This window comes from Corvus moneduloides, chromosome 15 (assembly GCF_009650955.1).
Source record: "Corvus moneduloides isolate bCorMon1 chromosome 15, bCorMon1.pri, whole genome shotgun sequence".
Taxonomy (NCBI): domain Eukaryota; kingdom Metazoa; phylum Chordata; class Aves; order Passeriformes; family Corvidae; genus Corvus; species Corvus moneduloides.
In genome coordinates this window covers 18,630,843-18,752,738 of record NC_045490.1, presented here as the reverse complement: position 1 = coordinate 18,752,738, position 121,896 = coordinate 18,630,843, and the positions used below count along the sequence as shown (strand labels likewise).

The 121,896-nt window shown below is 50.2% G+C and overlaps 2 protein-coding genes across 2 annotated transcripts; both read left to right on the top strand.

Annotated features, from left to right (window-relative positions):
• Positions 1 to 607: 607 nt before the first annotated feature.
• NPM1 (nucleophosmin 1) lies at positions 608 to 13,333 on the top strand. Its single transcript, XM_032125076.1, has 11 exons — positions 608 to 771; positions 1,482 to 1,561; positions 4,439 to 4,558; positions 5,330 to 5,423; positions 6,157 to 6,260; positions 6,722 to 6,783; positions 7,232 to 7,286; positions 8,406 to 8,495; positions 9,421 to 9,522; positions 11,924 to 11,998; positions 12,985 to 13,333. The coding sequence occupies exons 1-11, from the start codon at positions 708 to 710 to the stop codon at positions 13,021 to 13,023; spliced, it is 885 nt and encodes a 294-aa protein (XP_031980967.1). The 5' UTR covers positions 608 to 707; the 3' UTR covers positions 13,024 to 13,333.
• An 11,146-nt stretch (positions 13,334 to 24,479) lies between these two features.
• FGF18 (fibroblast growth factor 18) lies at positions 24,480 to 92,926 on the top strand. Its single transcript, XM_032125307.1, has 5 exons — positions 24,480 to 24,831; positions 25,105 to 25,141; positions 50,995 to 51,175; positions 76,052 to 76,158; positions 92,033 to 92,926. The coding sequence occupies exons 1-5, from the start codon at positions 24,800 to 24,802 to the stop codon at positions 92,297 to 92,299; spliced, it is 624 nt and encodes a 207-aa protein (XP_031981198.1). The 5' UTR covers positions 24,480 to 24,799; the 3' UTR covers positions 92,300 to 92,926.
• Positions 92,927 to 121,896: the final 28,970 nt, after the last annotated feature.

Genomic DNA, 121,896 nt, shown 5'->3' with positions numbered 1-121,896 from the left:
AGAGCCAGTGGCACAGGGAGCAGTAGCTCGGGATGGGAGCTCATCCTAACAGGTAACGCACAGGAAAGGGGCTGCTTTCGTTCCTTTATTATTTTAGTCAAAGATGACAGAGTGAGGAGAGCACGTTCCACTGCAGCAGAGCTCTCCGGCCAGCGGAGCAGCTCGGGCCGCTGCGGCCGCAAGCCCCGTGCCAGGACCGGGGCTGTGGCCGCGCCCCCATCGCTGCGCCCCACGTGCTGCGCGGCCGTGCAGCGGAATGGCTGCGATCCCCCCATCGCTGCGCCCCACGTGTTGCGCGGCCGTGCAGCGGAGAACTGCGGTTCCCCGCGGCTCCGGCTCCGGCTCCGGCTGCGGCTGCGGGGCGGCTCCGGCTGCGGCTGCGGCTCCGGCTCCGGCTGCGGCTCCGGGGCGGCTCCGGCGCGGCGGGACCGGCCCGGGAGGGTCCGGGGGGCGGCCCGGGACCCCTCACACGGACCCGGCCCCGCGGCGCCCCCTGGCGGCCCGCCCGACCCCGCGCGCGACCACCCTCCGCACGCGAGAGTGCGCGCGTGCGCAGGAGCGGAACGGGGGGCCGAGGGGGCGTGTCCCGCGCGCGGCTCTCGCGAGAGCGCGAGGCTATATCAGCGAGTGGGCGGGCACGGGGCTTCCTTTAGTGCGTGTCCGCCCGCAGCGCAGCATCCGCCGGCCAGTTGCGCCCCAGCCCCGCGATGGAGGACAGCGCCATGGACATGGAGAGCATGGGCCCCCTGCGCCCGCAGACTTTCCTCTTCGGTAACGCTCGCCGCTCCCGCGGCAACGCTCTCCCGGGGCCCGCTGGCTCCGTCGCCCCCGCAGGCCCCGGGGCCGGGCGCCGCGCGGGCGCCTTGCGGGGCCGCGGCCTGTGCCGGCCGAGCGCCGCGCCTCCGCGAAGGGGAAGGGGAAGGGGGGGCTGTGTCGGGGCCGTTCCCGCGCCGCGGCCGTTCCCGCGCGCGCGCTCCCCACGTGGCGCGCGGCCCGCACGTGGCGGGGCCCGTCCCGCTTTGTCCCGCGCTTTGTTCCCGGTGTCTCCCGGCCGTTCCTAAGGACGCGGCGCGCTGGGAGCGCCCGCGGAGCACATGGCAGCGCCACCGGAGGCGGAGCACGTGGAGCGCCTCGCGGCCGCGCGCGCCTTTCCGCCCATGGCTCCGGGACAGGCCGGGCCGCCCGCCGCGGGCGTTGCAGAGCTGGCATCGCCCCGGGCACCGCGAGGGACGCTGGGCGGGGGTGGTCTTGAAGCTGCTGGGCTTGAACAGGCCGCGCGGGGAGCTGCGTGGTCGGCAGCAGGCCGCGCACTCGCCTGGGGTTTTCTTCACCCCACGTGTTCACTGCGTGCGTGCCCAGAGTGCCGCTAGTTCTCTGTGCAGGTACAAGGCCTGGGAGCACTAAGTTGCAAAATAAGTGGTTAGCAAATACCTGCGTCTTTAATAAAACAGCAGATATATAATTGAATTGTCTTCTTACAGGCTGCGAGCTTAAAGCGGATAAGGAGTATCAGTTTAAAGTAGATGATGAAGAAAATGAACATCAGTTGTCTCTGAGAACGGCAAGTACTGTTTGGTTTTTAACTTTACATTTTTAATGTAGTGGTGTGCTATGATGCAAGAAGTGAGTTTTTTAACGCGTCGTTTATTTCTCCAGTCTTAATTCTTCTAGAGATAAATGTTTTGTGAATCTGTTCATAAGCATCTCTTATTGGCAGTGGAGTGTATACTGTAATTTCAAATCTTTTGTGTATTGAAGACGTTTCTCCATGGATTTTTCATTGTTGACAGCAAGCAGTGCAAGGCTGGAAAAGGTTAAGAATCAACTCACAGTAGGTTAATCAATACGTACTAAATAGAATTAAATGCCAAACCGTACATTCAGGCATCCCTAATGCAAATAGTGCAGATGCTACAGGAGCACAGGGGAAGGATGGACTTACAAGACTCATACATAGGCACACTTCTGTAGACTACTAGAAACTTTATTTTGAAAACCATTTCAGTGTGTTCCCAAACATAATTCCAGTTCTTGGTCTCCCCCAGAAGTGGATAATAAGTAAATCCAAATAAGAGGGCAAAAGGTGTATGTTTTGATTTTTGTCCTTGGTTTGCCCTCTCCAAGGATGTAACTGGCAAACCCCATCTTTCAGTCAGATAATTCATCTGACAGACTCCTGGAGAGTTCTTGTGTGTCCTTGGAGCTTTCTGGTGCCACACAAGTCAGACACACTATTTCAAGGCTTTTGTTCTGGGTAGCAGAACAATATGCCCCAGCTTCAAAGACAAGATATTAAAGAGTTACAGCATCTCTGCTGCTTATTGCTGTGTTTGTTTAGATACAAAGAGACACTTTGATACCTGGGAGCAAGAGAGTCTTTTAATTGGGGGTTAATTCCTACAGCAGAATTGCTTCCTGGAGGTCACTTGCATAATAATGATCCCTAAACACTTCATAGCGTTACTGAAAACACTTCTGTGTTAGTTACGTGACTCATGTGTTTTCCATCCTTGTGTATTATGAAAAGTGCAGCCTGGACCTGACAATGAGTAATTTGTTCTTGATTACAATTTCTTTTGATGGAAGACTATAAGAATAAAGTATGTATGGGGAAGTCCATATACCAAGTTCTTGTATCTGAATGCTTGTTATGCAGATAAAATTAGTGATACTTCGATTGTATGATTTTACCCAACATGCCTTTTCTATTTTTTTTATTTTTTTCAAAATTTCTTGTAGCATCTCTTCTGATGTTGTACACTGTGTGAAGGATGAAGCAGATCGATCCACAGTGCTACTTTGTTGTTAGGCTTTTGGGGGGGATAAAGTCTTTAATTAATAACCTCTTTTCATAGAACAAAAAGGGGTGATACACAGGAGAAATGGGGTTAAGATAACAAAGGACAAACTAGGAAATGTTTAAGAGACTAAAGAGTTAAAAGGTCTGGGATGTGGTTGCAAGCAGAAAATGCCTTGTTGAGCATAGGAAGAACTTACAGAAAGATAAGGTGTGAAGGTAGCAAATACCTGAGGACTGATCTGTGCTCTTGATAAAAGCCCAGATGAGTAGAAGTGCCTGTTAACATACAAGTGTGGTGATGGACTTGGGCATGAGGTACAGCAAGATGGGGAGAAAAGGGGGTAAAAGTGAAAAGGGATGGGTGGATGAAGGAGGTAAAAGTGGTGTGAGTTTCTGAAAATGTCCTAGTAATAGCTAAGAACAGGAGTGGTCACTGCCTCATTACCTATTTATTCAGTGTGCATTCCTTCAGTGTAGAAATTTAAGCACATACATGGATGCTTGCCAAACACAGGAAATAAATGAAGAGTAAGTGCTGTAGTATTACTTGAACTGGAGCAAATGACAGGAGTAGTAGAGGGTGGAGGGCATGCTCTAAAATTTTTGTCCCACTAGCTGAACAAGTCAGTGTTGTTAACAACACATTTAAAAGGCGAGATCAGAGCTGCAATTTCACCTCTTTAAATTGCTAATAAAAATCTGCCAGAAGTAGTGAATCCAATATTCTGTTTCCCAGCCTTCAGTCTGATACATCTAAGTCTGAACCATTATAGCCTCCTTAAAGCTCAGCTCTTGGAGAATGGAAACTTGAGTTGTATGCATCTGCCTGAAGTATTAACACCCATGTCTCCTGTGGGGGTTGGGAGGCTTTTGTTGCACGGGCTTTAGGAAAGGGAACACAGAGCCTTGTGCACTGCTGTTGGGAATAGCTGTAGTACAAGGGATTCTTGATTTTCACATCTTCTGCATGTAGTCCTGTCTGAGAGGCCAGAGGTTCAGTGAACTGGAATTTCAGGCCTGACCAATGTCTTTCACTCACTTGTCTCCTTGCAGCTATGAGTTTTGACTCTTCAGAAAGTGCCAGACTCTTACTCAGAGTAAGGAATCCAGGCAGTTGAGTTTAGAAATGCCTTGGGACAGCAGTTCTCAGTCCATGGTGAATTAAAGCAAAAGACATGGGCATAAATCACAGTGTTCAACTGAGCTGGTGTTAGACTTGACTCCTCAGTGAATGTCAAGTAAGCAGAAGGTGCACAGTGTGATACAGGGAAGCAATTGGCTGATGGCAGGAAGGGGAAGGCTGTAGGCTGAGGTTCTGTGGAAGAGATGATGTGTATGTGCTTCTTGGACTAGCTGTAGGGCTGACTGAACTTGCCACTGCCTTGTTTCAGTGCAGTGATCCACCAGCAAATGACCTGATTTCACTGTCATCAAAACGTGCCTGGAGGTGTGCCTTGGAAGTTCAAGTTCCAGTGTTGCTGAGAAAGAGTACTGGCTTGGGCTAGAGTGTGGTTGAATCATTAGTAGTTAGAAATGCACATTTCAGCATTCATTGATGCAGAACAGTGAATTGGGGTTTAGAAGACTTTAAAATACTGGGGAAGATGCTCAGACTGTGCCTTGTTCTTGACTTCACAGGTTACTTTAGGAGCTGGAGCCAAAGACGAATTACACGTTGTAGAAGCAGAAGCACTGGACTATGAAGGCAACCCTACTAAAGTAGTACTGGCATCTCTGAAAATGTCAGTGCAGCCTACAGTAAGTGCAGAAACTTGGGAAAATCGACTGTAATATTGGTGTCTAGTGAGAAAAAAGTTAAAAATGGCTTGGGTCAACTGAATTTTAGTGAGACTGAGCAGTGTGTTCAGACAAGTGTCTGTTTTGGTGGTAGTAAATACAAACATCTCTTGTGCCTGGTAGAGTTACTTTAGTCATCTGGAGATAATTGGCTTGTTCAAATTACACATTCTTTTAAAGTGATAGTAATTACACATTTCATCTGTATGTATCTACAAGTATATCCAAGCAGATTCATCTTAAAGCTGTGTTGCTTTCTTTAAACCCGGGATGAGAGCAATTTGTTTTTTCTGAAGGTCCCAAGCTCTTCAGGTGATTGCTCTTCTTTGTCACTCCAAGGGCACCCTGTTGTCATTTCTGCTATCTGGAATGTAGTTTGACTCAGTTGCTGATGATGTACAAATAGAACTACACAACTCCAGGGGCAGGTGGGACAGATAATGTTCAAATTGACAGTGCTGCCAAGTGGAGTAGAAGCAAGTGTGTATTGGTATGGCCTTGGAGTGCTTTAACGAGGATGAGCCATGAATGTAGTAAACCCCTGTTGGTGGCTTATTGACCCTGAGTTGACTCTGTAACACTCACAGAGTATTCTGTCAGTGGGAACGTGGAGTAACTGTGTTAGCCATGGAGTCTCCAGCTGTTGGTGTTACTGTTTCCGCTTGGATGGAGTGTCTGTTGAGTACACTTCTCTTGGAATATTCGACTGAATAACGATGCTTTGTCCCACAGGTCTCATTAGGCGGCTTTGAGATCACACCGCCAGTGGTGTTGAGATTGAAATGTGGTTCAGGGCCTGTTTACGTCAGCGGTCAGCACCTCGTAGGTACGTATGGCTGCTCACTGCTCTGTCCGGGCACCTGGCAGCACCAGCAGGACTCCAGGGGATGCGGAGCTGGTGCCTCCAGAAGTGCTTTTGCTGATACTGACCCTCTGAATCATAAAGTCACGTCACTGGTGGCATGGAGTGACTGTAGGGCAGAAGTTCAGAGGAGTGCTTGCATGCCTTTGCTTGCCACTTGTTTTGTATGGATAAAGGGGCATTTATCAACCTTGCAATTTGAGTTGTAATTCCTCCCCTTGAAAGTGGGTGTTGGTGTCCCACTGTTGGCTTTCTGCTTATTAGCTGAGTGTGAGGACACTACCCATGAAATAGTTTTGATTTTTAGCTAAACTAACCTAGGACTAGCCTTCTGCTTTGGAGAATCATCTTTGATCTTTCTCTCTACTAGTTTTTAAATGTGTCTCCTTAGGAATGGAGAAAATGTTATTTTTAACTTTCTGTGGTCTGTTGTGTGTGAGGAGTGTTCCAACCAGTTGTGTGTGGTGGTTGTTCACCCGTTTTGGGTTTCCCTGTGGTAGTACCTGCATGCAGTCAGCTGGAAAACTTCTTTTCAGTGGTTAGGTCGCTAGTGGGAAGCTTCCCACTATCAGTTCAGCACTTCAGCAAGATCAAAGCTACTCAGTTGTGGGTGATGCTCTTTGTTTCCTACTAGCAGTCTTGCTTTACCTATTGTTTAATAAGGTGAGGTTTTTACACGTTGCCTTTGTTTTATCAGCATTAGAAGAAGAACCAGAATCAGATGAGGAGGAAGATGATACAAAAATTGTTAATGCTTCAACAAAGAGACCAGCAAGTGGAGGAGGAGCTAAAACACCACAGGTATATGGACTTGCAGTCACATTTTTCACAGCATTTTCTTCTAGTTTAGTATTAGTGCTGCCTCTAGGAGTAAGTTAGGTGGCTTGCTATAATAAGTAGAAGGGGATTATTCTGTACTAAATTACGGAAGTGTAACTAAGTACAGAAAGCTCTCAAAGTTTTGCTGGAGGATGAATATAATGGCTACTTCTGTGGAAATTCTGTCCCCTGCAGTAACTGCAGGTTCTGGTATAAACATCAGTGTGTACTGCAAGAGTTTAGATGCTGAAGGAAAGGTTTGTATGCTCAGAGCACATGCAGTAAACTTGTCAGTAGCTTTGGACTTGGCAGCTGTGACTTCCTGGGTTTAGCTAAATTGATGGAAGATAGTCTTGTAGTTACACCACAAATATTTTAGATGACAGTTGCTCTTTATTACCACAAAATGGTATCAACACTTAACAGACTTTTCTTTTTAAAAGAAAAAACCAAAACTAGCAGAGGATGATGAGGATGATGATGAAGATGAGGATGACGACGATGAGTATGTATTCTTGTTTTGATAATGTATTTTGAAATTTCAGAATATGAATTGTGTGACATAACTGGATCCTAAGTGAAAAAGCTGCTGTATCTTGGCTAGGGAAAAAGCATACTTGCCTTATTTATCTCTGCAGTGCTATCTAAATTAATGTTATTCAGATATGTCATACTGGGTTATAATGCTTGGCTTCCTGTTACTCATTAACTCCTAACAATAGTAGTGGAAGTCCCTAGGATACATCCCTTCAGTATTGAAGAGGAGGGAATGCATGTAACTGCTTTAAAAGTAGTGCTTGCCCTAGCACTTAGCTGTGTGTTAAGGTATAAGGTAAACTTGGAAAGATTGCTTGCTTCCTTCATGAATAAAACATGTTACTGGGAGGGAGGGGGAAGATCAATTCCTAATGTGAATCTTGAGTTATGGTGAGTGACTTCCTTTCTAATTGTAGTGATGAGGATGACTTAGAGGATGATGAGGAAGAAATCAAAGCACCAATAAAGAAAGTAAGTGGCTAATACTGTGATACAACAGTAATCTGGCAGGTAGTCCCTTAAATCCATGAGTTTTAGTACAGCTGTCTGGAATGTGTGAATGGGGGATGGATTGGTTTTTGAACTTAGCTCAGCCTGTGTAAAGAAATTGTAATAGGACATGAGAACACTTCAATGTGGGTGTGTGTCCATCCAGTCTATGTTTTATTTCCTTGGCTGCAGAGGGGCGATGGGGTTTCTATCAGCACAGGCATGCAGCTCTCAGACTCGTGTGGGCCTGGATGGCTGTTGGGCAGCAAGCAAAATCCTGCTCCAAGCGCGCTGTGCTTTGCAGTTTCAGTCCTGCATGCTGTGGAAAGGGTTTTTTTAGCGACCTTAAATACAAAATGCTGTAAGTGGGTGAGCCTCTGGAGAGGGTTCACTGCAGGCGGGCAAGTGCTTGGATGTGCCATTCTGCCAGGCCTCGAGTGCCATCTGGTGGTGCAGTCAACGCACAGCAGGGCAGGGAGAAGGGAGGCATTTTCTTGTGTACCTTGGCTTGGGTTTTTGTGCTCATATCTACTGTTTGAAAACAAGTATTTAATGTTTTACTTCACCATGTGCTGCTCTGTCCCTACTGAATTTCCATAGGTGATAGTGCACAATGGCCTGGTAAAGAAAGACAGTCTGAACTGCAGATTCTTGCTGTCTGATATAATCCAGGGTGACTGAACAAAATGGTCCCTTGATTTATATAGGAGTGTTAAGACTCCATATCTTAAATGTTTGTGTGGTGTCACGTCCCATGTGCATCCCAGACAATATTTCTGGATAAAATGGCAAATGAGGTAAGGGTTGTGTTACAGAAGAAAAGTAGCACTGAATGAGGTCATGGAACTGCAGTGCCACCAGGAATTCATCTTAAAGCAATATCTGCCCCCCAAGGACTGCATGTTAATATATAAGGAAAGGTGATCTATTTAAGGAAAATACAATGGGAGTCCCACACAGTTGTACGGTGTCATAACAGAACTTGTTCTTGGGTATGTTACTGCGCTGCACTGCCAGGTTTTCCTTTGGGTTCCTGTAATGTGCTATCTTGAGTTTACTTGCAGCTCATTTGACAGATTACCTTGTGTGCTTTCTTTTCAGCCTGTTCGTGAGGTTGCAGGAAAAAATATGCAGAAAGCAAAGCAAAATGGAAAAGACTCTAAGCCATCTACACCAGCATCTAAATCAAAAGTGAGTGAAAACAACTGAGAAAAACAAAGGTTTATTTTAGTGTGGAATTTTAGTGTTTCTTGCCTAATGGTAGCTTCAAACAGCATACTAACATTTAAGTGAAGTTTTTTAATCTTAATATAAAGCATGTTGAGGATACTGTTCACTGCTTCATGTTCTCTGTGAAACTCTTCAGTGATCAGTATATACCTATGACAGCCAAGATTTGAAATCAGATATACTGCCCTTTGGGAATATTGGTAAGTCTTTGGTTTGAAACACTAAATCTATTGTTTTTGTGCAGCACCTTGTACAAGAGGGTGACTGCCAAGTGTGTTTCCACCGGGGAACAGTTGGAGGCTGCTGCTGCTAAGGGGCTCTCATGGCACTGACCCACTTCAGGACTGACAGTTTTCTTGTTCAGTGCTGTGTAACAGTGTCCTGCTTCCTTGTGCAGCTTTTCCTTGCTGCACGTACTCAGACATGATGCCAGGAAGGTTCATTCAGAAATGAGCATGGGGTACATGGCAGGATAGCATCCAAAAAGCAGTGCAGGTGTGCCTTTTAAAGCATGACCTAATCTGGCTGCAGATGTGGAGTAAACTCTGAATCACTAAATATTCTGGCTATTTTTGGTTCATTTCTGTTGAGAGAAAGGGCTGTGGAAGCACCTGCCCAGAAGCATAAGATACCAGCTATGCTAACCATAATAACTCCAGACTTAAAATTGTTCTTTTTCATGCTTCTGAGGAATGTGTGGGAAGCACAAATTTAGGTTTTGTGACTTTTTGAAAACTATATGGACTGTCAATGTGATAACTTGTTCTTCTGTTCCATATAAAATCTACAGTAGGTTCTAGTCTACTGTAACCTTGTTTTTACAAAATTTATCTTATATTCTGAGTAGCTTCATGTGCAAGTTACTAATGAAATGAATAATTTTCAGACTCCAGATTCCAAGAAGGATAAAACTCTAACTCCAAAAACACCAAAAGTCCCTCTGTCGTTAGAGGAGATAAAAGCAAAAATGCAAGCATCTGTAGATAAGGTGAGTTTTTGGAATTGGGGTTTCTCAGCCTTGTTTTTACAGTTCTGCAGATGAGAAGAATGATGTTTTAAGAAATTGTTACGATGTCGCTGATTGCTGTGCTGTTATCATCAGCATGTGTTGATGTTGAAACTTAGAGAAATGAAAACACATTTGGGGAAAAAAATGCCTCTGTACTCATGAGAAACAAACCCACTTTGTTTCCATATTCCTCCAGTAGTGCTGATTGGCAATTTGGTATTTCTTAAGTGAAGTGTCACCATAAAAAAAAAAAAAAAACCACACCAAAACAAAACCAACAAAAAACAAACACAAAAAACATTAGGTGATGTTTGTTCTAAAGATGACTTAACTAGTATTAGATATACATTTTAGGTTACTAAAGTCAAGTGCAGTGAGTTCCTCACATGCTTGGAATGCCTTGCTCTTGAAACAGTATCCTGGTGCTTGTAAGGCTCGGTAACTTCCAGAAGAGGGAGATAGGTGCTTGTGATAGGAGCTGATACTTTGCTAAGGACCTGAAAGCATTTGCTTTCTGGAGGGATGTGGGGTTGAGTCTCCCTTCAGTGGATGCTTCACCCTTCAAAGGTATGAGGGCAGCCACTTGTTCTGGTTGTTACCAGCTATGACTAGCACTTGGTGGTCACACTTGTGAGTAGTATTCTTAGCTGCTATTAAAGTTTAAAATAGAAAACTCAGTTCTGGGTTGGTTGGGTGTAGCAGGTGATTGTTTTCCTCCTTAGCCTGGGGTGGTAGTGCATGTGCAAGCAAGGGGTGCCTTCTGAGTACCCCTGTGCTCGTAGCAGGTGGGAGCGAGGACCTGACTGCTTGTACTCGGCTGGCTCAGAAGTGCTGATAAGGGTGCTAGGAAAAATGGTTGGTTTGCTGATGGGTTTTTTTGGTTCAAAGTACCCTTTTTAACCCCATACAAGGTCAAACAAAGGTTGCCTAAAGAATTAGGATCATCTTCTGCTTAGATCATTAGTGTTTTGAGGCTACTTTGTTCCAGGAATGCAGAACAGGATGGGAAGTGTTTAAATACGGGGTGGATGCAGAGTGAGCAATGACAGGCTGTGATGAGGATGGAAATGCACAGCCCTGGACTATGAGCCTGACATGATGGATTGAACCATTCTAGTGGGTCACAATAACCCCTGGATGCTGCTGTGGTGTTATAAAATGACTCAGAGGAGCCATGATTAGTGATGTTTCTGCAGTGCAAGCACAAGTGGCTGAGCTGCTCACAGTAGACATGTCCCTGCAGAGGGAAGCATGCAGAGCAGATAACTGGTAAAAAGAGCTTTAAAATACATTATCTGGTGCTGAAGAGTTTTTGCTGGGAAATGCTGTCTAAGCACTGTAGCAGGGAGCTTAATTGAATGTTTTTTCAAGATGGCGCTGGAGCATCCCTTAGTAAGGGAAGGGGTGTTTGCATCCTGTATACACAGGACTCCAGCTGGCAGCCAGCAAGTTAACAGATTTTTAAAAATTACTGGATTTAGAGCAGAACTCTTGTATTCAGTAGGTGTCAGGAAGCTAATAGAAAAGTATGAGGTGAGACAGTGGCCAAATCCAAGCTTTCTGGTTGCAGTATTGCAGTTTGAAATATTCCTCATGTTGCTGTTTCCTTTGAACAGAAATTGCTGCCTTGTGCAATGTGTTGAGTAGCAGCTCATTGTGCTGGCCTCGTTGGCATGGGATATTTTAACTGATACACCTGAAAATTTGGAAAGTATTTCTCTTGGGACATGTGGAAGGAAATCTGTCTCCTAAAATAGCATGCTGTAGTATCTTCCCTGGAGATACTGGGAGCCATGATGGTAAACCTGTATCTATGAACTGTTACCTGAATCTGCCTTGCACACTGAGCATGTGCAAAGACAATTCCAGGCATTACAAGGAAATGTTTCTAGAACAGTTCTTTAAATAAATAGAAGTGGTGTACTAATGAGTAGTGTGTTAGTGAGTTTTAAAGGATAGGTGGGAGGTCAGTTCTTGTTTTGCTTTAGAGAGCTGAAGTTGAAAACCTACCTTTGAAGGGTAATCTCAGGTTGCATGCTGTAGTAAGAGTCCATTAATACAGAATTAGTTCTAGTTTATCTGTATAGCATGGGCTATTGGCTACAGACAAAGTTATTTAAGTGGTGAATGTTTGCTGTTGTGCTCTTCAACATCAGCAAAGAGTCTTGGACAGCAATTCAGTGTGTAGCCACTCCTGTGAGAAATATCTGGGTATAGTAGAGAAGCAAACTTTCTAAAATGGTTTAAAGCAGATTAGTGTGGGAAGTTGCAAAGTGAGTTCAAATTCCACATGTGTTGCAAAGGGGTTCAGCATCATAGGTTATTTATTGGAAATGTTAAATGATCTGCAGGCCCTAAAGCTTGCTTTTTTTCCATATAGGGTACTACCCTTCCAAAGCTGGAGCCCAAATTTGCCAACTACGTTAAGAATTGCTTCAGGACGGAGGACCAGAAGGTAACAGAATTCATCAGAGCTTGATAAAGTCCAAAAGCTTTTATAACCTGACTTAGGGATTCTTTTCTACTTAGTCTTTATAAGCTTTGGACCCTTTCAAAGGGTTGCAAACCACAAACAATACTTCAGATTAAATAAATGGGAATGGTTTTAAGGGTTTAGTTGGCTAAGATGGGAAAGCTAATATTTTATTACATTTTTCCAGCTTTTATATGGTTGGTAAATCATCTCTTGCTTACTAAACCCACAGAATTTTCCTTTTGGCACCGTATTGGCTAAGGAAATGAGCTGTGGTTTTCCTTGCTGCTGAATTTGGCCACCTAGGCCAGTCTGCTGTTCAGCCCTTTGTTGGGGAGGGTGTCTGGGAGGGGGAGCTGTTTTGTGATGGAGATTATGGCATTCTTGCTACATTCTCTCCCAAAATCAACTGAGCTCTTGAAAGAGCGCAAGCCAAAAGGTGGTATCAGGAAGCAAGTTTCTGAACTAGTTATTGCTTAACACAGACTAGGCTGAAAATGTGTCTTAGATTTCCCTATCAAAATTCCTTTAAGTTAATTTTTTTCCAGTGACAGAATTCCTTGTGCTTTCCTGCTTCCCTCAGTGGTTCAGAGTAGACTTGTCTGATGGACAAATTGATACGTTCTTAAAGGAATGTTGAAAAGCAGTCAGCCTCAGCCACTGGAGCTGCTGTGACATTAGCCAGGGTAGGCAGAGTTCAGCCAATATTTGCCTAGCTGGTCCACACCCATCCTCTCGCTCACCTTCACTGAGTTCTTACTGTTGTGACCTGCTGTGAGTAACAGTCTTCTAGCAGAAGGACCCAATGTCATGCTTTCAACTTGATTTTCTCTGAAAGGAATGCATTTTTTGTTATAATTTAATGTCAATTTTTATGGAGAAAGTGGAGATAGTAAACTCTATAAAATAATTTCAAAAATCATTTGAAAAATTGATTTCAATATCTAACTTTTTGTGTACACTTCCAGGTCATTCAAGCTCTCTGGCAGTGGAGACAGACTCTGTAAGAAAAGAAAACAATTTTAACAGTTCATTAAAATCTGCAGTCTTATTTCTGTAACCATTATTTGGCTGTTCTTTTTACAAATGCTGAAAGAGCTTTCCCTCCTGTGTCTGATAAATGTCATCCAGATTACCTTGCCAAGAATGTGTTGTCCAAAATGCCTGTTTAGTTTTTAAAGACAGGACTCCACCCTCAGCTTCATTTTAAGTATGTATGGAATGTTTTGATAAGGCATGGTGGTGGTCAGACAAATGGAAATGGTGGGGAGACTAAATGTATGTGGAAAAAATAAAATTTAGTATTTTAATAAAGTACTCTTGTTTCTTTTTTTATGGATCGGGGGAGTCTGCATACTGAACCCAGAGATAATGGGGCTTTAAAGTTCTCTGAGGAGCTGCCTCTGAGTATTGTAGCTGCTTTACCAAGTACACATAAGCTATCCTCGTGCGTTGTCAACTTTAAAAACAACTCAGTTCCATGAGCTTTGGAGCCACTGAGCAGATGATTGGTGAGAAGACTTAAGTGGCAAGCGGGGCTTTATTCTTGTCTGAAAGTGACCACTAATTATAAAATTGCCTAAAACAGCCCTTCCTGCATCTCAGTTTCTGACCTGCTTCATTGTGCTTTGGTTTATGGTTTCTCTTTAACCTGAGTTTATAGGGCCTGGGACTCCGCTTGTAAAATGCAGTACTTTTGATTTGGGGTTGGCTGGCTGTGCTGTTCCTCTGAGGAGCTGCAGAGTCTGAGGTTGCCTCACATAATGACTCCTGTGAGGGTTTTGTGGAGAAAAGAATTAGCTTGAATGCGGTAGGGTGTGCCTAGAGAGCTCTCTGAGCAACATCAGAGCCTGTGGATAAGTTCCTGGGAATGCCGAGACTAATCTCCAGCAAATCCAAGATCTTAGGTGGGCAGGTGGTCCTCTCGGGTCCTCTGCTCTTGGTTATGGCCTACGTGTGATGCTAAGAGGCAGAGGTAAAATTCTGGGCCATTGTCACTTGAAGTAAAAACCTCAAAAGGGTGTAGGGGCTTTCACATGAAGGAAAGCAGGGGCGCTGGGCCTTGAGGATGAGACTCCTCAAGGCTCCTGTTTAAATGTGTCACTTCCAGTGCTTGACTGTTCCATCTTGTGTACATTAACTGCAGTGAAGGGATGGAGACTGGAGGAGTACTAAGAAAACACTTAAACAGTTGTGTGGTAACTATTAAACTTGGCTTTAATCCTCACTGTGCTTGAGAATTAACACAACTGACCTGTGCTCCTCACAGCAGCACACCTCTGAGTGAGAGTAAAGCAGGCCTTAGCAGGTTGAGGTTTTCCCCACTTGAAGGACTTGCACACTTGGGTCCTGCAGTGGTTGGCTTTGCAGGATGTGTAAGCACATACTGGGTTGTGCTGTTTGAGCATGGGGTCTCTTTTCCTGGGTGTTCTTTACAAGTTATGTAGGTAAGATGTACAATTTGGTTTGTAAAATTGCCACTGGAAATACTTTTTTACAGTGCTGCTCTAAAACCCTTAGGTCCTATAGTTGAGATGCTGGGTGCAGTGAAAAGCAATGCAAGTCTCCAGAGGCAAATAGTTCTTTCTGGGAAGACAAAGCCAAGTGAAGTGCATGATAGAGAAGCAAAAACGGTGCAAGTCTTGTGTCAAAGATTCGTTTAAGCTTGAGTATAATTGCAGCATGTGAAATGGCAGAGTATAAGGGTTTGAAATGCCTGTTTTGGTGGGGTTATGTCAATAGATGTCGTCATATGCACAAGTGAGAGCAGATTTCCCTGGTGAAATAGAGTTAATGGCACAGACAGGCTTATTTAAGCAAAATTGCCCTCAATTTTGGCTGAAAGAAGTGAAAATTGTACAGTAATTTCAGCAAGAGACTTTCTAGCCAATAAAATATTCTGATTATTAAAGTTTTAAGAAAAGCCAGCGTGTTGTCTGTCTGTAGGTGACTGAGCAAAGCAAGTCTGGGGTGCAGCCCCACTGCACAAGCATTGCAGGGGGGCATGGAGCCTGCACGGGCAGCTCTAAAGGAAATCATTGCTGCGCTGGTGCTCAGTGTAATGTAGGTCAAGTTCAGGCTGCTGTTGAACATCATGAGGCATCTTTGAGGCACCCTCATGCCATAAAAATAGCTTCACTTGGCCCTAGTTAGCTCACCCACTGTTTCCTGCCGGTTTTTGGAGTCATGAGGGGTGGTCAGTGGCTGCCCACTGCCCCACTCCGGGCGGCGGGGCCATGTGCCTTCCTCTGCTGTTGTGCTGGTCACGTCTCCAAACCCTGGCTCCTTTTGGGACTGGCCATCTGATGACTCTGGATGCAGCTGTATCCTCTTGGATATTCACATGCAGCTGCCAGTTCTTTTCCTTTGAACAGAGCCTCAAAGGTTGATGTAAAAAAAAGCTCAGATGTGAAAATACCTGTTGAAGAGACAAATACCAGATGTGGGCTGTTGAAGTACTGCTCTTGACTTTCTGCAGAGTTGAAACATGTTCTTGCCACGGTAATGATGGCAACAAAGCTGTAGTGTTTTGATAGCTGCGTCCAGGGTTCTAAGCCTCTGTGAGATCCTGGTCCTCGAGGAGGGCTGATTTGGGAGCATGGAGCTCCACAGCCAAATGCATTGGTGTTTTCTCATGCCACGATGGGAAAACAACTTCCCTTTAGAGGATGGTGAAACGCCTCTCCAGGTAGCGGTGCCTTCACCTCTCCTTTGTACGTGAATTTCCCCTGCTGCTGCTGCCTTTCCTGTTGCAGAACCTGTCTGTTCCTGGCTTTTTTCATGTTTCATTTCCTTCTGCAAGTGTTTCATTCCGTACAGTGAACAGGTAGTTGGTGTCCCCCTGCATGGGACAAAGGGAAGGCCACCCAGCTGAGTGGGTGTGTGCGACCATGCAGGGTTGGCTGCAGATAGAGCTGCTTCATATGGATCTACTTTGTCTCAAAGTCTCTGGTGTCTCTTGGCATCTCATTGCAGAAGAAGTGATAACAGAAGGACCCCATCCTGTCAGGAGCTCACAGTCTGTGCCTTATTCCTGGGGCTGTTCGGAAGTGCTTGTGGCCACCTTAGGTCTGTCCTGGGGTTCTGTTTGCCCCTGTGATCCAGCAAACCTGCCAAAGTGGCATTTCAGAGTCCAGGGGCTGTGATGAGTGCGAGGCTCTGATTTTGTCTGTGCTCAGCAATTGTTGCAGCCTTTGGAGAGAAGCAACTCGAGCATGGCTGGCAGGAGGGTGGGAGTGTGTGTGGGCTGAGGTAATGGAAAACAGGGCCAGGATGGGTGGCGGTTCTGGGCTTCTTGCCACCCAGACGGTCCCTCAGGGGCTAAGTTCATGCTCCTACCCAGATACCCCAAGCTATGTCCTGTCTCTTTTGCGTATGTCATTACTGACTAGCAGCCAAACTCCCTCAGCTTTTCCTTCCCTCTCTGTGGAACCAGCACCTAGATCCTTACTGCCCTCGTTGTTTTCTCAAAAGGGCATTTAAGACTGGATCCTACTTAGAAATGTCATAGAAAAAGCTGCAAAAGAATGGGGTGGTTTGGAGCTCAGCGTTGGATGAAGCGCAGGGCCTTTATTCCCTGCCCTTGGCTAGTGGGCAGTAGGTTCTGGCAAGCAGCAGCAAGTGCAATCGGTTGTGTTGAGTGAGGTTTGGAGGTTTTGTGATCTGGTATTTATTAAGGGTTGCTTTGTCTGAGCCTGGTTCTCGATCTGAACAAGGAGAGCTGAGTGCGCATGATGGGATGCAGGAGAAGCGATACTGGAGTTGCAGGTGTGCCTGAAGGGGCCTGACCTGTCCTCCCGTTTGCAGGTAGCCCTGGGAACACCCTGCTGGCTACTCGCTGGTTTGCCTACATAGACACTTCTGGGAACAGTTCTGTGTTGTGTTGGGTCAGCTCTTCAGTGGCTGGCCTTTGGGCTGTCTTGCGTAAATGGGTTTTAAGCAGTGCCTAATTAGGCACCAAGTAAATCAATCAAATATATCAAATGTTAATTGTGTGCCCTGGGGGCCACATGTATGGCCTGTGCCCAGTTGTATGAAGATGACTTTTGCTCTTCTTGTTACTTTCTTCAAAAACTTTCTTCTCTCCTTCCATCACTTCTGTCACCTCTCCCTGACCAAGCCATAAGAGCCTTTATGGGAAAAGGATGCTGGGAGAAAACAAGCAAGAAAAGGCAACGAATAAAAGAAGGGGGAGAAAGGTGGCCGAGGGTCAAAAATGAGAATGGGAAAAGTTATGACCCTGGGAGGGAATGGTCAGCAGGGCACCTCTGACAGTGCCCACCCACACTGGGCTGGCTGTGCCAGAGCCGTGTGCTGCTGCCCAGAGGCTTGTCCAGCACAAGGGCATGGCCATCACCTCACTTGGACTGCAAATGGCAAAAGGAGGGAACAGAACTAGGCCACCCAGAGTGGATGCACCTGATTCACCTCAAGTGATTCGTTTATGCTGGTACTAGGAACAGTCTTTGTTTCAATTGAAGGCCAATTTGTTTGAAGGGTCCTGCAGTCTTACTCAATTAGTTGCTGGGGCCTGAAGCCTGCTGAGCCCCATCCAGTTCTGTTGACTTACTGTATTTAAGAGAAAACAGTTTCTCTTGCCTGTTTTCAAATTAAGGCTTAGGTTTTCCATTGGTTTTGGGTTTTTTTAATGAGTAATAATTGCAGGGAGAGTTGAAGGTGTATTGTAGCTGTTGAGGTACTTGGCATTTCACCGCTGCAGCCACCTTTATCTGTGCCTGTCCATGAAACTTTTCCCACTGCTCCTTACATTTGTCCCAAAGCTTGTAATTGTGCTGCTTTCCCAAGAATGTCCTTGATGAAAGGCTTCTAGCAGCCCTTACTGTGCTGTTGTGAGGCAGTGAGTGTTATCTCGGCACTTCTGCGAGTGGTGCTCTTCCCTGTGTGTAAATGTGTGTGAGGACACCAACAACAGTGCACAACCACAGCTAATGAGTCAAGCTTTCAATTTAATAATAAGGCTGCCTTTGGTGTTCAGGACATTCTTCCCTGTTCCTTAAATCTTTTCCCCATACTTTCAAGCCTTTCCTTCCAATTTTCTACGTGGAAAAGAGATTTTAACTAAACAACTATAGCTAAGGGCAATAACATGTCATGGGACCACTATAGTGCAGGGCACCCAGCCAGTCCTTGTGATCTCCAGAGAGCACAGAAGGACAGGGAGACTGGGGGATCCTGGCTTCATTTTTAGGGTCTCGAATTAGGAGAGATGCTTCTACTTGTTCCCTCCAGCTTCATGGTTCTAAATAGTCCTTTCCAACTTATTCTCAGTTCTACATCTTGCCACAACCTTCTCCTTGTTTAGTCCTTCACTGCTCTTCAGACTTCTCAGTTTTCTGATCCTTATCAGTTCCTCCTTCAGTCTTCCCCACCCACTGCCATTGGAGCAGCATGGCCTTTCCCTGGTCTCTAGGAAAAGCTTGGACACCATTGCAAACCTGGTGCTTCATGAATCTGTCCCCTTTCTGGGTTGCTTGGCAAAGTGTCCCTGAGAGCCCAGCTGTGGCTGGTGCCCTCAGTTTGGTGGTGCTGGAGAATGCTGATAAAAGCCCTGCTGCTGTACCCCTGAGTGGATGGAGCTCTGCTTGTAGGAGATGCTTGTGCATGCCCCAGGAGAATGGGACTTCCAGAGATGTCTCTTTACTGATCTGCGTCATTGATATTCCAGAAAAATTCCATGTTCCAATGTATTTTTGTGTAAATCCATCCATATTATATTTTTTGTATACTTGCTCTGATGCAAAGTGTGGCTACAGTTCCTCTTCAGAAGGATTAGTAGCAACATGGGTTTTCCAGAATTGTTTTCAGAAACTGTCCTATCTCAGAGCCCATCCCGAGTTCCTCCAAGGTCACTCATTCACTTGTGCCATCACTGAAGACGGTGACAAAGGGCATTGAGAGATCTTTGATGTCACCGGTCAGTGCCTGCATCAACCCTGAACTGCCCCTGCAGTGGCATGTGCCAGCTGTGGGGACAGGGGTGGTCGTGCACCTTGTGTGAGGTCCTGCCCTGAGACAGCAGCTGGGGCAGAGGGCAAGAGCCCAGTGTGGTGGTGTGGGAAGGGATTGGTCATCCCACAGACAGGGCTTGAGATGGTGACTTGCTGGAGACAGCTTAATTCAGGAGACTTCAGTCAAAGAGGTTTATGTTTAAGAGCTGTTGAGCTGAAAAGCTCCAAGTTAAGGAAATATTAAGTTTTGAAGCTTAACAGCTTGTGATTTTTTTAATTTTTTTTTTTTTTTTAGGGAAAAATGAAACCATAGAGGAATATAAATCCAAGGAGCCAAGCCCTAGGATTTAATGCAGTGCAAAGGCTGAAAAGTGGAATTTCCCACTGGTTTGTGTAGGGTTGTCTGCAGAGGTTGGCTTGTTCTTGCCTCCCTTCAGAAGCATTCTAGCAGCTGCCACATGCTGTCAGAGGGGAGCTGCTCCTCTGCTCCTGGGCACTGGCATCAAGGAAAGACCATGTGTGTCCACTCTGTGCCAGACACTGGAGCAGGGGCAGCCGGGCTGGGGGACACAGGGTGGGGACAGGCTCTGGCTGAGGGGCCCTGGGCACTGAGGGGGGCTGGATACCCAGGAGAACAGGGTGTTGAACTAACCCATGGTCTGTCCTTTAGCTTGAGATGTCCGTCATTGTCAGTGATTTCATTTGCCTCATTGCTTTGCTGATAATGCACTGGGATTTGTTTATGAGTATGCTGGAGCTTTCAGAGGAATCTGAGATTTCCGTCCCCAAATCTCTTTGAAATCCAAGGGGTGTTCCAATGGAGAAAAACCTTTGTAAACTCTGAAACCTTGCCTGCTGAATAATGCCTGCCTCTCTTGGGTTTCTTTTCTCTTACAAAGCAATGCTTCACATCAGAGTAAGGGCTGTAGCATGCTGGGTTCTCCCTTTGCAGGGGCCCACGAGACATCCCTGGGGCCAAGAGCTGGAAGGGATGCTGCAGTTGCCTCTGTTCCCAAGAAGTCCAGGGAAGGCTGTTGGCTGCAGAAGCTCCTGGGAGCATCCCTGCTCTCTCTGGAGTTGGGATGGCCTGTCTGCAGCACTAGGCTGGTTGCTGGTGGCTTTTAGGATTTCCTGGCCACTTCTCTCAGGACTCAGTTCTCTGGCCTTCCCCGGCTCCCTCCCTTTCAGTCCACAGAAGGCTGTCCTGGTTTGTTGTTGCTCCTGTTAATGCTACAGAACAAAAGCTGCCATGCTCAATATCCTATTCTTTGTATTTCTTTTATTATTCCATTTTCTGTTATTTTATGTTGTTTTTTATTTGGCATGCATTAAGTGCCCTTCCAGCCTGTGTTCTTCAAGGCAGGAGCTCCCGCTGGCCAAAGGAAGCCTGCATTGGTCACAGCAGGGAAAACTCTGGCTGAGCTGGGCTGATACATCTGTGTGAGCTCTCTCTCTCACCACGGAGGTGCTCCAGATCATTCCTTAGCAATATTCTCTGCTTAACTCTGAATGGTGGCTGTGTTGCCTTTATCCAACCTCCAGACGGGATAAACTTCGCCTCTTTCCAGCAGGGCTTCCCAGCACCTGTGAAATAGCAAACGTGTCTCGCTGAACCGATGGGGTCATGACACACCTGCCCCTCTGCAGTGCCAGTCTTCAGGCCTCTGGACTGTGGCCCCAGCCCAGCCAGGTGCTGGGTCACCTCAGGGGATTGGTGCCTGTATTTATTTGCAGGATCAGTGCTGCTGATCCCTGGTGCCATTCCCACTGGCTGGCATGACATGGTGCAGTTTGTGTTTCAGCGTGGATTTGTGGGACTTACAAAGCACAGCTCAGTGGTCACAAGCTCAAAACTCTGAGCAAAGGGCATCCAGCAGCAAAAGCACTGGTTTGGGTTCTTTTTTTTTAGCATAATGAATGCTCTGTGCTTTGTGCTTCCAGTGCTTTGTGATGGCTGAATCCAAGTCCTGACTCTTCTTCACCAAGTTCCTTCTGCAAGACTGTGCCTGAATGTGGTGGAGCTGAGGCTGAAGTCCTGTGCTCCTGGACAGTTCAGGGTTATTTTGAGGTGGCTCTTTTGTCAAATGGCAGTAACTGCAAAGCATCCCCTCCGTCCCTGTCTGTCCAGACTATGTGGCAGAAGCCTTTCTTACCTTGGGATGAAGTTGTCTTTTTGTGTGTAGACTGGATAAAGACAGAATGGGCACCCCAGGCAGTCTAAAAGTTGTCTTTCCTTTTACCAAGGCTTTCAAATTCAGAAATCCTCTTAAATCTGATTTTCTGTAAACAAAAATTTGCTTATTGGAACAACCCAAGGCTGGAGATGCAGATGACAGGAGCAAACAGCACACGGATTTTCTCACTGGCAGCCGGGCTGGGATGCAGAGCTGAACTTGGTCTTTGTAAAACATCAGCCCAGGTTTTTTCATTTTAATTTAAATCTTGGTGTGCCAGATGCAGCGGGGCCAGATCCTGGCCGTTCCTGCTGGCTTCTCTTTCACATTCCAAAGGGGTGTCCGGGGTGGGAAGGCTTCCCACTCAAGCATGCTCTTCAGTCCTCGGCCCCATTGAATGGGCTCTATGCTCTGTGAAATGCCCGCTCCTCCTGGGATATGGACCAGTGGAGCAGGGCGAGGGAAGCTCATTTCACTGGGGGCACCTCCACTGCCCTGCAAGTGAAAGGTCAGGCTGCTCAGACTTTGATTTGAGCTGCTGAAGGCCGGTCACTAATCCAATAAGCCACCTTATAATAAGACTCAGCCTTAATTCAGGCACTTGCAAGGGTGAGTGGAAGGCAGTAACCCCAGGAGCTCCCAGGGCGTCCTGCAGTGCACAGTCCTACCTGGCCTGTGTCTTGCTTAATAAAGTGTTGAGAACATGGAGCTCTCAGGAGCGTGCTGTGCCAGCCTTCACACCCTGAGTGTGCTGTAAGAAAAATAAACTGCTTTAAAGGTTTTACAGTGGGCATCGGCTGCTCTGGCTGGACTTGTGCTGGGAATCTGATCACACAGGAGCCTTCAGCAGTGGAGCAACAGGTCTGGGTGTAGAGCTTTTAGCATTAGATATATATATACACACACTCATATTCATAACAGCATACAGCCAAACGATATTTCTATTTTTTCAGAGATGCATATGAGCTGCCTCATCTCTGTTCTGTGCCCCATCAGTGTTGTTCAAGGCTGGTAGTCTGAGATTCACCCAATATTGGTATATTAAAGATTAAGGGGTTTTGCCAGACTACTGAGGCACAAAAGGTGGATCTAGTTTAAATAAGGAACTCATGTGTGGTTGCAAACGAAATAATTGAAAAAAGAAACTCCCCATGTGCCCTCTTTAAAGCAACCCCTGGTGTTGCCCTGGTAGTTTGTGCTGTTTGAGGTGTCCAGGTCCTTGAGCCCTGTGTGGATCCAAGTCCTCTGGCTGCAGTTGGGTCATGGCTGTGGGAGGCAGCTGCGCTGCCAGTACCTGGCTCCTCAGCACGGTCTGGGCCAGCGTCACCTGTGATGAGTTTTTCCATGCATAGCTCACAGCTCTGTTGTAGCTGCTGTAATTTTACCTGCTGTTGGGGCAACTAAATTGATAAATGTTAGCAGCAGCTTCACAAATTCCTTTTCTAGCTGTTCTGCTTTCACCCAGGTGCAGCAGCCCTGGGCCAGCTTGGGTGTTGGGCAGAGCCATCAGTCGCGTCTAAGGAGCCTTTCTTGGAGGCAGGTGATGGGGCTGCCACGATGAAAAGCCTGAGGAGCAATCAAAGCTCACACCCACAGGTGACTGTGAGGGTTTTGAAGGAGTTACTGCCCCTGGCTTTGCAGAACTCCTGTGTGCACTGGGCAGCAGGTACTGGACTTAGCGAGGTGAGCGGCTGGTGCATGTGGAAACGGTGGGTGTGACCCTCTGCTGTGGGTGCCTTTCCTGTGGGACTGAGCAGCACCTACTAGCATATGATGGCACAGGCTGGGCTTCTCCCACACAAATTGCTTCCAAAAAATGAGGTATTGGTGATGATTCCCTAATCATCATGGAATCATATATGGAATATTTTCACATCTAAGCTAAATACTGTCATCTTGTGAGTCCCCAAATTCTGTACCGTTCCAGTGTAGGCATCTCGGTGAGCTCAACTTGTAGGGCTCAGGCTGGTGGCTCTGATGTTCTTGGCCTTGTGTGAAAACAGCTTTCAGCTGTGGCAAGGTGCTCTGGGACTTCTGGGACGGGGATGCATGGGGCCTCTGATGTTGGTGACATCAGCAACTGACGGCAGTTTGGGTTGTTTTTATTTTTTTTTACTTGCACATCCATAAGACCAGAAGTGTGAAGTCTGTTAGATACATCACAGGCATGTGTTAGTGCTGGAGGTTTTATAAGGACTTGCTTTGATCACTGTTTTAAAACTTAATGTCTTCTGTGCCTCTTGGGCCTGAAACTGTGGGCTGAAAAACCCTGTGACTTGATGCCTGAAGGGTCCCCAGTGATGAGCTCCAGGGACTAAAGATGCTGCTTGATTTGTGGCCGAGAGTGCTGGGGGAGCAAGCACCTGGGTCCCTGCAGAAGTGGGAGCAGCTGGGCCCGACACGCTGCACTGATGCACGCTGTTATTCGAGTGGAGAATTCGGAAAGCTCAGAGTTCTGAGCCATGGTTATGTTCTCACTTAATAAGGTGTTAACTGACGTTGGGTGCTCTTTGGAGAGTTTGGCTATGCGTGGAGGTTAACGGTTCCTGGCATCTTGTCTGCTACAAACGAGCTTTCAGACAAGAGGAAAGAGTTACCACACGCTATCAGCGTGTGAAATTTTTTTCTTAACCTAAAACAAACCCCAAAAGAAACCAAAAAACTCCCCAGACCTGAGGCGGAGGAAGCCCCTGGGCTCTCCCCGGGCTGCGGGGCGGCGGAGCGGCCGCTGGAGGGCAGGCGAGCCGTGCGGAGCGGCGAAGGCAGCGCGGCGGCCCGGCGCTCTGACCCCGCGCTCCGCGTCCCGCCGCGGCGGCGGTGCCGGGCCCATGGACCGGGCGGCCGCGGCTGTCCCGGCCCGCGAGGGGCCGCGCCGGGGCTGCCGGGCCCCGCTGCCGCCCGCCCGGGGCTCGGCGGGCACGGGACGCGCTCCTGCCCTGGCGGAGGTAAGGGCGCGCCGGCCCCGCGGCCACGCGTGTCGGCGGAACGGCGCGGGGCCCCGCGGGCAGCGGCCGCCGTGCCGGGGCTTCCGAGCGGCGCCGCCCGCTCTGTCGGCCCGGGAGGGCCCGGGGGAGCCCGACCCCCTCCCTCACTTATTTTGTTAAAAACGCTTCCCCGGCCGGCGCTGCCCGCGGCCGGGCGGTGCCCCCTCCGCGCAGGCGGTGCCAGCCCCGGGGCCGCCCGGGCGGGTCCCGCCCCCGCTCCGCGCCCCGCGCATCGCTATGCCGCCCGCCCGGAGCGCGCAGCGCGGCGCGGGGCGCGGAGCGGAGCCCGGCGCGGGGCGCGGCGGCGGCCGAGAGGCTCCATCCGCCCGGCGGGGCTGGCCCGGCCCGGGGGGACGCGGGGGGGCACTTGCTGATGATCGGAAGTTACTGACAATAAGCACCTTCATCCCCCCAAAGGCGGAGAGAGGGAGAGGAGGAGGAGGAGGAGAGACAGGGGGAGAGGAGAGCTGATGCCTGACGAGTCACTCGGCGGAGGCAGAGCGGGCGGTACCACAACTTCCCAGCGGCGCGGAGCGGCGCGGAGCAGCGCGGCGCGGATCGGAGCTCGCCGGCCGGATCGCTCCCATGTCAGCGCGGCGGCGGGGGACTGCGCTCCGCTAGCGACCAGCCGCCGGCCAACCCCCTCCTCGCCCAGCGATGTATTCACTGCTCTCAGCCTGCACTTGCCTGTAAGGATTATGGCATATTTCTAAATTTTTTTTTTTTTCATTTTTAAAAAATATTTTTAATTTTTTTTTAAAACTTTCATTCTGGAGGCTCGGTTGCATTTTCCTTGCAGCCAGGTGGTAATGGGGACCTGAGCCTTTCTATAAGCAGAGCATCGCTCTGCACCCTTTAAAAAATTGCAAACAAAAACAAAGCAAAAAAAAAAAAAAAAATCAACTTCAACCATTTTACCGCATCATTTGATCTTTTGTTGCTTTTTTTTTTCTCCTCTCCAGATGTTTACATTTCCTGCTGCTGTGCTTTCAGGTACAGGTACGTGTCCTTTCTGTCCTCTCTCGCTTTTGGTTGTAAAATAGAAACAAAGGCGGCGTGCTGACCTCGAGTGCCAGGCAGGTTTGGCTGGGGCTTTCACTTGTTTCCCTCTAGTTTTTATGGCTGTATTAAACCGAGCCCCGCACCAGATGCTGGAGTGTCACTTGCCCCGGACCGGGGCTTCCCCTTGTGTTCAGCTCCCGTTCCGTGCCCCGTTGTGCTTGACCGCCGGTGCGGGCTGGGGTGCAGCCGGTGCGCCGGTAGCCTGCCGTAGCGGGATCCTCTGGAGTGCATTAGCCTGGCTAATGATGTGAGAGGGAGTGCTGGACTCTCCTTGCACAATGTTGATTGATGCACTTGCCTTGGAAGAGCCGGCGCTCTCCTGCTCGCCCTTTTTCCCGTTCTTTTTTTTCCCCCTTTTTTTTTTTTTTTTTTTTTGTGGTTGGTTGGGTTTTTTTGGATTTTTTTTTTCTCTTCCCCTCTTCGAGAACTCACTCCCAAAAACTGATGCTTTGAAAAACACAAGTTTCCCTAGCCAGGAGAAGGAGGCTGCGTGTTCCCTCCCCATTATTCAGTAGAACGCCGTCCAAGTCAGCTCCAGCCTTTGATCCTGCCTCGGCAGGAATGAAGCCGTTGGAGGAACACCGTGAGCGAGGCTCTGCAGCCCAGGTGCCCGGGGATGGGGAAGGCAGCTGCCCCCGTGGCCACGCACCCCACTGCCAGAGGGATTTTAGCTGGGCATCCCGGAGCAGACCCACCTGCGGGGCCGGGCACAGCAGGTGCCACTTCTCCGGTGGCTCCAGCCACCCTCCCGCCAGGGCTGGGGGACACTTGTGCCACCCCCTGGCGCCAAGCTGTGCTTTGGCCGGGATTGCACCTGCTCACCCTCTCCGGATCCCCAAGGGCAGCAAGAGATAGTCCTGGATGAGCACGGCCTTGGAGGGGGCTCCATCCCTCTGGCCAAGCTAAAACCCAAACCAGCCCTATCCCCTGCTCTCCCACCCATCCAAAAAATCCCCGATCACTGTTTTGCCTCATCCCCTCCAAAAACTGCAGCTCGAACCCAGCACCAGTAGAGCCTCCCCTGGTGGAGCAGCCTCCCCAGCAGGAGAGGATCCACAGCTGTAAAATACCCTGCGGTTGGAAGGTGTTTGCTCTGTTTCTCTGGTGCGTGTTTTTTTTCAGCCCGAGGAATACCAGGCTGCGCGGGGCTCGCAGCGCCGGCACCCTTTGCAGCGGGGAGACTTTTTTTGCGCTTGTGCGGTAACTGAAGTTAATCAGCCCTCCAGCCCCCTTCCTCTCCCCCTCCCTTCGGTGCTTTTAGTGAATCAGAAAAAGTTTGGCTGGCTGCCTGGAAAGCACTTGCTAAAATCTGATCTCTTACTTCAGCAGCCTTAAAACAAAGTTATTGGCATTTATACAGTTGGAGCTCGCAGGCTTCCAAAGCAATAAAATAATAAAAAAAAAAAAAGGAAAAAAAGAAGAAAGCTCAGTGCTCTGGTGCTATTAGAACCATACTTGCTCCCTTTCGTGCTGATTTTGCAGCATTCTGGGGGACGTGAGGTGGGATGGCTGCGCTGGGCTCTGCGGAGGTGTCCTGGCTGCGGCTGGAGGGGCGGCGGAGCTCGCTGGGTGTCACACGGAGAGCGGAGCTGCGCCGGCGATTAGCGTTGGGAGCCAAAACATTAGATTAGTCATACTCGAGGGCCTTCGAGTGAGTGTTTACAGTATTAATGGTAGATGAAAAGATGTGAATGCTGTAAGTTTTTATTGCCCATTTTGTTACACTTTCTTTCTGGATTTATTCATGGGATTACATGTTTTGAGCCTGAATGGGAGTGAGGGATTATAGGATTTCTTTTATAATGATCAGTTTGGGTAGGAGTTAGCCTTTGGTGAACTGAAGTAAATTAATGCATCACTTAGGTTTAATATTTATTTAGTCTAAAGGAAGTTGTCTAGTTTTGCTTAAAGGGCTCTGTGTTGTATTGGGGAGATTTAAGAGCTCCTGAAGTGGATTATATTCTAAGGCTGCCTTTTGCCCTGCGTTCAAGCCGTGATCTGTGGCCTGTCCCATGTGCTGGTCTTAGAATTACTCTCCTCTGCTGCTGCCTGGTACCCTGTGGCTCTGTGTGCAGAGGTGGAAATCCCTCCAGCATGTGTGGGGCTGGAGAGATTCTGGGACAAAACACAGTGGTTTGGGTATGTTCTGAGTGTTTTGGTAGCTCCCCATGTACGAGGGCTGTGGTGAGTTGATGTGTGAGCTGCTGCAGTTCCGTGGTCGGGGGCTCAGCTCTGGCTAAAAGCTTTCTCACAGACCCCAAGGCACCCCGCAGCCGCTGGTGGGTGACCTGGCAGCTGTAGCATCTCCTGTGGGCAGGTTGTGGCAGCACTGGGGTGGTGTTCCCCAGCCCTGGCCACAGGGAGGTTGGAGGGTCGGGAGTTGCCAGGAGCAGGATTTGGACCCCTGGATGAGTCAGACTCCCCCAGGGCTTGGCCATCGTGTGACATTTCCACCAAGGAGCACAGGGACCAGCACGTGGCGGGGCAGAGGGGAGCACTGCTGGGGCGTGGGTGCAGCACAGCCCTGGGAGCAGCCCTGGACCTCACAGGGCTGCCTGGAGGACAGGTAATCCACCAGTCCCTTCCCCTGCAACAGCAATGGCCCTGCCTTGTTTTCTTCTCTTGCATCTTAGAAGTCCTTCTGATGCTTGGGGTTGCTGCAGTTCCAGAGCAGGGACACTGGATACCCTCGTGGACCCTGGAGACATTAATTTATTTATGCAGGTTGTTCTTAGGGATGCCCTTTCGCTGGTGGTTACTGAACTCTCCCGCTATCATGTGTCTTTGGCATCCTTCAGTTTATTCTCCTACCTTTTCACACTTCCAGGAGCAATTTCTCTTCTATGTGCTTTTTTGTTCTGTATATCCCAGAGTGGTTTTGGGGTTGGCTTTGGAGTCAATCTCTTCTCTTCAAGCAGGTGAGAAACCCCAGAAGCACCTTGCACAGTTGGAGGGGATTGCCCCATGGTGTGCTGGCTCTGGCAGCACCAGTGACTCTGAGGATAACAGGTTCAGGGACATGGGATCTCAGAGGGCCCCCTTTGCCAGGGCAGATGGGGGCTGGAGGCAGCTTCAGTGTAGGTTGAGCAGTAGGATGTGAGGTTTTGAGTGCTATCCTGGTTTGCAAGAGCTTCCAGCCCTTCTGTCCCTGAGCCACCTCGAGTGATGGCCAGGCAGAGCATGGGGCGATGCCGGCGTGGGCTGCCCTGGCTGTGCTGTGGAGCAGAGGGTGGTCCTGCCTCAGCCTCTCCCCTGCCCTGATAAACCTCGCCGTGATCTCCTACATGGAGTGCATCTGTCTTAGATTATGAAGAGGTCCCTGATAGGGCCAAATCCTTTGCTTTTATGGCTCTTGTAGGTTAAGATCCAGCTTTGGAATCTGATCCAGAAGCAAACAGGAGGTCAGAGGAACGCACAAGGCAGCACTGGGCTATTTTCACATCTGCTGGTGTTGTGTAAGAGGAAGGCTGCTGTGCACCATGCCAATAGCAACTTATGTTTCTCCTAAGCTCCTGTGCAGCGACAGACAGTTATTGTTTGGGGCTTTGTAAAGTGAGACACGGAGAAGTGTTGCTTCCACACGTTCAGTGAGCCAGATCCTGCGGTCTGGCGAAGCCACACGCAGCACATGTCGGAGGCGTGAGCCTGCTGAGCAGCTTCCTCCCCTCTCCCTGTCTGCTGCTCCACAGCTGTCCTCCCTGGGACAAGCAGGACGAGTGCTGGGTGCCACCGAGTGGCTCTGGGGATACCACTGTGGAGAAGCCAAAGGTGGTCCTGGTCACAGCCTGCCCAGCTCGCCTGGCCACACTTTCTGTGGGTGTGCAGCAGTTGTAGAGCCACAGGTCCCTGCCTGCCCAGCCTTTGCCCTCCTGGTGACAGCACCGAAGGCAGGGTGCCGGACTGCACGTCACCAGCAAGGTTATTCTCATGTCTACCCTCCCCGCAGAAGGGCACCCACCTGCCTTTGTCCTCCTTGGGTGGCACAATGTCTGCCTGGAGGTGACGGCCAAGGCTGCGTGTGCTGCCAGGGACAGAGCTCTGGCCATCCCTACATTGCTGTGGGATGGGGCAGGTAGTACCTCCATGGGCTGTGCTGCTCCCTCCTCGTGGTCAAGCCCTGCATGCCAAGACTCGATGGGGCCCAGAGCCCCCCAGGCTGGGTGATCCCCTGCCTGCCCTCTCTGCTCAGCCTGGACTGGGAACACTGCGTCCTTGGCACAGCATCCCTGTGCCAGCCCCTGCCTCCTGCTCCACGAGGGTGGAGAAGTCATGCTGAGAAGGACGGAATATCGCAGATGTGGTCTGTGAAAGGCTGGGCAGCTCTCTGTTGGTTTTTCAGAATGGACCTGAGTGATTATTAGGCAGTGAGAAGACCAGAGGACCGGCGTGAGCAAAGCCTGATTTAATGAGCAGAGGAGCTCAGCGATGCTGAAGTGCATGGCCCCATCATGGGCTGGAGCTGATGGCATGGTCCCTGGCTCTGGCTCCGCGCTGCTGCTGGACTCCTGGTGGTGGATGCAGCTCCTGATGGTGTGGCTCTGCTGGCCTGCAACCTGCGGGGGCAGGGTCCTGTTGCATATGAAATCGTTTGTTCCAGTTTCAAATGCCCTTGCTCTCCAGGAAACAACCATGTGGCTTGCCACAAGGGATTTTTATTCCCTGCTGCTGACTCATTTCACCAGACTATGAAGTGGTGTGTGCTGAAGCTGCCCTATATATCCTGCTTCTGCCTCCTGAACTTTGGAGATCTTGGGCTTGTGGAGGAAGAGGAGACGTTGGAGCAGGGACGCTGAGAGCTGAGCGGCAGTGGGCTGGTGCTTGGGCTGATGCGTGCTGGGGCTCTCCTGTGGGAGAAGCGAGACTCAGCTTAGCTTGGGGTGAGAGCAGGTGTGGGTCTTGCTCCTGCACAGATGGGAACGTGCAGCCTGTGCCCCACCAGCCGCTGTCGGCTGCCTGCCCTGGGCACACCCTGCCTTTGCTTCTCGCTGAAGGTCCCCAGCCCTTCAGAGTGCTGGGACAGGTTCTCTGCTACAAAGTCCCCCCAAAGATGTTCAGCAGGAAGATTTGCAAAGCTGTTTCCAGATTCTCACCCCAGTGGGGCTGGCACAAACGTGAGCTGCTTCAGCGTTTGGGGGCTTGGCTTTCTGGGTGTGCCGTGGCAAGCAGCAGAGCAGAGCTGCTTGGAGGCTTTGCCCTGCACCCCTGCATGAGTGCAGTTTGCTTTTCCAAAGCTCCAGACATGTGCCAGGTGCTTCAGAGGAACAGAGATGGACGTGGGCATTGTTGAGGAATTGTTGTTCCTTAGAAAAGGAGCCATGAGATTCAGATTTTAACTGGATGCAGCGTGGTGGGGTTGTAATTGTATTTCTGCTTTGCTTTCCATTTTGCACCTGACATGTACAAGGCTGGATGGAGGCGAGTGGTGCACGGTTCAGAGCAGTGTGGGGTTTGAAGTGGTGCGAGGTTCAGCAGGGTTCGGAGCAGTGTGGGATTCTGAGTGGTGCGGGGTTTGGAGCAGTGTGGGATTCACAGGAGGAATTCCTGCTCAAGCTCGAAACTGGTTTCTGCTTGTAGAGCAGCTTGGCCGTAGCGTACCAAGGTGGGAGAGAAAAGAGCAGAATGGGCGAAGGGTGGCACTGCCCGAGCTCTGTGGGGGTGTTTGGGATGTGCTGATGCAGCTGGTGGTGGGAGTGATGCTGAGGGCTGCAGGAGACTCAGGGAGGATGAGCAGCACTGGAGGCTCGGGCAGCCACACCAAGTATTTGCTTTTGCTGTAAGCTGATAGCGCCGAGCTGCTCGGCCGGGCCGGTGGGTATCTCCTTCTGCTGTGGGAGGCTGAGCTCAAGAGAGACTTCCCTGGGACCGAAAATCATTATTTTGGATCTATAAAGCTACTTCACAGATCCTTGGGAGTATTTTTATGTATCTCTTCCTTTCCTTAGGACTTTTGTTGTACTCGCTCCTCCCTTGCAGAGCTGCTTTTGCTTTGTTTTCCCACAGATAGGGATACTTTAGATATCAGTTGTGATAACTGCAGGTGAAAAATGTGTTCATGGAACATGATTTAAAAAGGGAAAAGAGGAATGGCTGCTGTTGGTGCCTGGGCAGGGATGGGGATACCTGCTGCCAGGGTCTCTGCCTGGGGTCTGTGAGCTGCTCTGGCCCTGGGAAGCCTGGGGTAGGTCATGCTGGGGGAGTTGGAAGCCCTGGGCCCAGGGAGGCCCCTAAATGCCCTCCTGTCTGTGAGATGCTCTGCTGCTGAGACCAGCAGGCTTCCACCTGAATATCTGTTGCCCAGACAGGTCCAGACATGATTTCTTTTCTTTCCTTCCCTGGGTTTTTGTGTTTTGATCACCTCCTGTGCCATAACAGCAGGTACAAGCAGAAATTATGCAGAGCTGTGCAATGTGCTGCCTACCTGGTATGTCGCCTCTGTGTCCTGGTACCTCTCCAGATGTCCATGGAGGATTAGGCATCCGGCAAAGCAGCTGGAGGGAAAGCTAGAAAAAAAAACCCCCAAAATATAAAAGACTGTCTGGCTCTGCCAAAGTATATTCCTATTGCCATTCAGCAGCCTCGCCATAGCATGAAGAGAAAGAAAGGGGAACAGAGAGGAAGGAGGAGGCTTAGCCTGTCATGGTCTGTGTGTTTCCCTTTGTGCAACCTCCTCACAGCCCCAGGGGCTGCAGTGGGTGGGAGCCGACGTGCCAATCTTCCCCCTCCAGGGGCTGGGCTGTGGGTCTGTGCCCTGGTGCTTCCCTGTGGGGCTGCCTTCCCTGGGCACTGCTTCCTCAGCTCCCTGCCTGCTCTGCCCACACAAACAGCTGCATTCCAGGCTGAGCCACATGGCAGTGTCGTCCACGTAGTGACAGCGCATCCTCCGCCCTTGCCAGGCTCTGCTCACCCCCTGCTCACTGTCTGTCTTTGCCTTTGCGTGGAGTTATTGGTTCTGCTGCAGCCGGGAGAGCCGGAATGCCTTCACCCTCCGGAGCTCAGAGTGCAAGGACAGTGCCTGATGTTCCCCCTGCACATGGGCTGGTGCTGCTCTGGCTGAGGGCTGGAGCTGGGCTGGTGCTGATGTTTGAGTTTGCTGCTGATGCTGGCTGAGGTCAACGTTGCTTTGGAGGCTGTGGGAGGAGAGGGGAAGATCTGAGGCTGTGGCATTGGGGTAAAAGGCCTCAAGTTGCATCAGGGAAGGTTTAGATGGGATATTAGGAAAAATTTCTTCAACAAAAGCGTTGTCAAGCACTGAAAGTGTGGAGTCGCTGTCCCTGGAAGTGTGGATGTGGCACCTGGGCACACGGTTTAGCCATGGGCCTGGCAGTGCTGGGTGAACAGGTGGATTGGTGGTCTTAGAGGATTTTTCCAACCTAAATGGTTCTGTGATAAGAGGTGGGCAGTGGGGAATGGTCCATCCTGCTCACTGCTGTGTGATGGTGGGAGATGAGGCAGAGTCCAGCCCGTGGGCTCACCCACGTGGAGCTGGAAGAGGGGCAGGCTGGGGGTGCTGGGATGTGCCCGAGGCAGAGCCCCAGTGGTGGCCAGACTGAGGGGCTGGATCTGGAAACAACCATGGGATGGCACTGAGGGGAAGCAGGGTGGCGAGGGGCCCAGTGTGCCCTGTGGTGCCTCTGTTCATCTTCTAAAATCCAAATGGATGGATGCTAAACCTTGGTGAAGGTCCCAGAGAAGTGCATATTGTGTGGATAGAAATACCAGGATGCAGCAATTAATAACAGATTGCTCTTACTACAAGGTATTCCCAGCACTCCTTAGTCCTCCCAGTTCCTTTTTCTCCTGCTATGTATTTCAAATCCCTTTTTTTCCTGCTAGAATACTATCTTTGGCACCATTTTGAAGGACAGCTTGTTTTGTATCTTTTGGAATACCCTGAGCTACTCTTGCACAGAAATCCAGAATTAACAGAAGAATGCAGGGAGCAGTGGTGAGCCTGGTGAATGACTGTGCAGTGTGTGCTGGGTGTCTGTGGCCATGGCTGCTGGGATGGGAAGCCCTGGGAATACAAATTAGAAAGTGGCCTGAAGGACATTTTTGATAGAAGGGCATTTTGCTGCTGCTCTGATGCTTTTTATCATTGAAGAGAGGGATGGTCTGGGAAGCTGGCAGTGCTGTGGCCACAGGGACTGGGGTCACTTCCTTCCTGTCAGACCCTGGGTGATTCCTCACAGTGCGGCTGCATTGCTGCTCCCCTTGGAGTGTCGGGTACAGTCCTGACCAGATGATCCTATTTCCTTTCCCAGGGTGAATTCAAGTCAGAGGTGGAATTGGACTGGGTTGTGGGAATGTAGGAATGAGCAGCTAGTGGAGTGTGTACTCCATTTCCAGTCGTGTTCCCCAGCTCTAACGTGGAAGCTGCTTTTGACCCCCTTCCTCTCCCAGGCCAGAGGGTTACGATCCCATATGAGCAGCCCCAGCCCCTGGGTGTGAGGCTGCACTGCAGGACTGCACGGTGTGGTGCAGTATTGATTAGCTGTACAATAAATTATGATCTATGTAGTGCAGGTTTCTGACCCCGTGGTCGCGACCTTGCTGTGATTGGGGAGAGTCCCGGCCAGCTGAGATCAGGACAGCAAACAGCCCCCCAGCAATCGATGGGAAACCAGCAGCTCTGCTGCAGGAGCAGCGCTGGGGGCTGCCTGCACAGGGCACCTTTGTCCCGGGGAGCAGGTGGTGCTACAAACTTCCCCTGGAATTAAATGTGAAATTCCATGTTGGGAGTTGGGCCGTGCCAGCCTGACCACGGGCTGTGGGGATGGGAGGGACTCTGTGTTTGCCATCGGGGTTCTCAAAGCTGGAACATCTCAGGCTGGAAGGGAGGAGTGAGGGCAGCTCTGGCCAGCACAGAGGGTCTGCCCTGCTCATCACGGAACCAGAATGGTTTGGGTTGGGAAGGACCTTAAAGCCCATCTTGTTTCACCCCCTGCCATGGGCAGGGACACCTTCCACTGTCCAACCTGGCCTTGGACACTTCCAGGGATGAAGGATCCACAAATTCTTTGGACCAGTGCTCCTCAGCATCTTTATTTGCAAATTGGATTCAGGGATACTGAGTTTGAAGAGATACTTAAGTAAATTTGCAGATGATACAAAATTTGGAGTAGCTGTTGACTCCCTTGAAGGCAGAAGGGGGCCTTGCAGAGGGACCTGGACTAATGAGAAGGCTGGGAAATCACCAACAATATGAGGTTTTAAGAAGGGCAGGTGCTGGATTCTGCAAGTGGGATGGGGCAGCCCTGGATATACAGATGGGAATGAGATGCTGGAGAGCAGCCCCTGGAAAGGGACTTGGGGGTGCTGGTCCATGGCCAGTTGGATGTGAGTCAGCAGTGCCCTGGAGCCAGGAGGGACATCCCTGTCCTGGGGACATCAGGCTGGGCCAGGGAGGGATTGTCCCGCTCTGCTCTGGGCTGGGGCAGCCTCACCTCCAGTGCTGGGGCACTTTGGGTGCCACAACATCAGAGAGATCCAAAGCTGCTCCAGAGCGTCCAAAGGAGGGAGCCGGGGCTGGGGAAGGGTCTGGAGGGGCCGCCCGAGGAGCGGCTGAGGGCACTGGGCTGGTCCAGCTGCAGCAGAGGAGCTGAGGGCAGAGCTCCCCGGGGCTGCAGCTCCTGCCCAGGGCAGCGCAGGGACAGCTCCGAGCTCTGCTCCTGGGCCAGGGACAGCACCCAGGGAGCGGCTGCAGCTGGGCCAGGGCAGGCTCAGGCTGGAGAGCAGGGAAAGGTTCTTCCCCAGAGGGTGCCGGGCACTGCCCAGGCTCCCCAGGGAATGGGCACAGCCCCGAGGCTGCCAGAGCTGCCAGGGGTGCACAGGGTGGGGTTGCTGGGGTGTCTGTGCAGGCCCAGGAGCTGGATTGATGATCCTGATGAGTACCTTCCAATTCAGAATATTCAGTGATTCTCTGGCAATCTGTGCCAGTACCTGACCACCTCTGAGGAAAGAATTTCTTCCTAACATCTAATCTAAATCTCTCTTCTTTTACTTTAAACTCATTCCCCCTTGCCCTATAATAAATGGGAGCAGTCTGCTAGCGAGGCAGAGGGCTTGCTTTGTGCTGTTTATGTTGAAAGAGTAGGTAATAGGAATTTAATTGCTGTTTAAATGTAGCAAACAAGAAAATGGAGTTTATTTGCTCAGCTTTCATTTCTGGGAGCCTGATTTCCCCAGTGTGCACCATCACCGTGTGTGTCAAGAAGCTGAGCACCACCAGGTTCAGTTGTGGGGTTTCACTTCCAAGGGAAATTTGTGCAAAGTCTGACCTGAGGTCAGCAAGGCTGAGCGGGCAGAGCTGCTCTGTGCTGGGTGGTGGCCCGGGTGGGTGGCACCTGTGGGTGTCCCCAGACCAGGCAGGGACCTGGGGGTGTCCTGACCAGGCACGGGGCTTTGCAGCATCCCCGTGCTGTGGGTGTGGATGCTGGTGGCTCAAAGAAAGGGCTCTTGGGGAATCCCCAGCTTCATGACACAAGGTCTCACGTCGTGTCTGCCCATGTCTGGCCTGAATTACCCCCCAGCAGCTTTTTTCCCACTGCTGCTGACTGGTGAGGGATGCAGCAAAATGTGTGGGGTTCTCCCTGGTGCCCCTGAGCTGTGCTGGGATGCAGTGATTTTAACACCATTTTCTTTTTTCCCCTATTTCAAACATTTCAAAAACAGATTTATTTTCCAAAACTGTTGAGAATTGCTCCCTGAAAATGGGAAACCTGCAGTCTAAATTAATTAATGCCAAACAAGACTTTTCCCTCGCTCAACAAAGCAGAAAGATAAGAAATCCTATTTGCCTGGCATTTGCAGTGTAAATATTTCCAGGCAGAAGTGTGGCTAATAGAGATCAGAACAAATCTTCTATTAGGAAACAAACTCGGCTTTCCTTTTCTGGCCCTGGGCTTGCGTGTTTGTTATATCGGATCCTGAAGGCAGATTGACAGTTTGGTTTGGATTGAAGTCAACACATGGTTTATGCCATATTTTTGATAAGGCTCAGTAGTAATCCGATTTTTTTTTTTCCAGGCTGTCTTTAGTACACAAGCAGCAGAATTGTCCATTCCTGGGAATATTTTTTCAGTGAAGCCATTGAGAAATTTTTTTCTGGAGGGAAGTTGAAATTACTTGTTTTAAAAACTCTTAAAATCCCAAGTAAAATTGAAATCCATTAACTGCAAGCTGTAAGCTTGATATGAGCTGGGCAAACTTCAAGCTATTTTATTAACTGATCTAGAGAGTGTTTCCTTTAAATACCTTTGGAAAGGCAGAGAGGAGGAGAGTGGCTCATGCAGGGGGAGCAGAGCAGGTCTCTGTGCTTTGCCAGAGCAGCCAGTTCTGACCAGCAGGAGTAAAAACTGCCACCAATTGCACCTGTACGTGCTTGTGAGCTCAGGTTTCTTCATGGGAATAACAGGCACTGCCACTGGCTGCTGCTTCCCTCCTCAGTGTGTCCCAAAATGGGCTTTGGGGTGCCCTCGGCCCCTTGGGTACAAATAGCTGTGTATTTGTATGGTATCGATTTATTCTGATTATAAATAGGCTTCACTCTCCAAAGCGAGTGTCTTTTTGTCATTACTGTGTTCCCTAGAAAGAAAGTGGGGGAAAAAAGTAGAAAAATTGGGAACAGGAAGGACCAAAGGAGGAATTGCTTGCTGCCTTTGAACTCTGTGCCTCAGCAGCTCTGTGCCTGCACACCCGTCTGCAAAGCTGTGGCTCTGCCCTCGCTGGAGGATCCAGAGAGCTGTTGTGGCTCATTTTGTGGCCACCTCCATCTCTGATGCCGGTGTGGAAGCTTCCGGATGGTGTTGTTTAATCAGGATGAAATGGATGCCAGAGTTGTCTTTGGTGCTTGAAGGTAACTGGTGCTGGCAGGACCTGCTGGGTGATTGTTCAGTGCCAGAAGTGGGCACTGGAAAAGCTCTGACTTGATGGTGATGCTGAAAGCAACTGAGATACCTGTGCCAGCTGTATATTAACTGCCTAGAAAATGGAGTTAATGGAGCTGAACATTGCCTGCATCTGCATCATTTGAAGCTGCCTCCAGCAGCAGGTTGTGCTCAGCAAGGGGCTTAGGTGAGCTCTGCCCTGAGTGACAGCTCCTGGGACGTGTCATGGAGTGAGGTCCCTGTCCCTCAGCAACTGGAGTGGGTTCCCTGCATCCCTCTGTGCCGGGTGAGTGGGAGAGCTCCAGCCTCAAACAGGAAATGTCTGTTTGCACAATTAGCGTGGCCCCTTCCTTCCCTGGGAGCAGAATGGTTTATTGATTTCTGTGGCCCACTCACCCCCACCTATTCAGCAATAATGACCCTTCCACACCAACTCTAAATCATCCCAGCCTGCCTCGCCCCTAAGCCCTCTAATCTTTTTGGGTTGTTGTTGGTATTTATGCTCGTGGAGGTTTATGATCTGTCGGCGCTGGCTGCTGAAATGCTTTATTTATCCATAGGCTGGGCCACACAGGGAGCGTCCTTATTCTGGTATCATGTTCAGGATGCTGTAGTTAAGGGTTGTGTCAGCACTTCCATGCACAAACCTTGTTATTCAGGGGTTTTGCAGTTCTGTGGAAAAGAAAACCAGTGACCTGGCACGGCGAGGGGAGGCTCAGAGGCACACATGAAAGCCGAACAACCCACTGCCCATTTAGGGATTATTAGATGGGCAACCCCTCTCCTTGAGGAAAACAGCCAAAAACATCCTCCTCCCTTGGTTTGATTTTGTGCAAAGACAACCCTCTTTTGTGTGCTTGTATTGGGGTCGGATGGGGAGAACACAGTGAGGCAGGACGCTGGCTGGGATCCTCTCTGGATACTTAAACAAACCTCGGGCTGGTGCGGAGCAGAGCTGCCTTCTCCTCGGAACATGCCGGCTCTGGAGGGCTCGGGAGCTGCTCCCGGGGCCTCCTGGTCCAGCCCCGGCAGCCCTGGGAACAGCAGGTGATGTGGTTTGTAAATGTGATTTATGGCCCTGCTAGTGCAGGAGCTTGCGGGCTTATAAATTATTTGGAGATTTCTCAATAATAGAGGGAGCGTGGTATGAACAGGAGAGATAATAGGGCTTGAGAACGTATTTCAAAGTGCTTTTGGGGAAGGAGAAGTTCCGTGACTGCTGGCAGGTGTGGGGTGGTCCCGGCTGTGCTGGAGGAAGAGCCTTTACAGACCAACCCAGCCAGCATATTTTCTATCTCTCCCTCTCAGTGCTGATGGGTTTTGTGGGCGCTCCACGAGTCAGCCTGGAGCAGAGTTGATGACTTGGAGCAAAGACGCTCATGGAGCCCTTCAGCCCAGAACAACGGGTTGGGGCTGGCATCGAGGGTGACTTGTGTCGACAGAACTGATCAGTCCTCAGGCAGGAGCAGGCAGTGGTGAAGCACTGAGGGAGCTGACAAAAAAGGTGGAGAGACAATGTACAAGGTCGTGTAGTGCCAGGACAACAGGGAACGGCTTCCCACTGCCAGAGAGTAGCTTTAGATGGGATATTAGGAAAAAGTGCTTCCCTGTGAGGGTGGGCTGGCCCTGGCACAGGGTGCCCAGAGCAGCTGCGGTTGCCCCTGGATCCCTGGCAGTGTCCAAGGCCAGGCTGGACATTGGGGCTGGGAGCAGCCTGGGACAGTGGAAGTGTCCCTGCCCATGGCAGAGTGTTGGAATGAGGTGATCTTTGAGGTCCCTTCCAACCCAGGCCAATCTGTGATTCATTCTGTGGTTCCTTGGGAAGGGGACTCCGTGGCAGGGCGTTTCCACAGAGGGAAATCAGGATGCCAAACCTCTGCTCGATCCTTTTGTTAGCAGGTACCGGGTTGGTGTGACTGGCAGCCCTCAGCTCCTGCTCCAAAGCCTTTTTCTCCTCTCTGGGATGGTGCCAGCAGGTCTAGCAGGACTCTGCCACCGTGCTGGGCAGGCTGGAAGCAGCAGTGATGGCCCAGCTGTGCTGTTGTCCGCATTCCCTTCCCTCTCTTTGCTTAGGAGCCTCCAGCGTCGTTTCCACACCTTCGCCTGCCTTGGGCACAGCAGTGCTGGGCACCCCTCGGCCCCTGCAGGAACAGGGCAGATGAATTTTATGTCACCTCTGTCTCCTTTCTGGGAATTTTGGGGTTTGGCACAGCTGTGTACTTTGCTCTTTAAAGAGGGTTGTGTGCCTGACTCTTCCAACAGTTTCTGAAGCCAGGGCTCCTCTGATATTCCCAGCATCCCTGGTACGTGGGAACTGGAGGGAGAAACAGGAATGCCAGTGATAGTATTTTATTGGGTTTTTAGACCCAAGGAGAAGTCACTGTCTCTCTGAATCATAGCTTGAAGTTTGCAGAGATCTTCACATACAACTTCTTTTCCTGCTTTGACTCTTGGGATCAGCCTGGCAGCTGGGGAGGGGCAGGTCCACAGTGACCCTTGCCCTGTCCAGCCACGCCGGGCAGCATCAGCCCGGCTGTCACAGGCTTTGTGTCACTGGGGCATGGAGGGAGCAGAGAGCCTGTCCCTGAGCTGGGCATCCCTGTGGGGTGTTGGAATGGAGCTCTGAAAGTGAGATCAGAGATACAAGACTTTTTTTCCCTGCTGATATTAGGGGTCCTGTAACCCTGGAGGCTGCTGTGAATTTCCCGGTTTCCAGGGGCGGTTTCCATACCATGGATTTGGTACTTGCCCTGAACCTCCAAATGTCTCTCTTCAGAGCAGTAAGCTGGAGATGGTGGGAGTGAAGAAGCAGCTTGGCTGAATGATGGAGGAGGCAAACTAAAAGTGTAGGAGGGGAGGGTTCCAGCTGTGGAAGGGATTTTGGGTCTCAGACAGGAAATGTCAGCCAGTCCAGAAAGCAGGCGTGAAAGAAACGGAGACAGGCTAGCGCAGATGAACCCAGGCAGAAGTGAGGTACCAGCAGCACAAATGTTCCCAGTGGAATGACTCCTGGAAGTTCAGTAAATCCCCCGACTGGCCTCCAGTCATTGTTAGGTGGATTAACCTCCCTGTCCTTGGACACAACCATTATTCCATATTCCAGCACTGCACAGAGGCTGCCGAATCATGGGATGATGAGTGAGCAGGGGCTCCTGAGGAGGTCCCTTCCCCGTGGTACCATTCCCACAGAGGGTCACTGGGTGTTAACTTGTCAGAATGAGCAGGAATGGAACCGATTGGAGCTCAGTAAAAGATTTCCAGAGAGGACACTTGATAGAGGAAGGTGACATGGGATAATTCAGCCGGGTCCCCAGGCATCTCTGCTGAATAGAGCTCTTAGAGGTCAGTGCTTGGGAGCTGCTGTGGGCACAGTTGTTGGCCACATCTCTGATTTCTTTGCAAATGCAGTGCCAAAAGGTACTTTGTGAATCCTGCCCTGAGCTGGTGTGCACTGCTCGGCAGTTGCCGTGTTTTACCCTAGAGGGAGTTGCTTTTCTGCAGTGGGAGCAGGGATCTGTGCTCCTTGGAGGATGTCAGGGGACCAGGATGAAAGGAGCTCCCAGGATAAGCACTGCATCACAGCTGAGGTGCTGCCCCTGCAAATGATTGTTCTCTTATGGGGAGGTTGGTCTTTGATGATCTTCCATCTCCCTCTGATGGCAGGGTTTTCCTGAGCATCCCTTGGGTTTTCCATGTCTTGTGCCTTTGCTCCTGTTTTCATGGAGGTCTCGGCTGGGCTGGTATCAAGCAGAAGAGCAGAGATGTCACCTAGAACCTGGAAGGCTCATGCTTTAAACTGGCATTTTAAGTCCTTGTGGTGAATAACTCTGCCTTTTTCCAGGGTTTAGGAAATGCCTGACCAGTTTCAGGGGAGTGGGCTCGGGGTTTCCACTCTGCCCTGCTGCTGTGGCCAAACGGGTTTGAAGCAGGAGCATCTGCCCTGAGGAGGGGCTGCTGCTGGTGGAGGGGAGGGGAGAAAAGGTCAGGAGTGCTTTGAACCTGACAAGTTTCTCAGTATTTGGGCTCAGGTCTCACTTGAAGAGGTGAACAAATTGCTGGTAAGGATTTTTAGTGAGATGCTGCAGCTTTTGTCCCAGAACGCCCCTCTGGGAGATCTGCCCTGGTCCCCAGTGCAGCCTCGCTGGTGTGGCCAGCCCAGGCTCCTCCAGCCCTGGGTGAGACAGGTGAGCAGCAGAGGGTCATGGGGACAGATGGGATGAGCAGCAGAGGGTCATGGGGACAGCCCATGTGCTTGGCCAGCAGCGCCTGGGGTGGGGTGGGGTGGGGTGGGCAGCCCCTCAGCCCTGTGCCCACCTGTGCAGAGCCACCTGCGCTGGGAAAAGGCTTTTAAATTGTTTAGGGGCAAGGTGGCTGCTGGACCTGCTGCAAAAAGAACCTCCTCCTCCACGGCTCGGGTGGGCGATGTGCCCCACACAGGTGCTGTGCCGGGCCGTGCTGGGGACCCTGTGTGCTCTGTATGTGTTTTGGGCTGATGAGCCTTGATGGTTTCCTCTCAGGGTTTTGTTTCTTGAATCCCTGTTTCAACTGCTCAAAACCAGTAACAGAGAACTACTTGCAACAGACTGAATTGCAGAATGGGTTTAATTCCTGCATAGCACGGCAGTTTATTTCAGCAGGAGTGTTTTCTCCATCAAGGAAAGAAAATGGTTTTCTGTTAAGGTAGTGGAGGCAGTGGTAGCACGCCAAGCTCCCCGATCCATGGTTTCACAGGGGTTGGTTGGGGCTGTTCTGCAAAGTCTGGTGCAGATTTGTTTGCAGCAATACCGATGCTGTGAGGAGGGACAGGGGCATGAAATGACTTCTGAGAAACGTGTGTCGTGGTGTGAGTGGGGAGGAGTGGTGGCAGCAGCACAGAGCCTCTCAGGGATGCAGGGTCAGTTGTGGCCCATGGGAACTGTGAAGGACATTGCCACTGGTCAGCAGAGTGTGGGGGACATGGATGAATACGGAAACTTCCTCTGGAGCAGAGAGTGCGCCCTGTGGGAGGCACAGTGGGAAGGGGGGAAATGTTTGGGGTTTTGTTTTGTCCTCAGTGAAATTGATGGTGTTGGAAATAACTGTGGTGAAGTGGCGGCAGTGGGAGCTCAGCTCTCCCCCAGCAACACCAGCTGGGAGAAACCACGGCGCTCTGCAAGCATAGAGGGGAATATTTTGGAAAGCTTAGGCTTGAGGAAGAAGTGATTTTTGTAGATCAGGACTGTGAAAGCTCTTGGAGGGTAACACATCATCCTCAGCCACTCCTGTCTTGTCTCCATGGGCTGTGTGTGTCAGGGAGGGTTTGATTTGCAAGGTAGGTTATGTCAGGGCAGGCTCAGGCTGGAGAGCAGGGAAAGGTTCTTCCCCAGAGGGTGCCGGGCACTGCCCAGGCTCCCCAGGGAATGGGCACAGCCCCGAGGCTGCCAGAGCTGCCAGGGGTGCACAGGGTGGGGTTGCTGGGGTGTCTGTGCAGGGCCAGGGGTTGGATTGATGAACCTGTGGGTCCCTCCCAGCTCAGGACATTCAGTGATCCCGTGTCCAGAGCAGAGCCCGCTCTGGGAGGTCTCAGTGCTCTGGAGTGTGAGGGTTTCTGCTGGCACCAAGGCTTGGGCTGCCATGGTCAGACACTGTTCAGGGCCACGCTGGGCAGGTCCAAGGCAATGCTGTTCAGGGAACACTTGGCACCAAAGGAGTGAGACCTGAGTGGGAGATGGAAGGGGGAGATTTCACCCTGTCCCTGGATGGCTCTGCCAAGGTCTGAGGTGAATGGCACAGCTAAATATACTGTGGGTGATGCTAGTCCAGCTTATTCCTGTGAACACGGGAAAAAATTTGGAGCCCTGGAACACAGCCTGTCCAGCTTCTGTCTGTCTGGTGAGTTTGACAGCTCCAGCATTCACCTGTGCAAGCTTCTGCAGCCCAGGCTGCACAGAGCTGCCCCATGGAAGCCTGGGGTGTCCTCGTGAAATCACCATGGAAATGTAATGAATTTCAGTAAGCAAGGGAGAAATCTGTTTGATGAGTTGTTTGATTTTCATATCCTCTCTTTTTCCTCCTACTTATCTTTTGAAACTCTTGTTCTTATTATTCTGGAATCATCACTGTTTCCTAAAAAGACAGTCTGCTAAGATATGGCTGGATTTTTTTAAAATGAAAAGCAGTGGATTTTGTAGGAGTTGTAGCACTCAAGCAAAGCTGAACTGCTTTGGACCCACGTGGGCCCTGAGCCTCCCGGCACCAGTGTCTCTTCCTGAGACAAAATCCCCTGAATAAGCACAAGTTTGAGCCAGGCTTGCTGAGGTTGCTGATATCACAGGTGTCCTGTGAGACCACAGGGCAGCATTTCAAAGCTATGTTGTGGTGTTGTGTCCCAGTTTGGGAAGCCTGGACAGGACAACCAGAGCCCCTCGATAAATGTGCATTTCAGTGTGTCCATTTTCATCCATGTTCCAGCATCTCCATTTCCCCCTCAAGACCTTGGCCAGAGCTGCAGAACTGAGCACCTGCAGATCCCTTTGAGAACATGGGGGCCTGCAGTGACCCTCCAAAATGGTCCCGGGGGAGATGAGGTGCCAGAGCTGGAGTGGTCACGTCTGTGTGGTTCAGGTCAGACCTTCCAGCACCGACCTCCCTCGCAAGCCTCGAGCGGCAGCTCCGGGAGGCAACCCTTGGCCAGGCGCAGTGCAAGTCAGGACCACCCAGTTCTGATAAGGGCAATTTAGAAAGGAAGGGGAAGATTGTGAAAAGAGGGGCAAAGGGGCACAAAGGGAAGAAAAAACCCACCCCACCGCTGAACAAAACTGAAGATCAAGACTGCTGTTAAACACACTGCCTGCGAGGGAGGTCCCACCGTGCCTTTTCTAATCTAGAGCCAGCCAGGATTGTATTAACAGCTTCAACGCAATGGAACAAATTAATCCCTGATGTAATTGAAATCGGTGAGGTCTCACAATAGGTGAGTTTGACCCAGTGGGATAGAAATAGAACAAGTATTGGAATGAAGGAGTGAAACGAAGTCACACTGTTCAGCCATTGGTATTTCATTCCTAGAAACAAAGGCCAGACAAATGCAGAGAATACATGGCTCTGCTGGGCATGGTTGAAAGCTGCTCAATACTATCAAGCTTTGAAGGGATATTTCTGTGTGGAGAGGAAGTATGTGGCAGAGGTATAACAAGCATTAAAAAAGAGAAAAAAGACAAGGAAAGAAAGGAAGAAAGAAAAAACCCTGCTTGCTCCTTGCCTGATGATTAGCTGTGGTAAAATAATACCAGCCCTTAACTAATAATAATAATAATAATAATAATAATAATAATAAAGATGTGTCACAACTGCAGAAAAATAAGAAAAAGAGTTAATGTCTGAATTGTATTTCTGGAAGACTCAAACTGTCAAGAGCCCGTGGCAAGCTGTGGCATCCTGCAGATCTCCCTCAGCCAAGATGCATGGGGTTGGTTTGCTGCGGTCGACACAGGTAGCAGGAACGGGTCCCACTGGGAAAGAGCTGCCTTTGGGTGCTGGGAGGGAGCTCAGTCTTGGCCCCTTTGGTGCTGCAGCACCAGGGCACAGCTCAGGGGCACAGGGGTACCAGGGCTGCCTCGTGCAGGCGGCTGAGCTGCTGCTGCTCAGGGTGACATCGTTAATAATGTGTGTGACCTGGGGGCTGCTGGCAGTGGCCTGTTCTGAGTGGGTGAGAACAGGCAGGTGCAGGTGGAGATGAGAGGCTGGGGGTGTTTGAGCCCCTCTGGGAGCTGCAGCGCAGCACCTCAGCAGCACTCTGGTGCTGGGCTGTGCTGGCTGCAGGCACCGTCCTGCCTCCAGCTGGGCTTCTAAAAGTCATTCATCAAGGCTGAAACCCTGCTCTTCCCCAGGATTAGCCATTTCCCAGGGTGCAACAAGTTTAGAATGTCACCATATCACAAATGGTGCATTTTCACAGTTCTGGCTATGGCTCATTCCATCATCAAAAGGAGAAACATGGTTTTCTTGAAGGTGGCGTCATCTTTCTCTAGAAAATGGTCAAATACTGACTGATGGGCCATAAAACATTCATTTCCTCAAGCTCTCAGGTTCCAGTTTTTTGGCACTCCCTCCTGCCTCCCTCCTGGTTTCATACCAGGCTCACTAACGCTTTGTCTGCCATCCCAAGGCCGACAGACGCGTTGCTTTTGCAGTGGTGCATGGCTTGGACAGCTGGGGGGTCCCGGGAGCTGCTGGGGAGTGTGGCTGAATGATGGCTGCATTTCTCAGAGGTTGTGTGTTTCAGAGGGAGCAGAGGTCTGACACTGCCCGAGGAGATGCAATCTGCCTCTCTGAATGCACAAGGCAGCTCTCTGGAGGAAAGGAGGCTTCGCTTGCAGAGCGGCTTTTGGATCCAAGTTTGTGTCACCTCACGGAGCTGTATGTCCGCTTTTCCAAGCCCTGGAAATGTGTTCTCTTTGGGTCTTGTTTAACGTTTCTGAAGTCCAAAGGGATGGGCAAGCTTGACCTGCTCATCACCGCATTTCCTTCTCCTTTCCAGCTCCATCCCTACATGCACTTCAGAGCGCATTAAACAAAGAGCAAAATTCCATGAATTTCACCTACTGCAGTAACTTGAAAATGCTCAAGTCAAAGAAATGAGGGGCTCAGTTCCAGAGTGTATCTGTGCAGGAACAGGGAGAGCTCTGGGGTTTTCTCCATGATGGGCTGACATCTCCTGCTTGGGCCATGCCAAGGGAGAGCTTGGCGCGCTGTGGCGCAGGGAGGTGGAGGTGGTCTGCCCTTGGCTTTCTGCCTGCCCCTGCATGGCGGAGTGGAGGTTGGGAAGAGAGCAGAGGGAAAGGGAACAGCCCGAATGCATTGCAAGGAGAAGCACAAACGTGCTCCTAAACCCAAAGAAGGGACTACACCCAGGCAGTGCTCATCCACTCCTGGCTGGCTCCAGACTGGGCTCCGTAACACGAAGGTAACAATATCCTGGTGATGGATTGACTTTGCAGTTAAACGGAGGGAAAAGGAGTGCATTGTGTTTCACTCTGTGCTGAGGGTGGCTGTCATGGGGAGCTAGCAAATCCTGCTGTAATTTGCATACAGGAATTTTGCCAAAGTCATGGAAGCGAAGTGGTTTGTTACTTGCCTTTGAGGGCTTGAGAGAGATCTGTCTTGGATATCCTCTTGCTGACCTGATTGAGTTAACTTTCATGTGTTTAGACGGTCATGGAGAAAATCATTAATATTAGGTTGATTTGATGGCTGAAAGGTAATAAGTATTTCCTGCTTATCAGATGGGGTTTGAGAGGACTTTGAATAGCCTGATTTGTTTATCTTTTGCAATCGGTACGGCCCTTAGCGAGAGGGATTTTTTATTCCTGGTTCAGCTGGGGGAATGACATATGGTTTGCTCTCTGTTGAGTGCTCCGTAGCATAAACAGCAAAACACCAGGAAATTCTGAAGTCCAGCTCCCAGCGAACTTGGCCATGCTGTGGGCCTTGGACATCTCATGCTGTAACGCTTTATGACATGAACAATAACAGATTAACATCCCCTGTTACTGGAAAGCTCAAAATAGAAAATCCGAAGTGCGTGGAGGTTGGTCGGGTGGAAAGCCAAATCCTGTAAACGTGGCTTGGCACGGCCAGGGTTTCATTGACCTTGGCGGGGCTGGGACTGCTCCATTCACAGGAGGCATCTGTGAGTGCAGAGATGGGGCACGAGCCTGTGCAGGGCTGACATCACAGTGCTGCTGTTGGAGGCTTTTGCCGTTCTTGAGCTTTTCTTGGATTAATGCACAGTGAAACCTAAGGCTGCATCAGCAAAATGGTCGTTCCCTCACCCTCCGCCTGGGATTTAACAAAGAGGGGAGTCATTCTTTAAGATGAAGGATCCTTGTAAAGCCATTTAAAATGAAATCCACTCTTATTTGAGAATCATTTGGCAAAAAAGCACATGAAAATCTCCCGTTGTGGGCTCACTAGAAGACAGACATCATTTCTGGTTCCTTTGGCTGTTGGGAAAGGAGGGAGCACTGAATGCTCCACCTTGTATGATTGGGCAGGTACGGCAGACAAGGGAGAGCAGCTTATTTTCAGGAGTGAGGCATTTCTGTTGCTTCTGTGGCTTGAGGTGATGCTTATTTTTAAAAGGAATGCTGTTTTTTCCCTTGCATAAACTCTGTATTTCCAACTCTATATGTAGCTGTATATTATAACTGAAAGGTGTAGTGACAAATAAATAATAAATGGATAAGGAATTTAAGGAACTGATGGAAAAGAAAAAGGGAGGAAGAGTGAAAATGAAACCAAACTCAATGCTCTGATTTAACAACTGGGATTTTGCAGCTTATAAATTGTTGCCAAAGAATGAGATGGAGTTATATGAAACCACCATCCTGAGATGCTGAAGTTGGCATGCACAGACAGCGGCCCACACCAGCTGGATAGATGCCAGACAGACCATAATACAACCCCAAATCCCTGGAGGAGTCCAGTCTCCTGTCCCCAGAGGGTGTCCCACAGTGCTGCTCAGGAGCCAGAAGGTGCCAGCAGCCCTTCCCTTGAGGGACCTGCTGTGTGGAGTCTGTTTGGCTGCCTACAGCATGGAGGTGTGGATGGTCAGCCTGAAAGGCAAAACAAGGCTCTCATTTTGTGTATGATATGTTTTTGTGCAGTAATAGCATTTCTATAGTGAGAATAAAAAAGGAAAACTTGCTTTGGTGAACAGGAGTGAAAGCCCTTTAGTTCAAGGGACTTAAAGACATTTCTGCATTCAAGTGTGTTTGGGGGTGGATGTACTTGGTTTCAGGTGACCTCCTTGACTGAGTGTTGGTGATCAGTTGCCGAAGGAGACATATGTTACCAATTTTTTTGAGATTTATGGAAGAGTCTCTCTTATGGTGTATATATACATGGACCTTCTTATCTCAGAGAGGTTTGCTGCTTGAGGGAGTGCACCCTGTAGGGAAGGGGTCCTGTGAGAGTGGATTTTAGCAATGATCAAACAGGTTTTATCTCATGAAATCAACACCACATGAATTTTTATTTTTGGGTATCGATACTCTCTGCTGCAGGCCAGATGCAGCCCACGCTGGCATGGTTAATTCCCCTTGGCCACACTCCAGCAGAGCATCCTGTTTCCACAGAGTGGTTAAGTGTGAGCTTATCTTTAAGCAGGAGGCTAAATCCGGGTGGTTTCACTGCTGCTCTGGACCATGGCTTCTGGCCAGGGGAGAGGTCAGCTGCAAGGGGAACCTGCAGCATGTTCCTCCTCCAGGATTTTTGCCCTGGGTCAGAGCTGGGCCTCTTCCTAGGGAAGTGATGGAGTGATACACACTGGGCTGACTGTATTTCAGAGTCAGCATCACCTGCTGATCCCTGCATCAACTACTTCAGGGCTTGGCTGAAGGTGATGCCAGCCAGCTCCTTGGACGGGGGAGGAGGAGATGTCACCCCCCTGTGCTGCTGGTGCCCCTCTTGCAAAGGGAAGGAGCACTCAATTAGCTGTTCTTAGGCAGGACAATGGTGACAAAGGTGCCCAGGTGTGTTGGTGACATGTTGGAGCAGAGCACAGTGCAGGATGCTCCGTGGGTGCTCCCGAGCCCACCGAGGCACTGCAGCTACGGGCTGGGGCCTCTGCAGTGTGAGTGCTCCAGAGACAATTAGAAGAGAATTAAAACATGTTTTGGAAAACAGATTGCCTCTTCTGTTGGGAGTTTCCAAATAAGAAAGCAACCTGCCCTTCCCCCCACTTCAAATCCCACCTGTTTTGTTTTTTTCCTAGAAAAATGTGAAATTCATTAACATGTGGTGAAAGCAATGTAACGACGTCATCTTGATTTAAAATCTGTTTTAAATCTTAAAATGATGGAGCCAGAATTTTAACTGCAAATAGCCTTGCTTTGTGGGCATGAGGCAGACTGTCAGCATGACTGCAACATCTCTGGGTTTGGTAGTTTAGCATCCTTTGCAACAATGGCATTTGAAAAGAAAGCAAGAAAAGACGTAGCAAGGAAAAAAAGAAATTATTATTATTGCTGTCAAAAGCCAAGTCCTGCGCTCAGGTGTAGCTGTGGTACCTGGGGAGTGCGGGGCGAGCAGAGCCCAGCTCTGTGCTGACCAGAGCTCTGTCAGCATCCCGCTGTGGCATCCTGCCCTGCCCTCTGGCCCGGGGCCACGGCTGCTCCTCCTCTGGCATCCTCAGCACTGGGTCACAGCTCCTGGCTGCGCTGTTTGCTGAGAGTGGGAAATATTGTGACCCCTGTGTGTCACCTCTGACATCGCTGTGAATGTCCCAGCATTGCCCTAAGCCCCCCTTTGCCCAGCCTGTGCCTTCAGCTTCCTATGGGCTTCTGACAGCCAAATCAGACCTAAATCATTTTCTCTCCAAAAAGTCAAAGAGCAAAATCCCAGCTTTTAGTAACAGCAGCACCAAAGGCGATCCCGCAGCATCGCTGTGAACTCACTGCTGTTGCCACTGTGCTGAACTTGGGCTTTGGCTCAGAGTGCTTTCTGGAGGTCTGGTGCTAGGCAGCACTGCTTGCCTGCAGTTCTCCTCCTGCTGCAGGCCTGGGTGTCCCCTAGAGAACTGGAAATGCTACAAAGTTCTGCTGAGGTTTTGACCTTCAGGCTTCACAGTACTTGCTGGTGTGAGATGATGTGCAGGAGGCTGGAGTGGGGCTATTTGGTGTGTTGTGGCCACTTTCTTTATGTGTTTTAGTCTGGAATGGATCTGAACAAGGATTTATTAACCTCTTTCATTTTCATTGCCAGTTGCCTCCCCACACTGATACATCAGATCACTTTTGCTTGCAGGCCATGTTTCTAAGTGATTTGTTGTCCTGTAAAGGGAGTCTGCCACCAAAATTTTGCTCATCTGTGAGTTTGGAGTGGACAGTGTGGACGTTGTGGTGCAAATGGTCCACAGACCACAGATGGACAGATCACAGAGCAATTTTTGGGCTTTCATAGTGTTTGGGTGTGAAGTGCTTTGCCCAGTCTCCCCCTTGGGAGGGCATCTTGAGAACATTGGTGTTGTGGGGTCCTCTGACCTTGGGCAAGTCAGGATGACTCTTTGGAAGGAAATGTGGGACTCCTGTTTTGGTATTTCTTGGGAATACTTAAGATAGGAAACTAAACAAAAAGTTTATGGTGCTATTTTAAGGCTGTAGTGAACTAAGGTTAATTTACTGCCTTGGCCAGAGCAAACAGATGAGGTGGCTGAGGCTGTCAGACCCTGGCTGATCACTGGTGGAAAAGCTGGTTTGACTCTCACCACTCCTCATGATCTCTCCCCAAGAGAGATCTCCCGTGGCCCTGTTGAGGTAGACAGAAACACGTCCATGGATGGTGACCATGAGATGGCTTCACCGAAGGGCAGAGCTGGCCAAAGAGTCAAGCTGCAGAGTGTACAAGTGACACTCATAGTGGATTTTGTGCCAGTGTGAAGCTCAAGTCCAGTTGGCTAAGGGCAGCACAAACAGTTTTTCCCCTTGACTTCTCCCTGCAGTTGATCCAGGGAATCAGTGCAGCTGCTGAGGGTGACGCACCAAATCTCTGAGAAGGGGTTGTCTGTCCCCACTCTCCAATTTGTGCCCATGTAACCTGGCAGAGGCTGTGCACATGCAGTGGAGAGCCTGATTTATGGTCAGCGTGGCTGACCAGGATTAAATCAAAGCAGGGCCAAGCAGAAGTTTTTATTCAAAAGACCCGGTTTGACAGTAACCCCCCAGGTTTGGTTCACTGGTTCACAGAGCCAGCTCTGAGTGGAATTACACACTGAGTGCCTGGCACCACTGCCAAGTGGAGGGCAGCCAAATCCGAGTCCTCCAGTGCCACGTGCCCTTGGCAGGCTGGTGTGCAGTCCCTCTGCCCAAGAGCCTTGTTGTGTTCATGGTCTGTCCTGTTCTCTGTCCCCACTCCCACCCCTCTCAGATGTTTGCTGCTGAGGAGAACGTGGATTTTCGGATACACGTGGAGAACCAGACGCGAGCGAGGGACGATGTGAGCAGGAAGCAGCTTCGGCTCTATCAGCTCTACAGCAGGACAAGCGGGAAGCACATCCAAGTGCTCGGCAGGAGGATCAGTGCCAAAGGAGAAGATGGAGATAAATATGGTAAGAATATTTACTGGGATCCCCCAGACATCAGGTCAAAGGCTTTAATCCAGGTTGTTGTGCTAAGAACCTCTTGGGAGAAAAATAGTAAGAGCAATAAAAAAGAAGATAAAAGGAAAAAACCCTTTCCAGGTCAAGAACATGTGATTTGTTTTGCTGGAGCTGCCTCCCAGCTGCAGGCAGGTCCCACAGTACTGCCATGCCCCAATTTATCAGAATATGGTTGAAGAGAAGAATGTCTTTCTGCCCAAGCCATGAGCTCCCTGTGTGTTTACTGCAATTCTTAAATGATACCTAAATTGGTGGTTGGGGAAGTCCTTTCCCCATGATCCCTTGGGCTTGTGTTGGGTGAATCCAGTGTTTGAATTAAGCACTCTCATCTTTCAGGTGGTGGGATACTGGGTTTGAACTGAAATTAGACTTTGAGAGCTCTGAGAGTACCCCAGAGCTCAAGCTGAATCTCTGAGTGTGTGGATCTTGCAGGAAAAGCAATACTTGCCCTGTGCTAGCAGCGCGTTCAACTATTCTCATTGTGATTTGCACACAAGCAACATGCTGGAAATGCTGCTAGAGGCTGGGCTGCGAAAAATGCTGTAATTCTGGTTCGTTTTGAGATGGTTGTGGCTGCGAAGCTTTTGCTCAGTTTGGCTGTTGGGAGGCTTTTAGGGCTATTCAGAACACTGGTCCTGTTTGTGTTTGGGATGTGCAGCCCCGCGCGTTCCCGTGCTGCTGCAAAGGGGTGTGTGTGTGTGAGTTTGCTGGCACCACCATTCGTGTGGGATTGTCTGCTGCAGCACTGGTGAGGTGGAGGTGAGCTACGAGGAGGACAGGTCGAAATCTGGGAGCGGCTGTTCCCTCAGGAAGCTTCAGGACGGGTGAGGCACACGCTGAGCACCGAGGGCAGCTGCCGCCGCTGCCGGCGCGGTGCAGGAGCAGCGTGAGCGACAGCCAGAGAGCACCTGGCAGGTAGGAAGTGACCCCCAAGGCGCTTGTGTGCAGTCAGCCCCTGTCTCGGAGAAAGCCCTGCCCTGAGGTCTCATCAACCTTGTCCTTTGTCATTCCCAAATTTCCTGATATTACAGGAGTGAAAAGTGCCACTTGGCTGCTAATTATTGTGTCATTTATTGCATTCATGCTCCCGAGGTTTGATGTGTAAACGAGTCGCGGGGCGCTGCCGCCGCCGCCCGGGGACGGCTCCTGCCCGCGGTGGCTGTCAGGTGCCGTGATGGAGTTTTCCTCTCCGTGAAAGAAGGCGGCATTTACAGTGGGTGCAGCAGGGAAGTGTTCCCGGGAGCAGCTGACAAGTGCTAATTTATGTGTCAAAGCCCATCTTGTCCCCTTCATACATATGCAATCGTGTCTGAACAACAAATCCGCGCGTGCGGAGCGTGCTCGTGGCCGAGGGCGGTGCTGCCGCGGCGGAGCCCGAGATTCCCGGCTGGGAGCTCCGGCACCCGTCCCTGCCTGCCTCCAGAGCCCCGCTCCCGGCTGCCGGAGGGCTCCGGCCAGCACCCCGCACACCCCGCCCGGCTCCCTCCCCGCAGCCTCCCCATCCCACCCGCCGCGGCTGCGGAGCCTTCTCGCCCCAGCCCTGTGAAAGGTTATGGAAATCTGCTCACGGTCCTGCCTGGCACGGAGCGCTCGGAGCATGGCAGTCGGGGAGACAGTGAGGTGGGACACGGCGGGCCGGGATGTGAGCACGCCGAGCTCCTGTCTGGAATAATGGAGGGGGGAGAGATGTCGGAGTTACTGGAGTGAGAACCATCTGTGTTACAACCAAACCTGGACACAAAGGCAATGACACAGGGTTCATTATGTGCCAGGAATCCCTCCCCCTGAGGCATTATTATGGAGTAACCTTTGATCAAGACCAGAGAGAGGCTTAAACCGGGTCTGGGGATCTCAACAGTTGCAAACTTTTGATCCACATCTCCGCCTTGCTGGTCAGGTCTGCATCTGGAGGAGGACACCTCTCCTCCCACGCAGCAGATGGCTGCGTGTCCTCCTGCCCTTTCCCTCTCCTTCCCTCTCCGCCTGCCTCCGTGCTGGCACGCTGTGACAGAGCCGGGCTGCGCTCGGGGGTGCCCGCTGGCTTCTGGGCTGTGCCACCCTCGCAGATGGCACCGGCTGCCCGGCTCCTGCCGTCCCTGCTGGGGGAGGGCACGGCGAGGGGATGGGGGCTGGGGGCGGAAGGATTGCGCCTTGGGGAAGGCTTTGGGAGGACAAGCAAGTCTGAGAAATGTCTGAGAAAAGGCAAGAGACGTGGGAAAAGGTGCCCGGGAGCTGGCTCCAGCCGTGAATTCTCTCAGCAGCTCGGCCCGTTAGGAGAAGGTGACATCAGGCGAGGGCCCCGCAGGCTCAGCGTTCACGTGGGAAGCTCTGTCGCGGCGAAGGTCCATGGTGCTCATCACCAGCCCATTAGCACCAGCCCGTTTCAAGGATAGGGGAACAAATAATGTTTTAGCACCTCTTTCCCCTCTTCCCTTACATTCACAACAGTGTCCAGATGCCTTTTTTTTTTTTTTTTTTTTTTGCACATATCCTGCTTCCAAATGGGAGGCTTGTCCTGCCTTTGAAGGGAGGTTACTTTTATTGCAAGGTTTTATTGACTTCTGTAAAACTTCTCACCTCTTGGTTGCAGAGAATGCCCAGAACAGAGGGGAAGTGGCAGATCTCAGGCAGGGAATTGCTCCTTTCCAAGCCCCCACCCCAAGTACAGCAGAAGGAGCAGCCAGCCCTAGCTCAGGGAGCAGTGATGCTGCAGGGCTGGTGGGATCCGGCCAGAGGAATCCCCCTCGACTGTTCTATCCAGGTGTGCAAATGCCGTGTGCATGGCAAAATGCATGAATGCATGCTCTGCAATGCATAATTCTGCTGTCATAATAATTCCGGTGTGTAATTTTTGGTTTATGCATTCTTTGGGGCCAAGATCTGGCCCCGTGTGTCAGATTATTAAATGGCAAATTAAGTCAGTTAATAGAATTAATTGAGTCGATGTAATCCTTTTAATCAGATGGATTTGATCCCTTCTCAGATGAATTAGAATCCATTAACGGATAAGTCAATTATTGGACTAAATTAAATCTAATAATAATGCCTGCTGCTCACAGCAACACTAATTAATCTAAATACACTTACCTATCTCCCAAGGTTGTTTTTTTTTTAAGGCTTAATTGATGTTCCTAAAGTGCTCTGAGATCTTTAGATAACAGATGATCTATGTGAGCAAAATATTATCTCTTAACAGACTATAAACTAATTAAAGGATTGATCTATTTACAAATTGCATTTTTACTTTAATCTCTTCAACCTATTCAGAAGGAGTTTGCACTGGCCCAGAAAAACAATATTCCTGTTATAAGCTTATTATTACTTTACAGGTTCCTAAGTGGTCCTTTCATTCAGAAAATGAAAGGGTGAAGGAGGAAAAACAACCATTAAAATGCTGACAAAAAAAAGAGAAAAGGACCTGGAACCTTTATATTCTACCTCCGATAAATGGTACAGATAGGGAAGAGAGGGATCAGTGACCTGAAACCTTAGATCCTTTCATTTATTTTCATTTCACAAAAGGCAGAAGACATTCTATCCTGTTTGTTCACGATCTGTGTATCCGGCGCAGTTGGGGAGACAGAGCTCTCTTGGTTGGGTGAAGGCATTTTTTGCCTCATTTGTATTTCACAGCCACGGCATTTTCGGTTTAATTTGTCCCCAGCTACCGCTGTCCTGCGGGGCGGTGAGCAGTGATAGCCATCAGTGGAGAGGTGTGAGGGCCCTTTGCTCCTCTCGGTGGAGGGAACTTTAATTTGCGGGAGTGTTTGGGTGTCCCGCAGGCTGGGCTGTGGGGTGTGTGGGTACATCACTAATCAGCACGTTCCAGGTGGTGTTTTGTCCAGGCATCCATTCCATCACAGCTTAAAAAACACTCCCGGGTCCCCCAGGAGGTTACAAACGCCCTGCTTTATAAACCTTCCCGCTGATAAGCTCTGCAGTGTGCAGCGTGGAGGCTCTGTGTGAGGACACCCTGCGCAAGGGGCAGGGCACGGGTGGGACATCGGCATCCCAGCCCTGGGCACTGAGGCAGTGACGGCCTCCTGAGGGCTCCCCCGGGCTTCACCGGGGTTTAGCTCGGAACTCCCGTGAGACAGGGGGTTTCGGGGCTTAACAGAGCTTGGGTTTGCTGGCGGGCTCAGGAGGAGCAGGGAGGGAAGGGAACGGAAGAGGGGGTGTGACACGGTGCCGGGTGTGACCTCCACATGCCGTGGGCGCTCTGGGGACACACGTCACGCCCCACACAGATGTGATTTTTGGGTGGTACAGAGAAAGCGAGGAGCTGAGGCAAGTGGGTGTCTGCTTCCTGGGGCCCCTCCAGCCGGGGTGATGTGCCCTGCAGCCCCCAGCTTCTGCTCGAGCTGGAGCTTCCCCGGGATGCCAGTGGACCTGCCCACGGAGAGCACATTACAGCTGTCTAGACATCAGCCACACTCCATCCTGCCAGAGATTTCATTTGTGGTAGAAGCGGGCTCTGTTCCATGAGGAGGTGTAATATGTGTGGAAAATATTATTATAGCAAAATAGCCTCCTTTAATTGACTCTAAATTTTGCAGGATTCCTTCCTAGGTTTGGGTAATCCAGTGCTCTCCAGAATTAATGGCTGACATAGCACTTCTCCGGGTTTGGCAGCCTGACAGCTAATTTAGAACTCCCTAAACTCATTTCACTAATGACTCCCATTTGTTCTATCTGAAAGCCTGGAAACAAATGCAAAATACCAGTGCCATTGTCCCATCTTTAGCAAGTCATTCTTTCCCCTCAGTATTTCTGGCACCTTAACAGCAAGCTGCCTTGGGAAATCTGATTAACCCTTTCCCTTCCTGGAATAGTTTAAATCAATTTTGATGCCTCTCCTGGGAAGAGCAGGAATAAAAACTAAACTCATTGTGGCTGGAAGGCTCAGAATTTATCTACAAGAAAGATAAGAGATGTAGTCCAAACAGCAATTTGGATTTGTGAAATATCGCTGTATTTCCGCAATTTTTCCACGTGTATTTCCAGGCTGCTTTTCTTCCCAGGAACAGGTGCGTGCAAGGGTTTGTCTGTCGGTGCAGCTCAGCCCCAAATCCCGCATGAGCTGGGATCTGCTTTGTAATTTATTGTGCTGAACCATCAGGATGGCTGTTTCCCATTTAACCGACGTATCGCTGCCTCCAGTCTCTTCCCATTACAGTTTTGACATCACGACAAGACAAATAAATTTTTTAAAAGACCTTTTATCTTCTAAACCATTTATTTTCACTTACTTAGCCCGGGGGCAGAGCTGACCTCAGCGTAGGGGATCATTCACCATGGCAGCTGTACAGTCATATGGGTCCTGGGGACTGGCCTGAGCCGTCCAGCTGCTGTGTTGTGGCTCTGGGCTTTTCCCTTCTTGCCCAACAATCCCTGAGAGCTGTACTATTTTTGTGTTCCCCTTTTCATCTGCAGTGAGGCAGTGGTGAAGCTGTCCCTTGAAACCAGATGAGGGGATGAGCTGAAGCTCCGGGTGGCTCAGGGCTTTGCTGACCCATGCGTGGGGCAGGAGCTGTGGCCAGGGCAGGAGCTGGGGTTGGGGATCCCAGCTTGCTCCGGGCAGCGAGGGGTCTTGGCTGCCCTCACCTTCCTGGTGGCCCTGAAAAGTTCCATGTGAAACACAAGGTCAGCATCTTGTACACTGAAGACATTTTTAGTTTTTATTCTGCCATAGTCTGTGCCTGTGCCAGGGTGGGGAAAAGCCTTGCTTAGGCGGGATGAGAAGTTTAAGAAAAATCCAAGCCTTTTGCTTTTTGATTCATGACAAACATATTTTGAACAATGAATCTGTTGCCAATTTCCTTTACTTTTGATTTTGGTAGCTGCTGTCCTGAGCTCCTGCTGCAACCAGCGTCACACCTGAAGTCCAGTCTCTCCAGCCCTTGTTTTGTACCTGCAGTAACAGCAAAACCTGTTGTTTATTTTACCTCTGACACTACAATGATTTTGGATTTCCCTACTTCTGGATCTTGAGATAGCTTAAAGAGCCTTGGGAAAAAAAGAATCTCCTTTTAACTCCGTGTCCAAACTTCAGGTCTCCATAAGCGCTGATCAGGGTTTGGAAAGTATAGGCCTGTCTGTCAGCAAATATTAGGGACCCAGAAATAACGAGCAGAGGTAATTTAGAGATCTGCTGATAATTTGTCATTTTTAATTTCTGTGTGGAGTGGAAAGTGAGCTACAAAGTGAAAAATCTTTATTTTCATGCAAGTCATAAAAGGGTTTTTGTTAACAGTTTGTGTGTGTATATAATTCTGCACTGTGATTTAAGTGTTCCCATTAGAAATGCAGAATAGGAAATAGGATCCCATCTGTGAGCAATTTAAGAGGAAGTGAGACAATGGAGTCGATTGCTGCTTCAGTTTAGATAATCAATACAAATATTATTAGTATAGTGATTTATCTTCTTAGACACTTTATGAAAATGTGAATGCCAGACCCTGAAGACAGGTCAATATGATGGTATCTGTTCCTGCCTTGCTGTGTTTATGGTGCTTTCCCGTGAAGGTCAAGCAGCTGCTTTGTTAAATGTTCTTCCCTGGCTCTGATGAAATAACACAGAAACAAACTTAGGGCTTTCCTTTCTCCTCCATGGCTCTGGACACGCACTGTGCATGTCAGTATGGTGAATACGGCTACCTGAAATCTGTCCTGGGGACTGCTGAGGGGACACTGGGAGGTGATTTTTAGGGTCCCTTCCAACCCAAACCATTCTGTGATTCTGTGGTGAAGTTCTGGCATGATTTTAAATATATTTCTAGGCCAGGAGTGTTTCTATGCTCAAATGCCGAGAGCTTCTCAACTCCTTTGGGTTCTCAACTGCAGTTTTGCTGTGTTGGTGTCAGTTATCAAACCTTGTTTTGTGCTCTCTGAGGTTTTCCCATGTCTAAGCATTTAGCCAGTCATTCATTAATTCAAGTCGTTCTTGGGGTGCAATTAAAAGTATCCTGCAAACAGGCTAGTCTACATTTCCAAAAGGGTTTTAAATTGCTTTTACTTCGGAGAGGAAGGGAGGAAAACATTGTCAACAAATGGTCTTGTACATATTGCTTTGGGTGAACATCCCTGTGCATGATGTCAAGTGGCCAAAGAGAATTTTTCTTTCATAAGAAACATTTGGAAGAAATGAGAAATGTCTATAACCCTGTTAAGAACTACCTAATTAAAGACAGGATGGGAAATGCAAAACTTGGTGTGAAGATTACTTCTGCTTGAAGGTATTGTGGAACCTCACTCAGCTGTTGTTTGAGATTCCTGAAGTCAGCTGCCTGGAGACTTCATGGTGGTGTTGGCATTGGCCACATCACTCACCTGGAGCATCTCCTGCTCCACTTTGCTGGTTGGGGTGGTGGGACACTGGGGCTGGACCCTCCAGACACCGGAGACAGAAGGAACTTTGTTCCTCACGTATAACGAAGTGGCGTGAATTTCATCATCTCAGTGTCCTTGTGTGTCCCCCCCTCAGCCCAGAACCCGGTTAGCCCGTTCCCTCACCTCGTGGTGTGCCAGCAGGATAAAAGCTTCGCAGATGGGGACATGCTAAGGAGACAGTGGTAATGGAGACCACACTGGTAGCCTGGTTAGAAGTAATTATTTGGTGCTTTTAGATGCTGTGAGACCATTCCTGTTTTCAGGTTGGGGTTTCCTCAAGAAAGGTGTTAAATTTATAAAAAAATAAGGCACTTCAGTCGCTCGGATTTCACCTCAGCCCTTTGAAAAACCAGATAGTCAGGAATTTCCGCAGCTGCAAGGTGGAGCACAGCAAACATTAACAACGCCAGTAGCACTGCGTGGCCGTCTGCAAGAACAGGGAAGTGCCCAGGCCCTACAGAACTGCGCCGAGCCCCAGGCTCGGCAGAAAGGTGAAAAATAATGAAGCTGTGAAGAGGAGAAACTGCTGATGCCTGACGCTTGGAAATCTGGAAGAGTCCAAAAAGGGAGCTGAAAATACCCCCCAAAAATGACTATCTGTGGCTTGAACGAAATAGTGTCCGATCAGCATTCAGAAACCGCTGAATCCAGGCCGTTCCAATACTGGCATTTTCCAGACTGCTTGCCAGTCGGATGCAGAGGAGAACACGTGTAGAGCGTCTGCGGTCTCAGTGCTCACAAGAAGTGGAAGGCGAGCTGGAAGTAAAGGCAGTGAGAAGTCCCACTAAAAAAGAAAAAACACCTACTTTTGTGCCAGTGAGGAAGAGCGGGGCTATTGGGGCTCAAGGGAGACGGTCACGTGGCTGCACTCTGCGAGCATCCCTCTTAATGAGCTGTGCCAGCAATAAATAGTGCCCACTTTGGCCCCTGAAGAACTTTCAGTATTTTCTGGCTGCCCATAACAGACAATTCATGCTTTTATGGTGACCTAGGAGGTGAGACCTTCTCAATGTATCCTGAGCTGTGTGTCCCTGAGCTGTGCTGCAGCTGCCTTGGGGATGTGTCTGTTCTTTGCTGATGCTACCTGGAGTGGTTGAACTTGGAGCATGACTGGGTAGTGCTCACATTTTTATTGCCATTGTCTCTGCGAGCTGAAACGTGTGCTCAGAGGCCTTCTCCTCTTCTGCATTTGCAGCTGCCAAAAAAGGTGCCTTTCTTCCCAAAGCAATATGAACAAACCCCTGCCATCTGCTGTGACCCTGCCGCCTTCCAGCTGTGACGAGTTTGGGTCTTCTCCAGCAGCGATGGCAGCTGTGCTAGCTGGAAGGGTCTAGGCCCGGGAAGCAGAGGAGTGGAGAGGAGTCCATGTCCTCAGCTGCTCTGGCTTCATCCCAAAGCTGGGCTGGTGGGGCAGAGAAGGAGTGGCTGTTGCTCCTGAGCAGCCCAATGGTGATGGGAGCCTTTGGCGCTTGGCCGTATGGTGGGTACCATGCTTGGGATCCTGGCTTCCAGCTGGTGTGCTTTGGTTTATACCTGATGTTCTCAAGTGCTTTTGGAAGGATGAGGAGCAGAGGAAATGGCTGTTGGAATGTGAGAGGAGCTGTAGCATCAGGGGATGCCGCTCACAGCCTCTGGAGGCAGAGAAGACCTCAGCGTAGAGAAGCAGCAGGGAAGGGCTAGGAACAGGATGGCATGTAAGCGCCAGATACATCTAAAAAATAATGTCCCGGTGTCCCCAGCACTTGGCCAGGGACAGCTGCAAGGCTCACAGTTTGCAGGGGTGAGTGCTGAAGCAGACTGAGGGGTGCTTTGGGCTCCTGGTTTCAAATCACATGTTGGGTTGAGTTAGAGGCGAACACCGCAGCTCCCGAAAGCTGGCCTTGTCCCATTAGGATGAGTGATGCAGTCCCAGGTTCCAGGGCCGAAGGAACTTGCCTAAAGGTAACTGCAGGATAAACCCCAAGTAAGGTTTCTGCTGGTTACATGGGGGGATCACAGGACTGGATCTCTGTTACAGCCAGGGCTTGATTATCCTTTTTCCTACACTCCTGAAACTCCACCGACTTCATCAGAGCCATTCCTGGAGCTCCTGTGTGAGACTGAAAGGAGATTAAGTGCCCAGCAGTGCCTCCCATTCCTCCTGTGTCTTGCACCTTTGTTCAGACCTTGCATTTCAAACCATTTTAGCCGGTGGGAGGCAAATCAAAGCTGTTAGGTTTGAGGCGATGACAATGGCCTGGTGCTGTGTGGTGTACCCAGCCCCTTGCCTTTGTGTAAGGTTTGTGATTCTTGCCTTTATTTCATTTGCTTCGGCATCTGCATTTGTAACCGTTTTTTTCAAGTGAAGTTTCTGACTGGTGACTCATTAGGAGTAAATAGGCAAAAGGATATTGACTTTGCACCTACTAATTTGGGGGTGCTAACAAGCACATGTAAGAGCTTTATAGTCACCGGGTAAATTGTCCCACCTGGGGGGGCTGGAGGAGGGGAGATAAAAAGCATTACAAAGAACCAGCACTTTTGTTTCTCGCTCTAGCCTTGGCTTTTCCTGCTGCTACTGGGGCTGGGGTTTGATGGTCACCACTGCTGGAGCCCGTTCCGAGCTTCCCCAGCATTTTCAGCACCGTCAGACCCGTGTGGGCACGGGACTGGGATGCTAACGATGGGCTGCCGAATGTGCTCGCTCAGAAATGAGGTGCCCTTACACGGGCTGGGGGAGCAGCCCCTGTTCCTGTGGTGTGAGTCGGGGTGCGCGGTGCTGCACGCGTGCTGTGCTCGGAAGGGGAGCTGGAGACACCCTGGAGGTTCTGACAGCAGCAGCCCAGCAGCGTGGGATGGGTGCCTGCTGGCAAACAGGACTCACTGTGGCTGCGAGGGCACCAGAGGCTCACGGCCATGGCCCGGGGCAGCTCGCTCTGCCGAGGTCAGTGCTCAGTCCTGCTGGGGCCCGAGTCAGCTGCAGATGTGTCGGTCCCTTTCCAGGCACGCCTGTGGCACAGTAGCTACCACCCTTAGGTGTTCCTGGATCAGGGTGTCACCGGCCCAGAGAGTGACCTGTTGCAGGGGAGCTGGAGCACAGCTAAGGAGTGATGGTCCCTGTTCGAAGCAGAGGGTTGAGCTGGGTGACCTCTCAAGAGCATTCTCAGCCTGAATTATTGCTTTGGTGGGTGTCTTTCAACACTGATTGTCAGAACAGAGCTGTCACGTAAAGTTGTCGGTGATCCCTTGCTCTGAAGGCAGTGATTTTCCTTTGGATGCGTTCAGTGGGACCCTTAGGAAGTGACTTTTGTGGTTTGTCCCCATTTGAGATTTTTGTATTGAGATTTTTAAGAATTTGTATTACTTTAAAAATTGGAGATAGGCAAAGTTTTTCATTCTCCCCCTTTGGTCCTTCTGCCCTTTCCCTCAGCTTGGGGTGACCCACTTATGTGGGAAGGATGATACCATTTGCACAAGGGTGTACAAGCTGTAGTTGATCTTAGAAGGTGTGTGCTGGGGAGTGGAGAGGCATGCTGTGTACCAGTGTGAGGACTAGCTGTCACCTCTGCTCCTCTCTGGACACGAGGCTGGTTTGCTCCGTGCTCAGAACAGAAGAAAGCGGTCACCACTGGCTGTATCCCATGTCAGGCTCTCGCTCTGTGGCTGTGACTTCAGCCTCACCCCTTCTCCTCCTCTACGCCTGACCTGGCTGCAGCCAATATCTGTCTCTCAGCAGGAGGAATCTGAGGAAATGCAGCAAACTTCAGCTCCTGGGGCTAAATTGTTGTGCTCTCTAATAGCAAACTGTGTTGAACTAATTGACAACCAGCTTTAAATGTACCCCAATCAAGCAAATGCATTGATTTATTTTTCCCTCTCTTGCCGAGCACTAAGCAGCTTCCAGCTTGGTTTCCTCCCCAAGAAGTGGATAACTCATCTATTGTGTAGTAAAACTGATGGGCAGTGTTGACTTCTATACAATCCTTTCAGTATGCTTAGGGAGGAAGGAGTTCTTATGCTTCTATGAATGTTTGACCACTTAAAAAAAAGCAAAACTAAAAAAAGCCCAACCCAAAACCACACACAACAACAAAAGATGATCCATTTTCTCTGGATGTCTTTGAAAGAAGCTTAGTTTAGAGACAGACTGGAGAGAAAGGCTATTGATTTTGTTTGACCTCCAAAGAGACTGCGGTCAGTATATTTTCTCTGCTGGAAGTGGTTCAGGGCTCTGAATTTCCGTGTCAGCGTTTGTATTCTGAAGCGCACTGGAGCTTTTGCTGCTTCTTCAATAAATAGCAAGCTGTAGGGAAAGGTAATGCTGGTGTAAATATATTTCCCTCTGGATCTGCCCTTCTTTTCTTTTTCTTTCCTATGTAGCTTGGTCGTCTTGCTGATGAAGCATTTACAATCTTTTTCATTGAATGCTTTGCAGGTTCGTGGGTTAAGCTGAGACTACAAGCATAGTTTTGTAATCCCTCTCTTGCTTTTTCCAGGGCTGAGCCATGTCCTTTCTCAACCTCTTGCCTGCACCAGCAAGGAGTATGATGCCTTCCTGCATAGAGTAATAAATGCTCTAAAAACTGCCGTCCTCTCTTCTACCCTGATTATTCTCAACTTTTGCAGAGGAAAACTTTCCTGATTTTTTCTTAGTCTCCTGAAGTGAAACCGATTATTCTGTTTGGGGACTCGGTTGTACTGGAAATGCTCTGCTTAGTACAGGTCTGTGTAGTTTTGTAGATGTTCTTGTAAAATGGCTCATGACAACAGATGTGCCCTTCCTCTGGCAGCCACCTATCAAAGGATGGCTTCCAGGGGTGGCAATAGCTGTGGGATAAGTTGATTGTCAGGTCTAAAGGAGCTTCTTGGAGCTCCCTTTAAGATGAGCAGTGCCAGTAGGAATTTCTCCATGCCGAGGTGTCAGCTGTGTTATCTCCTCCTCATTTAACAAAACGCTTCACGTGGTGTGGTTTTTGGGTTGTGTGCTTCCACCTGCTTGGCCACAAGTTCAACACAGGCAGTTTGCTGCTGTCAGCACATCAAAGGGCAGCCTGATAAAGCTGCCACTGCATAATCAAGTCTTGTAGAGAGTTGCTGATGGTGGGTACCAGCTGCTGAGCTCCCCTGTTGGCTTTGCCAGCATGAGCTTCATTTCTAACCCACATGGACAGAGGCTCCTCTTGGAATCCCCCTTTAGAGGAAAGGTTGGTCTTCCTCCCACTGCCAGCCTCTCCTCGCTTCTGGCTGTGTTGGGTCAGGGTGGAGGCAGCTGCTGCCGGGTGTGTGAGCCCTGCAGCATGTGTGGGCTGCTGACAACTGCATGGCATCAGTTTCTAAGTTAAGCACTCGATTTCCCAGAGAGCGATAGCCCAATGCACCCCCAAAAATCAATGAATGGCAGAGGATCTCTTTGTGCAGTCTGTGCCAAGCTGAGACTGCAGCCCGTGTTGCATGTGTGACTCTACTGAGTCCCCAGAGCAGGACTTTGAGGGTTCCCCAGCGCCTTTCATTGCTGCCTTTAGCCCAGACCTCTCTCTCCCCACATCCGAATATTCGATTACGTTAACCCTTTGCAAATGGCTCAGCAATCACCTCCGGGAGTGGTGAGAAGAGAGCTGGAACTGTTAAGCCTCTGCACAAACACGAAGGTGAGGAGCTGATGGGCAGAGCCCATGGGAGGGGATGGATTTGCTCTCAGGATGCCCTGGCCCCAGGCAGGGTGTGAGGCTGCCCACAGCTGGAGCTGCTGGAGGGGTTCCACGGGTGCTGCCGCGGGCCTGTCCAGCCACGCTGGGTGCTCGTTGTCTCTCCTGGGTACTGCTGCTGCTAATTGTCCCTCAGCCACAGTCCCCAAGGCTTGTGTGGCAAGTGGTGTCCTCCTGCTTGCACTGGACCACTGGGTAGGACAGGGCAATGCAGAATGGCTGCCGTGGGAAAATTTAGTAATATTTATTACTAAATTAATACAATACTTATTATAATTATTGTATCAATTTATAATTTTTACTTATAATAATATTTCCAAATCAATACAATCATTAGTATTAAATTAATACAACATTCATCAATGCACTGCTTGCTTTGGGAGTAAGTAGTCCCGAGTTTGTGGTCTGAGTGCAAACTGGGCTGTTTAGGTATTGCCCACCTCAAGGTCGTCATGAAGCTTTGTTAATTAATAAGCAGAAAATTTTGCCCTAAGCAGCAGGTGATGGGTCAGCTGAGCATGTTGCTGGAAGGACAGGTAATTGTGGGGAAAGCAGCAGTGCTCTGTGTTACCCTGTTGCAGTGGCTTCCATAGGGTGGTCAGCAGGACACTGTGATGATGGATCAGAAATACGACAATTTCTTGTTAATGATCAATATCAGAAACTAAGAACATGTGGAAAAGCAAAGATGTCCTTGTGTTTCAAGTGCCTGTAATCTGCTTCTCAGAGCTGGGTACCAGAATATCCCTTTGATTCTCAAAGGTAATTGCACCTCTTAATTAGCTGGAGAAAAAATTCCCGCAGCCTGAGATCTTGCTATATAAATTATAATTAACCCCTTGGCACTGGAAGTTGAGATTTCCTGCCCCCGAGCACAAATGCAAAACGCATTAGCAGCACTTGACGTCAGGCACTCTGCCCAGGGGTCAGGCTGCTTCCCTGAAATGCGGCTGCGCTTCCCAGGGCAGCAGGGAAATGGCAAGGAAGCCATGGGAACCCAAGGGGAAGCACTAAACACACCATCTGAGGGTGTTTGACCTGCTTTCTTTGCAGAGCTGCAAGCGTCTCAACAGGAAGGGCAACACAGAAAAAAACAGACGCAGCCCCCGGGAAGAGCTGGGAGCGAGGAGAGGGAGCGGGTTTGTGAGGCGACATGGCCGGGTGCCCCGCCGTGAGAACGGCGCTGGCGCTGCCGCCCCACACACCTCCAGCCCCACCATTGTCTGGTGCCAGACACACTCGGCTGTGCCTGTTGTGTGCAGGGCTGGGCCACCCACTGCTGTCATTCACCAGCATCCTGCTTTTGTGTCTCCTTTTCGTGGCGCCTCTTGGGGGATGAGCGCTAACTCCTCACACCGGAGGTGACCTGTGGTGAAGTGCCAGGTTGGGCAGCTGGCGGCAGGGAGGTGACAGCACGGCTGGGGCTGGGGGGTGGGGGCTGCCCCGAGCCTGTCTGCACCTGTGATGCTTCCCTGCCCGCTCTCCTCATCCACACCGTGCCCTCGGAGGAGGGCCAGGCCTGCTGGCACCTGGAAAGCCACTTCACGGATCACAGAACGGTTGGGTTTGGAAAGGGCTGTAAAGGTCAGGTAGTTCCCCACCAGGAGCTTGCACTGGATCTCCTCAGTCCACGTGACCTGGTTCCTTTGCTCCTTTGGGGTCCTGGATGGAGAAGTGGCTCCCTTTTGGCGTAGGTCAGGCTGCAGCCTTGTGCCAGGCTATAAAGCCCTTGGAGAAGGTGCTGTTGGCCAAGGGCTGTCTCTTGTCCCACGGCTGTGGTGTGTCCTTGGGTCCCTCTGTGTCGGTGGCACTGGCCGTGAGGGTCCCAGCAGGGGTTGCTGAGCTCAGATGGGGGCAGCAAACATGGGGTGGCTTGGCCATCTCGGCTGGGTTCAAAGGTGGCTTCGTCCTCCTGTGCCAAGGTGGGGCCAGCCCAGTCCTCGGGCTTGGCACACAGATGTGGCCAGCAGGGCTGCCTGCAAATACTTCAGGTCTGTGTAGGAGCAGGGGTGGTGAATTCCCTGTGCACTCCAAAGGTTGTGGAGGGAGATAAAAGGAGGAGAGTGAGGAGGTGTCCTGGCGTGGGGTAGCGAGTGTCGGAGGGAGGGTTTGCGCTTTGGGTTTGTCCTCTGTCCGTGTGTCTGCAGATTCTCAGAGCGAGTGATGTGCTGACAGCAGAGATGGCCCTGCCCGGGTGGCACCCGCCACCTCAAGGGATCTTTTGCCATGCAGGTCCTCGGGGCCACTCCCGCAGGGTGGGGAGAGGAGGGCAAGGATGCTCCAGCACAGCGAGGACAGAAAGAGTGGAGAGAATTTTGGATGGAAACTTGGGGCTGGGTCTGAGCTTTAAAGGTGGCCTGGGTCTCTAGATAAATTGAGATAAATAGCAAATAATATAATAAAATACAGATTTTATACTGTCAGTGCTGCTTCTTTAAACTCAGAATGCTCCCTCAAAAAAGCTGTTGGAGATATTACCTCTTTTCTTTGCTGCTCTTGTTTATAATGGTACAGATGAAGACTGGCTTAGTTCTGTACTTGATTTACTTTTTATATTAAGATTTAACATGGGATCTGCTTTTCTTAATCCAAACACTTATGGTTTGAATGCAGAATTATATTTGAGATTTTTAAAGTACCTTTATTAAAACATAAAACTAATTTTACAGTTCTGACAGGTCTTTTTTAAATACCCAGTGCCAGATGCCTTTTGTCCCAAATGACTCCAGGAAAGAAAAAAAAACACTTTTAAAACTTCTCATGCAATTAAAATGCAGTAAAAGGGAAGTATATAGTCTTACATATGCTGAGGACTAGGGGTAACAGTTTAAGAGAAGTCCCGTGATAAATGTTTCCAAAAATAAATATGTGAAACCAAAGGTGCTAAAGGGAGGGTTAATGTGATACCTGATTTCTGGTGGTTGTTGCGTTATTTCTGTTGCTCCTGCCCTGAGAATAGCTGCAAGAACTGTGCTACGTCTGTAGGGAGAACCCTCTCCAAAGGGGCTGGTGCAGAGGACTTTCCTCCAAGGTCCTTCCCCTGAGGCACTCTCCAGGGTACAGCTGGTTCCAGGTGTGTCCCCAGGTGCTGTAGAAGATCAGTCCTTGCCCACCTCTTTTAACCCTTACCCCAAAATAGTCACACTCTCTCATACCCTCTCACCCAAGAGTGACAATTTTCTGTACTTCATTTAATAATAAGTTATCTTTTTTTTGGCAAAGGGAGCTTCAGCAGCACAAGCATTAAGAAGTCAGGTATCTTTGAAACAGTGTTTGTGACCATTTCTAAGAGCAAACCCTGCTTAAAATCTTAAAACAGAGAAGAATTTTCCCCATGTGCCAGAATATTTTATTCTGGTAGGTTGTGCTGCTGCCTCTGCTCCTCCAGGTTCCAGAGCCACAAGAATCCCACTGAGAACACCAGAGCATCTTGCAACTTTATTTTCAGCATATTTTTCACTTGCTGGAAGAAGGGAAGGTTACAATGAGTCCCTTTGAGAAAATGCACAAACACATCTATATTCTGATCCATAAAATGAATTATCCTAATTTCAGCTTTTACTGGTGCAGAATAAGAAGCCTGCTTGGTAGAATTTAACATCTTTGTGTATCAGGCCCATCTGATAATCTTAATTCAACCAATCCTGCAGATGCCTGGCACATTTCTCCCGACTAGCCCTGCTCTGGAGCACTCACAAACACAACAGTGCAGCCTGGATGGGCTGATTCTGGAGTGCGTGGAACCATCTGGGGGGTGGTATGTGGAGAGATTTATGTGTTTGGGACTCCTTGGTAAGAGGAGATGCTGCTGCTGACATCACACCCACTTCATGCCTAGGGATGAGCAGCCAGCCAGCAGCTGGCCCGAGGGAGGTGGGCAGTCCTGCAGGGTCCCCGAGCTCTGTCCTGTGCTCCCGGGCACACACACAGCAGCTCCGCAGGGACAAGAGAGCACACGGGCTTCCCGGGCTTGTCATCTTCTCCTTAATGTTATTTTTGTGTACATCAGTGTTTTTATTGGGTCCAGCTGAGACTGGGAACAAGAGAGTCAAAATAACTTCATCAGGGTTTGCTCTTGCAGTAATTCTAACCCTCTGCGGGGATGGGAAGGGCTCACACTCTCTCCAGACCCGAGAGACTCCGGCGCTCTGGATGTGTCTCAGCGAGGAGCTCAGGGCCAGGTTCTGAGGTTGTTGTCTGTTGGGCTTGACTATGTCAGTAGGAGTTTATTCAAATGAGAGTGATCAAAGACATCAGCGTTTGGCCCTTTATTTTTCATTTTAGGTGCTTTTTCGAGCATAACAGATCTTCTGAACTTTTTTGAGGCTCATCCTTCAGTAATTCCAGACTCAGAGCCTGGCAGCTTGTCAAGCAGTTCTCCTGCCTCTGTAGAAATACTGTCCACTTGAGCTGTGTTTGGAGGCAGCAAGACACCCTGATGAAATAGAGGAATTTCTGTGCTAACACTCTGAACGTTTCTCTTTCCAGGCTTATTTCTGAGTCATGGCAAGCTTGCAGGTGGCAAAGTTCAGGGCAGAATTTGTTCACAGCTGTCCCCGCCCAGGCGTTTTTACAGCACACAACCTACCCGCCTCCCCTTTTACTGAATCTTGTCTAGATAAGCTTATTCACCATCATCGAAGCAACTGCCAAAATGTTTTTAGTGTCTCTCATGGTGAATTATGTATAAAAGATCTGCAAGAGGTCAAGTCTGATTTCCCACTGCTTAATCCTGTTTTCCTAGATGTACACAAGAGTGCAAATAGCCTCATGTTAGAATGACAGTATTTTACATTCGTTTTTCACATGGCTAAGGGATGACCAACCTCTGGGTAGTGCAGGCTTGGGCCGGTAATATGGTGCTTATAGCTCAGATGGGGGCTTTTATGTGTGTGTGTGTGTGTGTGTGTGTGTTTGTCTTGTTTTTCACAGAATTACAGATTCAGGGATTTACTAAAGTTTTATTTAAGTTGGACAAAAATATCTTAGACCTACCTTGGTATTTATTCTGATCTGATTCTGGTCTTACATCTGCTCAACTGTCAAACAATTTTCATATGCGTGGGCTAATAAAAGACCTCAAATTAGCACATTTTCATTTAAGCTTCTCCCAAGATGTGGTGAATAGAGTGAGGTTGTAGGGACTATGTTTGGAAGCTTTGTCATCCTATAGGAGCCTGGGCTCCTATAGGGAGTTTGGGGAAGAGGACTTGTGTGTTTTAGAGCCTCCCTTTTACCTTGATAGTGCCATTCTGGCATAAACAGCACATCTCTACAGGGTGGGGAGGAAGAATCTGCCCGAGATGGTCCCTGAGGTGCCTGGGGAACACCAGCAGCTCAGCGTCATCCCCTGGGCGGGTTTTGTTACCACTGCTGAACTGGTAGGGAAACTTTTTGGGTGGGCATTCCTACAGAGGTCTGTGATGGTCCAGGCCAGGTGGGACAGGGCTTAGAGCAACCTGGTCTAGTGGAAGGTGTCCCTGCCCGGGGGGTTGAGACTGACTGAGCTTGAAAATCCCTTCCAACCCAACCATTCTGTGATTGCATGTTTCTATGAATGGGGTCAAGCTTAAATAGTGGAGAGCGAATTTAAATAGTGGAGACTGATATTAAATAATCTGAGAGTGATACTTAATGACCTGACCATGCCGGGCTGTGCACCCTGTGGGGTTAACTGCAGCACAGCGTGTCCTGCCTGCACAGCTGGCCTGGGCTGGGCACTCAGGCTGGTGTGCTTGGCACCAACACGGAGATTTCTGCATGTCTTGGCCCTGTGTGCTGTAGACAAGCCCAGGGAGTGCCAAGGGACAGCTCAGTGCGCTGGCAGTGGGACAGGAGCCTCCCTGGTGTGAGGCGCTGGTTTGTGAGTGGGAGCGCCCGAAAGCATCGCCCGGAGCCTGAAGCTGCTATCGGCTACTGCAGAGGTGGAACCCCGAGGGAGGGCTGCCAGAAGGGGAACGTGGGCTCTGTGCTGGGATCCTCTCCTTTGCCCATCGCACGGACCCTCGTGGGGCAGCTGTCCCGCCACAGCCGTGTCCGAGGCTGTGCTCCCACCCTGCCGGCGGAGGCGGGACCCTGGAGCCGTGCAGGGGTCTTTATCAGCACTCGAGGGACTTCCGATGTGTGTGAAGTCCTTTGTGTGGAAGTATTTACAGGATCAGGTTGCTGTAGTGTAAGTGCCTTTGAGGTCTTTGCTGCGTTATAGATTTTCTTCTGATGTCTCCCATGCAAATATTTAACCTGTCTGGTTCCTGAGAGCTACCGAGGCTGTTCTGCGGGTGGCAGGTTGTGTCTGCAGCCTGTCCTTTGTTCACGCAGAGCCCTCGGTCCTGCCTCCCTTCCCACCCCGTGATGGGGCAGGAAAACGTGCCCGGCGTCTTGGCACTCGCTGTGTGTGCTGATGCTCTGAGGGGCTTACACACCCCAAAAAGCCTTTGTCCCCAGGTGCAACAGTTAGGGTGCTGGCCGAGTGAAAGGTACAGCGTTTAAAGAAACCCTCATTTAGAGTAACAGCACCTATAAACACCTGGGTCAGCACTGGGAGCTGCTCCCTGGGCAGCCCCTGCGCTGACACCGAGCACTTCCCTGGCTCGTGCAAAGCGGTGGCTTGAGACAGAGAATATCTGGAGCCTGGGCCTTGGACCTGCTCCTACCCCACGAATATCCCTTTCAATGATCTGACATGCATATGCGGTGCTTAGGACAGACAGGATGAGCTCAGTGCAGTGGTATGTGGGTCAGCGCTCTGCCCTCCCGAGCACCAGCCGCGCTGATTGCAGTGGTTGCTCCTAATTTGCACCTGAATATTTGAGAAGGGAGTTGGGTTCTGTGGATTGTAACTATTAAATTCCACACAGTTTGCAGGACTATGCAAGTGTGCAGACAAAACTTAGGGATGCAGCCTAGATTCCATCACAGCCTGCAGGCTTCATTAGACCCTCCAGACTTTACCTAATTTTGGTGTTATTCCCTCATCATTACATCATGACTGCGGAGACGGGGTCATTCTCTCCTATGTTATGGTCATGGAAGGGATTCACGTGGTTTGGGTAGGGGTAGGCAGTGTTTGAACAGGTCTCAGCTATTCCAAGCACTGTCGCCTGTGCTGGGAGTCTCAGGAGAGGATTCAGTCTCAGCAGAGAGTGGATTTTACTCTCCCATCAGATGTGATACATGCCCTGTGAACGATGGGAATGTCCTGGTTCACAGCACCTGGGTAACAAACTGGGAGAGCTGCTCTCTGTCCCAGGTGCTGGGCTCCCAGCTCATGTGTCAGTGCATCCTCTTCACTCACTGGAAATGGTTTCAAGCCTGAGAATGGTTTCCCTGACTGTTTCAGAAAATGAAGAGCAACAAAAGCAACAAAATCTTGTTCCCCTCTGAGATCCTCTTCCCCAGGAAATCTGATGTAGCTGGCCAGCTGCAAGGTGCCTGTGGACAGTGTAAGCAGCTGTGTTCCTTCTCCCTGTGGCTCCTTTTGCAGGTGTTTCACCTGCAAAAAAACCCAAACCAGTGGCAAGACTTGAAGTATCCTGCACCCTTCTTGTGTTTTCCCCTTTATTTCTTTCTTTATCTGGAACTGAGGGTTTTGTGATGGGTACTTGTAAACCTTACACCTCTCGGGTGCCCTCTCTCTCCTCTCTTTCCCTGTGCTGTTCTGGCTCCTGTCCTTCCACTCCCAGGAAATATCTGAAAGATAGTTTGGCATATTTTCTGCCACCTTCACATATCTCCCTGACTTCATGTTTTCTTAGCTGGTAGATAGCTTTTCAACATATATATATGTAATCCTTTTCACCTAGACTTGTGAGGAATTCCAGTCTCTTCCAGTGGGAGTTTTCAGGAAGGTTTAGGTTAAATGGGCCAATAAGGCAAAACATGTAGCAGGAGATCTCACCCTCTAAAGACATCTTTTCTCTTTCACTCTTTTTTTTATTCCCCTGGAAAATATATCAGAATATCTAGCTGTCAAAGTATTTAAACAATAACACCTGATCTGAAGATTGGAGTACAGGGCCTTTGAAAATAAAGATTGTAATCTCTGTGTGGTGTATGCAGGGACAGATGGAGCTGGAGGTCAGGTGTGCTGAGCAGCACAGCGCTGTGGGGATGCTGCTCTGGCACGGTGGCTCCTCTTACCTGAGTTCTCCTGGACATTCTCTTGAATTTTCCCTGGCATTTCCATCGTGCCATGGCATAATTATCTCAGGACAGGACACATTCCAAGTCCAGTTTGAATTAATGTAAAACGTGGTGGTGGTGGCTGAGCTTTTCTCCTGCTGTGTGTGAGTGGGGTGAGAGACACGATCAGCCCCTTGTGCTGGGTCAGCCCCCGCCCCCCAGGAACTCTTGTTGCAACCTTCAGGGCTGGGATTCATCCCAGATAATTTTAGATGTGTTGTTTCAGGTGCCTGTTCCTGCTCCTGAGAGAATTTAGGGAGATGCCTGTTGCACAAAGAAGCCTCAGCTGTCAGGGGTGCTGCAGACTGGAAGCCAGCCGGGTGATAACCCACCCTAAAGCCACACTGATCTCTCTTGCAGAAAAGGGGGTCAGGGATCTCTAGAAATAAGAAGATGTTTCCACTGCCTTAAGACTCAGATTTTCTGGAGATGGGAACCTCTGTGAGGCCTTGGCCTGTCCCAGGGCAGCTCAGGTCACAGCAGGGATCAGACACCCTCTGCTGAACCACCTTCCTCGTGCTCCCACTCCTCAGCACTGGGTGCAGGCTGCTCCCTGGGGGTTTTGGGCTGTCCCTCAGGGCTCTGGGATGGAGGCTGCTGTGTTCACGAGCATGAAGGTCTCACTGGCTGCCTGCTTATCCTCTGCTGCTCGGGCTGTGCCGTGGCACTCGCCTGGGAGGGATCTCAGCGCTGCCGTAACCTTTGCAGCCCGCAGGAAAGGTGACTTCCATTTAGTTCTAAATTATGACATTATTTTATTAGATCTTTAAACTTTATTTAAATTTTTTATTTTAAAAGGGGGAGGAAGGTATCATATTTTAATTAGTAGCGGTGCCAAAGGAGTCCTAGATTAATTATTTGAAATCACTCCATCCAGATGGTTTTAATTTTCACAGCAGGGAACCGGCATCTTTTTAAGGTGATATTTTTCAAATTAAAATCAGCTTGGATATTACTCATACTGGCTGCAGAGCAAGGGGGTGGGGAACACGAGCCAGTGTGCCCTGTGTTTGTCCATCTGAGCAGGGGCTGCAGCGGGGACCTGCATCAGAGGGGTGTAAGCTGCCGGCTGTGCAGCGGGACCACAGCTCACGGCTCTCGTGCTGGAGGGTTTGGTCGGTGCTAGCTCCTACTCTGGCTGGCCAGAGCCTGTGTCTGGTGCTCAGAGTTGCTCTCAGCAGCTTTTTACTCTCAGCTGCAGTGGACAGGGAATGGCTTGCAGCTCAGAGGGAGCTGTGCTGTCCTGTCCTTGCCTGTATGGAGCCCTCACCTGACCCTGTGCTGGGTGGCCCTGCACCAGCTCTCGTGCCTGGGTGGTTTGGCCACTGCAGATCCGTGGTGCTCTGGCTGTTGGCCATGCTCCTGGACCAGGCTTTGCTGGCCCCATGACCTTCACTCCTGTGCTGGCTGCTGGTCTCCCTCTCTGAGGCTGACCTCCATCCTCTGCTCATGTGAGGAGAAGCCCTTCCAAAGTCACCCCTTTAAAGGCAGAGAGTCCCACCTTTGCTGTTCCCTTGCCTGTTAGTGCTGCATTGCACCTGAGCAGCCTCCCTGAGCTTCCTGGAGCAGTGGGCACTCACTGAGTTCCAACCATGCTGTCAGCCTGCCCTTGAGGAGCTGCCCCTGGCCCTGTGCCATCATCCCCTCCTGGCTGGCTCACCTTGATGTCCTTACTCTGACAGGTTATTTCTGGCTCGTGGCCCTTCCTCACAGAGTGGTCACAGGTTTGATACTGCCTTGGCAGGTGAGGGGACAGAGTGGGCAGCACCCAGCTGTTGCTTGCAGGCTGCTCCCCATCACAGATAGCCAAAACCATGATGTGTTTCTGAAAAACTTCCATAAATATCCATATCTGTGCATGATTGCAAGTAATACTCTGCTGTAATACAGACATTATCCCACTTGCTGTCAGAAAGAAGTTATAATTTAAATATCCCCTGTGATAGCAGGTTTAACAAATATATCTAAATAAATGTAAGCAGCTAGTAACTGGAAACCCCTGAACTTACAGATGTGACTGAGCTGCGAGGGGAAAACTGTTTAGGGCCCTTGTGAGTTAAAGGTTTGTGATATTTGCACTGCTGCAGAAGCCAAAAGCTGACTTTACAAGTGGGAAAAATATTAATGTGTTTAAATGAAACAAACTCCTATTTCTATCCCCATGGTAAATCCTTACAATGAACATATTTGCTCTTAGAGGGCTTTAAAGTTTGAAATATGAATGCCAAAAAGAATGTGACTTTTTGCAGCACAGATCAAACATTCTGCAGAGTTTGGCAAAAGCTGCATTTCTACGGCGAGGCTCAGGACTTACAGGCGTGAGTATTTCCAGAGCAGGAGCGTGGAGCTGCACTTGCTGACACTCACACATTCTTGCATTGTGTTTCAACCATGTCTCCTCTCTCCCCCTCCATGTCGGAGATGGATCTGAACCAAAATGTCCAGTCTGCCTGATTCTGCCTCTCCAGGGAAATTCCTGGAATCCGAATCTTGAGCATGACTGGAATTTCTGTTTAGATTAGAGATGGAATAAAAGGCTGAATTTGGGTCTGTCTGGGTTTTTGAGACGATGATGATGGCATGCTGCTCATCTGAGTGCAGTCTGGCCCCTTCTGCAGGTACAGCTGTGTCAGAGCAGGGCGTTCATGGAGATGCAGCAGAAATCTGTCCTCTACCCTAGCTCCTGGTGATGCTGCAAACCAGCTCTGGCATCAGGAACCAGCAAGACACTGAGATTGGCCACATTTGTCCCGGCTAGAGCAGGAGAGCTGGACTGCCAGAAAGCAGTTTGTGACCTCCTGGAAGCACAGCCAGGCATGGAGGATATCTGCAGGGTGGGTGTGCCTCAGATAGAACAAGCAGTGCCAAATTTCTCCCTGCTAGATGCTGGACCTTCAGGAGATCACTGTGATGTTTTGCACTGGAGTGTGCAGCTGAATCACTTCTGTGCAGTGTTTGAGGGCTGCTGGCTCTGAGGAAAGGATTTCCCTTCTCGTCATGCTAATCTTTCATCTTCATGAGAATAAAGTCCATGTTCTCACCCTCCAGGAACCCTCCTGCAGCACAAAGAAGAGCACTGTCATTGGAACAGGCTGCCCAGGGCAGTGGTGGCATCACCATCCCTGGAGGTTTAAAAGCCATGTAGATGTGTCACTTGGGGACAGGGTGTGGTGGTGGCCACGACAGTGCTGGGGGAGTGGTTGGACCTGATGATCTTGGAGGTTTCTCCAACATAAGCAGTTCTCTGGTTCTGTTAGCACTGGGCTGATGTTGCTGATGAGGTGATGGGGTTGGTATGGACAGATGGAGCCCACACACGTGTGTGGGTCATTCTGTGCTAAACCAGCTCTAAACCCAGAGTCTGTGTGTGGCAGCGAGAGGAGAGGGTCAGCCCTGTGCCGCACCAGGCCGTGAGCACGGCCGCTGCGTGTCCCCGGGGCTGTCCCCGTGCAGAGCACCCTGGCGTGCTGTGGGTCAGCCGGGCAGTGGGACAGAGCCCTGGGGAGCTCTGCACCCTGGGACCTCATGGGACCATGTTGGTAAATGCTTTCTTTTCTTCTTCCTTTCCAAGCCCAGCTTCTAGTGGAAACAGACACTTTTGGCAGCCAAGTCCGGATCAAAGGGAAGGAGACCGATTTCTACCTTTGCATGAACAGGAAAGGCAAGCTAGTGGGGAAGGTAAGTGTTTCCTATTAATTCATTTGTAACCTGAGTGTTACCTTTAGCAGCCTCCTCGCGGCTGTAATGATGTGTTCGAGCTCCGCCTGTCAGCCTCAAATGAGAAGCAGGACGGGGCATGTGGGGTTTGCAGGGCAGCTCTCGCTCTCCCAGGTGCTCTCCTGAGCGTTCTCCCGAGCCTCCCCAGGTGTAAAACGAGCCCTGCAGCCTCAGGGGCTCTGCAGTGGTGCTGCAGGTATGGACGGGGTCGTGCTTCACGTGAGATGTCACCTCAGCATCCCAGTGCCACCTCCACAACACCTTCCTCACCCGATCTCTCTTTGGGGGGACATTCAAATATGGATTTCCCCCAAAATTCCTTTTGGAGAAATTCAGAATAGAAGGGCAGGCAGAGCTCTGTGCTGGTGGTTCGTGCTGGGCAGAGAAGGCTCCTTCCTCGCAGCCAGGAGCCGGGGAATGGTGTGGCACAGCCAGGGCTGGAATCCGAACATCCTGCTGGGGCTGGGCCTCCCGTTCCCAGCGCTGCAGGAGTGTTTTACTGTGGATGCCCCCCCAATGGAAGCATGTAACAAATTACAGAGTGTTCACTCCTCCAGCTTAACTTCTGTGCTGAAGTAGTATTTTTTGTGAATTGACTTGTTTTTGTAATTCACACAGTCCTTCTGTATTGGCATGGCTGTGGGCTTGCCAACCAGGCAGAGGCTTGTGCAAAGCTGAAGTGCCACCAAAAAACAAATGTCAAATAAAATATTCCAACCTTCAAACCTCACTTTGCACCACCAGGAATTCAAATCTAGCATCTTTGTGGCTGTAAAAAAGGGAAGCTGAGTTTTGTTTTGAGTCAAGGCATTGAAAGCCATGCTCCCAAACAGAAACCAGAAACCAAATGGCTGTGGTGAAAAATTATTTACTGTTGTGGTCCCAGGAGTGACACCTGTGGGACACTGCCTTCCCTGGAGGATCCCTCCCGCCTCCCACTTGTGTTTCCTTGGGCAGCAGATGCTCTGTGGAGGCTAAGCCCAAGTTGTTTGCTGCCAGCCAGGGCCCCGTGCCTGACCTGCTTTGCAGCTGCCTGTCAAGGCAGGAGGCATCCAGGGCACTGCTTAAAATCAGGGAGAAATGGAAATCAGTGCTCCGGGAGGGCTGCAGCAAAGCAGCCAATTCTCTCTGCTTCCTGCACTGGTGCCACCACCCTGCATGAGACCCCACTGTTTGGTCTTGGACAGGGACATTAATTGTCTTAACTGGATTTAGATCATGTTGGATGCTTTTGAAGGTTGCACTGGACACAAACCTGCCTTTGATTTCTTTGTGCCTTAATTTTCCATCCTTTAAATGTGATCATAACATTTTCCCCTGAAATGCTACAAGGATAATTTTGTTAATGTTTATGAGGTGCTGATACCAGTCATGGAGACCTTAGAAACACTCAGATGGGGTAAAATGAGCAGAAAACCTTACCTTTTCTTCAGCAGACCTTGCCCCAGGCGGGTCAGCAGCGGCACAGGGCAGCCCACAGCCTGTCCTGTTTGGCACTGAGCGTCCAGGACCATCCTGGCAAAGTCAGCACCTGTTTTTCCAAACATGCAGTATGTTTGTATGTAATTAAGGCTCATCCCTTGATTTGGCCCACTGGGCACTGTGGCAGGGCAGTTCTTTAGCCTGTCACCTTTCAGGCAGTGTGAACCTTTTCTTTTTCCCCCGATGTGCTTTTCATAGTGTTGAGTTGGCAAATGCTTTGTTACAAAGAATAAATAAGCCTATTCCTGTAAGTACTGCTGCCTTCCCACCCCAGCCTGTGACAAGTTCCTGGAGCAGCTGACCTGGGCCGGAGGGAACGCGGCATCGGGAAGGCAAATGTTCCAGACGTGTTGCCCATATTAACAGCTTCTCATGAGCAAAAAAAGAAAACAATAGCATGTCTTCTTGATACCAAGGAGTGTGGTTTTAATTAGTGTCATAGCTTCAGCTCTCTTTGTGGCAAGAGTTTGAGGGAATGCTTTTTAGCCTGAATGCTCTAAACAGCTAGTAAGCCCCAAGGAAAACGTGAGATAAAAGTTATGCCTGGGCTTATACAAATATTTAAGTTCAGTCTGGGGGTGGAGGGGAATGAAGCCCACGAAGTGATTGTTCCACGGTTGTCCTGCTATGTTCGTTTGGCAGGAGAGGAGCCATGGGACCAACCTGGGCCTTTTTCCCTGCTCGCTTCCCATTGCCTGACACTGCATAATCCCCAACAAGACCAGCACATGCCATCTGGCTTTGTTCTCCTCCTCACTCAGCAATTTTGGATCCCCCCCAGCTGAAAACCTGCTTTGAGTTTAGTCCCTTTTGTGTCCCATAATCGCCTACAGAGAGTACCACGGTCAGGAGCAGGTTGTTGTTGTTGTTCTCAGCCAGAACTGGTGATGAACACAAGAGCTCCAGAGATGGACTTTTCCCCACCTTGGAGCTGGTTGTGTTGCAGGGAAGCAGATTAACCCCCTGGGGGTAAGAAGAGCAGCCTTTGTGTGTTTATATTTATTTCTGGTAATTGCACCCCCACCAGAGTTTCCCAGCAGAACCATCTGATGGAACCTGCTTAGGAGCCCCAGACCTCGGGGGTTTTGCCTCTCTCAGGCGTTGTGTGTGTGTGTGTTCACAGCCAGCAGTGACCAAAGGGCTTGGAGCTGTTTTGGGCTGGCTCCTGGCTCTATGTAACAGCAGCTGCTGGGGTCCCTGGAACTCTGTGTGATGCTTTGGAAAACTGGAGACGGGGGAGGTGTGGTACAGCAGTGACTTCTCTGTCTGGCTCTCTGTTAAAGATGAGCAGCACCCGGGGAAAACAGACTGGAGTGTGGTTTTTTGTGGATTCTTGGTGTTGTGTTGAAGAATGCCCAAGAAATATATGATTTTATCTCTTTTTACTTCTGCCCATATGTTTCTTTGCCTATGCGTTTTTGCTGCTACATAAAAATTGTAGGTCCTGACTTTTCCAGTCTTCCTGAAGTTTTCTATGGACCACTGAACTTTATTATAAAATAAAGAATGGTTTGGGTTGGGAGGGATCTTAAAGGTCATCTCGTTCCACCCCTGCCATGGGCAGGGACACCTTCCACCATCCCAGGCTGCTCCAAGCCCTGTCCAGCCTGGCCTTGGAATCTTGCAGGAATCCATGGGCAGCCACAGCTTCTCTGGGCACCCTGTGCCAGTGCCCTCAAAGTAAAGAATTTCTTTCTTATATCTGGTATAAATTTGCCTACTTTTGGTTAAAGCCATTACTCCTTGTCCTATTGCAACACGTCCTGCTATAAGCTTTGTCCCCGTCTTTCTTTAACCTCTTTTAAGTACTGAAAGGCTGCAATAAGTTCTTCCTAGAGACCCCTATTCTCCAGCCTTTATGGTGGAATCAGACTACAGGGAGAGAGATTAAAATATGAAAATTCAGAACAAGAATGCCAGCTGCTTTTCTGAGAAACTTTTTTGTCTTTTTAAAAAAATTACGAATCCTATTTATTTATCTCAGGCTCTTACAAACACGGCGGGGGGAGCACTCTCAAAGGTGCAGTTCTTCTTCCAAGGAGAGGCACGATGTGACTTGTCCACTTGTGACAAGGCACAAAGTCATCTAGAACACAGGAACTCTGAATACTGGCAGTAATTCAGTGCTAGGGGCAAAGAGGAGCTGATGGTCTCTTTGGAGGAGCTCTTGAGTGTCTAACTGGTTCTCCTGCGGAGTCCTTCTGTGGTTCTTCTCTCTGCCTCAGCTTCTCTTATCTCGTGCATTGAGATAAGGCCATCAGTGAAGTGGAGATCTCGTGTTTGCTGAAGGCTGGCAAAGTCTTTGAAGTCTCCCAGAGTGAGGAATGGCAGCCTGGGCTGAGCAGGTGGCTCTTGGCTGAGCTTGGCTCCAGCTGCTCTTGCTGAGCCTGTCCTTACAGCACATCCAGGCTCTCTAGAACTGCAGGAGGCTGCAGAGATTGCCTTCCCCTGCCTGTCCCGTCCTCTGGCAGGAGAGCGTTTGCAGTCGGGGCTCTCTGTGACGCCTGAACCTTCACACCATGGCCAGAGCCTGCCCCTCCCTTGGGCACGGCCGGGGTTGGTGGTGGCTGCATGGGGAGCAGGGCAGAGCAGCTCCTGGCCCCTGGCAGTGTCTGCAGGGAATTCCCTCTGGTTCCCTGACATCCACCCGTGGGATGAGGCAGTCTGGTCAGTGCTCAGGCTGCAGCAAGTGTCCATGGGGAGGGTATTTCACCCTCCCACCTTCTTTCAAAGATCCTCAGTGATCTGGTGTCCACACACCCTCAAAATCATTGCAGTATAGGAGCATTATTTTTGTAAAAGTGTTTTAATGAGTTGGATTTTATTCCTCCATTCTCTGAGCTGAATGTGAGCAGTGGGGAAAAGCCGTCTGGTGAAGGGTAGGGAGCTGTGGGCAGCTGGGTGGCTGAGGCAGAGCTCCAGACTGGTGACAGAAAATTTAGGTGCCTCCTGGGGACGTGTCCCTTGGCACCATGTCTGCAGCACTGGAGCCCTCCCAGCACTCCCAACGAGCAGTGCTGGGCTTTGGTGCCCGAGCACAGTCCAGCTCCTGAAAAAAGCTGTGCAAAGCATGGCCGTGCCAGGGGCATGCCCTGGGGGCAGGGGGCAGGAGGTGGCAGGGCTGTGCTGGCCACCAGGGCCTTTCCCCAGCCCTGACCAGCACCACTGTGCTGGTGCCACTGACAGCAGAGACCTGCCTCTCAGACACAGCATTTTTTCTGGTGTGATAACTGCTTTCCAAGCCAATATATTTCTTAATGTTACCAGAAAGTTGCTAATACCATATGGCAAGGCTCTCTGTATTTTTGCAGGACAACAAACAAATTGTTGCTAGATGCCAGACTGCTCTGGCAGAGCTTTATCACTGATGCCTGCCAGCAGTAGCCTTTAGGGGATAGTAATAATTCGGGGTTGTTTACATTACAGCTTTAAAATAGGGGTTTTCTTGAAGCATATGTGTGTTTAGTCAGGAAAGTTGGCTAAAGAACTCTGACAGCATCAAAGACTGAAGGTACCCAGTGTGGCCTGTAAATGTGCTCTTGGCCTCTGTAACTCCTCTGGCCCCACGGGAGAAGGAGCTGTTGTGTCACAGGAGCTGGGGGCTTCAGTGGGAGCCACCCTTTGAGGGGCAAGGAGACACCAGGGGATTCTCCAAAGCCTTTTTGCTGCACCTGGAGCAGACTTTCATCAGCTGGCTTTGGTTGAGAGGGAGGCGAAGCTTTCTTGAAAAGCTGTCTTTGAAACGCTGCTGGTGGAGAACCAGTTCATCACTGCGGGGCTGGGGGCTGAGACAAGGACACTCAGGGTGAGCCCCGAGCCTGGTGCCCTTTGCATGCCCCAGTCCCGATGGCGTTTGGGTGCCAGTGTCCCTGTTGTCCGCCTGTGCCAGGGCCATGCTGGGAGCCAGGGGTGCTGCAAGGTGCCAGAGGTGTGTGGGGAGGGCAGGGGCACCCGGGGTGTGCAGTTTGGAACTGATGCAGTAGATGAGGTGTTTGCCCTCCTCAGCCTGTGTATTTAAAAACACACCTTACTGCATCTTGGATTCGGGGCAGGACTCTCAGTTTCACAGGGTTTGATGCTTATCCAGAATTTTTCCAGGAGTTGCATACTATTCGCGTTGCTTGAAAGGGGCTTGTAAAACCTAACAATTTCTGGGGCTGAATGGTGAATTTGCAACATAAACGTGAGCAGGATTGGCGGGGTGTCGGGTTCAATAGCACGCGCGTCGTGGATCTCTCTGTGACATGTTCAGCCGTAAACCATTCCGACTTGGCATCTCATGTGAAAGCAAAACTTGACATGGCTCTTGCTGGATCTCGCTCAGATCTTGTTTTGAACTGTGGTCTGGGTCTTTGCTCTCCTGTGAGTCTGTTTTAGTTTAAGTCATCTAAATAAACACATGCAGTGGACCCTGAAGCCAAGCAACCTTGGACCCTGCCATACTTTGGGCAGGGAGACCTGATCCAGAACTGGTCTCAAGTGTCCAAAGATCTGGAATCAGGGCCTGCAGGACTGCAGAGGTCTTAAAATCAATGAGATGACAAAACCACTTTTATTTTGGTTGGGCCATCAGAATCTTCTGCATTCACCTGATCAGACTTTTTTCCTGCAACCTGTGGAAAAAAATTTGAATTATTGTTCTGAAAATTTAGAAGCTGAGATTCTCATGAAATTAAAAGTGGGAGTGGAAGCTAAACCACCCTCCTCCATTCTCAGACCCCAGACATTGCTGAGAAGCTGGAGAGGAGCTGCAAGAAGGGACCCTGGGGGTGCTGGTCCATGGCCAGTTGGATGTGAGTCAGCAGTGCCCTGGAGCCAGGAGGGACATCCCTGTCCTGGGGACATCAGGCTGGGCCAGGGAGGGATTGTCCCGCTCTGCTCTGGGCTGGGGCAGCCTCACCTCCAGTGCTGGGGCAGTTTTGGGCACCAAAAGATAGGAAAGTCACCTTTTAGCCATATGTGAACACCTCCAGTTAACTTAAGTTTCTCAGCACAGCCATAATTCTTCAAGTGTTAGCTCTGAAATAAAGCAAAGTGTCTTTTTATTAAAAAAAAAGAAAAAAAAAATCTTCATTATATTATTTTTATGATAAGGACTCTCAGTTGCTCTGCTGGGGATGTGAGCATTGTGTCTGGTCACCAGAGAGCTGTGTAACACGTTTACAGATTTATTGTGATTCCTCTTTAGGAAATGTCATGTTTCCTTTGGATATTCCTAGGAAGCCCCAGTTCTCTCTCAAACTGAGCTTTGCACAGTCAAGGTTCACTTGCAGACCAAGCTTGTGAGCTAGACCTCTGAATCTTTTCCTTATCCCGTGGCTGGAAGCCGTCTATCCCCTTCCAGGGAAGAAGACCATCTTCTTGAAAGCTGTGTGATAGTTTAATTTAATCCTTGCTGTGTTCAGGAAGCGTCACCATAAAGCTGCTGGCATCCTGTCCTCTGTGTTTCGTGGTGGCTGCAGCTGTGTATCCTGTTGGAATATTTCAGTTCCCTAAGGTTTAATGTTAATTAAAATTAGTGATGGGGATCCCTGAGCCCTGGTCATGCCTCACCTTGTCTGGGTGGAGAGGGTGTGCTGCTGAATGCATCTGGTGCTGACAGTTATCAAGCTGGATTTAATTGCCCTCCTCAGAGCATCTCATCTCCTAAGTACAATTTGTTGCTGGTCTTGAGCATCTCTAAGATGAGGGTGATGTTTCTGCTAAGCATTCCTTAGCAAATACACTGAAGTATTTAACTGCCAGAGGGAACAAAGCAGTGCAGCCCTGCCTCTCTCAAACGGATGCAGCTGAGATCACGTTCAGGAGACTCCTTCTCTTCAAGGACTGTTTCTCCTTGGCTTGCAGTTTGGTTTTGGATAGGAGGTGAGAAAAAAGAGGCTATTTTTGCAGTGGAGAATAAAACCTGTGCTCCAACAGTAGCAAAATAGAGTCTATTTGATATGGCAGAACTATTTTTAAGGTCAAGGAAAAGTAGATCTTGCTTAAATACATTTTTGTTCTTGAGATTCTCTTACATTGTCTTTTGGATATCCGAAGACAAGAAGTTTTCCCGAGGGAGGACAAGTCTCAAGTCTTGCATTTGCTGCATAGGTGGTCACTCACAGGAAGGTGGTCACTCACAGGCTGGAACAAATCTGGATGATCATTTTTTATGGATGGCACTTGATTTGATGATGCATTTCTCTCTTCTCAGTAATAGAACTTGACATGAAGAGAACTAATGCCATCCTGCATACAAGCAATGACCTTTCTTGGTTCTAAATTCCCCCCATTTCAGCTTGCCCCAGGGAATGTGGTGTTGATACTGGAATGTTGGCTGGATGAGATTGCATTTGTTTGAGATGATATCTTACAATGCCAGTGTGCATGTTTGTTTAGTGTGAATAAACCTGGGACCGACCCAGGACTTGCTATGAGGTCAGCAACTACTCTAGTCCCGTTATCCTGCTCCACTTATCATCTACACCTGATGTTTTAAACAATTTTTAAAGAAAAAATTTCCTCTAGTGGCACAACTCTCTGTGTCCCAGGATCCCTGGGGCTGGAAAAGCCCTCTCAGCCCATCAAGTCCAAGCTGTGCCCGATGCCCACCTTGTCCCCAGCTCAGAGCACTCAGTGCCACCTGCAGCCTTGGACACCTCCAGGGATGGGCACTCCACCTCCCTGAGCAGTCCATTCCCATGTTTAACAAATTCCTCCTGATGTCCATCCTGAACCTCCCCAAGCCTGGTTCTCTGTCCTCTTGTCCTGTTGCTTGTTCCCAGGGAGAAGAGCGACCCCCACCTTGCTACAGTGATATGTTGAATTTAGGCCTACATGAAATATGCTGCTGCTCTTCGATGGCTTCTACAGAAAGTTCAGGACTGGCCTGTGGAGGCTGGAAATGACTGCAAGAAAAGAGCTCCCAGCAAAGCCCAGCAGAGCCCCTCACCAGCAGGTTGTGCTTTGTACAGAGGGGTAAAACACCTTCCCGTCCCTTAACATGTGTGCCCCTCCCAGCTTACATGTAACTGGACCTGGTGGGTGCAGGTAACGGGAGATGCCATAGATCTGCTCAGATACCACATCTGAAGCCTGCCTGGGGATTCAGACCTCCTGAAGAGCAGTAGCTTCCTGCTCCAGGGAACCTGCAGTTTTGACTTAAGTTTCCTAAATTTTCTCTTGGTTTAATGAAGTTCTTTTAAAAAGTAGTAGATGTTTCTCCTCATTAATAGTAAGCACATGTAGCTCTCTGAGGTGCAGTTAGGAATGTCTGTCAAGCAAATGTGCATCTTTCCAGCTGAAGCCAACCTGGTTTGCCCTAGCTCCGGCCGTGGCCGCCCTGCTGCACTGTTGGCAGGAGCCGTGGCAGTGATGGAAGGAGCAGGTGAGGAGGCCTGTCCTGGTGTGACCTCAGCCTTGCCTGGTTCAGCCCCACAGGCACTCCTTTCAGCCATGTCCTCCTGTTCCTCCTGTGACAGAAAGCTCTCTCAGGGCAATGTGAGGGTTACTGAACTTAGTTAGAAAAGTGGAATTTTGGAATGAAAGGTAGAAGGAAAGAAAAATTTTAAACTGTTCTCTTCCTTCCTTGGTTCCTGCAGCTTGTGTCTGGCACAGACAGGCACAGGGCTCTGCCAAGCCTGGATGTCCTGACCCACGCATGCAGGACCGTGCCCTTTTTCCCTGTTTTTGGGAGGGATGGGGTGTTCCCAGTGTGTGGGGGCAGTGTGGGCAGTGCTGCTTTAAATGGGGCCTCTGGATGGAGATGTGCCCTCCATGGAGCATCTCCTCCGCGTGGTTTTGTGTTACTTCCCCGCCTCGTGAATGCACTTAGATGTCCTGTATACATAATTAACCTCTCTGCTGTGCTGGCAGACACTTTTATTGAACTGCCCATCATGACTCCTAAGTATTTTCCTCGGAGGATTGTGCAGGTTCAGAGGGCAGAGAGCTGGAGGAAACGCGCATGGGGCTGAGTGACTCTTGGCAGTTATAGATGCAGCTTCCCTGATTTACAGCCTGCTCTAGGAGCAGGAATGTGCATTTGGGTCAAGAGGTGTCTCTGTGGTCAGGATGCCTTGTCATAAATCCAGGATGCTGAGCATCAGGATGCTGCTGACGGATCTGTCCTGATAATGCCCATGAAGTGCACGGGGCTGGCTGAGCACTCAGGCTGGCTAGTGTGAGCAGGTTCTGCCCACCCCAGCACTGTGGGCTCTGGCAGGGCTGTGCTCAGCTCCTCATCGTGTTTTCTGAGCTGCCTTTAAAAGGTGTGTGTGTGTGTCAAGGGGGAGAGAGGGCAGTGCTAAAGCTGTGACATTAACACAGCTCCTGTATTGCCTCCTTCTACTTGGGATTTTCCAAGCCGTGTGGGGCGAGTCTGGAGGAGACTCCGAGCACTGCCTCTCTGACTTTGAGCTGAGCTTGTGCAAAACTGCAGAGAAGGAACTTTCTGAAAGCCACATGTCCCTGGGCACGTGCTGGGTGAACAGCTCTGGGGCTGTCAGGGGTTATCAGTGGTGCTGGGGGCACCAGCCCTTGGCCCTCAGCTGGGCACGCTTCAGGAGCAGCTCATAGGGACTGCTGAGCCCTGCTTCTCCTGAAAACCCAAGCCTTCCCTGCTGTCACTGCTGTGACATTTAGGAAACACAGGGCAGGGTTTCTTCTGTATAATGCACTGGGTGAACCTAACAGTGTCAGTGTCCGAGGGAAGTGTTCTGCAGCGCTTTGAAATGATTGCTGAGCTCAGCAGGAGTGCCTGACACCTGGGGGTGGCATGAAATCCAGCATGGTGGGGTGCCAGTGCTTGGGAACCCCCTCGGTCGGTCTGTCTCTCTGTCTGGCGGGGGAGAGAAGGGTGGGTGCAGAAAAGGTCAATTTTCAGCAGTTTTCCTTGTAAAAGCCTCAGTGCGTGCCCTTCTTGGAAACCTTTTGCTTGAGTGGTAACTTTCCCTGCTCCAGGTTTTTTAGGAGGTGGGGGCATGGTACGGAGGGCTGGTATCACCACAGTTTGACTTAGAGCCTGGAGGCTGAGCTGGCAGAAAGGTGATAATTGGACAGAGACTCACCCCCCCTCTCACTTGCAGTGCCGAGGCTTGCCGTGCCCTGTGCCAAGGCAGCATTCCTGGGTTGTCGCAGACGTGTTTGGTGGCCTTTGGGGTTTGTTGTTATTTGCAGCACATCACCAGCCGCTCACCCAGAGAGCTTCTAATTGCAGCAGTGCTTGAGGAGGGGAAATGTTTTAACCCAAGCTTAGCTAACAGCAGGTTAATTTGTGCCCTGATCTTTGCAAAGAGAGAAACTTTTCAGTCCTGGAGCTTCTCTCCCCGCTCTGCGGTGTCACCCGAGCTGCTCGCGCCAGCTCATTGTTGCTGTAAAAGCCGAGGGAAGTTTGGATTTGCCGGTGCCCAGTGCGCCAGATTTGTGAAGCATAAATGAGAAAACCTGCCCTGGCCTCCCTTTCCCATAAAGAGCTGCTCAGGTGGCTCAGCGTGGCAGGCTGCTGGGGGAAGGCGGAGGCGGCTGCTGCACCTGCTGATGCTTTGGCTCGGGCTGGTGGCACAGAGCTGCCGCGAATTCCCCCTGAGCTGCAAGCTGTTCGTGGCAGGAATGCCTCGCTCCGAGGAGCACTCCTGCTACGACAACAAAGAGCTCTTTGATCCTTTCCATTTGGAGAACTTAAAACGAGAAAGCCAAACTACAATAAGACCAAGTTGGGTCATAAAAAGGAGAGCAGGAGCACCAAAGCGCTCCGGAGTGTAATTGTAGAAGCAGCAAATGCTTTGGCACTTAATTCTGCTTTAGTGTCAGTTCAACGTTTCACGTTTAGGACTAGAGAGCCCCTCGCCAAATGCTCTGCACAAACAATCCGGGGCTGCTCCTTGGTGAGCTCGGAGCGCCCCTGGCCCAGCGTGGCCCCCTCGGCTCTGCTGCCCTCAGCCACAGGCGGGCTGGAGCTGGCCCACGGTGCAGAAACCCTCGGGATACCCTTTACTGGAGGGTGAGCCTTGGGTGGGTGCTGCTGCTGTGATGCTGCTCTATAAAAACTCTGGCACCACTCAGGTCCCTGCCCTGGCACGGGGCAGTGACCCACAGCCACCGGGGCTGCTCCCAGCCCTTGTTCCAGGAGCCGCTCTGCTGGAGCCAGCCCTTGGTGCTGCTCAGGCTGTGCTTTCCCTTCGCTCTGCCAGGGCCACGCCCCAGAGGTTTCCCTGGAGGGTGGCATTTAGATCAGGCATCTTATAAGGCATTTATCAGAAATTTGGCTAACAGATACCACATCTTCCCAAAGCTGTTGGGGGCTGTTTAAAGAAAAAAATGCTCTGAATTATTTCTTTGCAAAGAACTGACCTGCAAGGTGGCACGGCCTCGTTGCATGGCCAGGCTGCAGCCCCTGGGCCAACGCCAGCAATTTGGTGGTGGCTGGTCCCAGGTGCTGCCTTGCAGAGAGCCTTTGCAGGAGCAGGGGTGTGCCTCTGCTGCGTCCTGCTCTGAGCAGGGAGCATGCCTGGAGCTGCTGCCAGTGGGAGGGTGAGGGCAAAAGGCAGGAGCACACACATGGAGCACATGAAGCCCTCGCTCCTGCCCTGGGAGGGGACAGGGACGTGGGGCTGGGTGTGGGACCTCTCTGTCGTGTGGCCAGACCATCACCCTGGGCCAGGCAGCCCCTGTACAGCTCTGGGGCTTTCAAGAACTTCTTCATTGTAAAGAATCAGTCGAAAACATAAAGCTCCATGTTCTGGCGGGTGAGTGCTCTGCAGGGTGCACCCCTGCCAGCGCACTGTGTATGAAATGTGCCTTGGCAGCAGCTCCTGGCTGGCGTTGGTGACGGAGGGGGCAGCCCTGGGTCGTTCGCACCCCGAGCTCCTGGGGAAGGGTGAGCCCGTGGCTGGAGCAGGGAGTGATGCTTGGCCAAAGCTGTCTCCCTTTCCTCTTTCACCCCCTCTCTTCGGAGGAGAGAGGGGATGGCTGACAGACCCAAGGAGTGATTTGCTATGGCTTAAATAGGGAGCTGGTTAAATTTTAAGTGTTGGGCACCTGATGCTAAAAATTATTGAAAACCCTTACAAATTGATTTTTCCCCTAATAGATTGCTGTGGGTACAGCTCTTCATGGTGTAGGTAACTTGTGTGAATGATTTATCCTGTTGGGGATTACAAGGGAAGCTGTAAAATGATCTTGTCAGTATTTGAAAATCATTTGTGTGTCTGTGACGTGTCTTAGCACATACAGGAATGCTCTGCTTGGGGAAGTGAGGTCCTTATCCTGATTTATCTCTAGGTACTTGTAATGTTGCTGTAATTTCATGTTATCAAACCATTTAGCTCTTCCTCTTCCAGAACAAAGTTATTTTATCTCATGCTCCTTGTTTACTTCAAATTAGCCCTGAGGTTGGCCTGAAGTTGCACCTTGTTATTCCTCCACCTCCTGTCTCCGTCTTAGGCTCTGTTGGCAGATTTGAAGGTATAAGTAAATACTTTTTTGTTATTAATAGAATAAGTTCCCCCTCCTACACACATGTTTTCTTTTCATTCCAGTCTTCATTTTCCGTGAAAAACTGACATTGCAGTACAAGCGGAAACCTCCCAAATTGCATGAAAAAGCCTTAATTCTCCTAGCAACAAGGTCAGGGCTCAAATCCAGTCCCTTTCCCTGAGCATGGGGGGAACAACCCTTCCAATTACCTGCTCCCCCTGCGGTATAGATCCGGTCGGTTCACAGGCACCTGGGTTTGGGTGGATTTGAATCTCAGCCATGGTATTGTTTAAAAATTCTCCACTCACTGGGGAAGGGTTTGTAGTGGGCTGAGCCCTGAGAAACCTGGAGCTGGTTTTATGGCTTCCCATTGAAATCTGGTGGAACCCTGTGGTGTTGACTGATTTCCCCCTTTGCCACTCATGTGGCTTTGATCAAACCCAGGACTTGGAGAATGACACCCCCAGGAACTGGAACCACTGAGCTTTGCCCAGTTCTGCTGTTCATTAAAGCATTTGTGAGCTTCCAGTTGTGGATGGTAAAATGAGGACCTTTGTGCCTATCCAGGATGGAGACTGCTGGTCCTGTGGCAGACCCCTGTACAGGTCCTGGATTAGCTGAGTTGTTGCAAAAGTTGCCAGAATTTCCTTTGCCCTCTTAATGAGACCTTCCCTGGTGCCGAAAGCCTCGAGGCAGGAGGGTGCAGTGCTGACTTAGGGCAAACTTCACCTTCTGTCCCACGGATGGAACTGAAGCTCTGCCAAAGGCATTAAGTCCTGGAGGAATGGCTGGTCCTGGGAGCTGGTGCTGGACAGCCCATCCTGGCTTTCCTCTGTTGCTGCCCGTGTGCCTCCAGCCTGGGTTACCTGGGTGCCTGATGGTTCCCCTCTCGTGGGTATTCAGGGCTCAGGGGTGCAGGGAAGCCTGTGCAGCACAGCCCAGAGGGGCTCCCTCCTGTTCCATGGTCCCCTGCCCTTCCCACAAACTGCAGCAAACTCCACAGTGGTTGTGCAGCACCAGGGGTGGCTCCCCTGGAGGGGCTGTCCTTGGGGAAGGGATGGGGACCATGCAGGGCTCGGCTCCTCGCCCCAGTGTCGTGCCCAGAGGAGCCCCTGAGCAGAGCTGGGGCTGGGGGCTGAGCAGCTCACGCTGCTGCAACTTTCCTGTCTCCCCTGGGACATGATGGCTGAAGTGGCTAAAGACTGAGAGGGTCTGACAGTGTTTAGGTTAGGAGGGGAGAGTTTAATAGTAGCATATGTAGGCCTGCAGTTCTGAAAAACTCATTTGATTTCAGTGGGAAGCTGAACAGGGCTGTTATGGAAATCCCTCCTTTGGCTTTGCTGAGCACTAAATGAAGTCCTGTGTGATGGTTCACACCTACTTATCCTGTATCTATTCCTTAATATCTTCTGATGCATAAGTCAAAGTGCCGGTGCACATGACACGTGACGTTCTAGGTGCAGCACCAGTAACTCAGCAGTTACAGGAGAGGTGTTCTGGCAGAAGGTTATGGGTGAGAATTTCCTCTGTGCTGAAGGACTTGAAGATGCTGTTGTGTGATGCTGTCACTCCCTCCAGTGCTGTGTGTGCTGTGTGAGAGTCCTGAATGCAGAGATCCGTGTTCTGCCGTGTTCACAGCCTGGTTCTGGGTGTGGTAGCCTTGATCTCCAGGCTGAGCTGAGCCCAGTTTGCCAAAATCTTAAGCCAGTGGCTCCATGGGGAAAGGAGTCCCAGGGAGGTGGGCATTCAGCTGTGGGGTGAATGGTCATGGTCAGAAACCTCCAGTTCAGTGCTAATCCTGGCTCCCTCTGCGAGGAGGAAAATACTTCAGGGATGTGGCTTTCTCAGCCAGCTCCGGGAGCTCTGGGTGGCTGCTTTCAGTCTGAGATGGAGGGGCTGCCAAAGGGGAAGGGCCAAGCCCCCTGTGCCACCAGAAATTAAACCCTCTTCCAAACAAACCCCCCCCCCCAGGAGAGCAGAGCTGTAAAACCAGGCACTGGCCCGTCCCCTCTCCGTCAGCAGCACTGGGGTGGCTGAGAACTCACTGCCACGTGTTGCCCCAGCCACAGTGGCATCGGGGTGCCAGGGGGATGCCATCCCATCTGGGAACCATTCCGGGGTGGGAACAGCCCGTTCCCCTGCTGATGTCACTCAGGGTTGGGAGTCAGAGCCGAGCCTGGGGTGTGCAACACCTCTCCAAAATAACCTCTGACTTCAGGGCCCTCCAGGGTCCCCGGGACCGGAGTGGGGCCGGGGACCTCAGCGGCTCCAGCACCTCCCTGGCTCTGCCCTGGAGCACCACGTGTGGTCCATCTGCCAGGGGCTGCACTGGGATGAGGTGGGGCAGGGTTTTCAAACTGCTGTGGAGGCTTAGACTGAGGCTTGTAATGATTTTAGTGGGATTTGGGTAGTTGTGTGTGCAAGCCCCTAAGGTGTTTCAGAAAACATCAGCAGTGAGGGGTGGAAGGGGAAACGCTGTTGTTTGGGCCGTATGAGATTCTGGGTTTGGGTTTTTTCTGACTAAGCATGATGTTTCCCTGGCACAAGTTCAATTCATCCTCTTTCCCTAATGGAAAAAAGCAAAGCTGTATGTCTTGCTTTGCTTGCAGTTGAAGGCACTGGACTGGATAAACGTAACTGTTGTCTTTGAAAAATTTTTCTCCCCTTGGATAAGAGCATTAAAAAAAAGAAATTATGACCTCACGCTTTCATGCTTAAAAAAAAAAAAAATTCAATTTCAGCTGATGCTTATTATGGCTCTTATTAACAATGTTTGAACCAAAAAAGAGGTCCAGATGTGATGATTTTATTTATGCCAAATTGCGTTTTGGTCACTGAGCTTGCATTTGGATAATTTATTTTTTCTTTTTTTTTTTTTTTTTTTTTCCTTTTTCAGCCTGATGGCACCAGTAAGGAGTGTGTCTTCATTGAAAAAGTCCTGGAAAACAACTACACGGCACTGATGTCTGCAAAATATTCAGGCTGGTATGTTGGATTCACCAAAAAAGGGAGGCCACGGAAAGGGCCCAAGACCCGGGAAAATCAGCAAGATGTACATTTTATGAAGAGATACCCAAAGGGGCAAATGGAGATACAGAAACCTTTCAAGTACACAACAGTCACCAAGAGGACTAAGAGAATACGACCCACCAACCCCAGCTAAAACCAGACAAAAACAGTGTCACAATAAGGAATCACAAAAAGAAAAAAAAAAAAAAAAACTGCACCAGAGGAATATTTTTACATTAAAAATAAGGAAGAAGTTCTATTTTTGTACATTGTGTTTAAAAAAAATAAAAATAAAAAAAATTAATAAAAGACTAGGTGGCAAATGCTGGGGAAGGCTGTTCGGGATTTATTGTGACTTGAAAAATGAAATGAACTGCTCTATTTAAATTGACTTCTTGTTGTTGATGACACACAGGTGCTTATTTTGCTTTTTTGGAAAGGACAACTTTTCAAGCATATCCCCAGAGGGAAAAAAAAAAAAAAAAGAATTATTAAAAATAAATAAATAAAACCAAAGAAAACCAAAGGTCTTTCCCAAAGTTACTGAGACCCTGCCCCGCCAAGTGCCGGTTTGCAGTAATCTATTTATTGCCTGCTGCCCCCCGGCCAGGACAGGCAGTGGGAGCTGCAGGGAGTGAGGCCCGTGGAGCTCTCGGCGCATCGATCCTCTGTAACCTTCCTGACGACATAGGGAGTCACGGCTCCGTGATCCTGCATCCTGCTCACTTCTGGAGAATGCTGCTAACTACATTCAAGTGACTACAAGATGACCTAGTACACCAATGATAAGGGAATATTTTAAAACCAGCTATATTATATATATTATATATATATAAGCTATTTATTTCACCTCTCTGTATATTGCAGTTCCATGAACCAAGTATTACTGCCTCAACAATTAAAAAAAAATTATTTAAAACATCTGTACATATTTTTGCTGTTCACACTTCTTTCCCCTCCCTGAGTAGTGTTTTTTTAATGCATATTTATCCTTTATGCGAGGCCAGCAGGAAATGCTCAGGGTAGTTTCCCCACTATAAACTTCATTGCTGATTCTGTAGTTCCTCCTATTCCTTAATACCATCTTCCTCTTCCTCCCTGGTTGTTCTCACAAGGAAGATTCCCAGTGGGGTGATGGTGGGCTGAGGGTGAGGGAATCCACACCGCTGTTTTTCAAAAGCAGCACGTTTGATACTTCTCAGTCCGAGGAATATTTCCTAAAGCTGAGGCCAAGCAGAAAGTGAACTGGAAAATGAGTATCTGACTGCATTAACACGTGCTTATGTGTGGCTTGTGTTTCCTTCATTGGAGGCTTTAGAGGGGCTCTTGCTTTCAGCTGTTTAATTCAATATTGGGCCTTTTAAATTTGCCCTCAGCCGGACAAATCCGTCTCCTGCATGGTTCACCCAGCCCATCCAGTGACTTGCTTCCCTGGTCAGTCCAGCTGCCTTTCCTCCCAGGAATTCTGCACAGGATATGGGAGGTGTGAAGTGCCCCACAAGCAGAAAGTGGGGAAAAGAAGCAAGATGAAATAACCGACTTCACATTTTAGCTGGAATGGCAACGGAACCCAAGTGGAGTTTTAAGAAGCTCACTTGGCTGTTCCTTCTCTCTGTGTGCAGACATGGCTGCACTCCCTGGTTACAACCAGGGCTGGAAATGCTCAAAGCCATTAAGAAAGCTTTTTCTTGTTAATCAGGAGAATGACTCTCCCCAGAACAAGCTTTCCCAAGATAACTTTGAGAGCTGCAGCCAAATCCTGCAGATCAAAGCTGTTTGGGAGATGGTGCAGATAAGCATGCAAGCTTGAGGATGCTTATCTGAACCAATCTCCAAACCTTGCAAGCCTAGAGAAAAATGAGCAGTGCTAAGCAGGGTCACTCCATGCTGCTTCAGGAGAAGCTGGGCAGCTGCACAGGTGATGCCTCACCCCCAGCTAAGCACAGGACGTCACTCAACAGCCCCTGTCCCAGTGGATTACTGGGAGCTGCTCTCCTGGTGCACCTGGAGACAGGCACAAAAGCAGGACCCAGTGGTGGAATTGGTTGGTGGGGGCTGGAAGGCTTTGCCAGCTTTGTCTTCAGATTGATTCATGTGGGAAGGATTTGGGGAAAGTTCAGAGGAGTGCTGGGGTGGAGGACTGGGAGCAGCTGGAGATTTGCTATATTAGTACCTCCAAGAGGAGACACCCAGTTGATTTCCAGAGTGAGAAATATTTTATGGGTGCCTTTTTTCTCCTTGAAATATTGCCATGGCCCATGGCCCACGGCCCTGATGGTTTCACTGTTAGAATGACAGGGCTTGTTTCCCATTGGAGAAGTTCAAAGGGGTGGGAGCAGTAAAGGCTGGAGAAGTCTGGGCAGAAGGGATCTGCTCTGAGGCTGGGAGCAACCAGGGAGGATCTGCTGCCTGTCCCACAATGCCCACTGAGTTTGGAGACTGGCACATGGGAGTGAGGAGCTGTGCAATAGTTGGGGCCTCTGTCCCTCGTGTCATTGGTTTACAAGAGTGTTTCCTGGACAGCAGTGGGACAGGTTCCTCAGGCTGTGAAAAGTCTGTGTGGTGAGGAGATCTGATGCTCACCTGGATTAGGTGACGCTGGAGGGATTTGTTGGCTAATGGTGCACATTAAGCGTTTGTGTTTGAACATCTGCTTTCAGGCTTTATTAACAACAAAAGCAGGGGCAAAGATGAGAAGAATTCACACCAGATCCCCTTCAGAGGACCTTCACGTTGGACAGAAGGGTGCTCTGGGTAGGAGACGTTCAAGGAATGAGCACAAATAGGGGAAATCCATCCCATGCCCAGTGAGGGACAGCCCTGTGCTTGGGGCAGGCCCAGGGTGCTCCTGCCCTGGGCCGTGCTCGGGGCTCAGGCCACGGGCTGGCTGTAGGTGGCTGTCAACAGTCCCACTGGACAGGTCCCTCTCTGGCCTCCAGACCAGAGAAGTAACTCATCTGTCGTGTTTAACCTCATTTTGTCCTTTCAGAAAGTCTTCGGTCGCCCTGAATAGGAGCTGAGATTTCCCATGTAGGCTATTACATTTGATTTACTTTATAATTGTAGATTGTTAATGAGGATTTAATTGCTATTGTGGGATTCTCCTCAAGAGCAAGGGACGAAACATGAGTGATGGCATTCATGTGTACGGAGCTCTGGGTGGGCACGCTTTAACCAGTGCTCTGCTTGACTGGCTTTAATAAAAGCGTATTGGAGCCGCTGCCTCAGAAGCACTGCTGGGCTTGTCACAGTGTTTCCATAGCTGAGATCGGAGAGAGGCACCGTGGGATAACACCAGGCTTGGCTTTGTTGGGTGCAGCAGCCACTGAGACCAAGAGGAAAACTTGGTGTGTCCAAGGAAGTTTCTTGAGCGTGTTGCACAAACCAGAGCTGTTTGGTGAGACCTTCTGAGTGGGGCAATCTCCCCTGCTGTCCCTGTGAGGGTGAAGGGTCAGTGGTCACAGCTCAGCTAGGCTCAGTGTCTGGTCCAAGTAGGGCAAACCCTTCACCATGGTGCTGTTGTGCCCTGCCTGAGGCTTACCACTGGCCAAGAGGACAAAGAGTGTCCTGGTCCCCGTGCAAGGTGTCTTCCAGCCCCCTGCCAAGCTGCCCTGGCCCACAGAGCTGTCAGTGGAGCAGGTGACTGGGTTCACATCCCTGTAGCTGGAACCCCAAAGTTGGTGTGGTCTTTCCTGCTCAACAGCGGAGTTGTTCCATTCTGTGTTGATGCAAACACGGGTGCCACGGCAGGCTCTGACCTGGAGCACCCCAGCAGAGCCTGATCCGCCCCTCTTGGCCAGCAGCTGCCTTTTGGCAACACTCCCTGCACAGCCCCGAGCCCTGCTCAGCCACACTCATCCAACAGAGGGAAAAGGGTCACACAAAGCAGGGGTGTCCCCCAGGAAAACAGCTTTTCTCTGCTGTCCACTCTCAAGGCATTGCACATCGTGGTTTGTGTCTGCTGCTAGGCAGAGCAGGTATATTCCTATGCATAATTTCCTGGTGCTGTGCCAAAGGGTGGAAGTTTATACTTAAGATTCACAACAGCTGTTTAAAGTGCCTATGTCTCGTGCCAGCCATACCACCTGAATGGCCAAGGGATATATATAAAACTTCAATTATTTTTTGAATGTTTGTTGTTATTCATTTGGAGACAGATGAGAGGAGATTCCTCACAAATGATGTAACCTATGTAGACTGTTATTTCCAACAGTGTGAGCTGAAAAATTAGGGAGGAAAAACCAGGTCAAACTGAAACTTTTCTTTTTTTTTCTTTTTAAGTGAGACAAAGTACTGAGTGGAGTGATTTGGGTTTACCAGAGACATTTAATTCACCCTATTAAGGATTTCTTTAATTTCTTTAAATACATGTGATTTCATAGGGGAAAAAAGAGAAATAGAAGCTTCACTTTGAAAGTAGAAAACAATTATGTGATGTGTAAGAAAGTCTCCCCTGCCTATTTGTCAGTTGAAACTGATTTGAGCCCCCCACTGAAACGTCAATCCTATGGCAGTTTGCTGTTTCTTTGGCAAAAGCTTCCTCTCTCCACTCACCGAGGTCCTGGATGGAACCTTTTCCAGAGCCCAAGCCTTCTCCCTGTCCTACCCATTCGTGCTGCCCTCCTTCTGCCCCCCCCTTTTATCAGAGGCTGAATCCTGGCTGATGGGGACAAAGCTGAGGACGCAGTTTCCTTTCTCCTGTGGCATTTTAAGCTTGCAGTGCCTGTGTTAAGGTGCCAGCCCAAGGAGATCCACACTGTGAGCATCCTCCACAGAGTCCCTGTCCCTCAGCAAGGTCTGGCACATACTGAGGGCTCCGTGGCCATCAAGGCCTGTGAATTTAGTGGTTACTGACACAGATGAGCCACGCTGTGAGCTCTGGGCTGGTGGTGACCAGTCCCTGACTGTGTTTGTTGTGGGTGGGACTCGTTTCTACTCAGAAAATTATGGAAAGTTTAGACCAACCGGTACAGCGTGAAGGTGGCTGACACCTGCCTGGGCAAGGGCTGATTCCCAGTTTTGGAGCAGACTAAAGGGTAACTGTCTGCACATCCCAGTGGCTGCCAGGCTGGAGGACCCGTGGCTGAGCCACAGGAAGCAGAACTGAGTTATGCTAGGCTTGGAAAACAACCGGTTGAGTTTCCCAAGCCACATCAAACCCATCTAAAGAGAGATGAATTGGTCTGCTCAGGCCTAAAGGATAGAAAACACTGCCTTTGTTTTGAAAAAAACAACCGCAGCGGCCAGGAATAACAGAAGACGTAACCGCACCAAAGCCTCTGATGGGAGTTTCCTCCTCGGTTAAGCAGCACAGGCATCCCGAGGCTCGCGGTGTGTTCTGAGGGATGTCCTGGATGCAGGACAGCATGACCCAGCTGGGGCGGAAGCACTGCAGGTGATGCTGACGTTCCCCTTCCCAGCTGAGGGCTTGTTCCTCCCTTGGGATGTGTTTTCAGCTGCTTGTGCAATCCCAGTCTTGGAAGGGCCATTTATTTCTGCCGAAGAGGGAATTCTGAACCTGCTTATGCCCCGGGTGAATGCAATGAGCTATGGTAACCATGGGAGAAATTTGTAATTGGGAAATTTCACCCTAAAACTTTGCAGCTTGGGGATCCAGAGACATGTGCCCATTTTGGGGTACACCACTATCACTGCCCAGGAGAGAGGTGCCACCAGCAGCTCTGGCATGGGTGGAGCAGCGAGGGTGAAGGGAAAGGCTGGCCCAGAGTGTTGTGAGGTTGTGCAGAGTCAGCTGGGAGCAGCCCCTGTGGTGGCTGGTTTGGAGCAGAGCCCGCCATGGCCAGCTGGGAGGTGACCACAGCACGGGCCTGGAGCTGCTGCCGGCCAGAGGGATTTGTGTGCAAGGCTGGAGGGAGCGGCGTCAGGAACCAGGGGAAGGCGATGGTGTGCGATGGATGGGCCGTGGCCCAGCCAGCAGGGCCTGAGTTCCTGGGAGGTAGCACATGTTACTTTGATCAGATGATCGGATTTGCATGAATCAGAATGTAAAAATCTTGGCTGGGGTTTACAAAGGAGTCTAGAGAAATGAGCTGCCTCTTTATCTATGTATCTGACACGAGCACAGAGTGAAAACCCTTCCACTCCTTGGTGGGACCATTTTCCAAGGAGAGACAGAAGAGCTCAGATGTTGTTTACGCCATGGCAGGCTTTTGGGCTGTGATCATCTCTGCTCCAGAGCTTTCAAAAGGATAAAATGAGCCTCCTATTATAAGGACCGAAAATAATCCTAAATGAATAACACACATGCAGCTTTCACAGGCACACATTTCTGAGCCATTGGAAATGTTGGCACATGCAAACAAACAAAAACACATGTCCCAGGCCTCTGGTTTTCATAGATTTCTGCATGCCATGACATTTGGGGGGGTGGCATTGCCAAGAGCTAACGAACCAGATTCCCAGGCTTGACTTGCAGAGCTGGCTCGGTGACACAGGGGAGGCCTTTGGTCTGGGGACAGGCTCTGGGACCACAGCTCCACAGGAGAGCCTGCAAGGGGTGCCTGTGCTTGGGGGGACAGGGCAGCGGGGAGGGGCAAGGTGGGCAGCGGGGAGGCTCCAGAGAAAGGTATGCAATGGGGAGGCTCTGGAGCAAGGTTTAAAATCGGGAGGCTCTGGAGCAAGGTGTGCAATGGGGAGGCTCTCTAGAAGCACCCTGAGACCAGGGATCTGCACTCAACTCCCCTGGAAGGCAAAGAGGTGGCAGAGAGCAATTGCTTGGAAGCCCAAGGCTGACAGCAGTGCCTAAAGCACTCTCTGGAGAGAAGGTCTGGGTGAGCTGCATGTCTGTGACTCCATCTGATCTTAAAGTTGCCATGACAGTGACATTGCCAATCACCATCAGAGCCAGCACCAGCCTCTGGGGACCCCGAGGGTGAGGGATAGGGACCCTGCATCTGCCCAGAGCTGGCAGAGAGCTGGACTTGTGCAGGCTGTGCCCTGCAGAGCAGCTGGGTGCTCACACAGCTCGTGTGCACCATCCGTCTGCCTGCCTGCCTGCCTGCCTGTCTGGATTCCTTGGGAAAGGTAAAACACCGTTTCCTGCAGGGTCAGATATTTTGGAGGGGGAAGAAAGCAATTTGTGGCTGTGTTGTCTGCCTGATCAAAAGTGTTACCGGACTGAGCTACACAATGTGCACTCTTTAAACCGGTCCCAATTAGCCCCTCTTGCTAATGCTGCGTTTCATTCCTGGGAGACTGCACTGGGAGAGCTGTTATGACTTTGTGATTGTGCACATACCTTTATGTGCTTTCATTCTTAATCCCCTTTTTGCAGAAGCCAAAAGGTCTTCCAGCCAAAAAGGAAATCAAAACCTTTTGTTGGCTGCTTCATAAGAATTAAGGGTGGGATGAAGGTTGTAGCAGGATCTTAATTAGCCATTGTAAATAACGAGAGCGGCAGTGCCTGCAACCATATACCACCTTGGGTTGAGATATTGTCAGACCACACAAAGCTAGGTGAATGGGCAGCACAATGGCAGATAAAATTCACCCCTGATAACTGCAAGGCAAGGCATGGCGAGGAATAATTCGAGCTGTGCCTGCACTCTGTCGGGCTCCACGTTAATTGTAATCATTTACACTCACAAAACGAGCGCAATCACAGCCACTCTGGGGTCTTTTTTCCTCTTTGCTGTTGTGAGAGTAAAACAAAATATGAGGATGGTTAAAGAGAGGGATGTAAAATATTCCCTAATTCCTGTCTGCTCACAGCATAGATCCGGAGGGGACCCTTGCTAACACGCCGAGCTTCTCTCTGGATATCTGATCTCAAAAGGGGATATAGTGGAAATAATAAGTGTTCAGAGGCTGACAATGAAAATACTTAGAGGCCTGGTGAGGGAATGCTTTATGTAGGTATTGAAAGGACTGTGCCTGCTTCATTTAGAGACAGGAAAGTAATGAATAGTCTAGACTGCAGAGAAAGTAAATTGGGATCTCCCACTCACCTGCTCTCCCAACACAGAGAAATTCAATGAAAGGCAGCAAACGTCAAGACTGCTGAAAGAGAGCGGTTCTTGACTTGGGGAAAATTAACATGTAGCATGGAAACTAAGCTTTGGGATCAGACAGCGGGAGCCCGGAGACCAGCCTCGGAGGGGCAGGGCAGCACACCCCCTTACAGACCGGTGCTTCACCCATCCTGCCCAGTGAAAACTGCTGGGGTTCAACTTTGTTTCATCCATGTTAAATAGCTCTGGACAAAGAATGAAGTAACCCCACATGTGCTCTGAGTCCCTACCCTGTCCTGTGTCACAGAGGGCTGTTGTTCTCACACTCCTGTGCTGGCTGAAGGAGCAGCAAAGATGCTGCCTACAAGTGGCTTCATAGGATGCTTGTAGGGTCCATCCTTGGTCTTTTATGTTTCCACCCCCACAAGAAGCTCCACAGGCACCTCTTTCCAAGGACACCTTTGCCCATGTGGCAACCCTGGTTGCAAACCCTACCTTGCCTTTTCTCTCAGTGCTTTTTGGATTCCAGAGTCCTTCCTGTGTCACAGAGGGAACATCCCATCTGCTCACCACCGAGACAGTGCCAGTGTGGGGTGTGGCAGGGATGTATGGCCGTGTGTTGTGTGGAGTTGGAGAGGAGAACTGTCCTACCCCTTCACAGGGCGCCCCAGAGCTTGTCCAGCCCTCGCTGCTTTTCACATCAGCCAGCCAGACAACTAAGCACAAGTGGTCCCATTCTGGAGGTGGAGAAGTTGGGATTACTCATCTGTTCTTGAACATGGCAAGTTTTGCCCTCTGTGTTTCGCAGCCTGATCCTACAAGCTCCTCACATACATTCGGGCTGAGATCTTTTGGTGCCCGGAGGATTTGGGTGTTCAAGTCCCATCCATTTGGCACCTCGCAGCCAGATCTCTCCCGTGATTTCAGGAGGAGATCCATGCACACGGCAGGCCCTTTGCTCCAGGAATCTAAACGGCTGCATGGCATGGTTTGCTGGGAAGCACCACAAACAGCTGCTGGGTGGGAGGCGAGGCTGGCTCCGGGGGCTCTGGGGCCCTGCAGTGGCTGGGTGTCCTCTCCAGGAGCAGGGCTGGGCAGCCCAGCTGCGGGTCCAGCTGCGGGCGCTGCCGGCAGACGCTGCCCTGGGTGGTCTGAAGGCGGCCCAAGGTGCCCTAATCTACCATCTGCTGCCGCAGCCAAGTGATTCAGGGCTGGATGTTTGCTTCGTACCTCTGAAAGGTGTGAACCCAGACTGCGGCCTGCTTTGAGAGAAAACAATGAAGGCAAGACACACTTTCCAGGTGGATCCTCCAAACATGGGGTGCCTTCGCTCCACCTGCCACCAGCTCAGCCACAAAGCTGGCAAAGTCCTTCTCTCTCCCAGGGCATCACTCTCCAAATGCTTGGAGCACGCCAGATACCGCGGGCAGCTGCCAGCCACCTCGGGAGGCAGGGATCGCCTGCAGGAGGTGACTGACTTGGCAAAGAGACCCAAACCCTGCCCTTGGGTGGAATTCATGACATGTAAATTTATAGGTGACTTCTGTGTAGCGAGGGAGCAGAGGTGGAGTGAGTATCTTACGGCTGTGCTTCATTAAACACCTTTCCACCCGAGCCAAGAGGTTCCGACACCAGAACAGCAATCAAAGCCTCTCCTGGCAGCTTCACAGCCACAGGGAAAAGGGCCACGCTGTCCCTGGGACACAGACAACAAGCTCCAGGGTGGGTTTGGCAGTGAGCAGAGGGGAGAAATGACACCTGAAGCAGCCCTGCTGGTGGGGTCTGTCCTCCTCAAAGAGGTCAGAAAATCATTGCTCCGGGAGAAATTACCCCAAGTCCTTGAAAATGCCAGAAAAAAATGGATCATAGGAGCGTGCAGAGATGAAAATTAGGAAAAAGTCATTCGGTTTCCAGAGAAGTGGCGGTGAGTGCAGGTGAAAATGTGACTGTGGCTGGAGGTTAGAGAATCAGGGCAGGGCTGTGCCTCTGTCTGCTGGCAAATATCTGCACTGGAGCATTTTGTTTCATGATCTGCTTGTGGGGGTGTATTATCAGCTTCACATCTCTCAGGCAACTTCTCTGCTGTTTGAAAGGTGTTGCTGGTTCCAGACCAGGAAGTGCCTCTTCCTGGAGGGCACAGGGACACCTGCTAGAGGTGTTGGGTGTGCTGAGACGATGGAGGGGAAAATGTGAGCACCCACCTGCATGGAAGGCCTGCGGTGGGGTCCCTTGCCCTGCTGTGTTTCAAACACATGCACTCGGTGTCCTGCAGTGATATCAGGGGTAAATTGAGTCAATTATCTCCCACCATCTCTGTTGAAAGTGGTACTTAATCCTTTCCTTTAAACCTTTTATCTGACATTAAATGGTCATTAGTTTAAAAGAATAAAGTTAAGCTGACTCACTTTCCAGCTGGAAAAACCTTTATAACTGCAGTAAAAATGCACCGAGGGCATGTACTGATAACATTGTTTTAGGGAACAAACAAAAACCCACCAGTTTTGTATTCATTATTTTTCTGGGTAAATGAATTAAACAAACAGGATCACTGGTTTGTAACTTGTGGGCACATTATTGTGTTTACTATGAGACCTTCCTGGAAATTTCCTGAGTTAGAAGAAACATTTAAATTACAACCAGCCACACATTTCGGGTGGGAATCTTTCCCAGTCATAAATAATAAGGAAGTCTTTAGGCTGATGAGGGGGAATTCAGATTCATCTCCCCAATGTTTTCAGTCAAACCCAGGAACCCAAGACCCTGCTGCTCTTGGAGTGGGGAGGGATGCTGGTGGGGGTGCAGGGATCCTTGCTCAGGGTGCAGTGGTGAAAGCAAGAGAGCCGGCTCACCTGCCTGTCCTGCACTCGTTAGCTGTTTGCATCACTAAGGAACGAGTCTCTGCTCTTGGTTGGGCACTTATACCTACCCTCAACACCTACACCCAACACCCACACCCAGCACCCACATCTACACTGTAGCACCCTGGAAGAGCTCAGGTTTTCTCCTAGGACTTCTCTGGCTGGGATGTGTCCCAGAATCACAGACTGGTTCAGGTCAGAAGGGACCTTAAATCCCATCCCACCCCTGCCATGGGCAGGGACACCTTCCACCATCCCAGGCTGCTCCAAGCCCTGTCCAACCTGGCCTTGGGCACTGCCAGGGATCCAGGGGCAGCCACAGCTACTCTGGGTACCCTGTGCCAGGGCCTGCCCACCCTCACAGGGAAGAATTTCCTCCTTATATCCAATCTAATCCTGCCCTCTGGCAGTGGGAAGCCATTCAAAGGAACAGGGAGGGAGCTGGGCTTGGTGGGAGCTGCTGGGAGAGCCAGCAGCCCTTTCTGCTCTGGCCATGGTGTGACCCAGGCAGGGATGGGGGTGCAGCTGGAGAAGCTCCCACCCCACCGTGCACCAGTGACCACTGGCCTGGGGCACACAGGGACACCCTCACTTGTTCCTGGTCCTGGCACCACCTCAGGGGACACCTTCGCCAAGGCTATGGTGAGCCTGGGGTTGGACTGGGATGATTAAACAAGGACTAAACATTAAATCAGGAATCAGCTAGGGGTCTGGTGAAATATGACTGGGAATTTTGTCCTTTGTGCCTTGAAAAGTACAGCTAAAGGAAAAGGATTAAATTTTGCATTTTTCAACCAGGTTGATTTTTTTTTTTCTTGGAAAGTTCTTTGTCTTTTTCCAGCCTGGAAACAAAGTCTAGAAATATTGAAATGTGAAAAGAATGCATTTCAGGTCCCAGGTTTTCTGCTTTTGACAAAAATACAGGCTTCCTTCGATGCAAAATTTTTGCTTAGCTGTGAATATGTGGAGATTTCCAGTCAGCTCTGATATTGATTATTCAGTTCTTAAGTTTTGAAATGGCAATGTTGAATTTTCCCATGGTTAGCAGTGCAGCGCCAGGCCCTCTCCTCCTGCCCCCAGCCCTGTGTCACCCACGGCAGGGCAGCACTGAGCCAGAGCAGGGGACAAGAGAGGAGGGCAGCTGCTCGGTGAATCAGGGCCATGTTGACATGGCCAGTCCAGCTCTTGCCATCCAAGTGTTTCTGAGCAGTTTGTATCCGAAGCCCCAGAGCAAGGTGTGCTGTGACTCCTTCCCAGGATCCGTGCACTCAGCGCAGAAGCAATCCTGCTCCTTGTTTAATTTACTGCTAAATTATAGACTGTGTGGTCTGTGAGCCACTGCATTGCTGCTGCTGAATTTACATGGCAGGGATAAAGTTCCTGCAGTGAAAACCCTCCCATGGCTGTGGGAGCTCAACCGTGCCCCACAAGGTCCTGCTGGCTTCAGGGAAGGTTTGTCACCAGGTAAATGAAGGGGAAGTGACTCCAACCTTTAGGCCTGGGTCTGTTTTTACATGTGGACACTTTATTAACAAGCCACACGACCCAGCTGTGGCTGCCCCATTAATGTTGGGCGAGTGGGTTATTTGCACTTGTTTGAACATTTTGCTTGTGCTGGCAGGGATCCCTCCCTTGCGACCTGCTCTGCTTCGTTTGCCATAGCCAGGGAGCTGGCAGGACCAGAGGCTGGTGGAGCTCCGTGTGCTTCCCGTGTGCAGGTGATGTGGCAGTAACAGCAGCAAAGCTCAGCAGCCCCCGGCCCTGCTGCTGCTGCTGCAGCCGGGCTCTCCATGTCACACGGGGATTATTTGGGCTGTGCTTTCTGGGGCTGGAGGTTTGTCCAGCATTTAGCACACCAGGGGCTTTGCATGAGAAAATCCATCGTAACTAAAGGGCAGGACAAAGCACGACAGAAATGACACGGAGCAGGAGCCCCTTCTCTGTGCACAAGAGCTGCTGTGAGAGGCTCCTGTTTGCATAACGAAGAGCTCGGCTTTTGCTGTCTGCCTGACTCATTTATGCTTTTCTGCAGCTCCGAGCCCCAATCCAGCCAGACTTGACATTAGCAGATGCCAAATGAATATTTGCACAAATGTTCACCAGCGAGTTTTCGTGCCGCTCCCTCCCTCAAGGTGGCAAGTGTGGGTGTGGAGAGAGCTGCCCTGCCCCTGTTTGCGAACATGTCCCTTTGAACTCCCTGGCGGGGAGGGTGAAAGAGAGGGGAAAAGGTTTTCCAAGCAAGAAAATAAAAATAATTAATAAAAAAAGAGTCATCTGAACAGGTTCCAGCCTGTGTTATTTTGTTGTTAACCCAGAAACCTGCGGATACTGAAATCTGGGAGAGGAGTGGAGGAATGGAAACAGACTCAGTAAGAGTGGGAATGTGGTGAGAAAGAAAGCAAAGCCGAAAAAGCCTCAAATCATGACTTTGCTTTGTTGATATGAAAATTAGACACATACAAATTAGCTAGGAAATATCCTGTTTCTTTCAGGGTGTTGGGGGAGGAGGAGGCATTAACCTTAGAAAGGGAACTCTCTGGCCACCCCAGGGAAGGTGGGAAGTAAGTGTTGGGTGATGTGTTGACTTTAATGCAGGAAAGGAGCTCTGCTGCGAGGAGCAGCACTAATTCTGCATCTGCCTTGGGCTGCAGTTGTTAACATCCTCCTTTGTCTCCTGGACACACGGGCCCCGTTCCAAGGGGTGCCCACACGCTGTCCTGGGCACCTGTCCCTGGGGAGGGCTGGAGGGGCCGGGTGGGGGGGGATTTCCAGCTGAGGAACCCAAACCTGCTCACCTGGAGGCTGCAGCGGTGGGCACAGCAGCGAGTGCTTCGCCACACACAAGGAATTGCAGGGATTTGGTGGTGGCCCCCACGGGAGCAGGACAGACCCTTCCCATTCCCACAGCCCCTCAGAGGCTCAGGCGGGAGGCAGGATCAGCCACGGCTCCCGGACCTCCTGAGTCTCCAGCTGCGATTGCCACGAGCCTGGGGAGCGGCAGCGAAACGCCTGAGGATGGAAGAGTTAAGCACACCCTGGCAGCGCTCCCCTGCCTCCCCTCCCCAAGCTCATCTAGCAGATGGGGGAAATACTAATTATCCCCGAGTGAGTGGTAGCTGTGTGGTGAGGGTGATGCTGTCCTGGAGCTGTGCCACGCCGCTCAGCACAGGCAGCGCTTCCGAGGGAGCGGGGTGCGCCTGTTCGGGGTGACCTGCGGGGACGTGGTGGCACCAGCCTGGCAGGAGGATGCTGCAGCAAACCCCGTGTTCAGCAATCGAAGCAAGGGCTGGAAACAGGCTTGGCTTTTCCCATCCTGCTGTACCCTTGCTTTGGGCACACTGATATCCCTAATTGCTCCCAGGAATTCCCAAAAGAAAAAGTAGTTTTTAACCGCTGCAGTTCATCCTTGCAGGTAACTGGAAAGCTGCTCCGGCAGAGACTGTTTCGTTAAAAAACAAGCAAACAAGCAAAAATCCATGGATTTAGCATGTCTGAGATGCCAAAGGTGCCTTGTCAGCAGGCAGCTTGTCCCTGGGGTTTGCTGGGTGGAGGGGACCGGTTCCAGCTCTGTCTTTTGAGTGAGGGTCTGTGCATCTGCCCCTCCCTTCTCCCCCCAGCTCCCTGCCACCGCTCCGGGCTCTGCAGATGAAAGCTGCGTTCCAAACAAAGCATTATTGATTATTATCCCCTCGAATTTCAGAGCGGGCTTGCATTTCATGTACGCGCCACAGTCCATGAGCTTGCTGGAATAAATAACACATGGGAGCTTGTTCGTATGCCGAGTCAATAGGGAGCTGTCGGCTTTCATGCGATTTCACACATTTTTTCAGCTAGCTCAGCAATCCAAATGCAAAAATCCAGCAAACAGGGACATCGTGTTTATTTCTGACAATCCCTGGAGAGGGCTGTATCCGTAAACCAATGAATGGATTACACTCATCCATAGATGATGGGGTTTTTTCCATCTGTGACAGATACTATATGGAAAATCTCCATTTAATATCTGATCCAAGAATAATTCAATACAAGTGAGTAATATAAGTTAAAAATGCTGTAAATTCTGCTTAACTCCTTCAGGGTGGAAGGCAGAAGCTGGGGGAGTGGTGCTTGCTCAAGGTGTCTCCACTCAGAGACCTGACATCCAGACAGCTCTTAGGAGCACGGGTGTGACCGAGTGACCAGGTTTAGACCCTTCTGAAGGACATCCTAAACCCCTGTCTGGGAAATGAAAGAGGGGTCTGAAAGGCAGAGGTTGCAGGTGGATCTCAGTCAATGTTGTTATCATGAGGGATCGCTGGTCTTCTGGACTAGTCCGGAGTCTGGAATCATAGAATCACAGAATGTTTTGGGTTGGAAAGGACCTTAAAGATCACCTTATTCCAATCCCCTGCCATGGGCAAGGACACCTTCCACTGTCCCAGGCTGCTCCAGCCTGGCCTTGGGCACTGCCAGGGATCCAGGGGCAGCCACAGCTGCTCTGGGCACCCTGTGCCAGGGCCTGCCCACCCTCCCAGGGAGCAATTCCTTTCCACCTAACCCTTCTCTGGCAGTGGGAAGCCATTCCCCTTGTCCTGGCACTGCAGGCCCTTGTAAAAAGTTTCTTTCCATCTTCCTTGTTGGCTCACTTGAGGCACTGGAAGGCTGCAATTAAGTCACCCTGGAGCCTTCTCTTCTCCAGGCAGAACAATCCCCATTCTGCCAGCCTTTCCTCATAGGGGAGGTGCTCCATCCCTCTGACCATCTTGGTGGCCTCCTCATGCCCAGATGGAGCACTCAGGGTATGGGTCAGCAGCTGCAAAACAGTGGTTAATTGTTAATGTGTGGTGCTCAGTTCAGAATTGATGTTTGTGGGTGAATAATCCCCCTGAGGGTTGTGCAGTGCTGGCTGGGCCTTTGCCCCTTTGTGGTGCCAGGGGTGCCCTGCAGAGCAAACTGGGGGGATGAGGCTGCTGGATGAGATTCCTGAGCAGCAAAGTGGGGAGCATAGAAGCACCCTAAGCAGAGGGAGGTCAGGCTTCCGGCCAAAATCCTGAAACGTTGTGATCTTGGGCTTTGTGCACCAGCTCTGGCCTTTTGGGTGTTCCCAAGGTGGCTTCCAGTAGTTCCTGAGCTGGTTTGGTTTGGACAAAAGGGGGAGATCATGGGTAGAAGACTCCAGACCTTCTCCTGAAAGCTCACCCGGATATCCGAGAAGCAGTGGGAGAGACTGAGACATGAGCCAGGTGTCCGAGATGGAGGCTGAGGGGAGCAGCTTCCGCTGCCTGCTCCGCTAGCCTGCACTTGGAAAAAGTGACATAGTCCTGAACGTACAGCAGCACGGATGTATACACCCATGTGTACAGCAGCTGCACCTACACATGTACACATACATGGACACACAGACACGTGCATGTCCATACACATAGACATGTACACAGACACACAGACATGTGCATTACACACGTACACATGTACATATACACATATGCATGTACACATGTACATATACACACACATACACACATATACATACACACATATATATACATATACACAGATACACATATACATACATATATATACATATACACATGTATATATATACATATGTACATACACACGTGCACATGTACATATACACATATGCATGTACACATGTACATATACACACACATACACACATATACACACATATATATACATATACACATACACACATATACATACACACATATATATACATATACACATACACACGTACGTGTACATACACACGTGCACATGTACATATACACATATGCACGTACACATGTACATACACACATATATACACATACACACGTACATGTACACACACACACACACATATATATGTACCTGTACATGTACATACACATAGACATACACATGTACATGCACATACACACATACATGTACGTTCGCATGCCCGTGCACATATGTGTGTGCCTCTCTGTCTCCACTGGTACCCTCCCAGCATCCCAGAGCCTTTGTCCTTGACCCAGTGAGGCGCAGGAGAGGAAAGGCAGCAGATGGGTGCAGACAGAGAGCGAGCGCAGGGAGAGCCGAGCCAATATTGCTCACTATGATAGACAGTGGTCTTAGCACACCAGCAGCCTAATGCAATGCTTCTTGCTGTCAATTTTTCGGTGGATATGCTGGCAACGGATGGATTTAAGGAGGAATGTAAAGCGCCAGAGCTTGCTGCTGTTTGCAGGGATCCTCCTGGTGCAGAGGAGGGCACTGGGGCCCATCGGTGTCAGCAGAAAGGAGCAGGCATGATGATTTATGGGTGAAAGTCCAGCTGAATTTAATGTTTTACCTGCCTGGAGACTGGTTCTCCTTCACATGAACTGGGGATGAGACCTAGGGCTGGCTGTGGGGAAAAACAAGGAGAGGAGAAAAAGAAGGTTTTGTTATTACAATGGAATTTCATATGGGATAGACGTCTTTTACCCTTAAGAGATCATACCATCAGCACATGTATGTGTTTGTAAACACAGACTGTAATGGCAGAGCTTAGCATTCAGCAATCAGGACATGAGGGAATTTTCTCCCTGAACAACGTCCTTCTCTCAGTTCCAGTCCTCAGCTCCATGTGCCAGGACCCCAATGCTCAGGGCAATCCCTCCATCCCTGCTGGTCACTGCCCTGGTCCGGGGTGCTGCATCCCAGAGACAGTCTCTCTCACCACTGTGCATGCCAGGTGCCTCAAGCTTTTTCCTTCATCTTGGTGCCATCTCAGGAACACACCAGCATCCTTTATATGAGATTTCAGCCCTCTGGACCTTTTAGCTACCCCCCAGATATGTTCCCTGCTCGTACTTCAGGAGATGGTCTCAGGCTGTGGGATTGCTGCCTGAGCTGGATTCTGCCATGAAAGCCTCCTCTTCCTGAGGGAAAATTCCCGGGAGCTCTCTGTTCCCCCTTCCATCCCCCGCAGCTCATTCCCTTAAATACCTGCAAATTCTTTGAGGTTATTTCACAGCATCACAGAATAGTTTGGCTTGGAAGGGTCTTTAAAGTCCATCCACCCCCTGCCACGGGCAGGGACACCTTCCACTGTCCCAAGCTGCTCCAAGCCCCATCCAAACCAGCCTTGGCCACTTCCAGGGATCCAGGGGCAGCCACAGCTGCTCTGTGCCAGGGCCTCACTATCTCCTGAGTAAAGAATTTCTTCCCAACATCTACTCTAACCCTGTCCTCTGTCAGTTTAAAACCATTGCTCCTATAAAAAGTCTCTCCCCCTTCCTTTTATAAGCCCCCTTTAGGCCCTGGAAGGGGCTCTGAGCTCTCCCTGGAGCCTTCTCTTCTCCAGGTGAACACCCCCAGCTCTCCCAGCCTGGCTCCAGAGCAGAGGGGCTCCAGCCCTTGGAGCTTCTTCGTGGTCCCCTCTGGACCTGCTCTACCAGTCCCTGTCTCCTGTGTTGAGGGCCCCAGACCTGGACGCAGCACTCCTGGTGGGGTCTTCCCCAGGCTCTGCTGTCCTCTGGGGTAATTCCAGATGCTCTTCCCAGCTCTTGTCTTGGTTTGGTTTGACCCGCTGAGCATGGATGGTGTTCCTGACAAGAGATGCTGGGTTCTGTTCTCCTCTCACCTCCAAACCCTTGGTTAATGCTTTTCATCTTTTTCTATCAAAACATCATTTCTCACACCTTCTGATTCCAGTGGTGCTCAGATGCCCTTGGAAACGCTGGGTTATGCTTCCCCGTTTTTATCCTGCCCCACTGCATTTTAATATCCCTGTGTATCCTACCTTGTCCTGTTAGCCATGGACTCCACATGACTGTGCAGAATTCAGGCATATTTTGGAACATATGTTCTCCCACCTCTCTGGGGCTAAATATTTCTTTCTTTTTTTTTTTTTTTTTTCAAATGTAAGGGAGGAAGTAGCTGATTAACACGTTCATTACTCATTTCTGGTACAGCACAGTCCAAACATCTCAGGTAGAGCCCCTGATTTTTGCGGTGAGCACGTTACTCACTCACTGAGTAACAGCTGTGGAGCACTTGGTTCCTGAGAAATGAATTCAATTTTGTGTCTTCCCAGTAAGCAAGAATTATATCGTCATTAGTGTGGAGCAGATTTGGCTAAACCTGCTGCCTTGAAGATGCTTGTTTATGGTCCGAGCCCTGCCAGCTCTGGTGTTGAGGTTTATAGAGCTGTATAATGTTTGTGTGTGTCCTTGCGCCTTTGCTGTTCGATCGGTGAGCAAAGAAAGAGGAAAACAGATTTGTTAGCAATAAAGTAGTGTACAATAGCTATTAAAATGGGGTAATTACATAATTAGCACGGTAGTGGTAACTCACCCAGCATGAACAACAGTAAAACAGGCCCCTGCTTCCCTCGGTCCGACTCGAGCCGGGACCCTAACAAAACTTCCAAAATGGTTATTTAGTAGAAACACACACCAAAAACTTAAAAGCCATCGTAAAACTGAGAAGGGAGGCCCAAAAAACCACAGGGAAGCCAAACACTTTCAAAGAAACAATAGTAAATTAGGTGTTAAAGATATAAAAGCCTGTTCCCTAACAATTTAATTAGGTAGCATGTCTGTTACAGACATTATGCTGCTAGTTTTGGAACCCATGGCAGGGCCTCACAGCTCTCAATTCACACTAGCCCCCAAGAGAGGAGTTTGTTATGAAGGACTGATGTTTTTGCTCTACAGAAAAGTGTGATGGTAATCAAGTGAAAATGGCAGGTAGCACAAGAAATTACTATTTTTCTTTGCAACTTTCCTTGACATATATTTACAGTAATTAAAAGCCCAGTTTGAAGAATAGTCCTGGTTTTAATTAGCACCTGCTTCAGTTTCATCTGAGCTCATTCCCTCGAAGAAGGATCAAAACAACAAAACTTTCCTGCAATGGGCTTTAGTTTGAGTAGAGTGAGATAAGGCTGCCCCAGCTCCTGTCCTGCCTGCTGGAACGGGGCTCAGCCCCTGGGCTGGGTCTGCAGCCTTGCCTGAGCTCTCCTTTAGCTCCTCCTGCAGCCACACAGCATCTCTCCTACTGGAAAGTGAACCTCTTCTTGCCCACATGAAATCTGGCTGGTGGGATTGTGGCTCCACCAAAAAAAATGGGAATCCTGGTGGTCTTCATAGAATCATAGTTTTGCCTGGGCTGAGCCCACTGTTAGTGACTTTAAAGATTAAATTTCTGAGGTGGGAGTGGGGACAGGAATGCCAGGGGAGAGAAGGGGTTTCCTTGTTAAGAGGCTGCTGTTAAATGGAGGGGACAGTCCAAGTGCTTCAGTGTTGCTCAAAAAGTCACCCCATCACCGGGCACTGTGATAAGCCCTCTGCTTTTACCTCTGAGGCTCTAAAGACATGGCTTTTTCTCTTGATGGCAAAGAGGGTTGCAGTTAATGACTGCTGTAGAAAGAGGGGGATCTTGTGGGAAGACTCTCCCTGACCTCTTCTCAAAGGTAGGACACTGAGCAGTAGTTCCTGCTGTGCTCAGGGCAATTTTCAGGGATAAAGTTCCCATCAGAGTGTTGCTTGGCGGTTTGTTCTTCCATCACCTCCCAGCAATGTTTATACCCAGGAATGGAGAGGCCATCATGAGCTGAGGTGTCATTTATTTTTAGTGGAGGTTCGTTGCTTAAAAATGATGGCACATCCCTGATGGATTTAACCAAAGCAAGTGGAGAGGTCCTCACGTAAGCTCTCTGTTGGTTTGCAGGCTGTGCCTGAACCCTCAGTCTGATTTTATGTCATCTCAAGGTGAATGTACTGCCCTGCCCTCATTACACCACCTTCGTGCTGCCCTGCATCCCCTCAGTGCTGCCTGTCATCCAGCAGATCTCAAACCAGTGACGTTGTCACCAAATGAGACCAAGCCCGTTGGAGAACTGGCTCTGCTCCCTGCAGAAATGGCAATCTTCAACCACAGTTCAATATTTGTCCACTCCAGCATGCAGACGTGCAGGTCTGCTCCAACACTGCCAGCTGGAGAAGGAGTCAGATCTACTCTCCTTCAGAGCCTGCACGGGAGCTGCTCTGCTCAGTGCACTCCAGGGAGGGGTGATGGCATTTCTGTATCATTTTTTGAGGCTTCTAAGCTTTACTTATCCCTTTGCACTGCCAGACCTCGAACGCTGTGCTCAGCTGGAAAAGGGAGGAGTACTTTAAAACAGGACAGGTCTGCTTCAAGCACCTCTGTTTCTCAGGGCAGGGTGATGGGGGAAGCCCTTGAGGAGGAGCCGCTCCCTGCAGCCCCAGCGTGGTCCCTGTGTTTTGGGAACATGCAGCCCCTTGCTTTGTATCTAGAGAATGAGCCTGGGCTGAAGTGCCTCTGCTTGAGAGGCACTGCAGGGCCTGGAGCTGCTCCCGTGGAGCTGTGAGAACTTGCGCAGGCAGAGCTGGATTTCAGTGGCAGCCACCAGCAGGGTTGGATGGACGGGCTCCTCTGACCCCATGTCAGCCACCCAGCTGAGCTGCAATGCTCAGAGAGCAGAGATCCAGTGACTTCTCTTGCTCTGGTATCCGTGTCCAAAATTTCTCCCCAGGCCACTGAGAGTCCACTTCTCCTCCCAAAGTAGCTGGCAGCAGCTCCCCTCCCCGGGGAGCAGAGGCTCCTGCATTTCCATGCTGTTGTGTGTGTTGTTTGCAAAGAGCTTTGGAGTGAAATCTTTCTCACAAGGCTTTTTTTTTTATTAGCACTTCATTGTTTTTTCAGGGCTGGAAACATAAGCTCAGCCATCCCGATGCTATTTTGGACCTCACACCTCTACTTGACCTAAGAAAACTAAGGACAGCTGCAAAAATACAAACAAACAAATAACTTAGAGCATTGGATATGCTTTAAACCACTAATGAGCCGAGCCTAACGACCCCCCTAGGAGGCATATGTTAATTTATATGTTTTCATTAAGTCTAGTCTTCAGCTTCCCAATTTGTCTGTGCAGTGTGGCAGGGTCCTCAGTGAGCAGGGGAGACAGCGCTGGGGCTGGAGCTTTGGAGAGAGCGCTGGAGATCAGAGCATTTTCTGCTATTAAACATCTGCTGGAAAGGACAGTGGCAGTGTTAGGGTGGTGTGATGAGATGTTCTGGTCACTACATGTGCACAGACATCAAGCAAGGCTGCAAAGAGATGAAAGAATGCCCATAATGGTGCCTGCTAGGGAGGAGGATGGCCCAGATCTGCAGGGAGCTGCCTCAGCCCTCTGTGGGACTCCGGGCCAGGGGCTCCTTTCTGCCAGAGCTGCAAATCCTTGCCCATCTCACTCCACCTTACTCCAGCTGAGCTCGGATTTCCCACAGCCAAGCACTGAAATTGGGGGAAAATCAACCACTGGAGAAGGGGACCGTAATGTTCCTCCTCATTGCTTTTTGGTGTTACTGGATGTCAGCGGTTCTGGCATAAACAGCATGTTCCCCCTTCCCAGCTCTATTTTCCAGCTCGTTCCTGTGAAGCAGCAGTAATTCGTGACTTCACTCCAGATCTATTGCTCTGGGATTTGGGAAGTGCTGCCACTCCCTCAGCCCACATCGCTGCTGTGGGGTGGGGAGAAGGAGAAGTGGGGAATAAACAGAGCTGTCACCTTGCATGAAGTGGCAGATGGAGCTGCCTGCACTGCCCAGCCCAGCTGCAGCCCCCGAGGTGGGAGCCAGGGCTGTGACCAGAGCCAGGACATGCACAAGCTGAAGGAAACCATCGCCTCCGTGTATAAATAGCAACATGAGATCCTCACATAGCAGCTGAGATAGGAAAGCACTGGACACATCCATGCCCTGCAGCTCCTCCTCTGTAATTCCTGGAGGCGAACGCTGTGTGCCGGGTGGTGCAGCAGCGGGGTCAGTGGCTGGTGAGGCTCCTGCAGCCTCTTGTGCTCACCCTGCTTGATCCATGGGAAATCCTTCCAACTTGCTCCTCTTACACAGGCAGATGTGGCCACTGGGATTTAGGCCTGAGTGGTCTGACCTGTGGAGGAAACGCTGATGACCAGGGGGTTGTTGAGATGATCGGGGGGGCGTTGAGATGATCAGGGGGGAATTGAAATAGCAGAGGGATGTCGAGATGATCAGGGGGGAGTTGAGATCATCAGGGGGGCACTGAGATAGCAGAGGGATGCTGATAGAGAGGGGAGCCAGCAGTGCTCGTTGCCCAGCCCCACTGCAGGCAAGGGGACACCCCAGACATTGGTGGTGTCATGACAGCACGCAGAACAGAGTCCACTGACTCCAAATGTCTCTTTGATTGGAGAACTGAGATGGGTAAAAATAGCAGCTTACTGTTGAGGAAAACTGCTTCCTGTCTGGGCCTGATTTCATCGCCCAGGCCAGTGCAGCTGCGAAACCACAGCCTGGCTCTGTCGCTTTGCTCTCTACATGGTTACTGCACTCTAATCACAGCGGTTCAGATGGGCCTCTGGTCCTCAGGGCTCTGCTTGGGGGTAGCCAGCCTCAAATATTTGGGGCTCCACATCCATCACATTTGAAATATACTATTTGTTTACTTCCACTGGAATTGCCCTGAGAGGCTTCCTCGCTCTGCTAGGAAGTTCCCACCCTGTTTCACTCATGATCTCACCTTGCAGTTCGTAACCCTTTGGCTGGGGGTGGGCACCCCTGAGATGGAAAACTCACTGCCCCTGCTTTGTGTTGGGAGCGTGGTCATTTCACAACTGGACTAAGCTCCAGTTGGATGACAAGGGGAAAGGGCTGGAGGGCCCTCAGGGAAGTGGAGAGAAGAGCAGGTCACAGACTGGACACGTCCCTCTTGAATGGGATCCAAAGCCAGCTGAGGTGCAACAGAACGCTGCTGGGTGCAGCAGCAAAGGCTGAGGGAACTGGAACCATTTGGTCAAGATCAGCCTGGAACTAGATGATCCTTTAAATTGTCTTACATGAAGGTTCTTCACCTCCTCGGACTGTAACCCTTGGTTTGCCTTGTAGAGCTGAAGTCATTTTACGGGTGGTCTTAGCCCTTAGCCCCTAGAACAGGATTGAAGCCTCTTCTAAGGCAAACATTCCCCTGGGTGCTACTGGATTTCTGGGATGGCTCCTCTAGAGAAGTGTGGAACCACTGGTTTGGATCACGTCTCATCCTGCCAGCTCATGCTTCCTCAGTCTTTCTGCGGCTTTCACTCCATGGTGCCACAGCCTGTCTGGTCACCCACCCTCTGCTTCCTGCCCTGACAGGTTACACCAAACTCACAGCAAGGAGCTGCAGCACCTGAAACAGGAACTTAGGCAGACGGCAGATGAGCTCCAGCAGTCACGAAGGCACCTTCAGAAGGAATGGAGCATCTCTGTCCCAAGAGTGCTGCTCTGGAAGAGGGGAGCGGCTGAACCTCACCCAGATCTGACTCTCTGCACTGAGTGGTCTCATGTTTCACAAGCACTTGTGATGTGACTTACACCAGGAAGTGTTTCCTCTGCTTTTGGTGGTATCTGGTGTGGGTTCCAGCTCCTCAGCCCGTGGGCAGGCTGCCTGTTCAGTGTCATATGGTGTTATTACTCCAGTGGCCGGAGTTTCTTCACTTTCATGTGTCATCTCCCTCATTTTTGGTCAATCTGCCTTCAGATTTTCTTTTCTTCTTCCCATTTTAGGAGTAAAATAACTCTGAGGATTTGTTCCACTACAATTCCTCTTCCCAGAACAGTAGACAAATATTTCAAGCTGTGTCTGATTTGATTTAAGATCTTATTTCTGCTGCTGAGGTACATTTTCCTTGCACGGAGGACATGCTCCATCAGAGCCGTGATGATTCACCAAGGGCTGATCTGCCAGTTGTGTTCTCTGGCTGTTGCTGGGCTTGGGAAGCAGATCTACCCTGGACCTTCCCTCAGACCCAAGGGCTGCAGCTGGGTCAGCCTGGGTGTTAATGGTAGCTGTTCAGAAGGTGGAATTTCCACTGTAGGAGAAACTCTGACATGCCCCAGGTCCTTTTGGTATTGAACCAAGATAAAAAAGTGAAATTTGGAAGTTTTTCACAAAATGTAAATTTAGGAACTGTTCAGAAAAGAAATTCCTATTATTTTCTTATTATACAAAACCAGGAAAAATGAAGACATTAGGCAGTGGAAAATCTAAAATCTCTAGAAGATTTGAGTCAATATCCAGCTATGTGCAGCAGTGGAAGCAACAAGACCAGAATGAAACTAAGCACGTCAATGCCATTGGGAAGAACCAGCACGGTGGTGATGAAACACCGTGTTTTGACATTCTCCTGGTGTAAAATTTAATTGAAATTGACAAACTGCCGAGAAATATTTTGATTTTTAAATAGACTTTACTGGATGAGAAATCGCTCTGTTGAAAAATTTTCAGCTGGCTCTACTACAAACTGACTCAACAGCTGATGAGCAGACTATGTCACTGCTGGGGAGGGCTGCAGACACGTGAGGGTCAAACCCCCAGTTCTTGAGCAGCCCCTCACCAAATACCATTTGCCTGGAGCAGGAAGCTGGGCTGAACAAGAACGGCAGCGTTTGGCACCTCGGGGGTGTCCAGATGGCCCCGTATCAGGCGCTGGCTCTTGAGAGTGGACACAACCCAAGCTGTTATCAAGGCTTCTCGCAGCAGCCATCGCAGAGACTGACAAGTCAGGATGCCTTCGCCAGGAGCCAAAATCAGGTCCTAAATCAGCCTCTAAATTCCAAGCAGATGTACGATGTGTAAGCAGGAGGAAGATAGCAAGAGGAGCTGTTCGCTGGAACAGACGTCCTGGAACATGTGCTCGGGTCTTCTGCTGGAGGGGCCTTTGCCAGAGGAGAGCATCAGATCTGAGGAACTGCTGGTTCAAACTGCTGGTTCAAACTGCCCCTTGATCTTCTCTGATTTCGTGTGCATCCATGGCACACGATCTTAACTATCTGCTAAGTCTGAAAGCCCACTTTGTTCTGTGGCCAGCTTCAGAGCAAGAGGAAACAAACATGCTGAATTCCACAACTGCCTCACTTCCAGTAATTCCTTGTAAAGTAGTCAAAGTATGTACTTGAAGTGCTAAAAAATAATAATAATAATTTAACACTTAAGAAGAGCTGTCAGTCAGGAAAATGTGTGCCCTGTTTCTGGGCACATAACCATGTGCTGCTTTGTCTCCAGGTGCAAAACTCAGCCAGACTCAACCCAACCTGTCACAGGTACCCGTGTGCACGGTCCAATCTGGCCATGGCTACACTGGGAAAATGTGGGAAGACAACAGATGCAGAATACCCTCTGACTGTGTTTCCTCCTCTATTGTGCACTCAATTACATGACAGGAGGATTCGCCTGAAGAGTTTCACGGCTGGAAGATGTGTGTGATAGATTTATGGTGGGAGATAAGACCTGTTCTGAATGTCTGAAGAAGGTAGAACACAACTCTGAAATGACAAGAGCCACGTTGGTTGGTGAATCCCAATTCCCTGCAGTACTGTGAGCCCAGGGAGGTCAGGGTGTGTTTGTGCTGGAGCTTGGCCATGCCTCGGGGTGGGACAGGGGCTCGGTACATCCAGAGGGGGAGATAAAAGGGGAAGATAAAAGCTGTTCCCTGCCGGTCAGAGGGCTTTGACGAGGGCCGTGAGCAGAGGCACTGCAGCACACATGGGGTCACCACTGGCACAGAACTTGCACTGCAAGAGGGAGACCTACAGAGCTCTGGTTTGCAGTGAAGTTCTGTTGTTTTGCTTCTGCTGACCCTTGGGAAGCTCTCAGTAAACAGGTGCTTTATCACAGGGTCATTAAGGCTGGAAAAGCCTCCAAGGCCACCGAGTCCCAGCTGTGCCCGATGCCCACCTTGTCCCCAGCCCAGAGCACCGAGTGCCACCTCCAGCCCTTCCTTGGACACCTCCAGGGATGGGCACTCCAAACCTCCCTGGGCAGCCCCTGCCAAGGCCTGAGCACCCTTTCCATGGGGAAATTCCTGCTGCTGCCCACCCTGAGCCTGCCCTGGCCCAGCCTGAGGCCGTTCCCTCTCCTCCTGTCCCTGTTCCCTGCCAGCAGAGCCCGACCCCCCCGGCTGCCCCCTCCTGTCAGGGACTTGTGCAGAGCCACAAGGTCCCCCCTGAGCCTCCTTTGCTCCAGGCTGAGCCCTTTTCCAGCTCCCTCAGCCGCTCCTGGGGCTCCAGCCCCTTCCCAGCTCCGTTCCCTGCCCTGGACACGCTCCAGCCCCTCAGGGTCTCTCTGGCCATGAGAGCCCAGAACTGGACACAGCCCTTGAGGTGCCCCAGCAGTGCCAGAACAGGGCGATGGTCACTGCCTTGGTCCTGCTGGCCACACTGCTTTTGAAAAAGAAATTAAATCATTATCAATTATCACCTGGTTTGATACTGCCTGCTCTTCTTTTTTTCTTTTAAAAAAATTTTTATGCTGATTTGCTGAGAACATCTTGGATGACTTCTCTTGATTGCCTTTTGATGTGGATTGAAGGTTAGAGTTGCACAGACAAACAACTGCTGGGCTAAAAGGGGGACTTTTGGTGCAATGTGACAAATGCCAGGTCAGGAGGTACCACCATCAGCCTCATCTGGCTTCATTCCCCAGGGCTGCTTTGACAACCCTTCCCTTCTCTCTGAGGTGACCCTAACTTTTCCACAGCTCCACATATACAAAGAGCACCACTGGTAGAAAGAAATAGGTAGGCAATTTGTAATGAATAATTTAAATAGCAATGCTGCCTTTTTTTTCCAATATGTGAGTTGTCTTTATGACAAGGTTGGATTTTTCCCAGAGAAACTTGTTATTTGGAAGGGTTTTTAAAAAATAGTCTCTGAAAAGAAAGGAAATCTCGGTCTGTACCTTATCAGTGAGTTGTTTGTTGTTAGTGTTTGATAGTCCAAGTCCAGACTGTCTTGCATGCGTGCATTCAGCTCACATGGGCCTGATTAAATCCCCCTAAAACCCAGGGAGCTTTCCTGCTGGCACTGCTGGGTCCTGCAAGGTCGATGGGAGAGGACCTCCTCACCTGAAGGGGACAGGAATATCAGGAATAGGTTTGCACCTGGCTATAGGTATCCATCATGCTTGCTGAGACTCTTCAATATTGGCTTAACATTTGTCAGTTCAGGGAACAAACCCGTCCAGTAGCTCCTCTGGCAGCAAGCCTGAGGGAGCTTTGGGCAGCATCCTCGTCAGCTCAGAATTTACCAAGGGATTTTTAACAGGTGTCATTAAAACAACTTCTTGGGCAGAGGAGAGAAGCCAGCCTGGTATTTAAAGGGCTAGAATTATGTGGGATGAGTTTTTTCAAAGTGCCTTTCCAGTTTCCCAGCCCAATTCCCACTTTCTTTTCATTCTCTTGTGTGGATTTGCCCACTCCAGCTCTTGTTGCTGGCTCTGTTCCTGACTCCCAACCCCTGGCAGTCCCATGCTGCCCATCTCTCCCCCAGAGCCATCACAGTCTGGCTGGGCCAAAGGTGCCACCTGTCACAGTGAGGTGCTGGGAGCGGAGCTCCTGGGACATCTCGTGCCGTGTGTGCTGTCATCGGTTTCCAGGCCTAGAAACCCATTCATGAACTCCCAGCTGGAGCTTTCTTGTATCTTCAGGGACCTATGAAAATCGGTTCTGCAACGTGAATTCCTTCCACTGTCCCCAGGAGCACTTCAGCTCTCTGAAAGTCTCCCTCATTCCCCATTCTTTGTCTGCTGGGCTTTGGCTGGTGGAGCTTGTCAGGCTCCTTGCAGCCCACAAGCAACATTTGATGTCTTCTTAGAGCATGGAAATGCTGAACAAGAGCAAGAGTTCTCAAGGCTGCTTCTTGAAACAGTGTAAGCACTGAAAGGACAACCTGCTCTCTGAGGGAGGAAAGGGGGGCTCTTGCAACCCCAGAAGGTTCAGTGGCTGGTTCAGTGGGCTGCACAAGTCTCTTCTGGTTCCCGATCTTTGCGTCACCACTGAGGCTTGGCTCTGAGTCCGGTCCCCATCTCAGTCATGCTTCCTGATTCTTGCAGGAGTCTCCCAGTTTGCCCTCGTGATGCAAACTCTGCCAGAGCTGCTGCACCCACTGCAGCCCTCTCCAGCAAAGCCTGTCCCTTGCTCCCTGGAAAGCTGCACCCTCTTTCTCTCCACACTGTGGTCCCAGCTGGCCCAGGACAAGGGCTGCTGCCCCAGAACAGCCCTGCCCACAGTGGAGCACATCTGTGAAACACATCTGAACAAGAGAGATGTGTTCCAGCCTCTGCCTAACTGACTGAGGGTTTGCCCTGCTTCCCCCAGCACCTCCTGGAATCCAGACCCAAACCCATCCCTACTGTATCACTGTCAAACTCTTCCAGAGCCCAGCTTTTGTGTCCTTCCAGGCTTCTCGGCAAGTAGAGTAGAGAGAAGGGGTGAAGAGGAGGCAGAATGGGTGATGTCTTTTAAACCGGAAAGAGTTGATATTTTCCTGGTGGAGTCAGTGCACACGTATCCAAGGAGAAACTGAAAAATGGGAAAGGAACAGAGCCCAGCCCACATTGCTGTGCAGATAGCCATGGGTTGGCCAGCACAGAGCAGGAGCACTGTGCCATGGCAGGAGGCTGGCGTGGGATCATCTCAGATTATGAGTGCCTCTTGCTTTATGAGCGAAGTTCTGGGGGAGGAAATATGTAGTGAAGTGAAACTGGTGATTGTACAGGCACGCCGGCGATTAAGGCTGCAGTGGGTGGGCAGTCTGTGGGGGCTGCTGTGTTAACTCCAGCCAAGGAGAGGCACATGCTTTCCAATCTATGCTATCTCAGTTTCAGTGCTGCAGACAACCCATCAGGGTGTCATTAACAAGCAGTTACTCCGCTCTCGTTGCTGCGCTTTAAGGAAATATGTCAAAGGCATTTCTGGTGAGCGAGGGCTCGGTGCGATCAGATTGCTCCAGCCTTCTCACAGCATTCCATTCAGATTATAATACACAATAGTTCAGACCCTGCTGTGTCCCATTACTCAATTATGAAATTGCTTTAGAAGTTGGAGCTTACTGATTGGCTCCCAATGATTTCATACCCATCATATTTCTGTGCTT

Excerpts from the sequence above, each read along its gene's own strand:
- FGF18 (XM_032125307.1), top strand. The coding sequence starts at position 24,800 with ATGTATTCACTGCTCTCAGCCTGCACTTGCCT. Across the intron at positions 24,832-25,104 it reads CTCTCAGCCTGCACTTGCCT|ATGTTTACATTTCCTGCTGC; the intron begins GTAAGGATTATG and ends TCTCCTCTCCAG. Across the intron at positions 51,176-76,051 it reads AGAAGATGGAGATAAATATG|CCCAGCTTCTAGTGGAAACA; the intron begins GTAAGAATATTT and ends TTCCTTTCCAAG.
- NPM1 (XM_032125076.1), top strand. The coding sequence starts at position 708 with ATGGAGGACAGCGCCATGGACATGGAGAGCATGGGCCCCCTGCGCCCG. Across the intron at positions 1,562-4,438 it reads ATCAGTTGTCTCTGAGAACG|GTTACTTTAGGAGCTGGAGC; the intron begins GCAAGTACTGTT and ends TTGACTTCACAG. Across the intron at positions 6,784-7,231 it reads GATGAGGATGACGACGATGA|TGATGAGGATGACTTAGAGG; the intron begins GTATGTATTCTT and ends TTCTAATTGTAG.